Genomic DNA, 143,379 nt, shown 5'->3' with positions numbered 1-143,379 from the left:
TGGCTCAATTGAAGAAACTTGAGATTGAAATGTCGGAATCCTTCCTAATGCATTACATCCTGAACACCCTTCTACACCAATATGCACACTTCAAAATCTCATACAACACACATAAGGAAGGAACAAGGAAAAAGTGCAATGCTGGCAATGTGTGGAAAGGTCAATTCTCAAGCCAATAAGAAAAGGAAAGGTAAAATACCTCCCCAAGTTGGTATCAAGAAAGATTCCAAGTGTTTCTTTTATAAAAAGAAGGGAAACGTGAAGAAGGATTGCGCCAAATTTCATAAATGACTTGCGAACAAAGGTAATTCAACCTCGTTTATTTGTTATGAATCTAATATGGTTAATGTTAATATTAACACATAGTGAATTTGTTGCCCAGATGACTAACACAAGAGGGGGGTGAATTGAGTTGTATTAAAAAAAATAACAATTATAAATCAAATATATAATATAAAATATAAACAAAATATGAAATAACAATAAATATAAAGAGTAAGGGTAAGAGAGAAGCAAACTCAGTATGTTAATGAGGTTCGGCCCCACTGCCTACGTCCTCGCCTCAAGCTACCCCTTGAGGATTCCCAAATTCACTATTCAACCTCCTTCAGGTGGAGATAGAAACCTATTACACCTTTGAACAACACCGCTACAAAGGATCCGTGTAGAACACCCTCTACACTTGCAATCACCTTACACGTGGTGATTCAACTATTCCCCGTGTAGAATACTTTCTACACACACAAGGGTTATACACACCTTTTTTCTGATACAAGAGCTGATAGTAGGTAGGTTATCAGAAAACACTCCTCAATGAGTGAAATAAGAACAATACAGTACAAACTATATCTCTCAAAATGAATAAGGATTAAGGCTCAATGCTTAGAGAAGAGAGAATGAAAGATTTGAATGAATGTTGTATGCTCTTGGTGTTGTAAATGTGAAGCTCTCAAATGATCTATTTATAGGCATATGAGACTTCATATTCAAATTTAAAAAGATTCACATGTCAAAGACAACATCATTTATTTTTTCAAAAAATTCAAATAAAAGGTTCTTCTTTTTCAATTGTCAAAAACAACATTATTCACTTTTTCAAAAAAATCAAACCTAATCTTTTACTTTTGGCATATGACAAAATGAGCACACTTTCATTTTCAAAAAATTCAAACCTAATCTTTTACTTTTTGCATATGACAAAAGGAGCACACTTTTCTTTTCAAAAAATTCAAACCTAATCTTTTAATTTTTGTATAAGTCTAAAAAAGCATCAATCACTTTTAAAAATAAAACATGCACATGTGAAAGATGACAATCAATCATCTTTAACATTTTCAAAGTTCAACCCTTTAATCAAGGCATGCACATGCAAAAGATGACAATCAATCATCTTTCAAAATTTTCAAATTTAATTTTCAAAAATATTCATGCACATGTGGAAAATGTATTTTAATGCTTTATGATAAAATATTAATTTTGAGCATTAATCCTAATTTCGAATTTTGAAGAGATTTACAACATTACTCTATAATTTTAATGTGAACTTGTTCCCTTCTTGCTCATGCTTGCTTCCTTGATGTGCTTGACTCTATTGTGTAGACAACTTGAGCTTGAGACTTCTTTATTCTTTGAATTCATTTCTTATCATCAAAATCCATGTGTAAATATATAATTATACAAAATTTGAAATCTTGGGTTCAACAATCTCCCCCTTTTTGATGATGACAAATACTTGATAGAACCTGTAACCTGTATTAATACTTAAGCTCCCCCTGAGAATGTGCGTTAGTTTTTCAAGCAAAAGTATAAATATAATTCCAAATATATATAATAAGTTTAGCAATTCAAACAATGTTAATGTTCTAGTCTAACACTTCTCCCCCTTTTGGCATCATTAAAAAGGATCCGCAACAAGTAAATGGACCTGAAGAAAACGGTGCGTTAGTAGACATTGTAGATAAATAAATAAATTTCATCCATCCGTGACTCGACAAGTGCTGCAAAGCCTCGAGGCCTAACTCTATGAATTTAATACGGCTGAAGATTTAAACAATCGCCTGATGTTGTTAACAAACGAGATTGAAGGCTCCGAGTTTCTATAAAAAAATGATCATTTTCATCTATTGGATGCCAAAAAAAAATAATCACTTCTTGACCTGAGTTCTGTTTTTCCACAACGATAGAATGGCTGAGCAATTCTCTTCCACTAATATTCCAGACTTGAATCAGGAACCCTTGACGCATCAATCATCAATCTTCTCTCCTGAGGCCGTCAATACCATGATAGGAGCAGTGAACCGTTTTTCTAGTAAGGCTGATTCTGAGATTATTGCAGAATCAAGAATGCTCAGTAGTCAATATGCTGCCTCTGTTACGATCATGTCTCGGAGGTTAATGGCGAGGATAAGTGAGATTGATCATCTTAACATGCAAATATTTGAGTTACGATAGAAACTTGCTAATAAGGATAGTGAGAATAAAAGGCTAAAGTAAGAAAACCAAGAGTTGAAAAAATTTACAGATTGGTATGCTCATGATCTGCAACCACGAATAGAGGAGCTGGAACGAGAAAGAGTTCAGATACAAGGTCAACATCGGCAGATAACAGTAGAGGTTCATCGTTTACTAGAAAAATAGGGACAATCTACTGTTAATCTCGCTAGCTTAGTAAGAAAACTTTTGACAATGTGTGTCCAGCATATCTTGTATTTCTTTTGACTAAATAAGATTTGAAGAGAAAATAGTTTGTCTTATTCTTTATGTTATCTCTATAAAATTAGTCCAGAAGTTCATCCAATCCGCATCAAGTTTTCATCTCATCTCTATAACTCATCTGCATTCCTTCAGCATTCTCGTTTTAAGCCTTCTACTCTTTTCTCAATGGCTCATTCTTCTAACATTTCTCTAGATCCATCCATGAGGCATTCTACATCTCAACCTCCTGTCCTTTCTGCAGCTGCCATTGGTGCCATGTTGCAGCAAGAAAATAATAATCTGACTAATAAGTCAGATTCTGATGCTATTTATGACTTGGTGAGTCTTGGGACTCGCTACTCTTCCTCTATTGTTACTTTTTCCCAGCGGCTACAAGCCAAAAATCATGAAGTTGAAAAGCTTAAAGAACAAATTGTTGTACTTCAACGAATTGTTCAAGAGTCTCACACAAGGGAAGGAATCATTCGGCAGAAGAATAAACAGTTGAAATCTTTATTAGATTCTTCATTCCGCTTGCCGGTTCCTATGGATAAGAATGACATGATATTGTATGAAGAGAATGAGCATCTTAAACATGAGGCTATCTCTATTTTTATTGACTCTAGTCTATCTTTTAAGAGATATTCATAGCATGCATCATACCTATTTCTCTTCTGATCATACATAATCTATCTTCTGGTAAAGGCTTTGTGAAAATATCTGCTAACTGATCGTGTGTGTTTGTGAATTCTAGTACTATATCGCCTTTCTGCACATGATTTCGAAGAAAATGATATCTTATTTCAATTTGCTTAGTTCTAGAATGTTGTATTGGGTTCTTTGAAAGATTTATAGCACTTGTATTATCACATTTGATTGGAATGTGATTATACTTGAGTTTAAAATCTTCAAGTTGTTGCTTCATGTAGAGAACTTGAGCACAACAACTACCCGCAGCAACATATTCTGCCTCAGCAGTAGATAGTGCAACAAAATTTTGTTTTTTACTGAATCAGAAAACTAATGCATGACCTAAGAAATGACATGCTCCACTAGTACTTTTTCGATCTATTTTACAGCCAGCATAATCTGCATCTGTGTAGCTAATTAGATCGAAAGATGTGTGCTTAGGGTACCATAACCCTAGGTTAATTGTACCACTAAGATATCTAAGAATGCACTTAACTGCAATTAAATGTGATTCTTTTGAAGATGATTGAAAGCGTGCACATAAGCACACACTAAACATAATATCTGGTCTACTGGCTGTTAAATATAATAAGTTACCAATCATACCTCGATATATCTTCGAGTCAACTGGCTTACCGGATTCATCTTTATCAATTTTAGTTGATGAGCTCATTGGTGTTCCAATTTCCTTAGCATTTTCCATCCCAAACTTCATTCCTTAATATATTTTGATTGATTGATGAATGTCCTACTTTTTGCTTGCTTAATTTGTAATCCGAGAAAGAATGTAAGTTCTCCCATCATGTTCATCTCAAATTCTTCCTGCATAGTCTTAGCAAAAACTTGACACATTTTTATTAGTAGCACAGAATATTATATCATCAACATAAATCTGAATCAAAAGAATATCATCATTTTCATATTTAATGAAAAGAGTTGTGTCGATTTTTCTTCTTGAAAAACCTTTTTCAATCAAGAAACTACTAACTCTTTCATACCAAGCTCTAGGAGTTTGTTTAAGTCCATATAATGCTTTTGTGAGTTTGAAAACATGATTTAGAGAAATATGATTTTCAAAACCTGGAGGTTGCTCAACATATACCTCTTCATTTATAAAACCATTTAAGAAAGCACTTTTAACATCCATTTGAAAAAGTTTGAAATCTTTATAACAAGCATATGCAAGTAGCATTCGAATACCTTCTAATTTTGCGACTGGTGCATATGTCTCATCATAATCAATTCCTTCTTCTTGATTAAAACCTTGGGCTACAAGTCAAACCTTATTTCTAGTTATGACTCCGGACTCATCTTTCTTATTTCTAAAAATCCATTTTGTTCCAATAATAGTATGATTTTTGGGTCTAGGAACAAGTGTCCAAACATCATTTCTTTCAAATTGATTCAACTCTTCTTGCATAGCTAGAATCCAAGATTCATCAAGAAGTGCGTCATCAATATTTTTGGGTTCAATTTGAGATAGAAAAGCAGTATGATTGCAAATATTTCTAAGAGATGATCGAGTACTTACACCTTGTGAAGGTTCTCCCAAAATTTGTTCCACTGGATGATCTTTCACAAATTTTCACTGTTTGGTTGCATCTTGTATTAAATTTTGATGATCTTTCCTGATGGCTCCATGTTGAACTTCCTCTATTGTTTTCTCTTTGTTGAGATTGAGACTTTCCGTATTATTTATACCTCCTGTTTCTTCATCAATAGATTTCTTGGAGAGTGAAGAATTAGATTCATCAAATACTACATGCATAGATTCTTGTACAGTCAAAGTTTTTTTTATTGAATACTCTATAAGCTTTACCATTAGTAGAATACCCGAGAAAGATACCTTCATCAGATTTTGCATCAAATTTGCCTAAATTATCCCTGTCATTCAAAATAAAACATTTGCATCTAAATACATGAAAGTAACCAATGTTGGGCTTTTTCTCATTCCAAAGCTCATAAGGGGTTTTATCTAACTTAGACCTTAACATAACTCTATTTATAACATAACATGCAGTACTTACCGCTTCGGCCCAAAAATAACTAGGCAAGTTGTTCTCATTGAGCATTGTTCTTGCCATCTCTTGAAGAGATCTATTTTTCCTCTCTACTACCCCATTTTGTTGAGGAGTTCGAGGAGCAGAAATATTATGCACAAAACCGTTTTCATCACAAAATGTTTCAATATTTTTATTAACAAACTCTTTTCCCCTATCACTTCGGATACTTGAAATAGTATAGCCATTTTCATTTTGAATTCTCTTGCATAACTTGGTAAAGGCATTATGTGCCTCATCTTTATGAGCAAGAAAGATGACCCAAGTATATCTAGAGAAATCATCAACAATAACAAATGCATAATATTTTCCTCCTAGACTTGCAACTCTATTTGGTCCAAAAAGATCCATGTGTATCAGTTACAATGGTCTAGTAGTGGAAATATGTTTCTTAGTTTTAAAAGAAGTTTTTGTTTGTTTACCAAATTGACATGCATCACAAATTTTGTCTTTAAGAAAATATGTTTTTGGTAAACCTCTCACAAGATCATTTTTTGAAAGTTTGGAAATAAGTTTCATGTTGGCATGACCTAATCTTCTATGCCATAACCAACTAGTTTCATTTTGAGCTGAAAAGCAAATAGCATCTTGTGAGGTAATTTCTTCAAAATCAATTGTATAAATATTATTGTTTCTAAAAGCAATAAAACAAATATTACAATCATGATCATTCAAAATAATGCATTTATCCATTTTAAAAGTAACTGTAAATCCTTTAACATATAATTGACTTATGCTCAAAAGATTATGTTTTAAACCTTCAACAAGTAGAACATCTTCAATTATGAGAGAAGATTCATTACCAATTTTACCTATTCCCACGATCTTCCCTTTCGAGTTGTCTCCAAATGTCACGTGTCCTTCTTCTTTAGATCTAAGATCAAAGAACTTAGTCTTGTCTCCCGTCATGTGTCTTGAACATCCACTATCTAAAAACCATTTGTTTTTTCTTGTGGAAGACTTCATGCATACCTATAAAAATAATTAAAATGATTTTTCTTGGTACCCAAGTTCTTTGGGTCCTTTATTTATTAGTATTAGAAGAAACAAGATTTTTAGGTACCCATATGACCCTAATAATCATTGTATGATTTCTTCTAATAGGACAAGTATGATAATTATGACCATTTTTATTACAAAAATTGTAAATAGCATGTGACATATATGAAAAACTTGAATAATTATAATAATATCCTTTTTTGACAAAATTATTTTTTGAAAACAATTTTGAATATTAGTCTTTGATGTAGAATGATTATCAAAGAAATTTTTATAAGGTTTGTATTTTTGTTTTGGCATATATCCCAAACCTGCCTTGTCAAAAACACATCTTTGACTACCAAGAAGTTTTTCAAAATTTCTTTTCCATTCGTAAAGTTTTCAACAATATTTTCTAAATCGGTTTTCTTCTTATTCAATTCAAGATTTTCATCTTTCAAAATGATACTTTCTTTTTTTAAAATTTCAATTTCGTTTGTTAAAAAAGAATTTTTCTTTTTCAAAGCAGTATACATGATACCCAATTTTTCAAATTCCTCATATACCTCTTCTAAAACATTTTGGAACTCTTCATATGAAGGATCTTCAATATTATCAAGATTTATTACCTCAATGTTATCTTTAGCCATAAGACAAAGATTTGCTGATTCTCCATTACTTGCTTCACTATCTGAACTACTTGAATCATCATCCCATGTAGCTTTCATTGCTTTCTTGCCCTTGTTTCGATCTTTCTTTAGCAGAGGACAATCTGGTTTGATATGACCAGGTTTATTGTATTTATAATAAATTAAAGTGTCATTTTTACCTGAATCTTTCTTGGAAAACTTTTTGAAAGATTTCCTTGGAGGAGTTCTATTTTTCTTCAAGAACCTCTGAATTCTTCTTGTTATCATCGCAACTTCTTCATCTTTATCGTCATTTTCCTCATCTTCATCACTTTCACTTTCATGAGGAACAGTTTTAAGTGCTAAGCTCTTCTTTGGCTTTCCTTCTTCTTTTCCTCTTTTCAATGTGTACTCATGGGTGATAAGTGACCCGATGAGTTCATTGACTTTGAGCTTCTTGAGGTCTTTAGCTTCAAGAATCGCTGTAACTTTTGATTTCCAACGTTTTGGTAAAGAGTTGAGAATTTTTCTTACTATCTCCACCTTTGAATAAACTTTGCCAAGAGCTGTCAAGCTGTCTATGATGATAGTAAAACGAGTGTGCATACTAGAAATAGATTCATCATCATTCATCTTAAACATTTCATATTCATGAGTAAGAATATAAATTTTTGATTCTTTGACTTGCGAATCCTTCATAAGTTACTTCCAAGTTATCCCAAATTTCTTTTGCCGTAGCGCAATTCATTATTCTATTAAACTCATTTCCATTAAGAGCATTATATAATAAATTCATAGCAGTTAAATTTAAAGTATAAAGTCTATCGTCTTCACGATCAAACTCTTCTTCTTCCTTTTTGACCTTTACTCCATCAACCACTTTTGTTGGAATATAAGGTCCATTTACAATACATTTCCAGATTTCTCTACCTTGAGCTTGAAGAAATATTCTCATTCTAACTTTCCAGAATGAGTAATTATCTCTACAAAAGAGTGGAGGCCGACTACTAGATTGACCTTCACCAAATGAAGCTGCAATGTTAGCCATAAGATCTTAACTCAAAAGATAGTTAATCTTATAATAGAGCTCTTAGCTCTGATACCAATTGTTGCCCAGATGACTAACACAAGAGGGGGGTGAATTGAGTTGTATTAAAAAAAATAACAATTATAAATCAAATATATAATATAAAATATAAACAAAATATGAAATAACAATAAATATAAAGAGTAAGGGTAAGAGAGAAGCAAACTCAGTATGTTAACGAGGTTCGGCCCCACTGCCTACGTCCTCGCCTCAAGCTACCCCTTGAGGATTCCCAAATTCACTATTCAACCTCCTTCAGGTGGAGATAGAAACCTATTACACCTTTGAACAATACCGCTACAAAGGATCCGTGTAGAACACCCTCTACACTTGCAATCACCTTACACGTGGTGATTCAACTATTCCCCGTGTAGAATACTTTCTACACACACAAGGGTTATACACACCTTTTTTCTGATACAAGAGTTGATAGTGGGTAGGTTATCAGAAAACACTCCTCAATGAGTGAAATAAGAACAATACAGTGCAAACTATATCTCTCAAAATGAACAAGGATTAAGGCTCAATGCTTAGAGAATAGAGAATGAAAGTTTTGAATGAATGTTGTATGCTCTTGGTGTTGTAAATGTGAAGCTCTCAAATGATCTATTTATAGGCATATGAGACTTCATATTCAAATTTAAAAAGATTCACATGTCAAAGACAACATCATTCATTTTTTCAAAAAATTCAAATAAAAGGTTCTTCTTTTTCAATTATAAAAAACAACATCATTCACTTTTTCAAAAAAATTAAACCTAATCTTTTACTTTTGGCATATGACAAAATGAGTACACTTTCATTTTCAAAAAATTTAAACCTAATCTTTTACTTTTTGCATATGACAAAATGAGCACACTTTCCTTTTCAAAAAATTCAAACCTAATCTTTTACTTTTTGTATAAGTCTAAAAAAGCATCAATCACTTTTGAAAATAAAACATGCACATGTGAAAGATGACAATCAATCATTTTTAATATTTTCAAAGTTCAACTCTTTAATCAAGGCATGCACATGCAAAAGATGACAATCAATCATCTTTCAAAATTTTCAAATTTAATTTTCAAAAATATTCATGTACATGTGGAAAATGTACTTTAATGCTTTATGATAAAATATTAATTTTGAGCATTAATCCTAATTTCAAATTTTGAAGAGATTTACAACATTACTCTATAATTTTAATGTGAATTTGTTCCCTTCTTGCTCATGCTTGTTTCCTTGATGTGCTTGACTCCATTGTGTAGACAACTTGAGCTTGAGACTTCTTTATTCTTTGAATTCATTTGTTATTATCAAAATCCATGTGTAAATATATAATTACACAAAATTTGAAATCTTGGGTTCAACATAATTGATTCTAGATCAACAATCCACATTTCGAATTCCATGCAGGGTTTGCAAAACCTAAGGAAGCCGTTGGGAAGTTAGCAAACATTTTATCAGAAAATAAGATGGACTCACATGTAGAAGTTATAGGAACTTGCTATTTAATTTTAAGTAGTGGTTTTATTTTAAAGTTAGAAAAGACCTTGAATGTTTCATGTTTTTCTAGAAACGTAATTTTAATTTCAAGGCTTGTACCTTTTGAATATTCCTTTAATTTTTCAAATTCATCTTTTAGTTCATTTTATAAATCTGATTGTCTTGGGAATGGAGCTTTATCTGATAGTGTTTACTATATTAATTTACAAAACAATGCCACTTATGATTCAATGCATGCTCACACTGGCACTAAAATGTGTTATTAATGAGGATTCCTCTAAATTATGGCATCAGAGATTAAGTCATATCTCTATAGAAAGGATTGAAAGATTAGTAAATGAAGGGGGATTAAATACTTTTGATTTTATTGATTTTGAGACTTGTGACCAACAAGTCAAAGAAATGTGCCAATAGGAGTTCATACATATTAGAAATCATATATACTGATATATGTAGTTAAAATATGGACTCATATAGTCAAAAATATTTCATCTCTTTTATAGATGAAGTAAGAATTTATAATCCACAAGAGAAGAAGCTGGACCCAATGACCATTAATTGATATTTCATTAGATATGCTGAAAGGTCTAAAGGTTATAAATTGAGATGGCACTAGGATCGTGGAATAAAAAAATGTAAAATTTCTTGAAAATGACTTGATTAGTGGGAGTGATTAAACCAGAAACATAGTTTCTGAGAAGGATAATTCAGAATCTCAACCTTTCACCTTAAGTGATAGATTGATTATTGTTTATAGCACCCCTTAAGTACAAACTGGTGTTGAATAATCTATCGTTAAAGTTCTATAAGCCGCTGACAACATTCCAGTATATCAAGTAGTTCAAGAGTTACCAAAAATTTTTGAGCAGCAAGTTGAACCAAATACTTCCCAGGAATATGATAGTACAATATTAAGAAGATCTATTAGACCAAATAGATCCGCAATTCCTGATGATTATGTTGTGTATCTGCAAGAATCTGACTATAATACTGGAGTCGAAAATGATCCCGAATCCTTTTTGCAAGCTTTTAGTTGCAAAGAATCAGAATTATGGTACAATACCATGAAAGAAGAGATAAATTCTATAAAGAGTAACGGAATCTGAGATCTTGTTGAGTTGCCTAATGAGGTAAAAGCCATTAGATATAAATGGGTCTTTAAGATAAAGAAAGATTCATTGGACAACATTGAGAGATACAAAACAAGACTCATTGCTAAGAGATTCACTCAAAGAGAATGAATCGATTACACAGAGACTTTCTCTTTTGTATCTAAGAAAGATTCATTGCGCATTATTTTGGTATTAGTAGCCCATTTTGACTTAGACTTGCAACAAATGGATGTGAAAATGACATTTCTCAATAGAGGTCTAGAGGAGGTTTATATGAAACAACCTCAAGGATTCCCCTTTAGTGTAACAGCCCGCTAGAAATTCAATTGTGAAATTTCTATTAACTTTAGGAACCTCGTGAAAACCCCATAAGTTTTCACGAATCCATTAATCGTATAGGTTTTTGTCTAACTATATAGTTAGTGTTATTATTTACTATAGTATCAGAAGTGTGTTTTTGATTATTGGAGATAGTTAGAAGTGTCAAAATGTATTATGGTTTGTGCCATTAGACTCGGAGGGTTATTTAAAGTCTTATGACGCAATAACATTTTTTCATATTTTCGGACAAAACGTCTGTTCAAAACTATAGATATTATTGGATAAAAAGAAATATCTTGAGGTAATTTTCATAAATATTATTGGGTAAAAATATTTTGAGTTGATTTTTATAGATATTATTAGATAAAAATATCTTAAGTTGATTTTTTGTAGATACTATTGGATAGAATATTATGAGATAATCTTTTATAGATATTTTGGGTAGGAGAAAACTACATTCAACTCTCAACTCCAGCCTCATATCTTCCATATCTCATCCATAATTATCTCCAGCCACCTCTCCCCATGAAATTATCTTCATTTACACTTTCCATTGAAAGAATATCAAACACTTTCTCTCGGACAGCTTTTAGGAGGTATTTTGCACACCAATTTAGAAGCTGTTGTAAGTGTTTTATCATAAAGTCTCCTTCATATAAGTTGTTCCTTTTTTAGTGTAGTTTACATGGATATCTTATTTGCCCCATTTGAAGATCATTTGGTCAGTTAAATATTGTATAAACTATAGAAAGGTCATTCTGGGAGGTAAACTGGAGAATATGTTATAGTTTGGAGTTTTTGACCAAGCTAATGGATAGATATTGGTCCGAAATTTTTATGGAGTATTGTTAACATGTATATATGATTATTGGTTGAGGATTTTTGCATGATTAAAGGTTTTGATGAAATATTTTCTTAGATTTAAAACTTAGAAACTGGAAGAGGAAAAACAGTTTCTGTTTTGAGAAAGTTTAACTCTTTGGTGGTCTAAACCTATTCTAATGACTTTGATAATTTTATTGGAGGATCCTAAACATCTTATATACATGTTATATTATTATTTTGAAGATATTTGATGTTAGTTTCAAAGATATGAAATTTTATGCAAAGAGATATTCAGATAAGCCAAAGTGTGGATATTCTTGGCTAAATTTATGTTTTGATTAATTTCTAACCATGTGATCTTGAATTAGAAGCTTTTATATGTTTTAGGACATATTTTTAAACCATGTAATGGTTTGGTTTGAAGATCATATATTTATAAGTCATAGATCAAGAGATTTATCAAAACTAGTTGAGGAAAAAGTTTCTGTTTTTGGACTAAGTGTAAAACCAAAAACTCTAAATTTTATTTTGTGATTTTGGTGACTTTAGTTTGATGATTTAAAGCATGGTTGATGTTAGGATGATATTATGAATATGTTAGAAGTAAGATTTGATTTTTGAAATTCTTGGAGATGTTTTGATTTAAGGTCAAAACTTGTGATTCAAGTGCTTGGATCTTTTTACAAAAACGTTTGGTGTTGATTATTAAATTTTTCTAAATGGATGTTTTAAGTATGGTTTTGAACTTAGGATTGGAAGATGTTTGTTGCAAAATTTTGGTTTAAGCATGAGTTTTGAAGTTGGAAGGAATTGCAACAAAAATAAAGGGAAATGACCTATGGATGTTTCAACCATAGTGTGTTCTTCATAGTTGTGTTTTGTTTTAAATTTTTCTGAGTTGATATTTAAGTTTAGGACAAAATTTACATGAGGAATGTAAATTTTAGAAACTTTTAGAATTAGTATGCAAAATCCTTAAGTTATGGGTAAAACGGTCATTTTTCCACATGTAGAGAGTAAAATGAAAATTTTACTCTTTAAGTTAGTATTTTCCATATTTCAAATATTTAGTGATTTAGTTCTAACTTTTAGAATCACTAATTACAGTTCCTCGTGGTCGCACTTGAAGTTTTATAAGAAATGCGGAGATCGAGGTAAGTTAGCTTTTAACTTACTAGCAGTCTACTATGTATGTGTGCTAAGTAAAAGAACTACAGTGTATGTATGTGTGTTATCATATATGTCATGCCATGCCAAGTTATCACGTAATTGTCTATTATACAGAATTTATTCTGTCATCAATTTTTATCTGTTACATAATATATTCTGTCATGTATTACTGTACCTTACAAGTACGTCATGCTAAGTATACCATCTATTACATGTATGTCAAGTCATGTAATATTTACTGTTGCAAGTATGTCATGTTAAATATGTTGTCTATTATATATTATGCCATGTTACGAAATGTTTCTATCTCAAGTTGGTCATGTATTTCAAGTTATGTTCAAGTCACGTTATGTTACGTCAGGGTTTCAATCATTTCGTATTCCAGTCACGTTTCATATTGATTACTTATGTATGGGGTCACAGCAATTGTGACGCATACACTACGTAAGATACAACAATTGTGACATGTAGAATACATGGGGCCACAACAACTGTGGAGTATGTATTTAAGCAGTTAAAGAATAAGTTTCCGTAGAATACATGGGGCCACAACAACTGTGGAGTATGTATTTACACGTAGAATACATGGGGCCACAACAACTGTGGAGTATGTATTTTTCATGTTAAGTCAAGTTTGTGTAGAATACATGGGGCCACAACAACTGTGGAGTATGTATTTACACGTAGAATACATGGGGCCACAACAACTATGGAGTATGTATTTTTCATGTTAAGTCAAGTTTCAGATCAAGTTTATGTCAAGTCAAGTTCAGTTCATGTTTCAATTTAAGTTATGTCAATTATGCTATGTTGTACGCCAAGTTATGTTTTAATTACTTATGAATTTGATTATGCATTTATACTTTTACTGTCATGCATGCATCATTAGCTTGTGTGGAAGTTTTTTTGTTAATTTTCTGAGATTTGTAATTAAATCTCACTTTGGTAGTCCCAACTACCATTCCCCCCGAATGGTAGATCTTGTTACAGGACCTGAAAGAGAATCAGAAGCTGATCAACTAGACACAGTTGACTAAGCGATGGTGCGACGTCAATGTTAATATAGTAGTTAACGTAAATTACTACTTGTACAATGGAGTTGCATCTTTAGTATTTTTTGGATCATAACCATTTTGTACTAGTGTTGTGATCTACTTAATGGGTCTTTATGTATGAAGTATGTTTTAAGCATTTGAGATATTTTCAATTTGGTGCATAGTATTGCTAAAGAAAAAAATTATCCGCTGCGAATATTGCATAATGTTAGATGCATGTTAGGAACATTGCATCTTATATGTCATGAACGGGGACAGGTAACCTTGTGTTGCATGTCTCGACGCTTCAAATGTCCGTCCGATCCCAAACGGAATTTGGGGGCGTCACATTTAGTGATGGTGAGCAATTGGTTTACAAACTCAAGAAATCCATATACAGTTTAAAACAAGCATCCCACCAATGATATTTGAAATTTCATAATGTAATTTATTCATTTAGTTCTGTAGAAAACATTATGGATCAATGTATATACCGTAAGGTCAGTGAGAATAAAATATGTTTTTTTGTTTTATATGTGAATGACATTTTGGTAGCATCCAATAATAATGGTTTGTTGCATGAGGTGAAACAATTCTTTTCTAAAAATTTCAATACGAATGATATGGGTGAAACATCTTATGTCATTGGCATTAAAATTCATAGAGACAGATTTTGAGGTATCTTGGATCTATATCAGGAAATCTTCATTAATAAAGTTTTAGAAAAATTTCGGATGAAAGATTGTTCATCAAGTGTAGCCCTTATTGTGAAGGGTGATATGTTCAATTTGAACCAATGCCCAAAGAACAACCTTGAAAGGGAACAAATGAAGAACATTCCATATGCTTCTGCTGTCGGAAGCCTAATGTATATTCAGATCTACCCAAGACCTGACGTTGCATTTGTCGTGGAAATGTTGGGATGATATTAGAGTGATCCAGGTCTAGACCACTAGAGAGTTGCAAAGAAAGTAATGAGGTACATTCAAGAAAAAAAAGACTACATGCTTATGTATAGACGAACGGACAATCTAGAAGTAATTGGCTATTCAGATTCTAACTTTGCTGGATGTATTGATTTACGTAAATCAATATCAAGATACATTTGTTTGATGGCCGGTGGAGCTGTATCATGGAGGAGTGCCAAACAGACTTTCATTGCCACTTCCACTATGGAAACCGAGTTCGTATCTTGTTTTGAGGCTACTTCACATGGTGTATAGATTAAGAGTTTCATCTCTAGGCTTAGAATTATATATTATATCTCTAGGCTATGGAGAATGTATTGTGACAATTCAGCTGCTGTTTTAATGACCAAAAACAACAATAATGTGAGTCAAAGTAAACACATCGCATCAAGTATTTAGCCATAAATGAACGTATTGAAAAAAAGAAAGTGGTCATTGAGCTCATAAGCACTAAGTTAATGATAGCTAATCCTTTGACTACAGGCTTGCCACCGTTGAAATTCAAGGATCATGTAGTGAATATGAGATTTGGTTCTATTATGTAATTTTTCATTGTATGAATAATGTTATTTTAATGAAATTCTTAATTATTCTGATGTTTTTCTCTTATTGATGTGCACCTTAATTTAATTTTGAGAAAATTCATCTGTGTTGGACCAAGAATATACATAGGGTTTATTCATTAAGAAATTGTTGTGACATAAATTATAATATTTAAGAAATAAATATACAATAATACATGAAAGATGATACTCGTTGTTAGAGGACTTATCACCATGATTCATGTACTTATTACTTAATATAGATTATCGATAAGTTTAAGATGAGACATTAGATTAGAAGTATGGACCAAGTGGGAGAATGTTGACCGTTTCCAGGAACGGGTCTCAAGCTCCTCTTGATTTTATGACCTCTTGAAGTGGTCCACTCCAAGTCTTCATCACATTTGTAGAATGTTGGAACTACTCCAGGATAAACTGAAGTCTAGGGACACATAGCCCTAAAAGCTTGATGGAAGTTTTGGCTATAAATACTACGGTTTGGTCCCCAAACTCATTCAATTCAATCCATTTAAGTCTTACATCATCTAAATAGAGTGAGTAGAGTTTGGAAGTGCCAAAACGATAACGAAATAGTGAGAAAGTGTGAGTAAGCATCAATGACCGGAGGTATGATTTCTTATGCATTTCAGTTTTCGATTCTTATTAAGTGTTAATTCTATTTTTTTAAATCGTTATTATGCTTACAGGGCTCTCATTCGGTCTTTGGGCCTGTGAAAACAAAGAAAACACCGCGAGATGGTGGTCGAAGAGTCTTTGATGCTTAAGTTCGTATCATCTTAGAGTTTAGTGCAAGAGAATTGAGAGTTCAAAGAGAGTTCATAATACCTGGGGATTGCCTTTTATACCCGGTTCCTGAATATCAATCGCCCATACCTTGTGTTAGGAACACACGTCACCTCAAATATTCCATTTGTCAAAACTCTTTAATGCGACATGACCTTCTGGGGTGGTGCAATAAATGTAACATGGTTTCTTGTCATTTTTGCTCACCCGCAGGTGCCGTTCGCCAGCTCCCTCCCCACTTGTTGTTAAGGGATAAAGGGTTCCCCGTGCTTATCATCAGCCTGCTCATACACTGTACATGCCCTCTAATGTTAAGCGTTGTTGGGGGAGGCCAAGGTGACGTGTCCTTTGCCTTTTCGTCTTTAGGGACTCTCGATGCGATCATGACCTGGGAGCCTCAATGGGCCGATGGGTCGTCTGGCCAGTTTAGGCTCCCCGCATTTGGGTTGCACTCTGGGCCTTAGGCTCGGAAAGAAACTACCTTACAATAAGCTTCACATCCTTTGTTTAATTATAATTAAATTCATTAACCTGTTACCTATTTTCATTACTTAATATATATCTTTATTGTAAATTTTTTATTATAAAATAGATCAACTAACGTATTAGATAGAGTTGCGTCAGTTTATAAATTTTTTTTTAGTAAAATCTCTTTATGGTTGTAGTAGTGCTACTCTTATGTCCTTTTTAATACGTTTTTGTTTCAAAATATTCATCAGTCAATGATGTGAAAAAGCTTCTAATTAATCTCAAACATATAGATCTAGATTTCGATCAAGGAATTAAAGACAACAATATATATCGTGATATAGTTCTTGAACCTCTACGATTATGCTAAAGAACATCTTGATCCTCTTAAAATGAAATAAGGATTCATCATGTAGACCATTAAAGTCAAATACTTAAAAAGATTGTCGTCATATTGTGACTTGGGATCTCAATTAAGCGTTGCTTGCTAATTCCAATACTTTCCATGTTAATGAATAATTACTTGGTATCCCGAAATATTGATATTGCAATGTTCTTGTCTTATTATTACAAAATTAATGTCATATTATCAAAATTCTTATATAATTACCGGGATTTTAATGATATATCAATATGATCAATCTATCGCATGCAGTAGATTGAGAGTACTACTATAACTTATATGTAATAATTCGATATTTCTAAAAATTTCCCGATCGAATTTGGATGGTGATGGTTTTGGAAGATCATTAAGGCATTGATCATCATGTCAATCCCACGTTCAAATTAGTCAAAGCAGTATAGGCTAATTGTCACTTCATAACGATCTGGACCGAATTTTAATTTCTATGATCTATTTTAGAGCTTAAATTTATTTTTTGCTAAAGATTTTTACTACAAACTTTCCGTGCAATCCTTAATACTTATCTTAAAAATTTAAATCAATGAAAAGATACTGTAGATTTTATTATTTATATATACCCTATCCTCAAAACTTTCCATGGACCTCGATATTAAGCAAATCATGCATGTTATATATATAACATAATTTACTTAATTATGTCATTTATTATATCCAAGCTAGCTAATATACGACGTATACATGTATCTTATTTTATAATTGAGTTTTACTACAAGTCAGTGCGTTAGCGTATCATTTATAGTGGCCAAAACAGTAGTAATCTTTTAGCATAATTATTTTTCATATGATCAACGGTCATGTATTTGATATGTTAAAAAATACAAAAATTCTATTTGTAGTTATTTTTGTGTATTTTTTTGTGCATTTTATTGATGTAATTGGTTGTGTATTAAAAAATTTGATACCGCCAATCATATCAATGGAGTGCACAGAAAGTACGCAAAAGTGAATGTACGTACTATTACTAAAAAAAAAAAAAAAAAAGCTTATAAATCGATTTTTTCTTTCAAGCATTTTGAAAAGAAAACATGACTAATTATCGGTTTTGTTATTTTATAGCAAGTATTAATTTCGTCACAAGAAAGAAATAAAAGACCCTAAAATAAAAATTTATAAAATGTGTACGTACATGTCAGCTTCTAGCTAGCTAGCATTGTTCACATGATGCTGCATGCATGTAGCTAGGATTAATGCATGTCTGCAACTTTGGAAGAGTTGAGAAAGCTGCAAATATTTCCTGTTGAAAGAAACAACTGGAGCTTAAACTTTATTTCCATGCTGCATGTACACGATCGAATCTGGTTCAACTTCCGTGAATATGTTGCATCAGTTACGTACAATCTTTATTTTGTACATATCTACATGCACGCAGTACTTTCTCGGCCAGTTACTGATTCATCAGCACCAAGTACTGGACCCGAAACATGATGCATGCAGGGCGCTCGCTAACATTAAGAACGTACAAGCTGTAAACCTTAAGTACTCACGTACGTTAATTATCCAAAATGTGGAAATTAGGGAAACAAAACACGCACGAATAGAAACATATATATATATAATTAACATTAATTAATATTCACCTTTTAAAAAAAACCATCATACGTACGTAATTTTGATTAACTCAGAAGGCCGTTATATATACACGATATATATGATGATGTGATGTTAATTTACTGATACTCACATGTGTACAGTAAAGATAAAACATGATCACCTGCATATTATATGCATCAGAAGCAGTACTTGGTGCATATATGCACTTATTTCACTTGGATTTTTAATGGTTATTTTGAAGGGGGGAGTAGTACTCAAGCCAATATTAAAAAATAAGAAAGAGAACTACATCCATGATCACAAAAGTAAATTCACAAAATGACGTGGTTTCATATTATATATATTAGATCTACTTTACAATTAAAATAATTTTATGTACAGTAAAACAAAAATAATATCACATCAAGTTATATTAATTTGTGAATTTAATTTTGTAGTTAAAACATTTCTCAAATAAGAACCATTTAGTACTTCACAAAAGTTTAAATTTACAAATTCATGATGTGGGTTGTTGTGGTACAATGACGTTAAATCTGTCTTACAAATACAATTAATTTGACATAATACAAGAAGTCATGTATATATGTCATGACCTTAAATTTTATGAGTTTTTTTTTTTTTTTGTGTGAATTCAATACTTCTATTACATATATTATAATAGAATTCAAACAGTATCTACTTATAACACATGGCAAGCCTGAGCAGTGGGGGCTCTTGGATATGGAATGTCGTAGTCATATCTGCATGATAAGATTACATGGATGCATGCATGATGCACAAGCTCAGTCAGTTTGTGGCCATGCATCAGTACTACTGGGAAAAGTTAAACTTTCAGTTTAGCAGCAATTCATTTACTTGCATCTAGTGAATATTATTAGTTTCCCCGTGCACGCATGTGTTAGTGAGCAGAGACGGATCTGCAGAAGTTAGAATACGAGTGCGTGCTTGTTCCCTTTTGGTGTTATACTGTTTAACAGAGTAGTACTACTGGCCCTTGTCATTGAATTGTGCCATTCAGCTACTTTATCTGTTATATATAATACACACACATATATAATGGGGCCAAATTCATCTATTTAACTAAATCCTGACACGTTTTGCTTTTCTTTGTTTTGTTTTGTTTTTTTTTTTTACGAACATCTAACTCAAGCCATTGTGGCAGCAGCTTGGTTGTGTTCTGCAAACTTGTATTGTAAATTGGTAAAGAAGTCCTCCTTTTGATCCCTTGTGATCCCCTTTAACTAACATATATATAGCTAGCTACTACTACTAGCTAGCTATAGGTGTGTCGACTCCATAAATTAGGGTAAGGGAAAACTTGCAAAACCTTTTACTTTTAGGATATTTTCGAGTTTTTTAACCGAATTTGAGTGATTCAAATAAGAGAAAGATAAATATATAAAGAGTCATATAATATTTATGAGTAATTTTATATATAATTGTGAATTATATAAATATGATGTAATAGCTTTAAAAAGAGTAGGGTCTGTATTATTAAAAAATTAATTTTTTTTAAATGAGTTTTATATTTTATTCAATTTTTCAAAATAATTAAGCGATAGTTACACAATTTACAGTTATAAAAATCTTTCCTAAATATTTATTATTGTTCACATGGATATTTTTGATAATATTAAATATTTAATAAATAATATAAAATTTAATTTATATGTCTATTCCTCTCCCACAAAATCATTAAATCCCAGTAAGAATTTGAGGAGATCTTTATCTAAAAGACATCGTTTTTCAAAGACGCACCATACAATATCATTCATAAATTTAGTACTATACAATATCATGACGTAAAATATATAATAAAATCTTAAACAAGAACATCAAAAATTTTAAATTAGAGAAAAACCAAAATAAAAAGTTGACAGACGTACGGCAAATTTATCGCATTTTTTCATTTTCCATTTTCAGTTTTTATCTCGTGGAGCGGAATCAGAATTATTAGAGACGTGTTGTAATTTTATTGGGGCTGAAATGACATGTCATTGAAATTATTAACAAGTACAGATGGATGGAGTCTCTATTCAGATTGAAAAAAAAATGAAAGGTCACGATCTAACTGTCGAATTAAAAAAATGTAAGTGATAATAATATTTAAGGCAAAATAAATTAGTAATATTGTGAAAAAAACCGTATGGGATCGGAGCTAGAGGACAGCAGATGAAGGCTGCATCCAGAGGAAATGATACGATGGTTCTTTATTATTGTAGCCCAAAGTTTATAATAAAATAAAAAATAATTTTAGATATAATAATGAGACGTTGTGTAAATATGATGCATAAAAAATAATAAAATTTAATATTAAAAAATTATTTTTGTAATTTAGATCTCTTATTTAGCATATTTTATGACACCTGCACTATAAAGAAATAAAATAAATTTTACTATATATAAATACAGTCGCATATTAATTTATATACCAATACTAATTCATTTATATTTAAAATTTAAATTAACACTGTTTTTAATAAAATTTATTTTTTAACTAATCACATTACATTAATATATAGATTAATACATAATTATATTTATAACTATATTTTTTCAAATAAAATACAATAGAGTAACCCTACAACTACCGACTCGATCGGTATTCAAATCTGAATCCTGACAAATATATATATTTTTAATTTTTTATGTAATTTTAAAATATTTTTATATATTTTAAAAAAATTATAATATCGATAAAAAAAATATTTATTTTAATTATTAAATTTAATCAATAAAAAAGGGGGGAGAAATGCTGGGACCCATTATCGGATCCCAAGCATTGCTCAATGCAATAAAAACATCAACAGTGAATTTCTTAATTTCTGCTGTCATTTTGTCATATGATGTTTGACTAGTCCGGTGCACGAGTTACCCCAGCATCCGATGATCTGCACTCGTACGGATCCCATAAAATACCGTATCATTCTGTTTTTTTTAAAATACCGTATCATTCTGTTGGTCCTTATATTTTCTGTTTCTTTCTTTGTTTTTTTAATATTGATATTGGACAAATTCAAATAATTCATGGGTTTGGATTTCCTTTACTTTAATCATGCACTTATCAGTTATTATCTACCAAGATTTTACCCAATGTTTAATAATCACCCATTTGAAATATTGCAATGAATTTAATATTAAATAAAAGTTGCCAACGACATGTAGCCTGATAGTACAAAACTTAAAATAGCAATACTCCAATAGAATTATACTCATATACAACTTTAACCCAACATTAAAAAGTAAAAAGCAATCATGCTAATATATATATATATATACACACACGTTCATGTATGCATAAAAATGGCATATGGGTAGAACTACCCCAAGGTTAATGATCAAATGGATTCAGTACTGCAGTTTTATCCCATTTAAAATTGTCACTTATGAGGTTGTGACAGGACCAACCTACAGCAATGGGAGAAAATGGGTGCATGTGCTGAGCTCCACTAGGGGAATAAAGGTGTTAGGCACAACGGGACGGGGCTGACAAGGATTGCTACGGTAACGTTGTCGTCTTCTCATTGGGGGTCACTTTCATGGGGTCATTTAACAGCCTGTTCGCACCACCCAAACCCTCTCATCCATATAATGTTGATTTCCGCAATAAATTTGAATATATCCACAACAAAACAATTACTTAGGTCTCAAATATACATAATGTATATGCACAAAACACAATTGGTGGGGGTTGGGTACTGGTAGGTACACAGACGGGCCCAAATGAACAGAACATATGGGCCCACTTGAACAGTCTTGTTACACACATGGGCCCAAACCTCAATAATGATTCATGACATGCATACAACTCTTATTTTAATTAAAACAATGCTACATACAGTTGTGTAATTGTAAACGCCTCGCAATCGCTTTGAAAAAGAGTAGGGTTCACGATTAAAAAGTTAGTTTTTTTTTATGTGGGTCCCATATTAATTCATTTTACGCCGCTTGCACAACCACGACTACAAATATCATTTCTCTTTTATTAAATCTCCAAAAATATTATGTGGAAAAGAGGATATTATTCTTTATTGGTGAGATTTGTTTATTTTGGTTGGATTATTCGTGAATTCTTTTTATCCGAATTTTATTTTTCTTTTATTTATTTAAAAATTAGGGGTGCAACTTGTTCAAATGCTCGTGGGTACCTCCACAAAAGGTTGCACTCTGCTTCCAACAGGTAAACGGTATATGCAAAAAAGCCCATTGGATACTTTTTTTTTTTTTGAAGGCTCCCATTGGATACTTAGTAGTACAATAATGGACTTTAATCGAGTCGTTGAACATTATTTGTTTCTTCCTTTGTTTCCTTCTTTTCGTCCTCTAGGAAATTATTTTTATTGGGTCCAACTATTTCTTTAGACTTTGATTTTACAAAAATGCTAGAGTCGCTGACACATGGGTCCCGATAATATATATTTTTTTAATCTTAATAATTAAGGAAGTATTTTTTTAAAGATGTTGTGAATTTTTTTAAATAATAATATTTAAGAATATTAAAAAAAAAACATTTTTGTTCTTGTCAGGACGACTCGTGCTAGCACTGTTTTTAAATTTATTATTATTATTATTATTATTATTACCTTATTTAGGGTTTTTATTTTTTCAAAAAGTAAAACGAATCAATTTGACTGAGTTCTAATTTTTTTTTACAAGAAAAATATTTGAGAAAAGTAAAGTTAAAGCGAAAAAAAAAATATTATTTATGAGATTTTTTGCCCCAAACTAGATTTAATGAAGCTGATCAAATTTTAATAGAAGGATTAGATTAATAAAATATATAAATTTAATGATGCTCCCGAAAGTTCGTCACGCCTAGGCAAAGGGTACAAATAGAAGGTCGATTTAGCCATGAATAGTACTCACTACTTGGATTTTTTTGTTTTAAACCCTTTTCAGTTTGATTGGAAAGATCAGGCCCGGCCCAAACCATCTTATCCTTCGCTTTTAGAATTAACACGCTAAAGAACTCGTGCACCTCTGGTTGGATGTTACTTTGGGCCCTTTCCAAGACTATTGGAAGTAGAGGGCCATTAATTAATTACTTAAATATAAAGTAACTTAAATTGCGACACAAATTCAAAAGAAAGACTATATACACGCTTGAGATTATCAAGTAAGATTGTTTTATTTAGGAAGCCCATCTAATCAATTTGAGAGCTCTTTCACGACTTCTAGAACGTGTACTAACTTGAACGGCCCACTAGGCTGCATGATTGTCCTTGGGTCTTCGGGCCGCCGTGTCAAAGCCCTACGCCATTGTGCACAGTTCTCAAAGCCATGTAAACTTCAACAAGAAGTTTGATTTTCCTTTCTTTTTGACTTTTTAAGATGAGTAAGAGATAGTTTTAACAGTAAGATAAGATAAAATGATTTAAAAATAAAAAAATAAAATAAAAATAAAGCAGTGATTAGTGAAACCTCCAAATCAATCGTGAATAATCATTTGGCCATTGCTTACAAAAAACCCTAAATTGAAGATCTCACGAACGTTATGAGTATGTATATAGACAAGTAATAAAATAATAGAAAGTAGTTATAAAGAGATTTTACAGACGTAAATCTACAAATTGATATGATTTGATATAAAATTATTTTTATTATAAAATAAATATAATATATCATATCAAATCATACTAATTTGTAAATTTATTTTGTACGATCTTTTTATGTCGACAATATTGATAAAGGCAGTGAGAAAATATTTCTTAAAAAAAAAGACCATATAGATGTGAGATTATACAAATCTGAAGGGTCCAAGTGACATGATCTTTAATTATTTAAACACATAATTGCTGTTAAATCTTCCCGTTTCTCACAGGACGCTGTCAAGAAAACAGCACTGGCCGGGAAGACAGAAAGAAGCATATTCTTCTTAATTAGGGACATTTCCTTGAAGGAAACAGCTAGCTAGCTGGGTGTGGCCATTAATTTATGCTGCTCCCAAGGATAGGTATCCGATGCTGAAAGTCGATGCAGCTAGCTAGCAGCATCCATTCATTGGTAACCACGGCACCTAATGAATTAGCTAGGCATATAGAATATAATGTCAAAAAGCAACGTGAGTTCATCATAAGCTTTTCTTTTTCTACTATGTTACATAAATAATTTTATGCAAATTGATCATTGTTTTTTACGATACTCTTGTGGAATTTGACTTTTACAACATATTGACAACCTTTCTTAACCAAATCAAAGGAAAACATGTGATTTTAACGAGTTATTCTATTTTCAAATCTGTATATAGAGCAAACTGTATATATATATATATATATAACTTAAATGATAAGATTTGATTGTAAGATTCAAATTTAAATACTTATCTTTCAAATCATATTATATCATGTATGTATTTGAGAAATGATATTTGCAGTCTTATAATGTACAACTTTCTTTTTAAAAATAATGGATAAATCTGAAACTCACTTAGAAAGATTATTGTTTTAACGACAGATATTGCTTTTTTTTTTAAAGAAATTGCATGCGACTTATATACTTTAGAAGTACTGTATCTTTCATTATTCTAAAATATTTTATTAGCCGTGCTTTGCACATCAGCCAGAATATATTTTTCAATTCCAATACTAAACGCCAATATCTAAGAAAACTAGAAAAAAGTATAAGCCACAACAAAAAGTTTGGAAAGAATAAGTTCTATCTTTACAATGTGTAACATTAGCTTTTTTTTTTTTTTTTTTTTTTTTTTTTTTTTTAAATATGAGTTAATTATTTTTTGAATTATTGCACACCACATTTGCCTTTTTATTGATTTTTTTTGTTTTCTTTGGATTTTTTAAAATCAATGCTAGGAGAATTTCTGTGGATATGATTTTCGAGGTCAGTCTCATTGGAGGCCACAGTCCCCTTGATTCTCATCTACTTTCAAGTCCACACATAGCCATCATCAACCTCAAGAGTCAAGACTCATTGTTTTCTCTCGCGCGTCCACGACTCCATCCAAAGTCTCTCTCTCTCTCTCTCTCTTTTTAAATAGAATTTTCAAACGAACGAAACCCAAATTGTTCAATCTCTTTCAGTTGGAATAACAGTAGACATTTATAATGATAAATCATGAAGTATATATAATGTGGGGTACTCCTCGTATCCAATTTTTTTTTTTTGGTTCCGTTGGCAAGTGCTAGCTGTAGATTAATATGAACATCATTTTGTTCCTTCCATGACGATTGACGACACAAGCTGGTATCAAAACTATGATGTAAGCCACCCATTCAAGTTGATCGATATAAAATATTATATATATTACAATAAGAAATAAGTAGTGTTACTTGTCCGTACAACTTTATTCACAATACAATATTTTATGTAATTGGATATTGAGTATTAACTATTGAGTATGAACTCCATTTTATCAATTTTTTTTTTTTAATTCGATTTTCAAAATCTTCATTATTTTAATAGTTAACACGTTAGCATGTATAATTATATGCATAAAATTATAAGTATAAATAGCATTTTTCATTAAAAAAAAAAAAGAATTATTGGTTCAGTTGTTTGCTTATTCTAAATATAGCTGCATGATTGGTGTTAAAAACACTTTAGGTGTTGATAATTTATCAAGAAAAGAAAAGAAAAAAACTTACACTATAATTAATAATGAAAATATATGTTTGAGAAATATTCTAGTCATAAATTAATTATAGAAAAGTAATCTTATAAATTTAAGTGATTTGATATAATTTATTAAAGTCACTTCTATTATAAAACAGATTAAATCATATAAAATTATATTATTTTATAAATTTAATTTTGTATAATCTTTTTATAATTATAACAGTAATACTCTTTAAATAAATTTTATTTTATTTTATTTTATTTCTAACTGTTAAACAAAATAGTACTACTTTTATATATGGTTATGCTATTAGCTAGCTGGCCTTGACCATTATTAATTTTGTTTTGAACTTTCCACCACAATTGGCAATTAATAGAGTAGATAGGGACCTATTGCGGAATCGACAAGTGCTTTTGTTTGATGCGAAGGTGTAATATTCCAATGCCACTATGTGTCAATAAAACATTCATTTTCATAATTTGACAATACAGTTATTTTAGTTCACGCGGTTTGTGGGATCAGAAGTACCACCAAATACCGCGTTTTCCACTTCAGAAGTTTTTATAGTAATTTCTACACCACTAAAGTCTCATAAACAGACAAAAGTTCTCCAACCTCTTTGTTCTCTGCCCTCCTCCTGCTCCTCCTCCTCCTCTTCTTTGGTTGTATTAGACAGCAGAAATGGTGATAATTACCCTACTGTTATTAGCAGTTTTATTTGTTGCTGGCCTGGTTAACATATTCTTCCATTTTCCCACCAAGAAGTTCTATGCATGGTTGCAATATATTTCAGCAAACAAATCTTCTTCACCCGTGATCTCTACCGTCTCCCCACCTCCAGCCGCCTCCCAGAAAGAGAGGAGTACTACTGCTCACAATAAGCCTGAGCTCAAAAAGATCTTTGCCACCTTCGACAAGAATGGTGATGGATTCATAGCAAAGCAAGAGCTGCGGGAATCACTCAAGAATATCAGAATCTTCATGACAGACAAAGAGGTTGAAGAGATGGTCGTGAAAGTGGATGCTAATGGAGATGGTTTGATCGACTTTGATGAGTTCTGCGTGCTGTGCGAGTCCATGGTTGGTCAGGAGGGAGAGAATGAGGGAGATGATCAGGCAGCAACAGGTTTAGAAACTGAAGGTGGAGAAGAGGATTTAAAGGAGGCTTTTGGTGTGTTTGATAAAGATAGAGATGGCTTAATTACAGTAGAGGAGTTGCGTTTGGTGCTTTCTTCTTTGGGGTTAAAGGAAGGGAAGAAGGTGGAAGATTGCAAGGAGATGATTAGGAAGGTTGATATGGATGGGGATGGCATGGTTAATTTTGACGAGTTTAAGAAGATGATGAAAGGTGGAGGCCGGAGGCTTCTCTTAGCCTAGCCTAGCTCCTAATTCTCTCTAGGCTTTTTCCTAACTAGATCTATATATTAAGGTTTCTCTCTCTATCCTTCTCTCCTTTTCTCTCATGGATATTATTGACACAGGCACCCACACACATCAGAACAAGCAGAAAATGCGCATAAAACAACAATAAAACAGTATTCCTCGCCATGATCATATTCTATGCTTCCATATATATATACAGCCCTCGATCCTCTCTTTCACTTTGGTGGTGCATGCAAACAAGTTGTTTCATCCTCCAACCATTTTTCCTAGAAGATGTTCATTTCGATCTCAAGTACATGGAGAAGAACGTACGTCATCTATATGCCTGTATATATGTAGATCTTCAAGTATATATGTACGTAGTTTCTCTCTACCTGACAGAAAAGGGTATGCAGTATTTCTTTTTCTTTTTTTCTTTTTCATGATCTGAAAGATGTGACAATCTATATATGAAAAGAGGTTAGCCCTCCCAACATGTACAGACTTCCCTTGACTAGATGAAGCTAAGGTGAGAGAGTAATATTCTGAGCTCCCGGCGTATACCCTGATCCGAGCATTCTAGTAGCTGGCTTAGTCAATTTATGTACAGTTCTGTTCTGCCCTGAGAAAAGGAAAATGTATGTAAATTTCAACTGTACGAACCTTTTTGTTTCTTCTTTTGTTTCTTATATGCCTGTAGTGTTGGTTCTTCGAGCAGTTTGAAGACTTGGACTAGTCCACATTTACCACCAATTTTTTTTTGCAATATGTTCATGTTATATTGGACACTTGATGATAAACTATGCAGTCAGACTACGAAATGGAAACAAAACAGGCTAGCAAGGTTTTGTCTCTCTTGAATCTGTATACAGTTGACCAACAAGAAACGTGCTTGCACCTCCAAATGTGTAAATAATATGCAATAAATTGCTAATTCAACAATAGTAAGTTAACAAAAACATCAGTCTTAATTAAGAACAAAGGGCCCATATATACACCTCAAAAGGATATGAAACAAAAAAGCAAAATTAGTAACCATAACATATTCAACACGAAAAGAACAATCTTTTTCTTTATGTCCTGTGGGGCCCCTGTTCGAAAACTTGCCAAATCATCCCTCGTTCACATCTGAGCATAAGCTGCATAACCCAATTTACCGTATCCATCCTTTATTCATCGATCCCTTCGTGCGGAAGTAATTCAGAGAAAAAAGGTGGGATTGAGAACCTTGCATTGGGCGAAATGAAAAAGAAGGGAAAATAAAAAAATTAAAAAAGGCTTTAACCAGAATACGCGGCCAGCTTCCAATCCATCTCATATTCCCAATACAGGGCACAAAGGAAACGTGCAGATGCTGATAGAAATTGACATTCGAAACTTCTGTAGGTTGGTGAGGTTGCATCAGATAGGTGTGAAGCAATGATCAATACCCGGCCAAAGAAAATGAGAGAGGGATCTGAGCACAATAAATCTCTTTATTAATGAAATTAAAACGTCTCGACATACACATACAAACACTTACGTGTATTAAATTCTCATAAAATTGAGGGCACAAATGGAAAAGATAAGTAAGCCTTAACAACGTCTTCAAGTGAAACTAAATACTGTCTTTCATCACTGCCTTCCATTTGGATATAAAATAGGAAGCTCAGCACGGCGAAGCCCCAATTAGCACGGCAGACCACCATTTCAAGTGCCTACAGATAAGTCGTAATACCTTCTTAGCAGTGCTTGAAAGCACACTCACTAACCATCCACAAGGCCAAATTAATGTATCCAACGTTCACTAAAAGACATCGGGGTGGAAACGCCCTGGGATGGAGTTGCTTTGCTGAGACTGCTTCAGGTGCATTGTCAATGCATAGTTATTCACCTGGCAGCGAAACATAAAACCACACAAAAACCATCAGAATCAAGACATTTCGAGTGCGTAAACAGCAAATAAATTAATCATGCAATGATTGTAAGGAAGAAAGGATCAATTAAAATGACTAATGCAGAAAGACTACAATGCCAGACTTTGATAGAAATTTCCATTCCATACAGCATAGACCACTGCTGACACCAAAAACATGCTGAAATTTAGTTTATTCATTGGATCAAATACAGACTTTAGATTTTGATGGATTTGTGTGCTAAACCTCTAGTGTTCTCAATTGCTCCTGGTATTGTGACACCACTTGCTTCAGATGTAGCAACTCCTGGCTCCTTTCTTCATTCTCTTTCTGACGATCATGTTGAATAGACACTGCACGCTTGAGAATTGTATTTTCCTGAATAAGTGCTTGCACTTGTTCCTTCAGTATCATATTTTCCTACAAAAGGGCAACTCATAAGTACAACCAATCCTTTGAAAAAAACCAGCCATTATTAGATATAAGTTCTCAACCCTATTCCCACCCCAAACTACCCTAGTTCGTCTTCCACCTGCGCTTCTCTCCCTCTTTCTCTCCCCCATCAAAGAAAAAGAACATGGAAATATCAGAAACGGGAATTACGATACATTCTGCATCATTGTAGTAGTCTCCACAATCATAATGACAGTAGCAGAAACAATGGCATGACAAACAACCTGGTGAAAGGTTTGGGCTGCCTCTGCACTTGCACTTGAACGTGCACGAATGGATCTCTCCAAAACCTCAAGCACTCTTGAAGTACGAGCTCTAGCATCATCTACATTGGAAGAACTCATCATTTCTCTCACGAACAGCTCCACCCAGTCAGCACCATCCATGGGAGGGTCCTGTGGAGCTAATAGCTCCTCACTACCCCCAACTTCTCCATCGGCAATCTCTGCACCTGAAACAAAATATGGCACTCAGCCCACTAAGAATTGGCACTGCATACTGGACTAGTGATATAAACTTAGAAAACAAGGGTAATTCACAGATGAAGGATTACTAAATTTGCTTAAGTGGAACTTTTTTTTCTTAGATGGTAGTTAGTATCCTCGAGTAATTCACTTTTAACTTTATAACCTTCTGCACAATTTGAAACATTGTCTGATCTCCTTGCCTATAAATTCTGGCACTTCATGTAAACATCATCCATTTTTGCAGAGCTTTATTTCTGCTGACTTTTGTTCAAAGAATGAAACAGATGTCAACTGCCAAGAATGATATGTGAGTTATCCTCTTTAAGCAATCAATTTTGGTGGGTTTTTTCTTTGTCATAACTGCTGGACGTTGAATCCCTTGGGTATAAAGGTCAACTTGGCGCCAGAAGCTGCTTGTAAGCAACAAGTGAGTATTGCTCAATTCATTAACATGCAAGAGACCACCCTTTACCCCGTTCTTGGAACCAAATTGGATCTTTATTGGCAATAAATACCTAAAATGATTGTTTTCTACATGTTAATGGAACAAATTATAGAGTTTAATAAAGTAGCTTCACAGCTTGTTGAGAGATGAAAAGATAGTCCCTATTATCAGTGCAGCCTAACAAGTCCGGCCATTACCAATGCATGCCCCCAAATTCTTTCTCAGCACAATCATTTTCATTGCAATCTCTCAATTAACCACTGTTTGCTATCAATCAATAAAGAACCCATATTCTTTTCATCTGAAAATCATTCAACCAATGTTTTGAGGTCCTAGGCTATGGTACATCACAACTATGCTTTATTTATTTATTTATTATTATTATTTTTTATGACGGGGACCGCCCCACTGCAGAGCCCTTAGGACTCACCCATGGAACCTAAACCCCAGGGAGACTAGCACAGCAACCCACCGCCATGGTCTCCCACTTAAATCGCAGTTTGATCCCAAGGAGAATCGAACCTATGATATGGAGCTCATGCACACAAGTTCGCCCTTACCACTTGGGCTACCCACTGGTGGAACATCACAACTATGTTATTGTAAAGAGAAGTTAACCCGTCCAATGTCTAAAGTCCAGCTGGACCATAGGTAAAAATAATTGAAGCAAGATTCTCATCAATCTACCGAGGGAGACAAGGTCTCCACAAAGACCAAAGAATACCACCAGTAGAACCAATGTGATTTAGAGACAGCCAGAATCGTTGAGAGTTTCCAAAAATAGACTCGAAACATTTTCATAGACGTACCTCGTGATTGAACATTGGCTTCCGGTGTAACATCAAATTTGGCTGGAGCAGAGTCTAGGTTATTATCAGTAGATCCTATATGAAGCTCGTTCAAACTTCTGATGGCTGAATCCAAATTATCACCGCATTCTCCAAGTGCTTTCTCGAGCAGCTACAACAATGATAGGTCTCCCAAATGGTTAGAAACTATTAATGCTACATGAAGCAGATGTGATCTACATCCTAAATTTCAAATCTTTTTTATTGAAAAGAAAATTCTACGTCCTCCAATTTCATATCTTGTATTGAAAAAAAAAAAAAAAGAATAAAAAAAAAGGCAAGTAGGACTATCTCAGCACGGGCCTTCTGATTTAATGACATACTCAAAAAAAATTGAGCTGGCTTTGCTTGTCATTTCCTATTATATCATCTTCTCTAGATAAGATTCTTGCCAACAAAACAAAGAACAAGGAAAAGACAAGAAATTTCTATCTACCCAAATCAAGAATCAAAATTAAGGATCACAAATCATATATCGATCTAAGATCTTAGTAATCAAACTTAGATAAGAAACAAAACTCTTAAACATTTAAGAATAAAAAAGCGAACCTTGTGGTCCATGTAAGGAAAAATGGCCTTGAGATGTTCGATCAAGTGCGGCGGGGAGTGATTGGAGGAGGGGGAAGGAAAGGAAGAGTTGTTTTGCCTGGGTGGGGAGAAGCGAACTGGCGAGGAAGAGGAGCAGCGGATTCTCTTGGAGACGGGTGGGTTAGCCGCGAGACTCAAACTGTCTTCGAAAATGGAGGATCTCTTCCCGCACACTATGGCAGACATGTTTCGGCTCTCGTCCGCTCTATGTTTATCTCGCCACAACCGCCCACCTCCTCCTCCACGTCCTCTACTCTCTCTTCTCTTCCTCACACACCTTCTCTCTCATTCACCGTTTTGATGGCTTCCGAGGAGAAAAAACAATCATATATGAAATCAATACAGTTTCAGAAAGAGAGAGCTTTCGATGGAATAAATTAGGGTTCTTCGGCTTCCGAGGAGAGGGATGGATGGTAGGACTTGTTGGCTCCTTCATTCGTGATCATGGGCATGGCTACAACACCATACAGCAAGGTTGGAGGAGCTGTGATTGGGTGACGGTGACGCCTGGCGAAGGACCAATGAGGAGGAGACATGCAAACGGGAGTTTGTGACACGTATCGCGGGGGAGGTTTTAGCCTTTTAGGAGACGTGGATGGATAAAATTCGGGTTTGGTCAACTCAACTGGGGATGTGGCGTTTTGAGCGCGTCGTGTTTGTATTGTATTGGTCGTTGAAAGAAGTGGAGGTAAGAGCCTGATGAGACCTTTGATACCGTCGGAGTCCTTCGACTGTATGGCTGATCAGAAATTTAAAAATCTAATTCCGTTCTACTTCGATTCTAATTGAAATCAGAGTTTTTTTTCCAAAGGAAAGTCAGAGTTGGAAGTAAAGGTGAATCAAATCCGATCTACTCCGAGTCTAACTTTGATATCTTGACTTCGACTCTAACTTCGCTCCGATTTCAATTCAATATTGTACATATTTAATAAAAATATATTTTTTTTATATATTAATTATATAAATATAATAATATATAATAATATATAAATACTAAAATACATAATAACATATAACACTAATAGATAAACACTAATGTATAAATAATAAATTTATAATAATATGTAATAATAATATATAATTACTAAAGTATTGATTATGTAAATTTTATATAATTATATCGTATATAGTTAGTTAAACTCAATAATATATATACTAGTATGAGTTAATTATTATTATAAAAATATCTATATTTTTTATACATTAATCATAGATATTTTTTTTATAGAAAAGAGTCCAATGGATTGAGCATCGACTTTTCAGAGTTGGTATTGTCATCCTCCAACTCCGACTTCGATTTTGTCGGAGGTCGAATCCAACCTCCGACTTCGACTCCAACTTCTATAGGCTCCGCTCCGACTCCGACTCTGGAATAATTATTTATTATATTTTTTGGAAAGTTTAAAAAAATATAATAATTAAATGAGATGAAATGAAATAATTTGTATAAAAATATTTGACTTATCGAAAATAAATGATACCTTTGAATATGATATAATATCCATTTATAATAAAAAAAATTTATAAACTGGCCAATCAAATTAAATTATGTCTATTTATTTTTTATAAAATTAATACTTTTCATTTTAAATTATGTGAGATTTGTAGATCATACACGGATATTTCAAAACTAGATAATAATTATATACCGAAAAAAAAAAACAATTCAATATATATAAGGCGAGTTTTGCTACATACAAGTAAAGTCGTGTACTAATCTGCATATCAATATTAATTTTTTTATATTCAAAAGTTAAATTAACATTATTTTCAATAAAATCTACTTTTTGACTAATCATATTAGATTAATGCACATACTAGTATAAAATTATACTTATAATTAGATTTTTCTATATTAGGCTAAGGAAAAACCTAACTTCACCAACTTAGGAAGGAAAGTCTAATGCACTTTAAGTAGGTGTGATTTGTGTTGTGAATTGGCCCAATCGACACAAAGGTCGAAAGTATTTGTTCCAACTCCACTAGTCAAGTCCTGATCAATGGCCTAGAAGCCTTGCATTGTGTGTCAATAAAAAAGAAAGGAAAATAGAGTTGGAGTGGCAAGTGGAACAGCCACCTTGCATGTTAGATAGATTGGGGTTGAAATCTTATGTACAAAATAAAGCAAATAAATCACCTTAACATCGATATAAAGTAGTCTGATAAATTACTCAATGCGTGTAAGATGGGAGACTGTATGTACCCTATGAAATTGTCCACCTAACATCTCCTTATCAGAAATTATTATTTAAAAAAAAAAAAACTATCTTGTTAAATGTGAAAGTAATTTTAGTGTTGTAATGATACAATTAATTTAAATGTGAAAGTAATGTGAATCTTTTATTTTTCATCGAGTTGTATGCTATTTTTTTTTTTTTCTCTCCTTCCAAAAAGTTCTCTAAAAACTATCTCCTTAGAGCATCCTCACTTGACCAAATGAGGATGTTGGCCAAAATTTAAATTATTTGTGTAAAAAAAAAAAACCCACATTAGATTGGGCAAATATAAAACATTTTATATTTTACTACAGTCATTAGTTAAAGATGGAAAACCACTTTCATTCACCAAAAATTAAAATATTATTTTCTCAATCCTACACTTTCATTTCAAAGGATTAAATGACATTTGAAAATATGTTTTTTAATATTAATTTAATTATAATATAATTATTAATAATATTAAATTGGTAGAATTATAAAATGTGATAAAAAATATTAATTTAATAATATTTTATTATGATATAGAGAATGAATGACTAATCTAATGTGGGAATTGAATTTAAATAGAATAGGCAAATGTAAAGAAGTGTTGAAATTATCCAAATTTGAAGATGGTTTAAGCCAAACGTCGCTGTTTCACCTAATTTTTGTTTCTTAAAATATAAAATTCAGAATTAAAAAAATGTTTCACTCATTTAAGTGAAATGACTTTGTTTTATTTACATATAATATATGTAATCGGCCAGTTTGGCAGTTTGACCAATATTAAATAGCTAAACTGGCCGACAATGGTTTTGAGTTATTTCTACTATTGGCCGACTGGATCTACACCAATTTCAGTCGATTCCGTACTTTGGTGGCCAATTCGCATTGGTCATGGCCGCTTTCTTGGGATTTTGTACAACCCTATGTATGGGAGCTTCGGTTCCTCCTCCCCTATTTCCTTTCAGTACTTTTTGACATTGTCCATAAGCTTTTGTTTGATCTTTCTCGTTGTTTTTCAGAATTAGCTTAGAGGTGGGCCAATTTATTGATTTTCGGCCACCTTCGACTGTCACTCATGGCTCCATAAGACTCCATAACTGTCGATTTGTTGGCTTCTGGAAAAACAATGTCCATTTGAGCAAAGCGTGAGATCCACATGTGCACCACATCAACGTGCATGTTCTGCCACCACGCCCAACATAAATGGGATCAGTGACCTTGGATCTTATAGATCCAACAAACATCTTCTCACCAACAATGACATGTGATTACCACGTGCCTTCACAACCACTTACGGTTGTTTGTTGGCTTATTAAATCATCTACCATATTCTTTTTTCTTATGTTACCATTTATCCTAACCAAAAATTGTGAGGAAAAGAAAATGGGCATTTCTTTCGACCCAACTAGACCAGTAAAGTGCAACACAATACAATTCACTGTGATTTTTAGTAGTAGTTGTAGTAGTGGTGTCGTAGTCTATTTATCAAACTACAAAAAATTCACTTTAAACGATTTCCCTTTTATAAGAAATGGATAGGAACCATTAGTTTTAGATCCCGTTTATTTTTTCTTTTTTCGTGTTGTATTAGTTAGTTTGGAAATGATTGTTAGGGTATTTTCTAATTATATATATATATATTAAGCTTGATTAAAAAGAAAAAAAAATGTTAGGGTATTTTCTAATTATGGATGCTTACAGTACTATAGTTGGATGGCGCTCATCCACACGTCCACGGATTTCGAGCGTGTAATTTAACGTAGATCAAGTTTAATACCTTCTGTTCACTCAAGCATTTTGGTACATTTGCGATGGGAGGAGAGGAGGTGAAGATCTTCCTAAAGTGAATCTCTTCTTGCCTTTATAGTACTATGTCCCTTTGTCTCTGTTACTCATTGTCATTTTCTCCCATCCCTTGTTGGCTTTAGATCTTGTTTTGTATCTCATATAAATTCGCTTGTCCCATCGGCTTTATGACATATATCTCTTCCATGAATTATTTATATCATAGGTGGTAATATATGGCACCACATATTAATCCAACACGAATACGGTACGATAATAACGAGTTTGAATTTAATCTTAACGGATTCGGATCAAAATGGGATGACATGTTAAGACACAATTGTTAACGAGCTGACTTATTTTGACACGTTATTACCTCTCAAGAAAGTTAAAATTACAATTATATATTTATACCTAAAAATAATATTTTTAGAATTTTAATTTTGATACTTTTATTATTTGGATTGTAATTTTGAACTTGTAGTTAGTTTTATAATTTTTTATACATATTGTGATTTTAACATTTATATAAAATTATATCAAATTTAATTAGGTCAAACCAGTTAATTTTGAGTCTATTTAAACCATTTACATAAACGGGTTAACATAAGTTGACGTACACGACACGATTCGTTATGTTAATGAGTCGTGTTAGCGTTTGATATTTTGACACGATAAGTTTAACGTGTATATTATACCTATATAGTATAAAATATATGTCTTGACACGATATGAATACTACCTGTTAACACAATTTGACACCCCTAATTTATATTAGGAAAATGTTAGTCGGCCTCTCAAACTTATCGTTTGATTATTATAATTTTATTTATTTATTTTTATTTAATAGTATATATATATATATTAATAAGGATATGAAAAAAAATGTTAAAAAGAAAATAGAATAATTTTTTTTTTAAATACACTAGTGGGCATGCCGGCAAAAACCATTAGGTGGCCCGCTAGCAGTGCCCTTTATATTATCAGGCTTATCTCGAATATTAAACATGCTACATATTTAATAAAATGTTCAAAGGACTAATGCATATGAGGCCATTTGATGTGTAACATACCATCCTGCATGAAAGAAAGTGAAATCATATTATATCTTGAGTTCTTGAATCAAATAGCATTGATGTCAATTAACATTACTTATTTGTTTTTGAGATGAAAGAAATAATAGATAATTGCATGTTCTTCCAAATGCACGGGAGCCATTATATTGTACCCTAATCTTGAATAACATCTTTAAATGAAAGTCCAAGGTGTTTTCTAGTGAAGGGAGGCACCGAAAGCGTCATGTCTGCATGTTACGATCGATCCAAACTCCAAGCAGCTTTATCTAGCCTCGTATTTTTTGACATTTTTCTTTTTTAATACACCGTCAAGCGAGCGATCGAGCAGCTTTAATTAAGCTTCACATCTAATTAAGATCAGTGATTTTATTCCAGATTATTCTACCCCAGGCCAGGAATCAATGTTTCCATTTCACAAAATTGCAGGAAAAGAGTTTTGTAATTTAGAGCCTGAAGTCATGTGATATTGTTTTTAGAATTATGGAAGGTGTGTTGTTTATATCATGCATATATGTAGAATTTTTCTTACTTTAGGTGTGTTAAAGCACTCATTTTAAAATGGATGGAGAACTTGTATTGTAGACTCGTGATCTATCCCTTTCCTTTCATTTGGTTCCGTTAAACACAGATCATGAATCTTGATGTGAATGTAAAAAATGTTTGGTATAGATTCGTTTAGCTTAACCTATTTAACCTAAAGATGAAGAATCTCGATGTGAATGGTTTTAAGGTTAATGTGGCTGATCTAATGAAAAATTTATTTTTGTTTTGTTTTAGTTGAAACACTAAAAAAAGTAGAAGCAATTAATAACATTGCATAGACTATCCAAAAGATGCTACCCACTGTCCACCGAGTTGGAATTGATAATTGGGTTCACTGCAATCACCCAGTTGTTGGATTTCAGACCCTGGTGGAAACTAGACCAGAAGCATCTTCACATCAATCATATATTCTTTAGGATATCATTCTATCTACCCATGGCATCTCATGACATGAATAGTTTCAAGCATGATGATGATGAAGATGATGATGTCTGAGATGCACAAGTGGTGGGTTTTACCAACAGGAAAGTTTCAAAACCAGAAGGAAAATTTAAGTTCAAATTAATTAAACTTGTGCATGATATGAATGGTTCATGATAGGTTCATCTGGTTTGGGTCCTAGATTTGCCAAGTTTGCATGCAGTTGCTTCAGTTCAATGAGTGTATGGTATATTTGCTTTGCACAGCATTATCTCCCCCAAAAAAATCAAACGCCTCTAGAGCCTTTTTCCTGCACCAATTATATGTCTGGGCAACTTTATACCCCCAGAAATAGGATATCTTGTTTGCCCATATGATGACCTTGAGTGGGCTTCACTGGTCAGTGTTCCAAACTCTCTCTCTCTCTCTCTGGTGGGGGCCTAGCAGTAGGACCCACCACTAAGTGGGGGCAATGGGTATCACTCCTTTGCCACAAGACCTTGTCAAGTTGTGCTAAGAAAAAAGAATAGGATCTCTCAGCAAGCATTGCTTTTCTTCACCCAAAGCATCATAGAATACAATTTTGTTTATGGTTGGTTGATGAAATGACCTCTCACCAAGCACCCCCCAATACTCCACTCCCCACTCTCTTCCTTCCCTTTATTAACATAGCCTTTTGAGGGTGACCGAACTATGATAAACCTGCTAATTCCAAACCCTATAGGAATACATCTACATTCGTTGTCTTGAGAGAGAGACCCCCCGGGGGGGGCGGGGGGGGAGGTGTGGGTGGGTTGAGAGAGAGAGAGATTGATGGGATTGCACTCAAATATGCTCTTGACTGTCTTTCCATTAGTTTTGACCAGCCCATAATATGACCAAGAATTGTTTGATTAAACAAAACTCATTTGACCCTTATTATGGAAAGCTTTTGAAGATAAAATCTACAAATTACAAACTCCTTGTATGGAAAGATCTTTTAAGCTACTAAACACAGTCTGCAGAAAACCAAATCCAGTAGCACAGACACCAACACACAAGCAAAGAAAGATCTGAGGCCTGAAAGTGAACTCAGATCCATAAGCTCATATAGTCATATATAGGAGCAAAAGAAAGAAAGTGCCAATTTGTATATTATATATTTGGAACATCAAGCAATGAGGAGAAAAAAAACACAGTGGTGCGTCATGCAACCTGCTGCAATATGTCTTCTGTTGCCTTTTTGAAAATCAAAATGCTTGCTCCCGTTTCATATATACTTTGAACATTAAACGTAGTTGCTTGATATCAAGGCAGATTACTGATTGGCCAAGTGTGGAAACCTAGCTAAGGAAACTGGAGCAAATCCACCAACACTTTATTTGGTTCATATTCTTGATATAATTTTAATGCCATTAGATACTGATTTCAGGCTGGAATATTATTTTATTTTTTTCTCTTATTTATTGTTCTTTTTAGATCTAAAGCGTAAAACATCTGTTCTCAAGATCTTGGGTGTAGTTTTTATTTTGCCCCTTTATTCGGTGGGGGACAATACATCCGTACTCTCTCTAGTCTTTGGAACTATAATTGCTTTCTATTGTTGTACTAATGAAAGTTTTGCATCCATCGGAATTCTTTGAATTTTAGAGAGAGAGAGAGAGATGTTCTTCAAGGAGAGACCTAAAAAATGTTATCTTCTCCATGCAATTTTTCATGACATTACTAGCCAGAGTGGTTATCAATCATAAAATTGTTATCACGTCCCCAAACCCTTTTTTTTTTTTTTTTTTTTTTTCTGAGTTTCCTTGTTATGTAACCAAAAGGGAAGCCATATACACCTGAAGATGCTTTAGAGATAATCTTTTCTCAAGAAAGAATGTTTTATCTGTCATAAAATGTACGAGGAAGGGCATATCATTTCTTTAGAAAAGAAAAAAACAGAGAGAGAGAGATCGAGAAGGAGACACAAAGTGCCTCACATTTCTCTGAACTTTAATGGAGGTTGATGTAATTTACTTCAAAGAGAGAGGTAAAACAACAATTATTCAACCGTTGATTAAAGTACTATTCTGGCCATTTTGGTCATTTTGCCAGGCTTTTCACCATGACTGCAACCAACATGCATAACTTCGCGCCATATACAAAGCACTACTTTTTCTATCATGACTGAGTCAATGTGAAAAACACATCTCTAACATTGTCAATATGTAGAGATTGAATCTCATATGATCTGTGTGCATGGTGCCTTAGGACTCAACTAAATAACAATATACGAAGTCACTAAAGCAAGTTTTTTGCTGTTTTGGTAGTTTTACAAAAGAAGAAGAAGAGAGGCTCTCTTGTCTAGACCCTCTATTTATAAAGGATTTGATTCATGGAGCTAACACCCATAAACAAGCGTGAAGTTTTTGAGATAAATTGTGATTTTATATGGTACCAGAATAAAGATATTGTGTTTAAATCTTGACTCTATACGTAATGAGAGTTTTAATATGTTAAATAAATAATAAAAGATAAATTTTTTCATAAATTTAAACTTTTAAGATAAATGATGATTTCACATCATATATTGCTAAAGAATAATTTAAAAAAAGAGAGATATATCATGGACTATTTAGGTTACATGATGTAGAGTACCAAAATGATTAATGCATTAAATAGGTATTTTTGAAGTAAGGATTGGGTGTTTTCCTCAAAATATTATTCAAGTATCACATAAGATGTAAGGAGAAAAATCTCTTTTTTCGTTTAGTTAATTTATAGAAGAAAACAAAAGAAACAAAAAATATTCTTGAAAAGTGATTGATAGGTTGCCCTTAATCACCAAAAACATTCTCAGACAATGTTTTGGGGAATTTTGTCATGTTAAAACAATCATACAAGAGACAGCATAATGTTTTTGGTAATTTTGTCACTTTAGAACAGAGAGAGAAAGAGAGACCCATTCCTATCCCCCACACAAAAAGTGGTGGGAAAAAAAGTTCTTTTTGTACACACTGCCATGATGGCGATGATGATGCCTGCAATCTCCAACAGCAGCAGCATCAACAACAATTAAACACTTCCTCTCCTTCACTTTCTACTCTTCTCTATACTTACCTCTTTCCCTTCTCCTCTTTTCGCTTCCTCATGGCTGATTCCTCTCGGCTCTCTCGCATCTCATGCAATTGCCCATGAATGGTAGAGAACCTGCAAGAGAGCTATGGAGAAAAAGTGCGGGTGCTGGGCTGTGTTGAGACGCGGCGTTAGAGGTGCCTGCAAGCCCTCTGCTTCTAAAGACTCTGCTAATACAATCCCTCGTACTAGTCTAGTTTATGATGCAGGTATATGTATAGGTATCATAACAAGATTCTTCTAATCTGTTTTGGAATTCAAGTTTCGTGCTTTCTACTAATTTTTGGATTTTCAAGATGCATAGAAGCTATTCCAGAAATGCTTCGTATCTGCCTTCATACCGGGTCTCCAATGGTTTTATTTTTCTGTGAGACACTTTCTTCCTCTGTTTTTATTTTCTGGGAGAGGCTCTCTCTCTCTTCAAAGCCTCAATTTCTCAAATAATTCAACATAGATCCTCTGGTGCCTGGATTTGAAAGTCAATTTAACACTAGCTTCCCCTGCAATCTCATACCCATCAGAAATTTGCATTCTAAACAGCATGATAAAACTCATGTGTACGGTGAAATCATGATGCAGATGTGAAGAGAACTACAGATCTCGAACTGGGTTTCTGATAATGATTCTATTGATGTATTGTCTTTGAGTACTAGCTACCAGGAAACGTGATTCTTGTTCTGTCCGAGTTTTGACAATTGAAATTCAAGTAATTTTTCTTCCGGTTGCTGCATAATTCTGTTCTCTGAATCATCCAAAGCCGCAGTGCTTAATTAATCTCTCTGAAAAGTTTACAATCTCTATGTCACAAGGGGTTTCGTTCTACTTGGCATCGCACCGTGTTCCCAATACGTGTTAAATTTCAGTTCTCATGTGTCCAGTCCAGTAGAGATGTTGGGCGCAAAGTTCACCCTCATTCTGCAGACTTTACATCTTGATGTTTGACTTCAAAGTTCAAAACAAGCAAATTTGAGGTGTCATGTATTTTATGTATGAAAGGCTTGTGAATGAATCAGAAATTTTGACACTCACTCTGTCAATGCAGCTACTGAAACACGTTATCTAAATGCCAGCAACAGAGAACTCTGTCCTCCAGGTGAAGCTCAGCTATCTTCAGAGAATCCAGTTCCGCCATCAGCAGAAAGCAAAACTCCTTGCCAGCTGCTTCAGTTTTCATTTCAGGAACTAAAAGCTGCAACGGGGAACTTCAGACCTGATAGTATACTTGGGGAGGGTGGATTTGGATACGTGTTCAAAGGATGGATTGAGGAAAATGGGACAGCACCAGCGAAGCCTGGGTCAGGAATTACAGTTGCAGTCAAAAGCTTGAAGCCAGACGGTCTTCAGGGCCATAGAGAATGGGTGGTTAGTAGAATATCTGCTTTGGGTTAGTAGATTGATGTCAAAAAGAGGTTTTTAATGAGAAGATGGAAGTTGGGAGTATAACCGTGACACTTGCTTAATGCAGGCTGAGGTCGACTTCCTTGGGCAGCTCCACCATCCTAATCTTGTTAAACTTATTGGGTACTGCATTGAAGATGATCAACGGCTGCTTGTTTATGAATTTATGACCCGTGGAAGTCTTGAAAACCATCTTTTTAGAAGTGAGTCTAGTTGCAACTCATCTTGCTAAAATTTTACGTTGTGGTGTTTATTTAAAAAAAAAAAAAAACGGCCATGAGAATTTTTCTGGCATCCCCGGTTTTCTAAAATTTAATTTGAGGGGTCTGCATTTTGGTATGTAAGTGATCCTTTTCAAATATTCATCTTCCACCCTTCTGTCTCTAGTTTCTCTTCCTAATTCTTATAGCTGAGCACGTCATCTGAAAGGTTCTCATGTTTAAAATTGTCTTTTTTTTTTTTTTTCCCCCTTTAAGAGTATGACCTCTATTGTTATTTTCTGAGTTCTTACTGCAATTCTAAAAGATTGATGGATGATTAAATTAAGCATGATGCCTTCAGTTTATTGAGCAAATATAACTTCTTTCAGTGATTCATATTTAAAAATGTCGAACGGAATACTGTTAAAGAAATGCTGATTTTTTCAAAAACTTTGAAGGGACCATACCTCTTCAATGGTCCAGTAGGATTAAGATTGCACTTGGCGCAGCAAGAGGACTGGCGTTCCTCCATAATGGTCCTGAACCAGTAATATATAGAGACTTCAAGACATCCAATATTTTGCTTGATTCGGTATGTCAGTAATGGTATTTGCAAATGATGAAGTTCAGATTTTTGTTGAAGAATTGAGCTGTTAATATGGATTGTTTTCCGTAGGAGTATAATGCAAAGCTTTCAGATTTTGGTCTAGCCAAAGCTGGGCCTCAAGGAGACAAAACACATGTTTCTACCAGGGTTGTTGGAACTTATGGCTATGCAGCTCCAGAGTATGTAATGACAGGTAATATGTATGCTCTGGTTTTGATGAAGTTAATTATTAATGGTCAGAACTTAATAGCAGGATATAGGGAGCGACTAGTATAACAACAAATGTGATGACTTCATGCACTGAAGTTGGTGATAAGCCTCTGTCATCTCTATAGTCAACAAGATATTCATTAACGAGGATGAATGGCTTCACTAGGCCTGATTTCTAACTTAAGAACTTGAAAAGCATATATTCCTTTTGAATGTGTTTGCATGAGTGCATGGGCACACAGCACAGTTCAGAAATACTACAAAGTTGGAATATTTAGGCCTCTAAGCCATTTTGTTTTCTTATCTGACCTTGTATGATCATAAGTAGCTCATGAATACCATTTCATCCTTCAGCAGCCATGTGATCAGCTTATAATTTCATCTTCCAAGCATAGAAGCTGTCAAAGTAATACAAGGGTAAATCAAGGACAAGAGAAAAAAATCACTTTACATGCCAAATAAAGTTAAATCATATTATCCAATTAATGCTCTTATTTTAACACATGAAACTCTTTTAACCCGAGATATTTAAGAGCATTGATACCACATAATTGACCATTTATCACCATGTGAAGAAAGGTATTTTGCTAAATTCATAAAATGAGATGTTTCATATCAATCTGATCATGATATTGTTATGTACCATGAATCTAATGGTTAATTAACTTAATCCTGCAACACCAGAAATCTTTTAGAAACATTAGTTTGATGCAGTTCCAATGGTTGGAAACTGATGTTTCAGGTCCTTAGCTCACAAGCAAGTCATCCCTTGTGTGTGTGTGTGTTTTTCTAGTACCATAAGAAGTTTGAGATCTAACAAATTATCCAATTTTATGTCTTCTTTTTCCAGGACACTTGACATCTAAGAGTGACGTTTACAGTTTTGGTGTCGTGCTACTCGAGATTTTAACGGGCAGAAGATCAATGGACAAGAAACGCCCTAGTGGAGAGCAAAATCTCGTTGTATGGGCTCGGCCACATCTAGCTGACAAGCGAAAGCTTCATCAAATAGTGGATCCTCGCTTGGAAATGAATTACTCTCTTAAAGGGGTGCAAAAAGTCTCTCAGTTAGCTTTCAACTGCCTCAGTAAGGACTCAAAATCCCGCCCTACAATGGATGAAGTTGTTAAAGTTCTGACTCCATTGCAGGATCTTAGCGATCTTGCTATCAACCATTCTCGTCTATCCCAACAAGGGAGACGCAAGAAAAAAGATGGAACCCCACAGCTCACCTACAACCAATCCAAGAACATCAGAGACTCTCCACTGAACATTGGCAAGCAGCATTGTAGATGATGGGCAGCCAATTCTTCTTGATTGGTTCAAGTACTATTTGATAAAACAAAGGCTCGCCGCGTGCCATCTCTTTCAACTGGGTAATTGTCACAAGAACATATTTCAAGCTTGTATAATTTTTGGGTGTTTGAAACTTGCCAGAGCAGCAGGGACAACGGAAGAGGAAAGGTACATCAGTTTTCCTTTTCCTAGGCCCTTACATTAGAGTGCTAACCATCAATTTAGAACATTCCTCGCGATTTGCCTGTGTTGTAATTGAGCTATATACTGTAATTAGATAAATCTTATCATTTCCAAGTTGTTCTTTGCAACCACCTGATTTTTCCAATTGCTTTGATTTCTGGGAGTACTTGCATTCTTCTATAAGATGTTAGTTAAGGTATTATATATGCCTTAGTTTTCTTATTGGTAGGCAACACTGATTCAATTCTCATGGCATAGGAAGTGTCATTTAAGTCAGAACTCGCATTATAATTTCATACCGTTCCAGAAATTTACCAAATATAGCATAAATATCTCATTCATAAAAGAAAGCACAGCATAAATATGTGGCATGTGGCATTTATTTTTCTTTCCTTTTTTTTAATGTCAAATTAGCCTTAAATTCTTTTCTCCAGCAAAGAGGAAAACGTCCAGCCTTCCCAAATAAGATGCTACATAGCATATTTTCTTTTGATAGATTCACCTGTCACCTCAACCATAATGATACCGACTGGAATTCTTCTTCAATATGTTACTTTAAAGCTTAACCAGGATTACTTTTTGTGGGACGTATCACTTTTTAGCTAGCTTCCTTTATTGCTATCAGCTGGTGAACAACATCAATTATACCCTTGCCAAGCAATTCCTCAGTACTTGAGAGTGTCGACGTCTTCTTTTTAATGCTCTCATGCAACGAAACAATAAATTAAGGGCCGGGTCTCCTTAATTACCTCAAAAAAAAGGGGAAAAAGAATAAGTAGAAAGAAAGAAAGCATGCAGTACTTTGGTGAATATTCCCGGCTGGGAAATTAATTGAGACAAGCATGCTAGCTGCATGCATGCCTTTATTGTGCAAGTCCTGGTAGCTAGGTCAAAGATGTGCCTTTCAAATGAAGAAATCATGTCGATTATAGTCTGGGTGAAGAGTCCGAATTGTATCGATCTTTCAAAACTAGACTATGTTTAATTAATTGTCTTCCCTTTGCATGATTGTCGGATTTTATGTGTTTTCTTTTGGTGAAAATGGTTAGACATGTCGACCCTTTTTTTCTCTCATAGGGTACAGATCATAATGATCGATCTGCTATTGCAAGAAGATCAACATGAACTATATATATATATACATACATACATGTAGAAGAGCATATATATATATATATGCTATAAGCTGTCACCTAATTATATCGTGCTATTACGTGATCATTAGCCATCATTTCAATTGCTAACCTGACGTCATTAATTTCATGATATTAATAAACATCCAGCTCGATGGTGTAATCATGACCATATTCAAAATTAAAGCATCGCAAGCAACATAATACTCGGTGCCCTTATAACCTCCTCGTTCATGGAAATTTCAATCAATTTTTGCAAGTCATGATCATCCAGTGAGATCAGTCCAACAAGCTAATTATTATTTTCAATTGGAGGATAACCAATGCCAAAACCAGCAACGTAAATGGTACGGATGTACCGAGCAAAGTAACTTCTAATAAAGATTATAGAAGGAAAAATTTTAGCTACAAATGAATTACACAAAAATAAATCGATAAATTGATGTAACTTGTAATACATCAGATTATAAAGTTACTTTTAATACATCATGTGAAGTTTTGTAAATTTATAGGTATACTTTCATGTAATCTCTACACATGCCTGTAACAGTTATGTAATATAAATGAGCATGCAGACTTGAGCTGGCCGGATGGTTGAACTAGGGAAGCTTCTACTGGTCACAAATAGAGAATAAAATGGCGCTGAGTGATCTCAGGGATGAAAATCATATATATATATATATATATATATATATCAACCTGGAAGATGATCAAGATAGGTGCAAAGTTGATAATCTTGCATTAGTGAAAAAACTTGTGGTCGATTGCTTTTAGAAATTGCTCACCGCTCCACCAGCCCATAATATATATTTCTATGTAGATTCTAATTCTTAGAGTAGTACTCCTACCAAGCTCATGAAGACTTCATCTGGAACGCATGCAGGACTCCTAACAGATGTTAAGATAAAGGCCGATGCGATTTTGATCTCTTTTGAAAACAACAAAACCCGGCCCCTGGAATTGATGGTTTCAATGCATTTATTTATTTATTTTTGCATAAAAATATCGACTTGGGCAATTATGGGCATGAGGGCCTCCTCACGTACGAGAGCAGATCTAAACAGCTAGGAGAACAACATTAATGAAGCACTTTGAGATCAAGGAGAAGTTTAGGAGTATTATTATACTATATATATTGAAAATGATTCTCATAATTTTATGGAGCAGAAGTTTTCGATCATCTTGATGAATAATTAGTAGTCCTAAAGATGTGATGATCTATGATGATTGCTTTATCAATGAAAATTTTAAGCAAATTATGTACGCAGTGAGTCGATGACCATATCAAGAAGTAATTAAAGATCAAGTGTTTGAAATGTTATAAATGCCTTCGCGAATAGTAATTCAATCGACTCGCTTCTATTTCCGAATCAAATTCTATATCTTTGACTAGCTAGTACTGCTCGAACGTACCAAGCACTTATAGCAGTAGTAAGCCTCCAAAAAGTAGTAGAAAATTGTAGTACTCAATGAAGCATTTGGTGGATGGCAGAACCATTTTGTAAGCCTAGCGATATAGGGTCTTCCAAACATGTTTATTGCTCTTCAAACGTACGTACGTATAAAGTGTACGCAGTTTCGCCCCGGCAGTACTACTTCGATCGATCTGATCCCATATTGCACGCATGAGCTCATATACTCAGCTGAGAATATCATTATTAATTGCGACCGGATTGATCCCCAGTGGTCGTGGACAAAGCCCGCCGAAAGGACCAGTCACTACAACAATTTATTGGTTTTTTTACTACGTACGTACCAAAAATCTAGGTCCAGAAAAGCATTTAATTCCGTTGAAGTGAATCTAGCTAGTTGCAATATGCATCTTCATGAACTCACTTTTTCCACGCATCGCAATTCGGAGCATGAAGAACCCACTTTTTCACTTGAATTCACGATCCTCTGAATTAGCCCCTGCGCCATAGATTTCATAAAAATTGGCGATTTGAAGTACGTAGCATTTGTGATGATCTTCATGAACAGTATTCTCCTTACGATTCACCTTTCGTATTTCGCTCTTCATCTGGACTTTAAACAGTACTAAACACAACCTCTAGAGAATCATGATCTTTCATCCAGTTTTCCATATCCGTGCGTACTCGTGCCAACTCATGATAGAGAATGGCCTGGAAGCTGCATGCTTTCCACAGTACACACATGATATGAACTAGTAGATCATGATCAGGCCGACTAATTCATGTGGATCTTTTAGAGAAGACTAGAAAAAGCTGTGCATATATGTAGTGATTCAGCCAGATTCATCCTACCCCTACGAAGCTTCCAGGGCATCGTTAATTGAAAGATGCCGGACAAAATAAATCTGTTTGCTCCAGGAAAAAAAAGAAGAAGAAGAAAAATTATTAGCCAATAAAAAAGCAAGCATATCATAGGCCAAAAAGAGAAGGAAAATATCTAATCAGCAAGTGATCAGCTAATGTGATCCCATATGCATTCACAATATTAAATAATTAATGGGATACCAATTGTATAGTTGTCCTAGCTAGATTATACAAATTCCGTGCAATCCCTTAAAAAAAAAGTGGATAAATTTAGAATTCTTATGAAAAAAATTCACTTTTTAATATATGATTAGTCCTATTATTTTCAAGAGAGTACGTGAGGCTTGCATATTTTAAAACTGTATCTAGCATTACTCTAAATATATATATACAATATTCTAAAAAATATAGAAATATTTTTCTATTGGATGAGTTTAGAAAAGAATTAGCAATATCAGAGAGCACTACGTTTCAAGAAACCATATATCCTTAATTAAGTAGCTAGCTAGCATATATTCTTAAACTCCCATGCACCAGCGGGAAGCTAGCTAGCTAGGTGAAAAATATATAAGCATGCGCGCACCTGATCCTCATCCTTGATTCCATACAGTCGGATATATGCTTTATCATCTACTAGCTTCTGACCTTTGTAGCATAAGCAAAAATGAGTCCATACATGAGGCCTGTACACAATTAATGCTGTTTTTAGAAGTTTTGATCAAAATATTTCACGTTCATTTTTTCACTTACATATATATATTAAATATATATATATATGTTCCAAAAATTAATTACATGAATAACTGACAATATATATATATATTATATATACAAGATGAATGACAACCATATATACCATGAGATCTGAATTTCTCCATGATCCTCTGGAGAACAACTGAAAACCTCCTCCACTGCCTCTTTCAGTTCTGCTACTGTCGCCGTTCTTTCAACTAGCAATTCTGCTTGACATGCATTAAAATTTTTCTAAATTGTAATTACATTCAAAATTAACAATCTTATACATGATATTTATCTATCGGTACATGATATATAAATACATGCATATTCTGTACTCAAACATACACGCATGCATTAATCTGTGCATACAGGTCCGTGCATGCATGATGGCATGATCATTATATACATGATAATATTTCATGAATATATATACAATCATGAGGCGATCGAGAGGAAAACAATATCTTTACCAAAGCAGGAGCCATCCAATTTGAGAACAGAGAGTTTAAACGGCTGTTGAGGCAGGCTTTGGTATGTGAAACTCTTCCAAACACTCAGTGAAGAGACGAAACGCCACCTTCCTGTGCCTCCGGAGAGTCCTTCCGGCCCCATGCCCTGATCAGTACGTAAGTATATATCACGCCAAAGAAATCGATTCCTACCTGCAGCTAGCTTTGATATACTTTTCCAAAGAAGATTTTCTGATTTTTCATTCTAGAATATTTTATATTTTTCCTGAGAGCCCGAATTGACTAATTGATCGACATGAAAACCAATTTTTTTTGCTGGCAAGGGTTAGGGTTTGGGTTGTGATCATCTTTCTATGACTCTGAGGAATTCAGAAGATCAGGTCAAAGAGTCAGAGAGAATTTGTATTTTCTTTCTTTGTTGGTTGGCCAGGCTTTGAAGACGGAGACGTACGGTTATATGTCCAGTAGAGGGACATTAAAGTTCTAGACGTACATTTTCTTTGTTTAACCTTTTTCTTTTTCTTTCTTTACAAGTGTTTAGACCATAATATAGCTATTTATTCATGTATTTGACAAAAATAGTAAGACCACGATGACCTTCGATCTGAACATGTTATCGTGTTACAAAATTCATTTCAAATTAACTTAATTATGAACACATCGAAGGAGACATTAATAATAAAAGTAATACTATTCATCATTTTATGATATAGTATTAGATAATTAAAAATTATTTATTATATTTCACAAGATGCATGCATAGATTCGATAGGCTAGGAAAAAATCTTTGGCCTGCCCCGCCAGATCCATACGTGAAACTTCTAATTTTTAATTTTGCTTAATTAATAGAAGATCCAAACAGTACGTACCATGGTATATAATTTTTAGTTGAAAAGGAATGAGACTTTAGCTCAAGAAAAATATTATTTATTTTCTATTTTAATCCTTTGAAATCAGGTGATGATCAAGAAACGACGACGAAATGATGGTGCATGGTTAAAAAATATGAATAAAATTCCTCTTAGTTCAAAACTTATATATACGTACACACTAAAATTCAATATTAATCCTAATTAATTACCATTCGACAAATTAAAAATCCATTGCTTCATAGATAAATTAGAGAGAGAGAGAGAGAGAGATTTCTACTTTAGAAACTGCAAGCGGTATAGGTTCAGAGTAATAACACGACTGTGTACATTTCTTTATAACAGAGATTATTAAAAAGTGATCAAAAGCTAAATGTTTTAGACAAATAAGGATTTTATAAAAATAAACTCATAAATTAATAAAACTTGATATGGTATGTGAGATTATAAAACTATTTTAATATAAAGTACAAGATTGTCTTAATATATATTATGTGAAGCCATAGTACAAGATTTGTAAATTTATTTTTATGAAATCTTTTTAATGTGGTGGTATCTTAATATTTCTCAAAGTGAAATATATCTTGAAGACTTGATCAAAATATCATTTCGACAGAACATGGGTTTCTACAACTGAAATAACTGCTAATAATGCAATTAACATACAATAGCATACACACACATATATAAAAAAATACACACATAATATTTACTTCCAAAGAACAAGGCAAACTACTTCTGGTTTCATGATCATTAAGACAAAAAACAAAATGCCATAGTATGCAAAAATGTAAAATAGATCGAATACGAGAGCAGCATTATGCAAGGTCTGAAGAGAAACCGATCAGGCAGGGATAGAGAGGGAAAGCATGCAATTGATCGAGGAACTGATCATCATATTGTTGAAAGTGATATTGGCGCGGCTCAATCTGAGATCGTCTCTTACGACTTGCACTCGTAAAGCAGTCATCGGATTGAACCTCACCAACATCGCTTTCTTTGTTCCCCAGGCATCCATTCCAAAGTCCTCTCTCTTATAGAAAAGAGAGCACAGCACAAAGCAAAAGTTCTAGCTTCCTCCATGAATGCATGCTGATCTTCTGATCAAGCCATGTGGACTAAAGAGTTTGCAGAGGTCTTGTGGGCTTTTCATGCTCGCTGGCCAGCCTGGTAGCAGGTTAACGACCAGAAAGGAAAAAAAGCACTTCACTAAAGAATAGTACGTACTACATAAGGTCCCATTTTCAACCTAAAGACAACAACGTGATAATTTTGTTTATACCCATGGTAGGGAAGTCGCTGCTGGCCTGGTGGAATATTGGGAGGTCAGGATCAGGTGGCCGAGGAAGTCAGAAGTGGTTTAAGGATAATGTGTATTTAATGGTGAAGTGGGATCTCCAAATCATGAATTATATTGTGCAAACAAATCGTGTCATTTTCAATGCATGCATTTGTTGTGATTATGTTCTTTCGCTTACATATATAAGAAGGATCGATGCTGATTATCAGAAGGAAAACAAGCAGGAGAAAGTGCATATAAAGTTCTAATACTGTTCAATACTAACCCCGGTGGTGGGTCTTCAAATCATTATTGTATTTCTATAGATCATCACAATAATAAGGATGAAGGTGAAAAGCGTTCAAGGCTTTAATGCACATGATACGGGTTACACACACACATATATGTAGCTACTAAAATAGTGACACAGGACACTTCCAACAGGTGTATGTATTTATGAATGAATGTGTGCATGTTGATACACACACACATATATGTATGTATGTATGTATTTATGAAACAGTAATAAATAAAACAACCAAAGTATGAAAGCGGGTTTCAAAAAAGAAACGCTTATATATGAAGCTAGAACATGCATTTGCTTAGAAGTATGATCCTAAAAGATATAATGACCATGGTCCACACATGTTAAGCCACAGAAACAACTCTACATTGAGGAGAACAATATGAGAGGGAGGGAAAGTATAGCTAAGAATGACCATCGCCATGAGAGAGAGAGAGAGAGAGAGAGAGAGAAGAGAGAGAGAGAGAGAGAGAGAGAGAGAGAGAGAGAGAGAGGAGTGAAGAGCGAAGGGGTGGAGAGGCAGAGAATGTATACTGGTAGGTTCTGCCTCGGGATGGGAAGGTGAAGAAGGTGAGTGGAATGATGTCAAGGGGGAGCACAACTTACTTTAGGGTTTGCCATGCTTAGTTTGTACTCAATAAAATCAAACTCCACCTTCTTGCGCATGCACCTGAAATATTCTCCACCAGAAAACCCAAAAAACTCCTTTTCATTGTACTGCTATCTTTTTTACATTGTTATTCTAACCCTCGCCTTTTTGCGTCATGCTTGTATCTGATTATTTATATACTGAAGAGAATATGATGGTTGGCTTTATTTGTAGTACCCTCTACAAACAGTTTTTCCAACAAACCCCATCCACTCGAATACAAGAATGAATTTGTACGTATCTGAAAATGGAAAATAATTTATCGTACCATGCCCTGTTTTTAAGTGATCAGACGTTCAAATTTAACTAGAAGTGAAGCTATATAAGTATAAACTAAGGCCTAGTTTGGATACTCGAGTATTCTAAGATCAAAATATTCTATTATTATTTATTATTTTATTATTATTTTTCATTACATTTTACTATTATTTATTACTATTTAATTTTTTTATTATTTTTTTATTACTATTTACAGATAATACCTCACTACCCAAACGTAAACTAAGTCATGATTTTCAACCTTAAATTTGCATGATAAAAAAAGGATATTCGTGCCATGACAGCTATAAGTAGTATCCCTTGTGTAAACCAGAGCACCAAGATTATACCATCCGAGGTAGGATGTAGAACGTAGTATTAGGTTTTAAATGGCTATTAGCAATCTATACGTAGAAGCAAAAGATGGTCAAAGTACGTGTTTGTCTTTCCGTTCGGAGAGAGAGAGAGAGAGAGAGAGAGAGAGAGAGTCTTGGGAACAGGAGTGCAGAATGTCAGCGAAGTGGATTTGTCTGGAAAGAAGTTTGGGAATGGAAGGGTTTACGCAGGAAGTAGCTAGCTTTCAGAGACACATTTTAGCACAAAGCAAAGGGGCGAAATAGGCAACAACCCAAAGCGGGGACACCGGCGCTAAAAAAGCCCTGCCTTGGGCCTTCATGAGGAGACACTGCCCTTGGGTTTTGCTTGCCCTTTTCTCTTCACGACCCTCACCCTTCCTTTTATTCAAAAAGGTCCACTTTCTCATTCTCCTTCAAAGATTTTTTGGGAAGCGCAAAAGACTGTTTTATTAAAAGGACTTTTTTTGAATTATTAAAAAAAAAACACCCTATTCTCTCTCTTTCTTACACACTCATGATTTGAGGCGATAAGTTCGCGTGCCACTCCAAACAGATTCCCCCACGCCTTAAGCCATTGCATTTTTCCTTCACCAGATCCTAGGACTCCCTCTCTCTCAAGTCCTGGTTTCTCTTTCTTAGGACTGTAGACTGAGGTCAAAAGCTGGCTCTTCTTCTATAGCTTTATGAATGGTGCTTCACGTAGAACTTTAATAAATATTGTATTAATTTTCAGTCCCATGTGTGTCGTTTGCAGCAGAGTTATGCATAGTGGTACCATGAATTCCAAGGTCCCGGTGGTGATCTTTGAGACTCTTCATTAAAGAGTGGACAAAAAGACACCCACGTTGTACTGATCATAAGTGAGATTTTCTTAAAGCTCAGCGGGCCATATTGGCCTGGCCCCCTTTTTATAGAGAACATGCACTTTCTTATGTATGACTCTATTTGATTCGATTTACGAATTTACTCCTTTTGATTTATTGGTCTTATTTTGTTTAATTTGTTCGAATATGTTGTTGTCGTTGCAGTCTAGAGCTAGAGTTTTCTTTTTTGTTCTGCATGTTTGTAGTGGTCATTTGAACTTTCTTGACCGTTCTCTGGGCGGATCTCACGGAGGAATTGGTCGTTGGAGTAGTAATATCTCTCACAGACATTTTGCCATGAAATCAGGGTTGAGGAAATGCAAAGATATATAAATTTATTGCAATGTGGGGGAAGAAGGGATTGATGGGTAATGTTTCGATCCTGTATGGCAATTTGGCCAAAGTCACTTGTCAGCTTGTGGAGACAAGAACACGTCTTTCTTCACAAACTCCAGTTGTTGTTCCCCATCTCTCTCTCTCTCTCATAGTACCATTATGCCGTCTCTGTAAATATGATGCTCCTCTGTTCACATGTGCTGATGCAGGATGCTTAATGCTTACCTCCTCGAACCTCCCAAATAAATTTTCTCAGCAACAAGTGAATGGATAAGGCTTTTTTCAATTTCTAAAAGGTTGAAACAATAATTCAGGTCGAAATAATCCACAAGGCCATAAATGGTTCCCCCATTTTTGGGACATAAATTCACCGGAAACAACCCATCTGACTTGACATTACACTACCTAACCAAAAGATTAATTTCCTGTATACTTGTCCGCGCAGACAAATATCATCATGCCTGGAGGTCCAGGCAAATTTACTCTTAAAAAGAACTGAAAAAATGAGAGAGAAAAAGAGAAGAGAGTCTAATAAACACTTTGATTACCATCGCATTTGGATGAAAGTTCAACGACAACACAATTAAGCCGAATATATTCTTGGCCAAAGCTGTAATGCAAAAGAACAGCCTAATCATGCATATTTATTCATTAATTTCACGCATATGAGGATTTTTCTTTTCTTTTCTTCTGTGTAAAGTATGTATAAAATGTCTACTCATGGTCCAAATATTCGGTAATAACAACTAAGGCCTGTTTGGAGGCAGAAAACGTTTTTTCTCATCTCATTATTCTAATTCTCATATAAAATATAATAAATAATTTAACTTTTTCAAATCTTAATTTGACAAATTCTAAAATAATAATAATATTAAAAAAATAATATTTTAATAATATTTTATTTAACTTTCATCTTTTATCTAAAACCATCTCATCTCCTTAAAAAGAAATAATTACCTCGTCTCATCGTTCAAACCAGCCCTAAAAGGAGCAAAAAAGAAGCAAGTTTTGCAAATCCTATTCACCAATGCAGAGGAGCCCCTCCAAATGCTTCCTTTTTCTTTTGCGAGAGCCCTCGAATAAGACCCCTAAAATATTCCCGACTTACCTAAATTTATTTGAGAAAAATTACATTTTTTACCCACAAGCTACTACCTATTTTTTCCATTTAAACTTTTCACTCCAAACTGTAAAAGTTTCAATTTGTACCCCAAATTACCTGTATTTTTTTTTTTTTTTCAATTTGCACCCTCTCAAGATCTAACCATTTAGCTCAACTAAGGAAATGTTTAAGGAATGAGATGAGATGAAAATTATGTTAATAATAGTAAAATACTTTGTGAATAATAATGAAATAGTTTAAATTAAAACATTTTATTGTGTTTTAGAAAAAGAGAAAGAAAGTTGAATAAAAATATTATAAAATTAAAATATTGTTGAAATATTATTTTTGTTTTGAAATTTAAAAAAGTTAAATTATTTTTTATGTTTTGTTTGGAAAAGTTGTAATAATTAGGTAATGATTTGATAAAAAATTTGAATATTTAAAATTGAAAAGTATTTATGTTTGAGTGATGTTTAGAAAGATAATTATGAATAATTTTGAGATGAGATAAAAACCCATAAAACTTGGTCACATGCAACCTTAACAGTGAAACGAAATTTCAACCAATTGTACTAACAGAAAAATACTGGGAAAAAATATTGTTATTTAGAGTGCAAATTGGACTCTTGACGTCTTGATAGTTTGAGTATAAAGTAAATGGCGGGTGTGAAGGGGTGAAAGTGTAATTAACTTTTTATTTTAGAGAAATGATAATTGAAGTCGTAAATGTGTAAACGTCGTGCAATCATTTTGAAAAATGTGAATAAATAAGAAACTCATATGAAAAGAAAATTAATTTTTTTAATAATAGATTTTATTTTTTTTAAACGATTGCACGACGTTTACAGACTTCACGATTATGTGTAACATTGCTGTTAAATGATGCAATTGCTTCGTATTACCCTCATGGAGAATGAGGAATCCAACATGTAAAAATTGTAAAATATGAAGCAAGAGTGCCAACAGAGGTCCAGATCTAACTAAAAGCAAACTCATCAGAGACGTTGTGGCATAGTGCTGCAGTTGTACATATATGCCTGGAAGGCAGTGTAATTTCAAATTGGAGGCGTGAAATCAGAGGTTAAATACGGTGGACCAAAAGATACAAAGTCAATGCATTGAGGTGAACAGGTCGATCAAAAAATACGGCAAGATTGCTGACTGGAAAATAGAATTATAATTTCAGTGATATCAAGATTTTCCATCTATAATTTGATCTCCAATTTGACTAAAACCTGAAAGTTTTGTCACTTCCACCTTTTTTAACTTTTACCATGAGACTCGGTTAATCACATCGGGGAAAGAGAAATCGATATCACGTCATTCTAATCTGAAAATCCCCTGTTAAGGGAGAATACAATAAAAGGCCCCTTCTCCTCTTGTAATTTCAAGCAAGAACAACTTATACTGCAAAGGAAATTTCTATATGTTTCAATATGCTTTACAAGAACATATTGAGATGAGTTGAGTTTTGAATAGTAGTGTTTTATAGATCTCATTGAGATGAATTTAATTTTTTTAGATTAAAATAAGTTTAATTTTTTAGATTAAAATGTATAAAATTGGTTGAGATGAATTTAATTTTTTTATAGGAAATTGAAAAAGTAGTGAGCCCCATTAATAATTAGTTTAAGATGAGTTAAGTTTGGTTCAACAACTAAACACAAGGAAAGCTTGGCTGTGTTACACTGTTACCTCCAGTGAAAAGGAAAGCTTTCATGCGGCAGCTTAACATGCTTATTTTCCTTGGAGTTTATAACAGGGATATAAACAGGATCCAATAAAACCAAGGTATTGGCCGGGAAAATAAGATTGAATGGCAATGTCAAGAGCATTGCAGAAAAATAAGATTAGTAGCATTTCATGCTCAACAAATCAAAAGGAAGCCCGCCAAACAGTAGCCAGCCAAGCCCAATTGTAAGAAGACCCTACAACAGAATTGGGGGTCAAGAATTTACTATTGAGAAGAGCTGTTGGAGGGCAGAAAATTGAGTATATATATGGTACAAACCAGAAGTTTGCATGCCCAACGACTATGCTCACAAATTACCATTAGTGCACAAAACCAGAAATTCAGTCTGCAGCCAATCCTAATGTCTCATTAAACTAAAACAACATAACAATTCTATCAATTTCACCAAGTCAATCTGGCCTTTTAAGAAACAAACTGAACCAACAGCATCAAGATAATATCAACCAACCTGCTGGCGATTTGTCCATCCAAGGGAGGGCAGGGCAGAGGCCTTTGGTTTTCCCTCTTGCTAAGACTACAGAATGTTCATGTAAATTATGGAAGAGATATAGTATTTTTCAGTGCAATATGGTAAAAAATGCATGAACTTTGATGCAGCTATTGGAAGTTCTGGTAACCAAAATATGACTTTAAAGACACGTCTAATCTAATGTTCGCCGGATATATTAAGCTTGTTTAAGAAGTAATTGGTTCAGATGGTCCAACTGACAGATCAGCAGCCTGTGGCAATTGGGAGTTGGGACCCATGACCTCGAATGCCCTTTACTGGCCAAGAGAATATCGACTGGAAAAATTATCTAGATATTCATGGTAGTAATTAGAGTCGAGAAATATACATTGACTAAAAAGTAGCTAAATAAATCTAGTTTAAGGCAGACAAGACTTTAAAGGTTGTCACCATCTGAGAAGTTTGATTCATGTTTAAGGTAAGCAATTGCATGGAGGCCACCAATTTTCAGGAAAATAAAGGTAATATTAACATATTCGCATCAAGATTTAAACAGCTTCATGTCTGCCTTTTTCTCTCTTTTTTTTTCTTTTTTTTTCTCTTTTTTTCTTTTTTTCTTTTTCAGGGTACCATGAAGTTGGAAACAGATACTGTGTACCATCAAATTACCACAAATTGTCTGAGTGAGAGCTGAATTGAGAGTTGTATTAAAAGAATACACAATAGTTTATTGAGAAAGCCATAATACAGGAAAGAACCATCACGGCCTGCAAAAGATTCCAATGCAGCAATTTTGAAATTAGACCAGTCATTGGAACTGCTATGGGGTTAATAAAGCCTTCAGTGGTATCCGATTTAAGTGTGAAAGGAACTAAAACATAATACAAAAGATAAGAAATTAGGTCTTCACAAAACCAATATGAATTTATGATTTGGACCAATAGACTTGACAGAGGCATTTGGAGGAACTAAGAAATGCTATCTGACAAGATATTGACGTGTTCTTACCAAGAGAGAAATTCCAAATGCTGTTTTTTTTTTTTTTTTTTCAAGTACGGAACGCCGTTGATATTAGAACACTATTATCTGACAAACTTCAACTTGAAGTATGCAACCACCCCACCCCCCCCCCCCCCCCCCCCCCCAAAAAAAAAAAAATCTGGTTCATGATCGTTAATAAGTTACTAATTTATGCATTAAGAATATCTATTCATTTCAAGATGTGGATATGAAAAGTATAAATAAGTACTAGGGGGTTGGGGGAGGGCGAGTGGTGTACAATACTATGTGGTGAAGCAGATAGGACTAGTAACAAACTCTGGCAGTGCTGTTGTCATTGGTAACCAGTTGGTTACATTAAACTCTCAGGTCAGTAGTTGTTTGAGTGGTAGTTGTTACAATAATACTTTTGTTGCTGAAGAACTTAACAGGGTGCATTATTAGGCAGGACAGAAGACTTGAGAAAATTAAGAAAAGAAGCACTTGCCGGCTGAATAACATAATTAAAGAAAAGCAAATCATATCCACCAGCAGAAATATGAAAGAACATTAGGGAACTTCAGCCTTGGCATTATTGTCAGGTATGCACCTGAAAACTTCTACGCACAACAGTTCTTATATGAACAACACCTGAAAGCCAGAGGAGAATGTATGAGGAAAGTTTAGTGTCACTTGTAGGTCCCCTCTGATTGATGTCAAGAACAGCAATATTGGTCCGCATATTATTCCTACCGTCATCAAGTAACTGAATTTTCATTGAGTACAGGTGACTTCGATTTACTTCTTTCACAGAAAATTAACTAAACATCATGCAAGTTTGTTAAAACATCTAACCATTGCACCACATTAGACCAAAGGTATTCAGGCCACTGACTTATCAAAAATAAAAAATTAAAAAAAAAAAAACTTATCAAAAAGGTATTCAGGCCACTGGATTTACCTGCAAGAATGGAGGATATATTAAACTAATAAAATGAAATTCCTAACCACCCCATAAATGAGACATAAGAAGCATAAGATTGCAAAATATTACCGATGCGAACAATAGATGCTGTACAGATGTTTGCCATGAAAACAACAGCATAGGCATAGACATCAAATGACAAGTCCCAAGCTCCCGCAACAAATGCAACAAGTTTAATTATCCCCATACTGATTAAATACTTGGATTTATTAAATTGAGAAGGGTGTACGCAAGATAAATTGCATCAACTGCATTTTTACAGAAAAAACTTTGCTTGGTTAAGCAAGTCTAGAAAACGATACTTACTTTCTTGATTTGTTCCAAGATTGACAGGATATAAAAGCACATTCAATGAAAACAACCATCAAATACAGAATAAAAAAATTAAAAAGAACAAAATCCCTAAAGAAAAAGCCCAATAATGATGATCACGCTCATGGGAAAAAAAAAAAAAAAAAACTAAAAAGCATTCAAACGTGAGCCATAGAAATAGATTTAACCCCCAATATAACTCAAAAATGCTAACAAAATAACCAGAACAAAGCCAGAAATCCGTAGTAATAATATTATTGATACTGGCATATATCCTTTTCAGCGAATATCATGTAAAAGAACATATGACTAAATAAAATTCCAGCAGCTTCCTACTTTCTTATCCAGTGCCAAATCCACCTTTGGGCAATGGTATCACATCCAAATCAAGGAATCCAATTTATGTTTATTGTGAATATGGATAAAGATCAAAGACTGATAAAGGCTCCACTCTCACCATGAGGAGAGCCATAACTGCTGATGTGGGACTAGACATCAAATGGGTGTCTGGCTCGTACAGCTCAGGACAAAGGCCAGCCAAAGATTGAATCCCATATCTAAATTTTAACTCGGTGCCCTCATTATTCAAACAAAGTATTTGGCCTTCTTTTTGCTTTGAAAACACCCAAACAAAAAACAAGTTATCCTCCACAAGGTTGAATTCATTTGCTGTCCTGGTTTACGGTGAACCATCTAATCAGTGTTCCCGTTGTTTTTTCCCGTATCGATGCACTATTTGTTTCAACAAATGCCTCCATTTATCTTCTTCTTCCCTCTTTTTATCGCCACTTATCCATTTCATTGTCCTCATTTTAACTCATTGTTTCTAAATTTAATCTTCCGGCTTCTTGTAAGTAAGATGAGTTTCATTGATGAGCAAAAGACACGTACAAGCACAGCCTTGGTTCGGTCAAACAATTCTGATTAAACAAACACTACACCTCCAAGCAAATTTTGAAGTCATCATAACTAACGTCTATTGCGTTTTCTCAACAACCAAGCAGAGCATATCCAACAAAAAGTAGTACACAAACAAACCATGCAGAGAGGAAAAAGATGAAAAGGGAAAAAGGAACCTGCGGAGGCCATGTAGGAGATGGCAGCGGCGGCTTCTTTTCTGGTCACCACAGTTTCTGATTCTTCTCCGAAGCCATGGCCAAAGTCCCAGGCAAGTCTCCTAAAAGATTTTCTACTTCTCAAGGGATGCTTCGGGAATAAAATGAGATTGAAATACGTGGATAAATAGTATTGAAATAATGTGAACTATTATATTTTTATGAGATTTAAAAAAAATATATTAAATATTAAATAAAAATATTATAAAGATTTAAAACGTATCCCACACACTGAGCAAAGAAGATGATGGTACGACATGCCCAATCAACCTCTTATGCCTAAGTTAAGAAAGTGATATAAAATTATATATTTAAATGAATTTTATATATTACCTTTAAGTGATATTTATAAGTACATGAATTTGGTAATGAGTATAAAGAACAAACTAATTGTAAGTTGATTCTTTACTATCTCAAACCAACCAATGAGATAACCTTTTAGGAAAGGAATGTATTATCTACTTATCACATTATTTACACGTTTGTTGGTTGAATGCTTGACTTTGCATCCCTACTAGATGATTGAGCTTCATTCCACCTTTCAACGTGCAAGCTTACTTTCTTTAAGGCCTGAATTATCTTTTTAATAAAATTTAAATTTTGTTAAAATATAATATTTTAATATCATATTTATTTTATAATTTAAAAAAATTGATTCGCTTTTTATGTTTTATTTATAAGTTTAAAAATGTTATAAGATAATGATTATATGAAAATGTTAAATATTTAAAATTAAAAAATATTTATATTTAAGTAATATTTATGAATAAGATAAGATGAGACGAGATGGAATCTATTCCCAACAACCTCTTAATTGAGGTTTTTTATTTTTTTCTTTCAGATTGGGTGGGAGGACTAGGGAGACCATCTCATCGCAACATTTAAACATCATTTAGGTATAAATATTTTTAAATTCCAATTTTAAATTTTGTTATCTAATCATTATAGTTTTCACAAACTTTCAAACAAAATACAAAAAATATTTTAATTTTTTAAATTTTAAAATAAATATAATATTAAAAAATTATATTCTAACATTTTTTTAACTCTATAATTTTTTTTTCAATTTTTTATCTTTTTTTTTTTAAATTTTTTTATAAAATTCTCAACTTAATCTATTTTATTATTATTTACAAATATCTTTATCCTTCTCATCATCTATATATCCGTTATATCATAACCAAAGGTTCAAACAGAGTCACGGACCTTAAAGTCTACTTTGAGCCTAACCATAAAAAATAATATTTTATTTAAATTTTATTATATATAAATAAATTTACATACCAATTTATATATTAATATATTATTTTTATATTTAAAATTTAAATTAATATTATTTTTATTAAAATCTGATTTACTGATCAATCATAATAAATGCGCATGTTAATACGTAAAATCACGATTTTCCTGTCTCGTAAAGTTGGGAAATAGCGATCGAACCAAGAGTTTCATCGTACGGTTACAAATGCAGTGACGTAAAGCGGGGTTTGGGAAAAGAAAATTAACGGCCAAGATTAATTTCTGTCTGCTCGGGCTTTGGAGAGTGGTAGCAGCCATTGGATTAGCCCTGGAAGCTAACGGGCTGTAATAAAAACTGGCCCTACACATCTTTCCTACTCGGTCCCACCATTCCCCCCCGGGCCCCCCCCCCCCCCCCCCCCCCCCCCCCCCCCAACTCTCCCTCATATTTTTCTCCCTCCAAACCAGTTGCCCCCCTGCCTTCCTAACAAAGAAAAAGCCTCTCTGTCTCTTTCTTCCGCTCAATCTCGAGTCATGCAAGAAACTGACCTACACGATTTGTCTGACGACGCCGATTACGCCGCGTCACAGCTCCAAGTAAGCGTTTTCCATCCGTATCCGATCTGCCACCCAAACACATCGATTATTTTTTGCAAGATTTGGTTTAATTCGAAATCAAATTTAATTCGGGATTCCTATTTCAGTTTTTGCAAGAACTGGTTCCCTAACGTTAGCAGATTGATCTAATGTCAATTAATGCATAATCTGGGAGTTTGATTGAGGTTTTTGTTTGTGAAACTCGGTTTTAGGGGTTGGCAAGTATGATGGGAAGCGATAGTCGTACACAGAACTCGGCCAGCGAGCCCGACGGTGCGGAGATTGTCTATATGAAGGATAATGTGACAATTCATCCGACGCAGTTCGCTTCCGAGAGGATCAGTGGGCGATTAAAGTTGATTAAGCAAGGCTCTACTCTCTTTATGGTAATTTCTACTAGTTTTATGTTTGTTTTTGTTATATGCCTGGGTTTATTCATGTTTATTTACTTATTTATATCTTTTGTCTGTTTGTGTGTGTAATTGATAGACGTGGATTCCATACAAAGGCCAAAGCTCGAATGCAAAGCTGTCCGAGAAAGGTTGTTGGCTTTGAGTATCTAATTTAAAAATTACTGTCTGTGAGAGTGATATAATTGCTGAATTTATTGCTGTGTGGGTTGTTATGTAGATTGGAATCTTTATACCATAAGAGCAGTGCCTTTTACGGAGGTGCGGTCCATTCGGAGGCACACACCAGCGCTTGGGTGGCAGTACATTATCGTTGTTTTGTCTTCAGGTAAAACAGTCAAGCATTATTTTGTAGGGGTAAAATATTTACGATGCTGGCTACAACGTTTTTAAAGTTCCGTCATTTATGTTAAGACATACAAGCATTATTGGTTGTGATCATACTAGACTTCTTAGATAGACCTTCTCTTATGTATACTTCCAATGTACTTGGTGGCTCTCTTTTGCACCTTTTAACGAAAATCAGTATTGTTACTTATCAAACATAGAAATATTATGGATTGACAGTGGCAATATGATGGATTCTAGTTAGGTTCCTCTTGGATTGCCAAATGAATGGTCCGGTTTTTATAGAGGAGGAGGACTCTGTAATCCTGAACGGATGTTATTTTACACTTATTATTGTGCTATTACCAGTCAGATATTCCTTAAGGAACTTGTACGACATAAATGCATCAAATAGTTTGCAAGTACATAGTTTCATGTTTGAAATCTTGATGTTTGTGTCTTTTCTTGTTTGGTTGGTCCCTTGTCTCACCTACAGTGCACCATATGAACATTTTTATCCTCATTACAAACAGAGGTGTGACATATGTTGTTAAGAAAGTAGCAAAATATCCTAATGAATTTTACATATCTTTATCTTTAAAAACATTCGCATTAGGTTGTTTAATGTAGCCAATGAAGCATTTAATTGATCCATTTCTTTGTACTCTATTAAGATAATTAAATTGGTTATATTTTTTTATAGGTAATTAAAGAGTTGTATTCATAAAATGAGGCAAAGCCCAAGTACACAGGAAGTATACATGAGAAGTACGTAACTAGGGTTTACAACTGAAAGTAGAAAATCATGTACATTTAGCCCATTAAAAACAATGGTCCCTGCCCTTAAGAACAATGTTTTAAAAAAGAAAACTCTAAGCTCATCCATCGTTCTCTTGCGGTCCTTGAAGCTTCTATCATTTTTCTCTCACCAAATACACCACATTGTAACTTCTCAATATAGTTGGCAACCTTTATGGGAGCAGGAACAAAGATAGGAATTAGGAAATAGGTGGGTAGGTTAGAAAGAGTATTTTTAATCAGAGTGAGCCTATCTACGCTTACCTTTTCAGCCACAACATTCCAAATCCTCTTTGACTTAACGGACGCACCGAGTGGTAAGCCAAGATACTTCAAGGGTAGAGAAGATAACCTTACATCCCAAGAAAGAGGCTAGATTCACCGCGTGGGGGACAGCCCCCACTGGCAGCAATTTGGACTTTGAGAGATTAATTCTCAACCCCAAGACAGCTTCAAAACAAAGAAATAGAGCCCTTAAAGATTGTATATGCCTAAGATTTGCTCCACAAAAGATGAGAGTATCGTCCGCAAAAAAGCAGGTGAGAAATATCGATAGAGCCATAATCACCATTCTCCACCGGGAAACCATAGAGAAAATCATCTTCCACAAGGCCCACAATCATTGTGATGAGAACTTCCATGATGAATTTAAATAGTAGTGGAGAGAGCGGGTCCCCCTATCTCAAACCAGACGAGGAATTAAAGAAACCCACTGGTGCAAGAGAGAGAAGTGAACTGTAGAGATGTAAAACTGTACCCAATTACACCATCTCTCTCCAAAGCCACATCTTACAAGTAAATAAAGAATTTTCAGTTGACGTGGTCGTAGGCTGTGTCCATGTCTAATTTGCTAAGTAACCTAGGTTCTCTAGATTTGAGTCATCAGTCTAAAACTTCATTTGCAATTAAGTGAATCTAGAATTTATCTACTGGTGAATTTTCCATATTTTTATAATACTTTTTTTAGCAGTTCTAGTTTTTTCTATCATTAGTTCCTGTATCATTTTATCCTTTTGTAATTTGAAGCTTCTATGATCTTCTATGCTGCATGACCGAATCGATTCATTGCCACGTATGTCTATAATTTGTGAATGGAAGTCTTCTGCAGGACTTGCTTATCCTCCTCTTTATTTCTACAATGGAGGAGTCAAAGAGTTTCTCGGTAGTATAAAGCAACATGTTTTTATTGTGAGGTTGGTTATTGTTACATATGTTGCTTCTTTTTTTCCTTTTTTGTCAAGAATAAAACTGTGGAACCAATCTGGTCCAAAATGCTGGTCAGTAATGGAATGTATGAAGAAGTTTCTAGTTTTATATCTTCATTGCCTTTAAGAATAAAAATGAGGATGAAAAAGATATTCACATTGACGAGGGATTTTTATCAATATGCTACGGAATTACCAAAACAGAAGAAGGTTACTGCAGTGACCAAGCTATGTACTAAGAACAGAAAATCATTAATCGGAGGTAAACATAATTTATGATCATAATTTCATCGATTATTATGTCCATTTGCTTGTGGTGCTTTTAGTATATACATATCAATTTTTTTTTTTTTTTTATAAGTTAGAAGAAATTATTAATCCGCATAATTAGCCAATGCCCAAGTACACAGGAAGTATACAGGAGATTAACCTAATTACAAGCTAAGCGCTGTGAAAACATACATATCAAGTTATACTTATAAAAAAAATATTAGTACATTCTACTATTGTTCTAAGTTTCTTTTTTGTTGATGCCCAGGTCTGCAGAGGATGCAAATGTATTTATAGTGAACGATTTTCAAAATCCTCTCCAGGTGCTCATTTTACTGATTTACTTTTTTGGTTGGTTGATTAATAAATTCATAATATTCTTCTCTGCCAATGATGCCAGCACATGAGGATAATAGATTCTGTCTTAGTTTTACCATAAGAAAATAAGTCTCTCTGTTTCTTGCTGTATGTATCTTGCTTTAGATCAAGTGGAGGATTAGCAGACATGCATTCCCTTGCTTTGGTCTCTCATTTTCCATGAACATATATGTTCAACGGCACAAAATATATGAAGTTTGAAAGTTGGCCTTATGCTCTTATTCCCTTAATTGACCTATATTTTTTAAATCTTTATGTGGCTTTTTCTTGATGTTTTGAATACGTAATTATAGACTGTCCAATGGCAACCGGATACATTTTATCATGCTTATTGCTTTTACACAGAAAACCTTGTCTTCTTTGGAGCTGCCTAGGGCTGTTTCTGTTGTTAGCGAGCCATCTATGTCCGTTTCAGTTGGCGAGTCCCCTTTAAATGATAACCAGGAGAGAACTGATGCTGGGGTTCATAGCGAAACTTCCAGAGTTTCTCAATACAATGTGAAGCAAAGGCAAAAGGGTCATGATCCTGCTCGAGATCTCTCAATTCAAGTCTTGGAAAAGTTCTCTCTTGTGACCAAATTTGCCCGTGAAACAACTTCACAACTCTTCCGTGAAAGTCATGGTAATGGGTTTGTTGCGATTGAGAGGAGAAGCCACAACCATTCTCCCCTTGATTCTGCTCAGAAGGCATCCAATATTGCTGAAAAAGTTCCTGATACCATCCCCATTGCATCAGATCCTTTGGAGGTATCTTTTTGTTTTCTTTGCATCTTCTAATCAAAACAAAATGGTGATTTCAAGATTTTTTTTAAGTAAACAGGAATAGCAATTTCAGGAAAATTGGTGCCATGAAAGTTGAGCCTTTGGATGAATACATTTGGATTATCTGTCAGAGCATATACTCGTTAAATGTTGATAAAGTTTAGTGCAAAATGTGAAGACATTATCATACCAGATCTTAAATAATTCGTCCTGAGAAATCATTATTGAAGTACTTATCCATTAAAATATCTTTTTTAGTTCTACGCCTTGTTTGGTTAACCAAAACTAAAAATCTTATCTCATCTCATCATTAAACATTTTTTAAATCCCCATACAAAATATAATAAACAATCTAACTTTTTAAATCCCAATATAAAATTAATATTCAAAAATTATATTATAATAATATTTTATTCATTACTATTTAAAATATCTTATCTCATCTCATCTGTGTAACCAAACGTATTCTTATTTGAAGTGGAAACCTTTCTAGATAATCTAGTCTTACCATAACAATCCGGGCAAAGTGTTAGCCACATCATGCGCACCCCAAAGAATACTAGTCAAAAAGCTTTCCTAGAATCATTTGTAAAGCCCAATTTCACCTAGTAAGTAGCCAATATGGGACCTAGCACTCATGACTACCTCTATAACTTAGTCACCCTATGTGAGTTATTCCTTCTCCCTATGTGGGATTGGGGTGTTATAATTACTCTCCCAATTTAGTTGCATTTATTGTTTTATCCTACCAAATTTATAATTTTTTTCTGTTGTAGTTATAACTTTAAAAGTGAATGGTGGCATCCGTTTTCTATTTCTCATCCTCTTGTTTATTGTGAGTGTGTGTGTGTGTGTTTTCACTATCCTCATCTTTCTACTTTGTTTTTTCACCCTCCATGTTTGGACGATTAAAGTAAGTCTCTTTAACTGCTGGGATTTAGTTATTCTATGGTCAAACAACCACTTATCATTATCTATACACTGTCTGGAAGTGGAAACTGCACAGACTAATAAGTTTGGTCTTCTAGTCTGTGTTTAATAAATCACTATACGAATTATTTATCAGTCCTTTTGGACATGTTAGAGTGCTTTTCGTTTCTGTGCTTTTGATGAGGTATAACATGCATGGGACCAGCTAGCGGACAAGGAAGGTGAAAGGGAGAATAGTGCTTGAGATGTGTTTGTGAGGATACCAGATAGCTTGTGAAACTTTTTTTTAATAATGAATCTCGGTAATTAAATTTTTAAATGCTTGAGAAGAATTATTGAACTGCTGTTATTTTTTTCCTATTGATTATGTTTTTCTCTTGTCAGGTTACCAGATAACTTGTATGCACTTTTTAATGAGATTACATAACTTACAAAAAAAACAAATCTTTCCTGAATCTCCCAAGCTTTGCGAATTTTTCTTGTGAATGAATATATGATTCAGATCAGAGCTTTATTCTCTTGGTTTCACTTAAGGCTCATAATATTTTAGTTGGAGGAATTTGAAACTCTATTCCAGGAGTGTCTAATGGAGACATCTATACCTGTTAAACAGAAAATTTCTTATATGAAACACAATCTTGTTGAAGAAGCTGCCACCAATTTGGGAACTTTTGAGCTAATCAATTGTAAGGAGGTATTGAAAGGAACCCTTCTGTTAATTTTTAATTTCTGGGGTTCTTTTAGTTTGGTTATGGTAATTAGTTCACAAGGACTTGTAGATTGTTTCGTAGCAAACATTTTCTCTGTAAGTTTTTTGTTATGTTGTGGTTGTTTGTGGTCTAAATTTTGTTGGATGACACATGGTATGACCTGGTTATTTATTTGCACAATTTTTTTCCTGGGGCTCACTCTCTTCACTACTTAAGAGTGCTGTATCACATATGATAATTAGTTATTAGAGTGATTATCAACCTTAATTCTTTATCCATCAAGTTGGAATATCCAATGAGGATGGGAGTTTTACTGGTTGAAGTGACAAGCACTAGTTATGCTTGCAACAGTTGCATTCATACTTGGATGTATTTCTAATGGGTTACAATGTGTAAACACGTTTGCGTGTTCTTGTAACTTTAATATGCTCACAAATTCCAAACCCAGTGCTGAATAGTGGTTAAGTTGAATACTTCCTGCACCCTAGCTTTCGCTAAAAGATACACTTGTTGCTACTGTTGTCTGTTTGTGTTTTGTAAAATAAATAATCATATTGGCTGGTAATTACCTCTGCTGCCCCGATGAAGGATGGTGGTTAGGAGATGTTTAAAATCTATTTGGTTCTCCATTCCCATGGAGAAGATTGTGGAGGAATAAGGCGCCTCCCAAAACACTTTTCTTCATTTGGACAGCAGCTCTGGGTAAGATTTTGACTACCGATAATCTACGAAAGCGTCGGGTAATCATTACCGATTGGTGTTGTATGTGTAAGAAAGCTGGTGAGTCAGTGAATCATCTCTTGCTACATTACGAGACAGCTAGAGCCTTGTGGTGTGAAGTATTTAGCCGAGTAGGGTTAAACTGGGTGATGCCAAAGTCAGTGGTTGAATTATTGGCCAGCTGAGCAATGCCGGGTGGTGATCCACAAATCAAAGCTGTGTGGAAGATGGTACCTATCTGCATTATGTGGTGCATTTGGCACGAGCGTAACGAACAAACATTCGAAGATAATGAGTGGACAATAGAGGAGCTTCGTGCTTTATTTTTCAGCACTTTATTCCTATGGTCTCTAGCTATAGATTTTAATGGCTTAAATGTACATGATTTCCTTGCAACCTCTATAGCGACCTAGATAGGTCTTATCTCTTGTGTATATCTTGTGTACTTGGGCTATGCCTATTATTATTAATATTACCGTTTTTACTTAGAAAAAAAAAAAAATCTATTTGGAGTTCAATTGACAAAAAGTTGTTTCCATTGTTGATTTGTTAACTACTTACACTTTCCCTGGTTTTCTTTCCTTATATGAAAATGTGGTATTCTTAATGAGTTTCTGAATTTCCTTCTCACCTTAGTGGAATAGCATATAGGGACTCCCTTTTTTTTACAAGTAAATGATTGTATCAATAAGAATAGGCATAGCCCAAGTACACAAGAGGGTATACAAGAGGTAACATCTATTTAGGAAGAAGAAATGGAAACAAGAAAATCATGAAGATCAAGGACATTGAAATGGTAACACCTATTTAGGCATATGGGCTCCCTTATTAAATGCTAGAGGTTGAGTTGAACTATAGTGTGTGTTGTGCCTCTTTGCTGTTTCTGATGCAGGACCTTGCCAACTTGTTTGAATGTAGTTTTTGTTCTTGCCATCCAATACTTCTGCTTGCATAAAGTAAAAGTAAGCCAAATGATACCAGAGATTGGGAAGAAATTTATCAAGGGTTATAGTCCACTATCATTTTACTTATAAAAATAATAATAATAATAATAATTCACTATCATTTTACCTACGGAAAACAACTACCATTTATATTTGTACCATGAGTGCCTCTGCTTGGATCCTTGACTTGTCTCACTTCATGCCACACATAGTTACAAAGAGCATAATGGTGGGGGTGCGAGAGGACCTATGATTGCTAAGTAGTTAATTTTGGTACACTTTTCTTGTTAAGATTTAGGAGTTGAAACAAAATTTTAAGATGCAATTTTTAACCTGATGACACAAGATTCTTTCCTTCTCGGCATCTCAAATCAAAATATTTTCTGGCAGGTTGATAAATTGACACTCGTTTGGGGAAAACCACGGCAGCCACCTTTGGGGCCTGAAGAGGTAAGAGCTGGTTCTTGAGGATAAGTTCTATTTAAAATTGCAATGTACTTCTACCAAGCAGATGTCTGTCATTTCATAAAATTTGAATTTGTATCTCTAAAACAATTCATCTTCTTTATTCAAACATTTTACATTTGCTCCATCGCTAAACCAAAGAGTAGCTTTCTATCTTATTTCTGTTCTTTTGAAAAAAAAAAGTAATTCTAGACATATGGAGTGCAATCATATTGCATATTGAAGTTCTACTTGTTGCAGTGGTTCACCTTCTTGGATTCTGAAGGGAGAGTCATGGATTCAAAAGCTTTAAGGAAGAGAATATTTTATGGGGGACTCGAACATGGATTGCGGAAAGAGGTATGTACATAATATTATTTTTAAGGCAAGTGATTTTTCTTAACTGAATATGCAGCGTGTTCTTTGAAATCTCAAAATGATATAGGCATGGGCGTTCGTGTTGGGATACCATCTCTATGATTCAACATATGCCGAGAGGCAATATCTTAGGTCGATTAAAAAGTCGGAGTATGAGACCATAAAGAGGCAGTGGCAGGTGTGTAATGAATATAGTCTGCTGTTCTTCTTGCCCTCTTTGCTGTCTTGGATTTATTTTCATGTATGTGCATGTTTCCATGTGCATGCTCACTCAAGCACACATGTAATTATGTTTCCTATTAACAATTCCTATTCCATTGAGTTTTGTTTCTAGTCCTTTTTCACCATTCCTTTGCAAGATTGTCTATAAAATGCATCCAGGTATGCAACAAAGCTAAGACTGTAAACAGGAAAATTATTTTTTAAGGGTGTGGAAGAAAGTTAGCAAAACCTATATTTAATACATATATATTAAAAAAATGCTAATTTCTTTTTTTATATCCATAAAAAAGATATGGATGGAAAAATCTTTTGCCTCTTTTTAAATCAAGTTCCTGCGATTTTTTTGGAAAGTTCTCTTCTTTCTCCTGATTATGATTGATATATGGCCTTATATGTATCCATATCTTCCCGTGCAGAGTATCTCCTCGGAACAGGCAAACAGATTTACAAAATTTAGGGAGAGAAAGGGCCTTATTGAAAAAGATGTGGTAGGCCTAAACTAGCACGGTTTTTCTGAACTTACAAATCGAGTTCAAACATGTAAGGACAGAATTTTTAAGTTACTGTTTTTTATCTGTTTTAAAGGTAAGGACTGACAGATCGCTCTCCTTCTATGACGGGGAAGATAATGCAAATGTGAATCTGTTACGTGATATTCTGCTAACATACTCATTCTATAACTTCGATCTTGGTTACTGTCAGGTAATTTTTTATTGTGAAAAGTGAATTTTGCCAGAACTTTTTTTTGTTTGATATTTTGTTTTTATGAGGCAACAATTTATTAACAGTAGTAATAGGCATAGCCCAAGTATACAGGAGGTATACAAACTGCATACACCTAAGTTGTATTGAAGCAAGCTCCATTAAGTTCACAAGAGGATGCCCAAAGAAATAAAGTATTGAAGAAGAAACTTTTTTTGTTAGATATTAATTTTGCATAGATCCTTCAATGATTGTTTTGGTTGGCTCAGTTGTATTGAAACATACCAAATGCAATGGAAATGAATACCATAGTGAAAAGTCTTTAATCTATTTTTGATAAGTAAGATTGTCGAGAAAATGATACAAAGGCATTATCGAGGTATACAGTATACATCATACACTTATCTCCTTTTACTTCCTGTCTACTTGGGCTATGCCTATTTACTTGATTCAATAAAACTTTATCTTACACCTATCAAAAAAAAAAAAAGAAGTATACATCACACACTTAATGAGGGAAAGAAAAAAGGAACAAAATCATGGAAGCTAAATATAGAAAGACATCAGTGGGCTTCTGTCCAATGTTAAAGAGAACTGAAAAAGAAAGCCCTGAGGTCTTTTCCACAAACGTGTACTATCTCTAAAAATTTGGACTCTTTTTCCCCTCCAAATGCACATCAGAAAAATCAGGATCATTTTCCATAAGTTCACCGTGATGATTATCAAACTAGCCTTTCCAGCATGCTGACAAATCAACTACCTGTCTAGGAATCACCCAACTTAACCCAAAAAAGTAAGAAAAGCTCGCCATAACGAGCTAACTACCTCACAGTGGACTAAAAGATCTACTGATTCCTCATTCTACTTGCATGTACAACATCACTCGATCAAGATTACATGTTTCTTCCATAGGTTATCCAAGGTTAGAATCTTCCCTAGTGTGGTCATCCATACAAAGAAAGCCGCTCTCGAGCAAGCACCACTCCAAATGGTCTTTCATGGAAAAGTGACGTTGACGTGGGGGATTAGTGCCTTGTAGAATGATTAACTTTAAACACATCTTGTCTTCATCACCTTGTCTTAATCTAAAAGAATACAGCCAAGCATAAAAGAGGTAAAATGGTCCACCTCCCAGTCTAACACAAATAGATTCCCTTTCTTAACAGGAATAGCCATTTAACACAAATAATTGTTTACCATCGATGCTTCCTTGGCCGTGGATATATTTAATAGGTTCGGGAAAGCTCTTTTAAGGTGCTGATCTTTTGCACCATATATCATACTAGAACTTTAACTTGGGTCCATCACTTGCCTCATCTCAGAGGTACCTGGGAGTATGGATGTTCTTCCATAACCTGAATGCATAACTGTCATTCACCTCACTAGAGCTCTAGCTACCCACAAACTACCTTACTTCATATCTATCACTACTCTCCATATACTATCTCTTTCATTGGCATAGCACCAAAGCCATTTCGCCCGAAAAGGCTATATTGAATGTAATCAATCTTCGAATGTAATCAATCTTCTAATTCCCAAACTGCCTTCAGAAGTAGAACACTTTTTGGGCCCAATCTCCAAAATGGACATTATGGTTGCACATCATAAATTTTTGTGCTGTCGTACAGGGTATGAGTGATCTCCTGTCCCCAATATTGTTTGTAATGGAGGATGAGTCAGAATCATTTTGGTGTTTTGTTGCACTGATGGAACGCCTTGGACCTAATTTCAATCGTGACCAAAACGGCATGCACTCTCAACTTTTTGCATTATCCAAGGTACTCTCTCTCTGTCTCTGTTTCTCTCTCTCTCTCTCTCTCTCTCTGGCAAAAAAAAATCAGTTAATTCAGATTGCTGTGCAAGTAGCAATGTCAAATATAAACATATTCTTTTGTTTATGTTTCAACTTGTTTTCGCTTCCCTGGCCAAATGAGAATAAGATTGTTTTAAGCTGATGTTTTGCTTTTGAACAGTTGTACTTATTTGGAGTTGGCATTATTTATTTATCTGTTCCATTAAATGTTTGTTTTTTATTTTCTCTCCTATTTGGAGCTTGTTTATTGCAACTCATACTGGTGGAACAGCTGATACTTGCATGAAACTTGATAGTATAAAATTTCACTCTAGTTGCAGTGGTTTTTTTGTCATGCCAAGTGACTTTGAGGATTTTGTTTAGTGATCTTGTCGTTATTAAAAAAAAAAAAAAAAAACTGATAAAAAAACCAAAGCAAGAAAGCCAATGGGTCTTCAACTTCCAGTGTTATTGAGAATAAAGGATGTAGTACAGCATCTAGCAGACTATATTGGGCTGAACTGGCTGTCATTTGTAAATTATGTGGTTTTTAATTGCCTTTTATGACTCACTGGGGAGGAGGTAGGGTTGCTAGGCTGGGATATCCCCCTGCCTCCCCAAAAAACTAAACCTTAAACCCCTCTCCCCCTAGAAAGAATCATTTACCTCCATATATCTAATAAAAACCCATACCTATTGCCCTTTCCTCTAAAAAATTTCAAAAAGAATTTTTAGCCTCCCTCCAAGAATTTTGAATAACCCCCCCAAAATCTAGGAAAACCACAAAAAAAGGTCTAAAAACTTTTTGGCCCAAAATAATATAAAACAGCCCATCAACCTAAAAAATAGGACCCTAGTCTCCCCAAAAAAATCTAAAAACTATATGAATGTTTGCTAAAACTCAAAATTTATCTCAAATCTTTCTCTTTTTTCTAATATTTGATATTTTTAACTCAAAATTTTGATTCCAAAAAGATGTAATTTCTTTTAAATAATGACGTTAGTTTTCTCCATTCAACCCATCTCTCAATCTTTTCATTCTCTGCTCTCCATGACTATAATTTCAACTGGAAAATGTCTTGTTCTTTGTTGAAGAAAAAATCATTATTTGTAATTTATAATTTGTCACTGCGATTGACCTACACGAGGCATCAATGGTAGTATTGATGCCAGTGACAAGTTATGAATTAAAAATATCTTTCCCCCTCCCTCCTTAAAAAAAAATTAGAAATTTCCTCTAAGGCTCCCTCAAAAATTTGAAAATTCGCTCTCACTGGCCATATAACGCACAAAAACCAGAAATAACTCTCATAACACAATTTTTGAAAAACCCATATTCTCCTCAAAATCTTAAAAAAACACATGCATTTAGAATTTTGCTATTTTTTAAAAATTCCAAATTTATAAAAATACATACATTTTTAAGCTCAAAACATTGCTGAAAACAAATAGACCTAAATACATTTGTACTTAATGGAGGAGCTGTCAATGAGTTTTTGTCCTCATTTTCCTAGTATTAGTGAATGTGGCATTAATCCAACTCAATAAATATTGGTCCTTCTTGGACCAAATAACAAAGTTAGGATTCAAAGTGTCCTTTCCATCAATAAATATTGGTTCGTTTGACCCGAGGCTAGACTCGTAAGCTCCTTAGCCTTTCTCTCCCTCCATTTCATCTCTCTGATGCACACTGTCTCCACCACTTTGACACCTCTTTCTCGGTTTCTTGTCTTGTCACTGCTCTATTCGGTAGCTAGCACAGTGGCTTAGCTTTGCTGCGTCATTGTAGCCATCTCTGCTAGATGCTATCGTTGCCCAGATCTTGCGCCATAGAGCTCCGATGCATCAAGCCCTCATCCCCCAACCCTCTGTTATGCCCCTTGCTTTCTCTTTCAATCACACCTCCACACCACATCACCATAGCTCACGACGTCACATGAAATCGCCAATGAGCCTCTCGATCTTTGTCTCTCTGTCTCGTTCTCCAAATCTGTCTCTCTCTCTCTCTCTCTCATCCACTCACTCTCATTTCCCCGTACTTTGCAGCTGTATTGTACCATCGCTTAGAATGTATTTAGGTGTTTCTTTTGTATACATCCTGTGTACATGGGCTTCACTTATTGTATTTGATGAATAAAATTTTTACTTATAAAAAAAATTAAAACCCATAACGCTTGACTTCTCTGTCTTTCTTTCGAGTCTCTTCAAAATCATTTCCTTGATTTTATGTGCTCTCTCTATTTTCCGCAACAGCAACTTTTAAGGTGAACAACGTTTTCTAGATTGAAGATGGAAAACAATTATTTGGAATTTATGACATTTCACTTATACATGCACACTCACATCCTTAATTGAAAAATATGTTGATAATATGTTTGGTATAGTACGGCATTGAGGATCACCTACTGAAGTGAGTCTCTTCAATATTATCAACTTAGTAAATGGAATCTTTGTTTAATTGGACAATAATTACCTAAAACAGGGATAAGATGTAACTCTTTTCTGTTAATCAGTAAATGTGTGCTTATATATTATTCTGTAAAGTATCATTCTAGTTATTTTGAATCGTTATTCATGTGGTCATTGAAAATGAAACGACATAACAATATGTGAATGTGCATGCCTGTAAAAAGGAAAAACAATCTGTGAATATACATTTACATTTGGAATCAAATTTCAATACTATGTTTGAAGATGTTTGAATATGATTCCTTTGTGTTTAATGTGGTGTATTTGGCTGGAAAAGAATGGGAGATGTTTTGAAGACACAACATTCTCTCAGAGAACTTTGGAATTTTTTCTTTTCTACTTTGTGTTTGTGCTAGGATTTTTGTAAGGGATGATGATATTGTACTGAATATGTTTTAGTCTTTTTCTTGCTTCTAGAGTGTAGTAGGTATTTCCTTTGTATACTTCCTGTGTACTTGGGCTGTGTTTATTCTTGGTAATAAAATCTCTTATTAATTATCAAAAAATAAAAAAATTTGGATGAGAACAGTTGGTTTACCTATAAAAAAAAAAGTAGTAGAACAGTTGGTTCTGAGATGAGATGAAAGTTTATCAATAAGGTCCCGTTTAGTTACATAGATGAGATGAGATGAGATGAAAGTTAAATAAAATATTGTTAAAATATAATTTTTTAATATTATTTATGTTTTGGGATTTGAAAAAGCTGATTTTATTTTATTTTATTTTTGTTTTGTATTTTGTTTGGAAAATTTATAATGATGAGATGAAATGGTTTGTGAAAACAAACTAGACCAGTTCTAATGAATTATCACTATTTTTGTTGCAGTTGGTGGAGTTGTTAGACAGCCCATTGCACAACTATTTTGAGCAGAACGACTGCCTTAATTATTTCTTTTGTTTTCGCTGGATTCTAATACAATTAAAAAGGTCAGCTCTTTAATTTATTTGTTAGCTGTTTTAAGATTTCAGCTCTTTTGTTTTTGTTAATCCTTATGTCAATTAGCTTGATGAAATTGAACATATGGTTTGGGTTGCATGCTTCCTCTTCTCCTATGAAAGAAAATTTGCTTTGAACAATCAATGTTATCCTCCAATTGGGATTTGTACTAAAAACCTCAAGGAAATATGGAATATGTTGGCAACCATATAGACACGGAACACAGACACACACCCACACCCCATACGCGCACACAGAGGAAGCTCTTTGACGTATCATGTTGGAAGGTGGAAAAACACAGGAGCAACAAAGAAAGTTTTGTGGAGCAGTTTTGTGTTGGTGTTTTGTTTTTTTAATGATAATGCAGTTCTCTTTTCTCCGTGATATCTTCACAACTAAACAGAGTTATTGTGTTGGGACGAAATAACTCATTGACCAACTTATTTTGTTTTATTATTATTATTATTATTATTATTTGTATTCTTAAATCCCTCTCTTTTCATTCTCTTGTTCTTTTTACAAGTTTGGAAGTAACATGTTTCGAACTTTAGGCATGCCATAATTCATTTTTCCATGAGTATCATTGATGCCTAAAGTTACCGCACAACGTACCTTTGAACTGTACTCTTATTCCACTTTATGAAAAAATTTGGACATGTAGCCTATAACAATCACCTGAAATGCATTTATGGGAGGTATAATATTCTTATTCCAGTTTTGGCTGGTATGATATTGTCACTTTTTCTAGGGAGTTTGAATACGAGAAAACAATGCGTTTATGGGAGGTATTGTGGACGCATTATTTGTCTGAGCACCTCCACCTGTACGTATGCGTTGCAATCTTGAAGCGATATCGTAATAGGATAATGGGGGAGCAGATGGACTTTGACACGCTCTTGAAATTCATCAACGAGCTGAGTGGTCACATTGACCTGGATTCGGTCCTCAGAGATGCAGAGGCTTTGTGCATATGTGCCGGTGAGAATGGTGCGGCTTGCATTCCTCCCGGAACCCCACCCTCGTTGCCTGTTGACGATGGCTTATTATACACTCAACAAGATGACGTATTGTAATCGTGGTCCCTATTCTATTCATCAGCCTTGTACTATCAAATCTGTAGAAACACATTCACCGCTTTATTTCCCTGTAATTGATTTATTTTCTGATTTTATTTTTTAAGACAATGTTAGTGCAACCAAGCAAATCAGTTTACTATCAAATGGCACCAAAGTTCATTAGGAAATGATTCTTCTTATGTTTCGCTCTGATTTGATGAGAAAGGATTGTGTAACCTGGGGTGCGTGACATCCCCCGTTCAGAATCGAGATCCATCGTGTCTTTTTAAGCCTTTTTTGTTCTTTTTCTCTTCTTCTTTTGGGAGAGGGAAGAAAAACAAAGAGAGTCTGTTGAAGTGGGAAGTACTTGATTTTGCTTCACGTCTCCTTCTGTTACTCTTTTATGGTTGCAGAAACAAAGGAAAAAAAAAACTTGTTAAGCGTATATGGGGATGGGTATTTCAGTAACTGGATAGAGTTGGCTTCTTTGATGAAATTTAGGGCACGCTCAGTTTTACTTTTATCAACGTAATTACTGACGCTGAAGGCATTGTGTCACCATTCATCGGTACGCTATTGACTGATATTTTGGTTGTGTCTGGATTTTGGAGTTTGGTGTTCCAGTAAACCCATTTTTCGATTCCGATGCCAATTGCAGCTCATAAATTGATTGTTGATGTGGTTGTAATGGAGCTGGGCTTTCTCAGCTTCGCTTGTCGACGGTTCTTTATATCTCTTTTATGGCTCCATTGAGATGATTGGTTACCATGTCTTCAGATACCAAACCAGGACGCGCGAACAGGTCTCGACTGCTAGCTTGTACTGCATTCGTATATATTGCCATTCACTCCCGTGGGATTGGCTTGCGTGTGATACTGCCAGTGCCACATGGGCAAGCTCCTTAATTTACCTTTTCCACATCGAGAGAGAGAGAGAGAGAGATTTGAAAAGAAATACAAATGTACGAAGTAGATGTGGGCAATAATATGCATACAATAATAATACACCATACTGTAATTAACTGCACCCACTGGCCTCCAAGTACGACAGTACACTGCAGGGGATGGCACATGGCACTGCAACTCTTGATCATGAATTTGCTGGCACCCACCGATCTCCAACGTACGTACCCAAACCCCCAAGTACATATCCACCATTAAATGCTCTTTTTGTCAGGTGGGCTCGTTTTCTGCTGGCCGGGGGTGAGGGGCTCACTTGCCTACGCTTTCTCCATCGCATCCAAATGCTTCGAACAAGATGAAAGAATCCAAGTAAGCTATGAGAGGCTCATCGTCAAAGACGAATCTTGCATTATTATTGCTATTTCCAGTCAACATTGGGTACTCTATTTCACAGTTGAAGCTGTTTGGATCATCGATATTAATCCAGGGATTTGCGACCGTGCATTCGGCCTGATCTTTCTCTTGATCTTTATTAATCATGTTCCTTTCTTCCAGACCTAGAGATTGTGATCTGGTTCTTCTCAAACATATTGCGCTTCCACTGGGCTCGGAGTGAGTACACCATGGACGACTTTTCTTCTCCCTGTTCATGTTCTCGTCGTTGTCTTCCCGTTGTTTGTGGTCTTGTTCGGTTGTTTTTCTTTTGCCCATAATTAAGCTTTTCTTGTTCAAATGCGTATTCCAGTAGTTCTTCACTTCATTGTCTGTCCGACCAGGAAGCCGACCGGCAATCAGTGACCACCTGCGTCAGTGCGTCACCAAAAGATAAGAAAAAGAGAAAGGAAAGAAAGATGAATAAATGTGAGATAATAAAATTTTTAAGTTTTGTGAAGCTTCTTTCAATACAACTTTTGCTGGAATAAATTCCAGAACTTGAAAATATATAGGTCAAAGCTTTGTGACAGTGGAACATTTCTTTATTTCAGCTACGTCCGTAAAGAAAGGGAGTATGAATCATGCATATATATTGGTAATATCTAATATTTCCGAACAATTTGGAGGAGGCCGTTTTTTAGTTAAGTTAGTAAGCACGTTACTCTTACCTGTTGCCTAGAAGCTTATGCATTCGAACGATAAGGTCTTCTTCCTCTTTGGACATCTCACCACGTTTAATGTTAGGTCTCAGGTAGTTCTTCCATCTTAGCCTGCAACTCTTTCCTCCCCTCATCAAACCTGCGTGCGTGTGTGTGTGTGTGTGTGTGTGTGAGAGAGAGAGAGAGAGAGAGAGAGAGAGAGAGAGAGAGAGAGAGAGAGAGATCAGAGAGATCAGAGAGAAATTCTTGTAGATTACAAAGGGAAGTGATGTTGAGAAAACTTTTACCTGATCTCCTAGACACAGTAGCCCAGTTGCCTTCACCATGAGTTTCCACATAGTTTTTCAAAATCAAGTCCTCCTCTGGCTTCCACAAATTTTTCTTAAGATGTGGCTTCACTCTTTTAACTTCCATGAGCCCTGGCCTCTTTTTCACAGAGATTTGATTAATGAGTTGTAAATGGGTCAGTCAATGCGACTGGGTTATATAGAAATTAAAGTGGTGGAGATGGAAGCTTATTGCAGTCACTCGTGCATATATGAAGCAGATTACACCACATTATGGTGGTAGAAGATTTCCTAGAGGGACCCGTTTTGCTTCCCCTTTTGCTTTCCTTGGAATTATCTCCTTGTAAAGCAAATCTGCGGCCTCCACTTTGAACACAACTCTCTCTCTCTCTCTCTCTCTCTCTCTCTCTCCGTATGTTTATGGGAAAATGAAAGTATGAATATTAAATGTCTAATGGTTAAAGAAGTAATTAGTAGTGAATTTATATTTTTTTTTATTTTTTTAATGGTTAAGAATGTTTAAAAAATGATTAAAGAAAAATAAATTATATTAATGTACAAATTTCGTAATCACTCTAGTATTGTCCGTACGTGTTTATATATATACACACAATACATATATATATATATATAATGTACAATATATAGATCATATGTTTTCATCTCAGATATGACATTTATGTACGTGCACAGAGAGAAAGAGAAAGACAGAGGTCTTCCCTCACCTTGACATGTAAAAATAAGTGGCCTATTAGAATTAGTTGTATTGTAAGTGTTTCAAGTGTAAAACTGTTATGAATTTTAAAAGGATTTCATGGACATAATCACACACACATATATATAACTGAATTATAACTTAATTAATTCGGGAGTTGATCATCTTAAACGGAGAGTTATCATGAAACACGTCATAGCATTAAAAAGCTAACAGAAATAATATAAGGGCATGCACATATACTCCTAATTAATCCCCCTCACTTTTCACTCTGAAAAGGATATTAGACTTTGCCGGCATACAATTTTCAGGCTAGCTAGCTGTTCCTTTTTGAGACGCACGAGTGTACGTAACCCTGCCATTATAGATGATCATCAAGCTCATCATGTAGACCGCTTGGTTTTCTTGGTGTTTGAGTCTTGATCGAGAGTGTGTTTCTGATCTCGTCTTTTCTGCACTTGATCATTTATTACTAAAAAGTAAAGGCCGATTGCTCAAAAAAGCAAAAGGGCAAGAACAATAATTTGGAAAGGATCGATACAGCTAGCTAGCAAGCAAGCGTTGCAAATGATCATCCTATTATATAAAGCAATTTAATTACTATTTTGATCGCTAATTTGCAAGATTTGATCGATTAGTGTATCCCTTTTGGTGGCTGCACTTCACAAAAAGTATCAGACCATAAAAAACAGGTCCTTTAATTATTTCTTTGTGCTCAAGTTAGATTTTAAGCCTTAATTATATATGTGCCATCTTTAGACCTTCCTTGCTAGCTTGCTCACCTTTAGTACTACTACCCAACTTTACCCCATCATTCCTTGCTTTTTAGAATAGACATTTTTGGATGGTAGCTCTAAATCCTCCAAAACTCCTAGCCTCACTTTACCATACGGTACATAGTTAGATTTTAAAATAGTAAATTTACAAATAAATGTAATTTTATGTGATAAGTTAAATCTACTTTACAATAAAAATAACTTTATAATCGAACATCGCCTCAGTTTGTGAATTAATTTACTTTTGTGAACTTGCTAAGACATTTATCTAATTTACTAACAAAGTTAAAAGTTACTGACCTTATGACCATTTTGAGGAATTCTGATAATATCATTAATTATAGTCTCATAATGTGTATTATCAAATTGTTTACCACCATATATATAATTCATGAAGCATTTGTACGTAAGAAGTTTTTGGTTCCAAGAGATTCCAGCTTTTTGACAAACCATATATAATAATATATAAGAAAGAATAATGATAATAGAAAAATATATAAATTAAGTAGTGAGCCTAACTTTTAGTATTTTGCAGGCCCGATCGAGATGGATATTATATGGTCGCAGCTTGTTATATTTGTTTATATATGCGCGCGTACTACGAAGAGATGAATGGCGCCATTTGATCGATCAGAAAGAAAATGCAGCTTTTTGGGTAAGCTGTCCCACCAGTACATGGCATGCATTTGCCGAGCTGGTGGCGTATTTTCTTGATCGCTTTTGCATGTACTGATTGCTGATTGGAATAAATCATTGGGTCATAGTTGAGAGGGAAAGACATGATGTCTGTTCAAATGATATTTGAAACGAGACAAGCCACGACACAGAAAAATACAAATACAAGCAAGAATCTCACTCTCTGTCCAGCTTCCTGCTGTCTGTCATTTCAATATTTTGGATGTCCATGCATAGCTAGCTTTTTGATGAGGCTATAATTTCTCCCTTTTCAGTAGTACCTTTCATTCAGCAAATTTGTCTCCGAATCCAGCTGTTACAACAAAAGAGAAAATAAATCTTCTTTATCAGTGCGGGGGGAGCACTTAGTAATGGGGCTCAGACGTTTTATCAAAAATCTAGACGTTAGTGGTGCACCAGATCAACAGTCAAAAGCATATGCATGTCACTAAACCCCAACCACCCCCTATACGTACCCAGAAACCCAGAGCAGAGAATAATATTACATTATGCACCAGGATTTGAAATGGGGATCAAATAATATTTAAGCAATTTGATCTGGATTGTGATCAAGATGCAAATATATACTGTAAAGGACGTTGCTGTTCATAATCAGATGCTTGTCTATAATTAGGAGCAATTCTAGCTGAACCGAGCTATCTATCTCTTAACTCTAAGATTAGTATATATGTTACACTTGATGTTTTATGGCAAGAAAGAAATGAAACAACTGAAGAAATTAAAAAGAAGCTGGGGCCGGCCGGCCGGGGAAAAAGGAGAGTAAGATCGATCTAGACATGATAGGACTGGTTAAAAAATTGGATTATATATATATATATATATAAATTGGCATGCATGGATGGATGCAGCAGACAAAGCGGTTCATAAGAATAATTCAACTAAATCGTGTTTGAATGTTGGAATTCGGTCCTTGAAATTTGGCATAACTAGTAGTAGTACTACTGCTGAATTATTCTCTCCCAACTTTTTTTCTTTTTCAGTCACTATCGCCTTTGTAAAGTTCTCCACTATCTTCCTGCATTCTAACTAGCTCCTACTGCATATTTTATAGATACATATATATGTCCAATTACAGTAAATTAAGAGACGGATGCTGTGAATGAGGAGAAGAAAATGACAAATTCGTGCGCAACTACATTATTTCGTGCTACTGTTGGGTTAATTCCAGAACATGCATGGAGATCATTTCCATATTTAGTGGCGAGATTTATCGCTTTAATAAATAAATTTTACCATTTCCTGAACCTTGTTAATTCCCTTTTGGAAGTAGTACTTAGATATAGATGTCAAAGATGATGTCCTTATGGTAGTTTTGGAGATCTGAGGATGAAGAACTTGCTCATTGAAATCGAATTTCTCCATTAATATATAATTCTAGCTAGAGATCGATGATCAGCTCCAAATGAATTGAATTTGGATGGTAGTATAGGTCAATCCAATCACGTCGACCCGACTAATATAAAATGCATGGCATAAGATCATATATGCATTCAATTAATGTACCTGGCCTCAAAAGATTAATCCACTCAATTAATGTACTTAGGAAATTAATTGATTATATATATATATATATATATATATCTAATTAACCAAATCGCAAGATTTTTTAAGTACACGTAAGATAACGCACTATTGATCATGATGTTTCACAATCACGCACGCACTACGAAGTCATTCACGTACGTTTTGGGGATCACTTTCAAGCTGGCTTGCATGTCGTGGGCTTTAGATTACGATTCCTTCACTTTCCCATCCTTTCCAAAATGATATTCAACCTTTTTCTTTTTCATCTGCAAATCACATGAATCTTCCTTCACCAAAGTGAAAGCTGCAACAGTACCCTCAATCATTCTCGCCTCCATCCCTACCTCCCCAGCTCCCTGCCTCCTGTTTCAAGCAAAATTATCTTGTTTTGGCCAACCTACTCTCGGTTACTGCCCCATAGTTCTCTCTTATATTCTTAGTATTCTTCCTTGCCTCCGATCCCGAAGAAAGAAAAAATGCATTTCAATTGATGTTGTTCTCAAAAAATGATGAAATATATATATACCTAGATCTATGTGTTTAATTTTATTTTATTTTTTATAAAAACGCATATTGCATTCATTGAAATTGGGCATTACAATCTGGACTTGCAATTCACATTACAAGCCAACTACAAGTTTAAACAATCTTCAGTACACACAAGTGACTGGCATGGCCTAATCCTGCTGCAGCCTCTCCAAACTATTGTTTGATAAACAAACACCACTCTATCTAAAATGAAGTGTAAGCAACCTCCTACCCGTTCAAAGAACGAGGTAGTATACACGCTACAGACTAAAAGTCCTAGAGAACAACTCTTCAGACCTAATGTCTAAGAGACTTATAATTTTATTATATTAGAAACATAAACCAAACAGAGATTAAGCTAAAAAACCAAAATAGAGAAACATAAAGCACTGGCAAAGGACTGTATAGGAGCGTGGGATCCACGCGCCACCATCGGCATGAACGATGGTCAACTCTTGAGAAAACAAATGCCCTAGTCCTAGATAAGTTGCGTGTGGCGGCATAAACGTATTCTTGACAGTGGCATTTGAACTTCATTCACCCCGCTTCGAACAACACGTGTGATCCACTTGCCATTGCGTTCGGCGAATTTATTCTCCCTTTTGAGAGATCGGTTCATTGGAAGGTCCGCTGTGATGTGCGTGGATGCCGTCGAACACCGAAAGCCAACAGATCAAAACATCTTCACCTAAATCGCTGGAACCAAACCGGATGCAAATCACTGGAAAAACCGATAAAAGAAAAAGGGGATAAGATAAAAAGAAATTTAAAAAAAAAAAAAAAAAAAAAAAAAAAAAAAAAAAAAAAGAGAGGAAATAGAAGGGAGGAGCCGAAGCTCCTGGCCCCTGTTTCGGCCACATTAGGGTTTGAGAGCTTCCTGCTGTTTCTGTTATCTGAAGCCCAGGTTCGGACATCTTTGTGTCTAATTAATTACTTCAATAACAAGGCTTGATCATGGATATCAGAAAAAGTTGTAGATGTAGCTGTCTCTTCTTGAAATGATGTCTCTATCTATTCTGATCATCGGGTAATTATGAAGGTGGAGTTAGAAAAGAGTACGCGAAGTGGCCCATTTCTAATTCCTCATTATGAACTTACGTACATTCCCTTTTTCCAGTACTCGTCCATGTAATTTTACATGACCTTAATTGTTTTGAAATTTGGAATCAATTAAGTTTTAGAATAATGTTACTTACGGTTTATATTTAAAGATTGTAATGTAAGAATAAGTAATTTTATTTTTAAATTTTTTTAAAATTATTAAAATATCTCTTTTAAAATGATTTTTTTCTATTTTAATAAATGGCCTGCATCAATATCCTTCTTAAAATGATTTTTTTTTTTTTTAATAAAGAATCATACATGCAGTTGGGGATTGCAAATAAAATTTTTCTTAATTTTTATAGTTATATATTTTTAAAGACATGCCTTTTAGTTGACATTTTTAAGCTATGATTATTATTATTTTGTCTTTTACATATAGGAGAAGCCATGGCCCATTTAGCTAACTAGTTTGGACTGGACCCTAGCTCGGGCATTAGATTACGCCAAGTATGTGGGCTTAAAGTCCAGAACTGGCCTGTTTACTCCTAGTTGGCCCTTCTCTTCAAATTTTCACTAATGGAAAGCTTTTGTTATTTTCTTTCCAAGTAATTTCCTGCAAAAAAAAAAAAAAAAAAAATAGTCTAGCTCCTTGACATTGTGACACGTACAATATCTCTCTAACTCTCTAAACTTTCGCCTTCCCAACTTACAATTTTTGTTTTTTTTTTTTTTGTTTTTTTTTAATCTTTAAATTAAGGTCATCTTTAAGAGATCGACGGTTTGTAAATCCATTACCATATATAGATAAATAAGACACGAACTCCTGAAATTCCAAACTAATATAAAAATAAAAGTAATAAACTAAACTAAATTAAATGTTTCGTTTTTGTACGTGCTCTAAAAAAATCAAACATGGTTCGGTCCTTTGTGCGTTTTAAGGTTATTATATCTAGGAAAATTGTTAGGTTGTTCTCTCAACTTGTCCCACCGCTAGTGTATTTGTATTTTTTTAATGTTTGAAAAATTTATTACTAGTAATTTATGTATTTTTTTAACATTTAAAAAAAATTAAAAAATACACTAACGGTTCACGTGAGGGGGCAAGTTGAGGGACTGAGGAGCATCATACTAAAAAATAATACAATTCTACTCATCATCCCCGCCTACATGTCCACATACCACACATAATCTTTTATCCTTTTGCTTTTTTTTTTTTTTTTTTTTAACAAGTATATTGTATAAGGAATATGAGTAGAATAACTTAATTAATTAGTTTAGTAGGAATAAAACAAAAAATTTAGAAATATGTGGTGTGTGAGATGATGAGTAGTAAAGCCCTTTCTCAATATATAAGGAGAAAATATTCAAAATATATTTGCAACTGTGAATTATGCAACCGCTGCGTAATCACTTTGAAAAAAATGAATAAAACATGAGATCCACATGAAAAAAATTAATTTTTTAATAAACCTCACTATTTTTCAAAGCAATTACGTACATAGCATGCATTTACACAATTCACGGTTGTATGTGGAATTACTCAACTTTTTATGAACAGACCATCCAAAGCAGGTGACTCTCTAATAAAAAATGATATTTGTAGTCATAGAATAAGTAAGCGGCATGTCCTCCTTTAAAAAATATATATATAGGATTCAAATTTAAAAAAAATAATAATTAATTAATTTCTTAATAATGAATTTCACTTTTTTTTTATAAAGAAATACACGACACTTACATAACATATGACTGTACGTATATAACATTATTATTTCTCTTATTGTATAGTCGCTCCGTCTACCCTTGTCGCATGGAAGAAAGCAAAAACAAGGCAAAGACCCCTAATACACATAATTAAAAAATAAATTAACGAGTGGCCGACACTGGGAATTGCTGATCTATATATGCAAAGAGATTATTACGTACTTATTGCATGTTTCGATCCAACATGGGAATAATGACGGTACATCTACTTTTTAATCTTATAAACAATTCCAATGCATGTGCATCAACATAATTAAGATTGTGTCACATCATTTATTTAAATTTATATGTTATTTTCTATATTAATTAATGATAATAATTAAATTATTGTCAATGAAAATAAATGATAAAATGTAGTCGATGTTAATGTCCCTTTTAAGAAAATATTTGACAGGTTTATAGATGTGATATTAATTAGGAACAGGCTGGCCATACGGGTCCAAGTTCTATGGACTTGTTTGGTTATATATTAATAATTTAATAGAGTTCGTAAAAAGTATTTAAATAGTTTTAAAAGTTATTTAATAATAAAATTAAAATATTTAATTGTCATATATTAAAGTACTTTTTATTAGATAAAAAAAAGTTAAAGTTACGTTTCAGGAACATTTTTTTGTTTTTTCTCAAATAATACATAAAGGAGTTCTAATTTTAACGAAGACTATCAATAGGAGAAATTACTCATACAACTTTTAAATAAATACAAATTTGTCATCTAATCTTATTAAACATGACACTACCTCAAATGGCATTTTATCATTTATATTTCAAAAAGTATTTTTTTATATTATTTCTAAATAAATATAATATGTTTGAAAGTGTTTTACACATATAGTTGCTAAACAATAAATAAATTTTTAGTAGTAGAGCATTACCTAATTCATATTTGGAACTGCAATAGAAAATATAGCGTATAGTTTTAGGGCTTATAACTTAAATAATAAGTTATACTATTAAAAAGTTATTTATTATTTGATAATCATATATTTAAAGTATTTTCACACATGTTACGTTTGTTTGAAAACAATTTTAAGAAGTGTTTTCTAAAATAGAAATGACAATTATTTAAATTTTAAATGATTATGATCATATCTTTAAAAATCTAAAAATTGTAATTATTTGAAAATTATATAGGTATTTTCTTCTATTGATAATCTTTTTAAAATTCGAATTGCGTTTCATAATATTCAGAAAAGCACATTTGAGAAAAAATAGTAATCAAAATGATAATTTTCTTCACACGTATTTTTTAACTTATTTGAGGTTAAACAATATTTTAATATGTAATACTCAAACAACATAATTTTCCTATTAAAAAGTTTTTAAAACTATTTAAACAATTTTTAAAACTCTTAACGCAACTCCAAACAGTCGCTTAAACTCTACCACTAAAAGCTAAAACTTGCGTTAAAAACGGGGCAAAAATTAATATGCGGAACATGCAGGCCGGTATGTATGGCAAAAGTAGATCCTCTTTTTAAGCAAAATCATCAAGGGAGGAGTGAATGAGAAGACGGAATTAGGAACTTGATTAGGCGTCAATTAAATGGTCCCATGATGAACACAAATGGCAAGATGCCATTCTGTCTGATCCCATCCGTCCTGTAATTCAAAACCAAACAGCCTGGATGGGGGTATCTATCACTTGCTTATCTTGAAGGCAAATGTGGAAAAAAAGAAGGAGCCCTAAACCGACAATGAGGCCACAAAGTCAAAACATCACCAACCATCAATATCCAGTTCAGGAAAACATTTTCCCTTCACGCCATAGCTAGTATTAATGAAAGGTCAATTTCTAAATTAATTAACACGTACACGAGTACTTTAAAAAACACAATCAAGTCAAAATCAAATTGGTTTTAATTTTTTTGGAGATATTTTTTTCCTTTATAATAATATTTATAATTATAATATTTTTAGTAGTTCTAGTTAGTACTTATGGTATATAGCTCGCTTTGGACTAAATGCTTTTGATCACACATGGACAAGAGTAGTTTTCAGTTAAAGCAAGAGCATATAGAAAATCTAACTTTGGTAGACCCAAATGGGGGGACCTTATAATTTATCAAAGATGAGGTTTGAAACATTATACCTACCTAACTAGAGGCGTGCGTGACCGGGGAGCCGGCCCCTCCCTTTATTGTAAGAATATCGCTTATTTATTTTTAGTTATTTTTTAAAAGAAAATAATTATTTTTGTTTTAAATAAATATATTTGTATTATAAATAGTCATTTTTATCACGAATAAGTCGTTATAAATATTCAATTTTCTTATAGTGAACCATTTCTTACTAGTAATTCTTTCATGTGTTGAAACCATGCAGCTAGCTAGCTCAACGTACACAAGAGCCACTCATTTGTTTTCAACAAAGCAAGTGGACTACATATAAAGAGAGACTTACAGGTCAAGTACTCATCCTTCACCCATTGATCAAAGGCAAAGCATGTCTTATCATACATTCAACTGTAAACTAACCGACCGAGGAATATTGGAAATGTTGTGAACCATGTGGGTGTGGTCCTTTCCTATGAAATTGGTCCAGTGCTAGCTGGTCGGATATATGATCTCACCAGTTCATAATTTAGGTTAAACATATACAATGTGGGACTTCATGTTTTATTAATATGGGTGCATGCATGCCCACCACATAGCACTGCATGCGGCCTCGTGCGGGTTCTTCAACGATGATGCGTGCAGGGATCTCGTGGGCTTGCCGTTACTGATGATCATCACGTGAAATCATCCCCGGCCGTGTAGTTAATTTTCTTTCAATCTATATATACTCATTACAAGCACTCCTCGATCGAGAGCTACACTGACAGGAATCGATATTATAATATATATATATATATATGATGCAATTTGGTTGGAAAGGGGCAAAAGTTAAAACTCTGGGAACTATGTTTTCTTGTACGTACGTTGGTGAACGAGGGACAATATATATACACGACAAGTACTATAATATTGAATTGGATTGTATTGGTAACAGCCGAGCATCAAACATAACTGCAAAACAATTAAACACGTACGTACCACGTGTGTTTGCATGCAGTTAGTTTTGTAACATCAATATCTTATATATATTATATACATCGATCTGTCTCGCACAAACACGATGACACTTTCTAAACAACTACAAACCGGCCAACACATGATGTTCAGTACTGATCTCTTAATTATTTCTTGTTTTTGTAAGTCTTTGTCTATGTATCGTAGTCCACGATCCACGTGCCATGGCTAACTTCGCCGTCATGATAATTATAAAGGCATTAGTCAAAATATCATAAAGAAATAATATTTACAAAAATAAAGTATATATACATCGCGCACTTTTTCTTTTAAATAAGTAAATATATGATGCACTTAAAAAATTAATTTTTTTAATAATAAATTTTATTATTTAAAAAAATAAGTATACTTATATAATTTATAACTGTATTTAACACTACTTATTATAAATTCATGTGTCACCTTTAATTTAATTGAGTTTGGCCCAATGCTTACTGATGCATTAAACACGGCGGGTGTGTTTGTCCACTTAAGTTTGAATGGAAAAGTTTTCTCCTCTTCATTCTCAAACTTATTAAGCCGTCAACCATATATTTGTGAGTCTTACTTAACGCATCAAATTTCTAAGATTTATATTGAAGATAGTATACACTATATAGAGTTTAATTCTCGTGTTTATTTTTCATATAAATTATAATAAATTCAAAAAAGAAAAAATAAAGAAAAAATCGCATTACCATGACTCGAATGCAACTATTAATCCGGTCGATAATTAATCTAGAAGAAAAGTTAACAATAATGCCGCGTAGAACACGTTGCCGAGTTCGAAAAGTCAGGACTCATCAAGCAGAAAAGCAAACAAATGTGTAGTGAACCCAACCACACAGAGGAAAGGAACATGTCCAAGACTTTGAGTACAAGAATGTTAAGTGTGCAGGGGCCCACCACCCCGTCCCACTGTTGACTCTACTGACACTAGCTCTCACTTAATTAGGAAATTTCAGAACCATTAAAAAAAAAAAAAAGGAAAGGGAATTAAATTGAATCTACAGTCTTGGTCACGAAAGATGCCTTCAGTTCAGCTCATGGAGGGCCACCATATTGGGAGCGTGGTCACAACGCCCGCAATATCAACACCATAGTTCAAATTTTCTAACTTTTTTTCTCATCCACCTAAAATTTGTGGAAAAATCTAAGAGAATCTTTTAGAATTTTATTAAAAGAATACTGTATGCATATGAGATGAGCCCTCAATTTCAAGGAATCTTCGATTTTGATCGTGATTTATTTGGTCGTGGGATGGAGACCAAAAGAATCCATAGATGTCATAATTCTATAATTACACTTACATGATGTGAGAGAACAAATTCCAAGGAGGAGGAGCTATCACGGTAGTGTGCCCCCCAAGTACGGAGAAGTAATGGGATGCGCGTGAGTAGCTTTAAAAAGAGGATAGTGTTGCTGGGGAGGTGGGAACTAAAGTTCAGAAAACAATGAGCAAAGGAACAGCACTGCAACTGGGTCGCCCTAAAGTGTAGCACTGACATCGACCCCTTTCCTCTTTGTTTCCCAACACCCTGTCCCCACTCCCGCACACCCCGGGCTATCCCCCATTCACTGCTGTCTCTCGCTCTATGTCCCTCTCCCTCTCTCTCTCTCTCGCGCTCGCGCGCGCCATTATAACCCCTACTAGGTGGAAGAATACCAGATTTTCTAAACGCTACCCAAAGTCGTTCACTTGCCGTTTGCTTTCACATACACAAAATCCGTCCTTGGTTCTTATTTTATTTCGGTTAAGTCTGTTTGTTTTGTTTTTGTTGGATTGATTACACATGGAACTTCAACTGGGTCTCGCTCTTCCAAGCAATCCTTCCAAAGGGTTCGATTTGAATTACTTTGCTTCTGAGCCTAAGGAGATAGCCGTCTCGAACAGATCGTTCACCGTTGCGTCTAGCTGCACAGATATTAACGACATCAACGACAACAACAAAAAACGTAGTTTCGACCAAACCTTTGAGAATCCTACGGATAGCACCGTGCCTCGAACGCTTCCTTTGCTGCTTTGGAACCACCATCCAAACGAGGAAGACGACCCCAAAGACCTCGAGAATCATTCTTTAGTCACCTTTAACGACAAGTAAGTTCTCTCTCTTTCCCTTTTATATATATTCTGTAAATTTTGGGGCTTTTTTTTTTTTTAATAAGTAACAGAATGATTGAAGTTGTTTGATTGAATTGAAATATAGAAAAGATGGCGATAATGGAGATGGTCTGGTGGGGTGGCCACCCATTAGGTCACGGTGGAAGAATAAGAGGCTTTGCCACGAGAACAATGGGGCAGTAGGGCTGGAGAATGGATTTGCTTGTGGAATCAGAGGATCAAACTCAACGTACGTGAAGGTGAAGATGGAAGGAGTTCCAATAGCAAGAAAGATCGACTTAAGCCTCCATCATTCTTTCCAAACGCTAACAGAGACCTTAATGGACATGTTCGGGCAATGTAAATACAATTTATGAAAGTTTTTGTATTGGAATAATATTGTTCAACGAGGATTAACAACGAAGCAGGGGATTGACATATTTTCCTTTTTTGGTTTTGTTTCAAGGGTGGTTGGAAACGGGTCAGAAGGATTCAAACCAGTATAAGCTTGCTTACCAGGACAGGGAAGGAGATTGGCTATTTACTGAAGATGTATCTTGGAGGTAATGTGTATGAATTTAATTATCAACTGCAAATTGAGCTCATAAAAAGGAAAGACGTCCTAAAAATGTTTGGATTTTAGGGTTGAATTGATTGCATAAACAGGTAGCCAAGATGACCAATTTAGTTCAAGTAATTAATTTGGTAGCCTTTGATTTCATAGGCAATTTCTTTTCTTTTTCGTTTTTTTTTTTTTTTTTTTTTTTTTGTGAAGTCTTTGAATGGGGCAATCATCCAAAATTCTCTAATTCTATACAAATATAAAATACGAAGAATGTCAAGAGCCCTGATGACATATAATCCAATTATCTAAATGAAAAACTTGAGGCAACCCCGCTATAAAAAGAATCGTATTAAATTGTTCGAGGTATGCAACTTTTTTTTTGGGTTGTAACTCATGGAATATATATGGTTTTGCAGAACTTTCAGTCGCTCGGTGCAACGTATCAAATTACTGAAGAGTAGCCGTTGATTAAGCTAGCTAGCTGTAGCACGCGCGTTGCATTCCTCCGAGTTTAGCTCTATATAAATTAATTAATTACCTTAATTAGTAGACTCATTAGTGCAGTTTCATTTGGAAGAATTTTGGATGAGTATGTAATTAATATATATATATATGGTTTATGCATGCAGTATATCAAGAACAACCTAGCTAGTTGTATAACCTATATCTATGGATAACCCATTAACCGTTTACCCCAAAATGAAATATATAAATACATAATTTTATAACTAGTACTTGAGTAATGCTAGCTATTATAAGGCATCTACAGTACCGCATACTGTTTACGTAGTATAATTTAATTTAAAAAAAAAAATTTAATTTAAATTTTACAAATCAAATATTACCATTTAAATAGTGTGAATTATGTGCTCCAAACACCAATTTGAAAATAGAATAATTCTATTTAAATTTACTTGAATTTTTTTTTCTTACTTGAACTAATTTATTCTTCTTCCTTTATTATTGACATCGATCTTGGCCTTATATAATTCATTTGAGTATGTATGTATTGGTGACTCAGCATTGTGCATCAAATATTTTGGCAGTCGATATTTAGGATATGTTTGGGTGCCGAGCTCGTCTCAGTCTATTTCAAATCAATCATGAATAAGACTTATTATTTTTTCAATTTTCTATAAAAATTTAAAACATATCTTAATCTATTTCATATATTCAAACACATTTCAATAGATCGATAAAATTCACTTAAAACATCTTAACTCACTGCTATTTACAGATCAATTCAGATTTTCTAAAAATATGAACCCTCAGGGCTTCTAAGAATTTGTCGCTTCAAAGCTTTCAATGTTTCTATCTACCGAGGAGCTGTCTTTCTTTTCTTAGATCTCTCGTTGATGATGGTCTGCAATGAATTGCAACTATTTGATATTTATAGCCCAAAGATTGACTTGTTGATCAGATCATCAGGAAACTGCCCATTAAAAAAATTATTTTCAAATAATTAATATATGCAGTAAATTTGTAAGAAATCTGTAGTAAAATTTGCAGTAAGTTCGTAAGAACTTGATCTAATTAAAAAATATAATATACTTTTGAGTAGTAGTGGCCCAGTGGGTTTCATCAAGTCTGGATATTTAATTTTCATCATAAATTAATTAATATATATTGTCTCACTTGACTTAAAAGCCTTAATTTTTTAGATACTTCAATCAAATGACTCAAAAAAGTCATTAATCCTTATAATAAGGTCCAATTAAAGAAAGGCAGCTGATTAATTAAAGGATTAATTTCAGCTTTTGGACCAACCGCGTTTTCGTAGGTCGTCTGACTTGACTTTCACATTTCATTAGTCGTATCATAGTGTTTACTGCTAAAGTCAAAGATCATTTACCAGTTGATTACAAAATAAAAATAAAAAGTTTGCAATCTTTGCCACGTTAGCGAACGATGTTAGCCATCTTTGTCAGCTGACGTGGATGACGAGGAAGCCTCCAACGACACGAGATATTTTTATAAAATAATATTATTTTATATAAATATCTTCAATTTAATACACGATTATATTAAAAATATAAAGTACGGTGTTACAGGTATCGTTAGCAGCTCCCGCTGAGAGTTTTAGGTAAAAAAAAAAATTTATAATTTTGTTTTTTAAATTATTTTTTAATATTTTTAAATATTTTAAAAATATATAAAAATTTATAATAACATTAAAAAAAATTCGTAATCATTAAAAAAATAAAAAAAAGGAGCGGTAAGCTCCAGCGGGATCCCAGCATTTTCCACATATAAAAAAAAATTATATGTATACCATTACTCTTTTACAATTTATCTACAGTTCATTTATAGGACACGAGAAGTTACAACCCATATACCAGATTATTAATAGAGTAACGATATATATATAATTTTTTTTTACAACTTTTTATATAACTATATTTTAAAATGAGAATATTTATATAAAATAATATTATTTTTATAAATCACTTTATAAAAATATTCTTCATTTTAAATATAATTATATAAAAATTAGAAAAATGATTATATGTCTATATTTTCTTTATCAATATAAAAGCATGTAACTATAAAAGAAAAATATATAGTTACTCATCAAATTATTAATTTTTGACAATCAGTTTCTCAAACTAAAAAGAAAAATATGATTTACTCCCTCTTTAAAAAATTGAAACAAGTACCTCTTATTAAAAATCTAAAAAACCAGAAAACAGAAAAAGATAAAGTAAAAACTGAAAATAACTCATGACAAATTTCACGGGTATGACTGTCGCGAGGAGATGATCAACAAAAGATAAATGTTAGGTCTACAAAATATTAAAAAAAAAACTATTTTAAAAATCAATATAATTTAGTATAATATGCTAAATCTATTTTATAATAAAATGATTTTATGATAAATGTGCTATGTCAATTGATTAAATATATATTCTTTTATAAGAGCATATCTAATAAAATACTTATATGATATAATTTAATTTTAAAATAAATCTTAAAATTCAAATCTTATAAACTAAACTTTATCATATACTCTATACGCCATTTAAAATTGAGAATAGAATAACTATTTTTATATGGATGAAGTAATTTTCTTAACAAATTTACACTACAAGTAATTAGAGTAAAATTTTCTAGCAGTATCATCCACAAAATAACAGTTGTTCTCTTCTACCACCAAGGTGGCCGTAGTTTAGTTTGTACGAGTTGATATTTTATGAATTTGAGTCGGTACATAAGTTGAAATTATCTATGGTAATAAAACTTGATTTTTAGATCATGAGATGAATTTTAGATCAGCTGGATACTTTTGTAAGTGATATGGTGACGAATTCACTTTTTAAATAATAGCTATATCTCAAACCAGACATTCTACAATAAGGAGAGATTCTTATAATCATGCGCAAGAAGGGTTACTTTGCAACTCGCTGATCCGCCGCTCAACTTTCTTAAGGGATAAAAATAAAATAAAAAAAATACTAGTATTCCGTTTGGTTATACAGATGAAATGAGATGTTTTAAATAGTAATGAATTAAATATTGTTATAATATAAGTTTTTTAATATTAATTTTATATTAAGATTTAAAAAAATTAATTTATTTATTATACTTTGTATAAGAATTTAAAAAAGTTAAGTAATATAGTGAGTAATTCACTTTTAAAGTAGCAGCTATGCCTCAAATAAGACATTCTACAATAAGGAGAGATTCTTATAATCACGCACAAGAAGGGTTACTTAGCAACTCGCTGATCTGCCGCTCAACTTTCTTAAGGGATAAAAAATAAAAAGCACTAATATTCCGTTTGGTCACACAGATGAAATGGAATGTTTTAAATAGTAATAAATAAAATATTGTTATAATATAATTTTTTAATATTAATTTTATATTAAAATTTGAAAAAGTTAAATTGTTTCTTATACTTTATATAAGAATTTGAAAAAATTATAATGATGAGTTGAGACGAGATTTTTAATTTTACATTACCAATGCGGCCGAGATCTCTCCTTCTGCTCCACGCGTCTTGCTTTCGTTGGTTACTTTTTCAATAACCCTAAAGGTCGCAAAAGCAGACCCGCAGGGGATGGAAACTGTCCTCAGGTTGTCTCTCCTGGCTTCACTCCGCCATCTCAGTCTCACGTGGGCACTCGACTCTGCCTCTCCCTCTCTCTCTGTGGAGCTGGAACTGGCGGGAATGCATTCAGGACCTATGCAAATGCAAAATCGTGAGTATTAGTTTGTAGCGTGATTTTCTGTACTGCTTTTCGAATTTATTTGAACTTTGTTTCATTAAATGGAAGATTTTCCATTATATCTTGTATTTGGGTTTCTAATTTATATCTTGCCGTTCCTTTACCGATTTCCATTTGGGGATGAGCTATTGTAAGAATTACTTGTCCTTCTTCATTCAACCATTAAATATTTTGTTGAATGTTTGGAAACTTACCCCAAAAAATAAGCTTTATTTCCTTATGTTCCTATTTTAGTTAGCTATGCTGTAAAATTTGATGCATCTGTTTCAATGCCCTTCACTTTGAGCTTCATCTCATACATACTGCAATGTCCTGTAAAGAATAATTGTGCTTTATATGCATATTTATTATGCTGCAATGTCCTGAATAGAACGAATTCCGGCTCGTAATGTGAGTGATCATACTCATGTATTTGGGCTAAAACACGGCGCTCTATTTTTCCAACTTTTTTCCCTTTTTTGAGTAGGTCTTTATTGGAAACCCAGGTTGTGAATCATAGGGACCGACACTGTTGCGATCATATAATTATTAAGAACACAAAGTTCTCTAAATTGGTTACAGGAAAATGTTTGATATTTTAATCTAAAGGTTTCTCTTTTCTCCTTAAATCTTTAAGCAAGATAGGTTCTGAGCATGTTTAACATTTCCCTGAGAAAGAGGTTGCGTATTCTATTTTTCTATTTTATTTTCCTTATTATTTTTTATAATTATAAGAATCTTCCACACTTTTCTCCGGGTTTTAACTAGCTTGACATTACAAATTTTTATTACGGAAATCTTGTCCTCTCTCAGCTCACAACATGTTGTTTGTTTAGACTTTCAAGCACGGTGTCCTTGTAAGGACAAGTTCGAGTTTTGCAAGATCCTGTTTTGTTTCTTGGTTATGCAGGTCTCAACTTTGAGTGCATCTCTAAGGGTTGCACCATAGGGAAGAGAACCAAGGTAGGGCTGCATCTAAAGAGTAATGCTAGATACAATCATGGATTGTGCAAGCGCCACACACTCATTTTGAAAAAGATTGAAGTCATCTATTAAAAACTTAATTTTTTCATGTGGGTCGTATATTTCTCATTTTTCATGTAAATGACATCCACTGCCATTGGTAAGATATAAGGAGGCATTATAACTGATAAGAAGAATTCCATATTTTATGGTTAGCAGACCATTCTTTAATCTCTTGAGGATTGTCGCCCATGTGATCCTTGTGCTTACAAGCGTGACCCGCATTTGGGTTTATGCATTAAGAACTCTTTATCTCTTTGTAAGATTTTGAGGATTATCACCCACGTAATCTTTGTGCTACAAATAAACTTGTGCTGACAAGTGTGAACAGCATTTGGGTTTATGCATCAAGAACTCTTAATACCAATTTCAAAAGAAACCCAGAGGTTGGGAATACTTTATACTGGATTTACATGTTTGCCCGTCTTAACCTATCAAAACATCTTTGCCTGTCTAGAGCGTGGATATTATGTTATTGTAAATTTTCCATCTATCTTGGAGAAGGGATTGTTAATGCTTAGATGATTGAACGTGATTCAACTAGAAAGTTTCTTTCTGTACTGGCCTTACTGGCTAGCTCCTGCATTAATTTGTTTATAGAAGTAGTTATCATAGAGTTCCTGACATATGTTTTGATTTTATGCAGGTGAGCGAATTTGGAAGGCACTTGATTTTTCCAGTAGTTGAATTGGCACAACCATGTCAAGTAGTTATCTTAATCATTCTCCTTCAAGACATGGCAACACGAGCTGTCCGCCTGACCTCCAGACGATCACCACCTAAGTTTCTTTTCATCATACTCCTGATACTTATTCCTATTTGTGTGATTGGAATTTTTACACATGGCCAGAACATATCCTATTTTTTCCGACCACTATGGGACAATGCCCCACCCCCCTTCAAACACCTCCCACACTATTATGCAGAAAATGTATCAATGGACCACCTTTGCCACCTCCATGGCTGGTCCCGGCGCTCCCAACCCCGTAATGTTTTTGATGCCATCTTATTCAGCAATGAATTGGACATACTGGAGATCAGGTGGCGTGAGCTTTATCCCTTTGTCACAAAATTTGTAATCCTTGAGTCCAATACCACCTTCACAGGCATTCCAAAGCCTCTCTTCTTTTCTTCAAACCGAGCTCGATTTGCTTTTGCTGAGGGGAAATTTGTCCATGGTGTGTTATCTGGTCAAGTGGCGGTTCACGGATCATACAAACACCCATTTGAACTCGAGACCCAACAACGTAAGGTTATGAATCGATTAGTTCGCCAGTCAGGGATTTCTTATGGTGACATTCTTATCATGTCAGATACTGATGAGATACCAAGCCCACATACCGTGAAACTAATGCAATGGTGTGATGGGGTGCCACCTGTAATGCATCTCGAGCTCCGGCACTATATGTACTCATTTGAGTTCCCCGTGGATTATAGCAGCTGGCGAGCCACAACCCACATCTATGGCCCTGACACCCTTTACCGGCATTCTCGCCAAACTGATCTTATCTTCTCTGATGCTGGATGGCACTGTAGCTTTTGTTTTCGGCACATCCAGGAGTTTGTGTTTAAGATGACTGCTTATAGCCATGCAGAACGTGTAAAGCAGAAAGATTTTTTAGATCATGCAAGAATACAGGAGCTCATTTGCAGGGGCGATGATCTCTTTGATATGCTACCTGAAGAGTACTCCTTCCGGGAGTTGATTAAAAAGATGGGATCAATTCCCCGGTCGGCTTCTGCTGTTCATCTTCCTGCCTACTTGATAGAGAATGCAGATAAGTTTGAGTTCCTTCTCCCAGGGGGCTGTTTAAGAACATCTGAATGAAGGTCTCTGGTCATCCAAAGTACAAAATTTTGGGATTTTGTAGCTTGGAACTTGGGTTGCCCCGTGTCCTTTTTTGTAATAAGAGGCTCTAATGCCTGGAAGTTCCTGAGGATGTGAAAAATATAGCGCTCATTCCTTTGGATTGCCTTTATTAATGCACTTGAACAAATCAGAGTTGTACTCAACTTTTTCCGCCTAAATTAGTAGCTGCGAAAGGATACCCTTTTGATCTAAAAAGAATACTGCTTTGCCTGTTTCTTTTGTCTATTTGATTCCATCTGCATTTCGTATGAACATCTGCATTTAGCAGCTCTTATAGCAGAAGATTGCTAGCACTACTTGCATCTATGGCCAATGTCATTTCTCTCTTCCAAGGAGAACAGGGATTGATTCGTTGTAAGCGGGCAGGTAAAGGGGTCTACTAATGGGCAACTGGGCAAGCAATAAAAGCAAGGATATATTTATAGTTGCAAGATAAGTTTAGATCATCTTCGTAGATGTTGATGTGAAGCGTTTTTATCAAAACACGTGCATTTTGGCACATAAACCCTGGCTTCTGAGTTGTGAATAAAATCTGTATTGATCTTCCGTTTCTACAGACAGGCTCATAAAAATATTTATTTGCTTTGTCTCAACATGGATCTTTTCGCTTTCTACTAATACTTTTTATTTAAAAAAATTCTTAAAAATCCAGCTAGTTCAAATATATATATATATATATATTTTCTAAAACAAAAGGCTGTAATATATTTATTAATAATTGTCTTGTTTTCGTAGGTCGCCTCTTTTGAGAGGGAAAAATATTAAAAATATTGTGAGAAAATAAGTTATAAAACTATGGTGCGGTTTGGATACTGATGTGAGATGAGATAGTTTTAGATTAAAATTAAAAATTAAATAAAATATTATTAAAATATTATTTTTTAATATTATTATTATTTTAAAATTTGAAAAAATTAAATTATTTATTATATTTTATATAAAAATTTAAAAAAATTATAATAATGAGATGCGTTAAAATAGGATTAAATATTTTCACTATCTAAATAGTCCTATAAACTGTCAAAATTTATACAGCATATTCTTAAATTACTAAAAATAATGGTAACCTTGGTTTTGGGTAGCGAGTACTGTACACAACCCATCTATTCCCGTCGAGTATCATTTATGTTAACTAGCCGACAATTAAAAATTTTGTCGCATAATTTATTTTTCATCCATTTTAAGTATAAGATCTTAAAAAATAAGTGTCTTATTCACATTCTAGGTATGCAAGTTGCACATACTTTTTTTTGAGAAAAATAGGTAAATTTGAGACCCACGTAAAAAGTTTTTAAAAAAAATTTATATGCAGTCATTTTTATATACTATTTTGAACACTTTATTAATGTGATTTGCTGTATTATTTTTTTAATATAAAATAATTATTTTAGCCAATCACATCAGTATAATGTATAAAAAATATACAAAAATAATTATATGTAACATAACTTTTTTTTAACGATGAATCCCACTTTATTTAAAGAGAATATACAAGACTTGCACACCTTATAACTATATCTAATATTATTCTCTTATAATTTATATTTAAGATTGAGATGCTAAATAATAAATGAATAGTTTGAAAGCCACACTGCAAAAAGGAAAAGATGATAATATGGAAGGACGTTTATTGTAGTTTTTCCTCTAAAAATAGACATGACTTTTTTTTTTTTACACCCCAACGAGAGAGCATAGACGATATATTGAGCGAATGGAAATCACTACCTCAATTATTGCAGATTTTACTCTATTTAGCCCCTCGCAAAGCGACTGAGAAAAGTTGAAAACTCCCATCCCACTTCTTACCCATGAAAATAGAGTACGCTAGAAATTGCAAGAGATGTTTCAGTTGGTCCTTATCCAAGTATAGGTGTCCTACCAATTCAAGGACGTTGGCCTAATAATGAGACTTGGATTGGACAAAGGAGAATCCCATGTCTTTTTTCTTTAAAAAAAAAAAAAAATGGTGGGTTAACTTTACATAAAATTTCTAAAGTGCATCAATGCATCAATCAATTTCTTGAATATGGTAGTTGATAATATATAAATGGTTTCTAGAGAAAATCAAGTGTAACAGCTCGCTAGAAATTTAATGTAAAATTTTTATTAGCTTTAGGAACCTCGTGAAGACCCCATAAGTTTTCACGAATCCATTAATTGTATAGGTTTTAATCTAACCACATAGTTAGTGTTATTATTTACTATAGTATCTGAAGTGTGTTTTTTTGATTATTGGAGATAGTTAGAAGTGTTAAAATGTATTATGGTTTGTGCCATTAGACTCGGAGGGTTATTTAAGCTCTTATGGCGCAATAACACTTTTTCATATTTTCGGACGAAACGTCTGCTCAAAACTGTAGATATTATTGGATAAAAATATCTTGAGCTAATTTTTGTAGATATTATTGGATAAAAATATTTTAAACTAATTTTGTGGATATTACTGGATAAAAATATTTTAAACTAATTTCGTGGATATTATTGGGTAAGAGAGTCCTACACTTAACTCTCACTTCGGGTAAGAGAGTCTCACACTTTACTCTCACTTCGGGTAAGAGAGTCCTACACTTAACTCTCACTCCAGCCTCATCTCTTCCATATCTCATCCATAAGTATCTCCAGCCACCCCTCCCCACGAAATTATCTTATTTACACATTCTTTTAAAAGAATATCAAACACTTTCTTTCGGACAGCTTTTAGGAGTTCTTTTGCACGCCCATTTTGAAGTTTTTGTAAGTGTTTTATTATAAAGTCTCCTTCATATAAGTTGTTCCTTTTTTAGTCTAGTTTATATGGATATCTTATTTGTCCCATTTGAAGATCATTTGGTCAGTAAAATGTTATGTAAACTATAGAAAGGTCATTCTGGGAGATAAACTGGAGAATATGTTATAGTTTGGAGTTTTTGACCAGGCTAATGGATAGATATTGGTCCGAAATTTTTATGGAGTATTGTTAACATGTATATATGACTATTGGTTGAGAATTTTTGCATGATTAAAGGTTTTGATGAAAGATTTTCTTAGATTTAGAAACTTAGAAACTGGAAGAAGAAAAACAGTTTCTGTTTTGAGAAAGTTTAACTCTTTGGTGGTCTAAACGTATTCTAATTACTTTGATAATTTTATTGGAGGATCCTAAACATTTTATATACATGTTATATTATTATTTTGAAGATATTTTATGTTAGTTTCAAAGATATGAAATTTTATGTAAAGAGATATTCAGATAAGTTAAAGTGTGGATGTTCTTGGCTAAATTTATGTTTTGGTTAATTTCTAACCATGTGATCTTGAATTAGAAGCTTATATATGTTTTAGGACATCTTTTTAAACCATGTGATGGTTTGGTTTGAAGATCACATATTTATAAGTCATAGATCAAAAAGTTAATCAAAACAAGTTAGAAAACAAAAATCAATGGAAATAGCATATGAGAATTTCAGCCCTATGGAGTTTTAATAGTTGTGATTAGTTTTAAATTTTTCTAAATTGATATTTGATTTGAGGATAAAATTTACATGAGACATGTAAATTTTGGTGACTTTTAGAGTTAGTATGCAAAATCCTTAAGCTATGGGTAAAACGGTCATTTTCCTACATGTAGAGAGTAAAATGGAAATTTTACTATTTAAGTAATATTTTCCATATTTCAAATTATTAGTAATTTAGAATCACTAATTACAGTTCCTCGTGATCACGCTTAAGGTTTTATAAGAAACGCGGAGATCGAGGTAAGTTAACTTTTAACTTACTAGCAGTCTACTATGTATGTGTGTTATAATATATGTCATGCCATGCCAAGTCATCACGTAATTGTTTGTTATACAGAATTTATTCTGTCATCAGTTTTTATCTGTTACATAATATATTCTGTCATGTATTGCTGTACATTACAAGTACATCATGCTAAATATGTCATCTATTACATGTATGTCAAGTCATGTAATATTCACTGTTGCAAGTATGTCATGTTAAATATGTTGTCTATTATATGTTATGACATGTTACGAAATATTTCTATGTCAAGTTGGTCATGTATTTCAAGTTATGTTCAAGTCACGTTATATTACGTCAAGATTTCAGTCCTTTCGTATTCCAGTCACGTTTCATCTTGATTACTTATGTATGGGGTCACAGCAATTGTGATGCATACACTACGTGAGACACAACAATTGTGACACGTAGAATACATGGGGCCACAACAACTGTGGAGTATGTATTTAAGCAGTTAAAGAATAAGTTTCCGTAGAATATATGGGGGCACAACAACTGTGGAGTATGTATTTTTCATGTTAAGTCAAGTTTGTGTAGAATACATGGGGCCACAATAACTGTGGAGTATGTATTTACACGTAGAATACATGAGGCCACAACAACTGTGGAGTATGTATTTTCATGTTAATTCAAGTTTCAGAGCAAGTTCATGTTAAGTCAAATTTCAGATTAAGTTCATGTTAAGTCAAGTTCAGTTCATATTTCAATTTAAGTTATGTCAATTATGCTATGTTGTATGCCAAGTTATGCTTTAATTACTTATGAATTTGATTATACATTTATGCTTTTACTGTCATCCATGCATCATTAGCTTGTGTGGAAATTTTTTTGTTAACTTACTGAGATTTATAATCAAATCTCACTTTGGTAGTCCCAACTACCATTCCCCTCAAATGGTAGATCTTGTTACAGGACCTGAAGGAGAATCAGGAGCTGATCAACTAGATACAGTTGACTAAGCGACGGTGCGACGTCAATGTTAATATATTAGTTAACGTAAATTACTACTTATACGATTGAGTTGTATTTCTAGTACTTTTTGGATCATAACCATTTTGGACTAATGTTGTGATCTTAGTTGTTCAATGGGTTTTTATGTATGAAATATGTTTTAAGCATTTGAGATATTTTCAATTTGGTGCATAGTATTGCTAAAGAAAAAAATTATCCGCTACGAATATTGCATAATGTTATATGCATGTTAGGAACATTGCATCTTATATGTCATGAACGGGGGCAGGTAACCTTGTGTTGCATGTCTCGACATTTCAAATATCCGTCCGATCCCAAACAAAATTTAGGGGCGTCACACCAGATATATATAAATGGTTTCTAGAGAAAACAAACCTAAAAGCCCTTACCAGATCCAATTTCTTAGTAACTTAAAGCCTTGTTGGAGCATATGTAAATGGTTTATAGAGAAAGTCATATCAAAGTTTAAATAATCGAGAAATAGAAATATGAAATCGATTTTATTGCTATCTCTATAAAGTTTTTTAGAAACCTTCAATATTTAATAAAAGTTGTAACATCCACTTAATATATTATTTCTTATGGTTTGGGAAACTCTAAAATTCCAACAATAAATGAATTGAAATCTTTTTCTCATACGTAGTATTGATCGACCAAGCTGTTAGCAAGTTGGTTGGTATTTACTCGTACGTATAAATCTAATCAATGCACCATAAAAAGTGGTGACAAAATGTCCATAAGTAGATAAAAAGAGAAAGAGTGGCTCTACAGCCATAGTCAGTAGCTAATTGAAAGCTATTGTTAGTTGATTTTGTGTTATATATATATATATATATTTAATTTTTTAAATATATATTTTTAAAAATTATAATATGATTAAAAAATATTTACTTAATTATTAAATAAATAAATAAAACCCAACGAAAGCTACCAGCGGGCTCCCAGCAGTTTTCAAAGAGCAATCCCACTTTTTTAGCTACTTTTTCTTTTTATTTTATTTATATAAGCATCAATAGTTTGTACAAAACCTCTCGCATTTTTCGAATAGAGATTGAATTCGACCAAAATAAATTGTTTAATTAGGAAAATATAGATAAATCATGCAAATCCTATAACATTAAATATTATATATACGTATACAATTTTTAATGTCATGTCTATTATTTTAAATTGGACTATCCAATTTTATTAAATAATTGAAAATAATATCGCAATTGAATTTTTCTTCATCACAAAATATGTAATAATCATATTAAAATGCTTTAAAATTGATATCACTATGATGGCAGAAGGTCTAGCTTTGAGGAGGGCAATGAAAATTTGTGCTGACTTGAGCTTTGGAAGGGTGGTGTTTGAAAGTGATTCTCATACCATTATTCAGGCAATGAATTATGATGAAGTGATAAGTGTTGATTATGGTATTTTGATTCATGATACTCGAAGTATGCTCTTGATTCGACCTCAATAACAAGTTGTTTTTGTTCATTGGGAGGCCAATTGTGTTGCTCATCAGTTAGCAAAATTAGTATTAGATTATGAAAATGAGCAAATATGAATTGAAGATGGTCCAATGCAAATTATGTCGACTGTCCAGCTATAATAGTGTATGTAATGTTGACAGTTTTTCTCAGCCTCTACATTTCTACATCAATATATTGCTATATTGTTTTCAAAAAGAAAAAAAGAGAAAATTGATAACACTATAATTTTTAATATGTTCATAAACTTCCAAAGTATTTTTAATTGCTTGATATAAAATACAAAGACTTTGAAGTTTAAGAGTCTGTTTGGAAATACAACTGTGTTCAAATATTTTCAAACTATTTCACTATTATTAATAAACTATTTATTATTATTTTATTATTATTTATAGACTATTTTACTATTATTTATAAATATTCTAGGATATTATTAATATACAAATTATTCCTAAAACAGTCAAATAAATGAAAAAGCTGGTCTAAATTCTAAATCAGGACATAAAAGCCGTCACATACGTCAATTTGAAGAAGTTAAATTCTACAAGTTATACTTTATCAATCTAATTAGCTGGTCTACGGCTGAAAAAGGAAGAAAATATGTCGCCATTACTTGAATAAAGACTGCTTGAAAATGACTTTTCAAAGTAAAGAACACGATTGAAGAACACATTCTACACAATAAAGTATGGTATGGAATACTTACGTGTTTCGTTTGAACTCTTGTGCATGCATGGTGCACTACCGCTCCACAATTAATATGTAGATTTAAATCTGCCACGTCATTATCTGTTAACAAGAAGATAAATGATTTATATTCCTTTTAAATGTATAAATTTTGCACAAATTATTTGTAAAAAATTAAATTTTACTATGTAAAAGTATGAAAAATTTACTTTTTCTTAATGAGACTCACATTTTTACAAAATGTTTATCACTAGTATTACTCTTATAAAAATAAATATATAAATTGATATGAGTTAATGTGATACGTCAGATTATAAAATTATTTTTATTATAAAATAAATTTAACATATCATAAAAAATTATATCAATTTATAAATTTATTTATTTTTATTATAATTATTTGCATTTTTCTAAAATTTGATAACCCTAAAATCTACATAAAAAATCCACTTTCTTCCTTTCTTCTTCATTTTATTCTTTTTATAAATATGATCGCTTTTTTATTTTTTCCTTTTTACGTAAAAGAAATGTCCAAAACTTACCTCCTTTAAGATTATTCCTAGAAAAATGGGTGTTACGAGAGTACACTTTAAATTTAATTATATATACTTCCAACCTCACATTACGACAAGAGAAAATATATTTACAATTCTTTACATAATTATATTTTAAATAAATTTTTTTTATAAAATAATTTATAAATAACATCATTTTATATAAATATCTTAGTTTTAAAACATAATTATATAAAAAGAGATAATGTAATCACAAAAAAATCATATAAAAAAATTTATAAATTAAAATAATTTAATATAATACATTAGATTGTAAAATTATTTTTATTATAAAATAAATATAATATATAATATAAATCTATATCAATTTATAAATTTATCAATTTATTTGTGAGGGTAGTAATTTTTTTATATAAAAATAATAATACTTACTATTGTGAGTAAGTGTCAAATAATTGCTATAAAAAAATAAAAAAATATTAGATTTATATAAAAAAATAATTTTTTAATAATAAATTTTACTCCTTTTAAAAATAATTATACAATAATTACGTATTTAACGACTATGGAGATTCAAAGGTGGTGTGACAAACGATCTTTCCCCTGAACTAACGGTGGGTCCTTCCCACTTGATCACTACCCCCGCTCCTTTAGAATGATTACAAAGTGAGTTGAATATCGAGCTTTTGATTGTAACCGTCTACAATTTGTCTTGCGTCACAGCCGGAATTGCGAAATGATGTTACACCGTAAAATGAGAATTTTATTTTTTTCAGATTTTTTTAGATGTATATTTTTAAAACTATTAAATATTTAAAAAAATTTACAACGTTATTTAAAAATATTTTATTAATTATTAAGTAAAAAAAATTAAAATTTTTAATTTTTACAGCGATGGCTCTCTGCTGGAGCGGATACATAGCCTTTTCCAAAAAAAAAAAAAAACGAAAGAGATGATAAGTTGTAAAATATCTTTCTTCCTTAACACCTTTTCCAAATTTCAACTGACGTCTGTCACACGCCCGTACGATAAGCGACGTATTGATGGCTGGGCAACTTTAACCTTTTTCAAACCTATACTCGCTCAACTGTACAACGCCTGCTACTCGCTGCCTGTACCACGTGTTTGGTATTTTGCGGTTATCAGGGCAAATTATGGTATTTATTGTGTATCTAACTTTATTAAAGAAATAGAAATGAGAAATATAGGGAAAAATATTGAGAGGTGTTAAGAAAAGTAAATAAATAATAAATAGTGAATTGTAGTAAAAAATAAGAATAAAATAATAGAATATTTTGATAATACATCAAATATTCTCGGTATCCAAACGTAGTCATTGATATTGGATTCCGAATGAGGTCCTGACATTTTATTTATTTATTTAGTAATTAAAGATATTTTTTTAGTGTTATTGTGAATTTTTTGTTAAAAAAATATTTAAGAATATAAAAAAATAATGAAAAAATAAAAAAACTTTTGTGTTCCTTCTCGGGATCGAGCTTGTGCTTGGTGGATCCGTACCACTGCTCTTTAAGAAATTCATTCAGATAATAATATATATTATTAAATTTATTTGATGTGATTACCTTTTCTATAAATTAAAATTTAAAAATAATTTAAAAAATAAAAATAATAGTTAAAGTCATGAATTTGCAAGTGCTGCACAATTATTTAAAAAAAAATATATAAGATCTAAATAAAAATAATAATTTTTTAATAATAGACCTTACTTTTTCTTTTAAAAACGATTGCACAGTACTTACGTATTCCATAACTATAAGTAATATTACTCTTTTAAAAAACTCAACCCCATGATTAGTCGATGACAGTTTTTTGCCAATAATTTGAAAGTGCAATAAAATGAGATGTTCTTTAAAGAAGTGACACAAATATTAAAAAATAATTTTATGATTTATCGTATCTTGAAGCGTTAATTTGTAAATTTATTTAATATTTTTCTAACTCTTAACATGTTGTCCTTTAAAAAGGTAGATATATAATACACATTATCTATTTGATAGCCTGTATAGGCGACTTAATTGATAATGTAACAAAAATAGGCCTCCAATATACGAGTTTTATGTTGATCTTATAAACGGTCAAGTTGTTTTTTTAATAAAAACAGCTCTCGAATGTATAACTTTCACATAGACAACTTACTTTAACAATCATGTACTCCCACTCTATGGTATTATTACATACGCTACCGTTTCCCATGGAACCAGATGATGGCCTTCTCTGCCACGACTCTCTATTTTCTCTTGATTTTGCAAGCCAACCCCCTTCTCCATTCTCTCCTGATTTCGCGAGCCAAACCCCTTTCTTTGCCACCATTGTTGAGTATTTGTTGAAGTCGTAACACTCGTAGGATGGGACAATGCCAACGTGGTCCGTCTATGGTATGCCCTAATTAGTTTATGGTAGCATGAATTCGCTGATATTCCTTTATTTTCTCTTCAAATTTTTTATTATTAATTTTTTATTATATTTGATGGTTGAAGCAACATACTGATAGGTCGGTGAAATATTGGCTTTCTTATTTTTGTTTATAGGTTTTTCTTCTGGGTCTAGTCAATGTGCTCTCTTTTTTCTTGAACGGCCATCAAGGGATTTTATATTCTATTCGGGATTCTTCTATGATTTTCTGTTTTAGCGTTTGGGTTTAGCTTTTGGTTTTTCTTAAATAGGGTGCTAGAGGCCTTGACGACGATGACGACAATAGGTGGCCACCATGTCTGAAGTCTCTGCTCAGTGAGAATTTTTTTGTTCAATGCAAGTAACACGCAAATTTCCATAAGAGTGAATGCAATATGTACTGTGTAGATTGCAAGAATGGGTTGATTTTGGTTTGATTGTGGGTTGATTTTGGAGATAAGATGGATATTATCTATGGGGATAGGGGAGATCAACGAAAGAGATGGGCGGCAACAGAGATGCTTGGCAATGACAGTAAGAGAAGACGAAAGGAATGAATAATCTAGTGTGATGCACTCCATTGACTTAATGTGAAATAAGTGATGTGTCAAAATCTAATTAGGGGCTATTTATGGGTGAATAGTAGACCGACCACTCCAAAGCTCTATTAAATAATAAATGGAAAATAGAAAATAATAAACCTATAATAGTTCTCTAAATATCGAAATAGAAGTTGTTATAACCATCGCTCACAGTTTTCGTTGGGAGTTATCGTAAGTCGCTTTAGTATTTTTTTTACATGTATTTTTTAATAATTTTAAATATTTTAATTTTTTTTATAACATTGTTACAAAATATTTCTTTAATTATAAAGTTATTATTATAAAAAAAAAAGAAAAAAAGAAAAAAAAAAAGAGACCAGCGTAGCTCCCAGCGGTACGGTGGCCTAGCATTATTCTAGCGAAATTCTCAAGTTGTTACTGTGGGAAAGGTCTTTTACAAGGCGTGTCTTGATAGCCGTGTAAAAAGGTCCGGTCGCGCATTACAAGGACGTTGGGCGAGGGAGCAGAGTTCATGAATTGACAATAAAGCCCACCTCATCGATGATAGCCTTTAAAGAGAGTTTAAAACCCTCCAAAGGAGAGCGACAGAAAGGAAACTAGTAATTAACTGTGTGAGAGCACCTAGAAAATCTCGAAAATCCCACCCCCTAAATCAAATAAAAAAAGAATCCAAATCTAGGGCATACTCATGATCCCTATAAGCCCAGCGGCCTATCTATTGCCATTGCATAGGCACTGATACTTATCACCTTTGTAATAAGTCCACGAACTTATCACACAAATCCATCTCTCTCTCTCTCTCTCTCTCTCTCTCACGGTAATTATAAATCTGTCGAGACCTTTTGTTTCTAAGCTTCACACCCGACTCTCTCTCTCTCTCACACATTCTTTTTTCCAAATCCCTAATCCTTTCTCTGTATAAATACTCAACAGGCGTCAGTTGCGAATGAAAGACTGAAGAGTCAGAGAGAGAGAGAGAAAGCTCTATTCTCCAAAGCCAATGCTCTCTAGAGCGATTGAGAAAACAAAAATAATATATAATTCTCAGAAATTCTGTAGAACCTTCCGATCTGGGCTGCCAATCTTTGTTTCCGGTATGCACCATCCTCTGTTCTTCCTCCTCCTTGCATTTTTTTTCATGGATTTTGCTCTGCGGTTGAATTATTGGACTGAGACTACTTTTGTGTTTAGGTTGTTAGATTTCTTCGCTGCGTAGTTTAGGGGTTTTCATGCTCAACTGATATCGATCTGTGAAGCTCTAAATCTTTGTGGTAGTTTTATTCGGGTTCCTCAGCTGCACAGCCATGTCTTCGCTTAGCAGAGAACTAGTGTTTCTCATACTTCAGTTTCTCGACGAAGAGAAATTCAAAGATGCCGTTCACAGGTATGGTTAATTTTCCAATTTTTTTTGTTGCCCGTGTATGTGTTATAACTCTGAGTCTCTTTGAAGCCAAGTCACCAACTCAGATGCCAAGAATTGTAAAGAAACTTGCATAGAACTTGAAAACAAAATGAAAGTAATGCACAGAACACACAGAGATTACGCGGTTCGATTCTAGTGATCTACATGTACGGCATCAACAGTCAAGAGACTTTCTTTATTGATGATGATCAAATACAGTATTGAATTTACAAGAAAACTCTTATGCACACCTTTCTGAATCTTGGAGAATTTTTACACAAGATAATTCTCTCTGTTTTTCTCTCCTGTCTTCACTTTTTATATATCATCATTGAGTACAAGTGAAGGCCTCTATTTATAGAGTACAATTGTGATTGAACAGAATAAGCTTCTGTTCCACCTCAGCAGGCTAATACCCGAGTCTTCCCATGTGTGCAGCCATATGCTGCCACGTGCTTTATTCTAAATGGTTGACACTTATCATAACAATTCTCCACCTTAGAAAGGATTTAGACCTTCCAAGCTGCCTCCTTCCTCTTTGACTGTTGCTGCAGATTCCCCTTATGAGGGCTTAGTAATTTCCCAAATTAATCAAGTCCAAGTCTGACTGTTGGCAGAGATTTAGTCATCATATCTGATGTATTTTCTTTTGTTGGGATCTTTTCTACCCAATCTCTCCAGCTGATATGAGGTCCCTCACAAAGTGCAGTCTAATGTATATATGTTTTGATCTTTCATGGTATACCTGATTTTTGGCAAGGTGAATTGTGCTCTAGTTATCACAGTAAACTGTGATATTCCCTTCAAACATGCCTAACTCATTTGATATACCTTTCAGCCATATAGCCTCTTTGATTGGCTCAGTCATAGCAATGTATTTAGCCTTAGTTGTCGATAAGGCGACCACTGGTTGCAGATTTGCCTTCCAACTGATGGCTCCTCCAAAGGCTATAAACACAAAACCAATTAAAGATTTTCTGGTGTCTATGTTTCCTGCAAAAGTCAACAAAGCCTTTCAACTCACTTTCCTTTTGTACATTTCCACCAAACTTCAGTCTCAAGCAATTTGAACCAGACAGATACTGAAATACCCACGTGATAGTATGCCAATGAGGTTTTCCAGGGTTGCTCATAATTCTGCTGACTATGCTAACACCATAGGTCAAATCAGGTCTAGAGCAGACCATTGCATATATTATACTTCCCACCATGCTAGCATATGGATTTTCTGCATGAACTCTACTTCATCTATTTGAGGTGCTTGAGTGACTGACAGTTTTGAGTGTTGCCCATAGGAGTACTTATTGATTTTAGCTAGTCCATGCCAAACCTTTTAAGAATTTTTGAAATGTACGACTTTTGAGATAGTTAGAGTAGTTTTTTCTTCCTATCTCTCACTATCTCCGTTCCCAAAATTCTCTTGGCAGGTCTCAGTTACTTCATTTCAAACTCTGACTTCAATATGCAGTTGACTTGTTCAATCCGATTTGAATCTTTACATGAAATGAGCATGTCATCTACATATAGTAGTAGATACACTAAAATTTCCCCAGATTGCTTGTAATACACACAGCTATCATACCCACTCCTCTTGAAACCATTTTCAACCATGTGTGAATCAAATTCTTTGTACCACTGCCTAGGGGATTGTTTAAGTCCATATAAAAATTTCTTGAGTAAACAGACTTGATTGCTGTTGATTTCATTCGTAAACCCTTCTGGTGGTTGCATGTATATGACCTCATCGAGTTCTCTATGCAAGAAAGCTATTTTTACATCCAATTGTTTCAAGTGCAGGTCTTCACAGGTAGTGTAAGATAACAATAGTCTTATGAAGCTGTGTTTGACCACTGGAGAAAAGATTTCATTGTAGTCTATCCTTTCTCTCTTAGTAAACCCCTTAGCTACCAATCTTGCTTTATACCGTGGGCCCTCAACCCCTGGTATGCTTTCTTTTCTTTTGTATATCCTTTTAAATCCAACCAATTTTGTTTTCTCTGGTTTAGAAACCAGTTCCCAAAGTTTTCTTTCTTATTAAGAGACTCCATTTCTTCATGCATGGTTAATTTTCACTTATGAGCCTCTTTACTTGCCATAGCCTCTTTAAAAGACCTTGATTCCATGTCAATAACCTCTTCTGCAACAGTTGGTGCAAAAGCAATTAACTCTGTTTGACCCTACCTTTGAGGTGGCCTAATTACCCTCTTCTTTCTGTCCCTTACCAGATTATAGGAATTAACTCCACCTTGATTTATGTCCTCTGAGATTGTTTCCTCAATTTTTCCAACTTGATCATCTAGATGAACTGGTTCAGCTTTCCCTTCCTGTGCTCGAGCCATTTGTAGTTCATTGAAGGTCACATCCCTACTGATTATACACTTTTGTTTCCCAGGTTCATCAACCCACAGCTTGTCCCCTTTAAATTCTTCTGAATACCCCACAAAAATGCACTTAAGTGCTCAAGGTTCTAGCTTGTCTATTTTTGAATGTGCATAAGCCACACATCCAAACATTCTCAAGTAATCATGATTTGAAGGTTTTATAGACCACATTTCTTGTGGGGTCTTGAAGCCAATTGTTGATGAGGGGTTTCTATTTATTAAATGTACTACTGTAGCAGCAGCTTCAACTCAAAATGGTTTTGGTAACCCTGAGTTTGATAGCATGAACCTTACCCTCTCCAAAATGGTTCTATTCATCCTCTCAGCTAGACCATTTGTTGAGGGGTTTCCCTCACTGTTTTGTGCCTAGTTATTCCCTCTCTTTGACAGAAAGTGTTAAACTCATTTGATAAGAACTCTAATCCATTATCTGTTATGAGTTTCTTCACCTTCTTTCCAACCTGGTTTTCAGCTAAAGTTTTCCATTCCTTGAACTTAACAAATGTATCAATTTTTTTTTGAAGGATGTAAATCCATACCTTTCTCGAGTAGTCATCTATGATGGATAAGAAGTCGCTTCCCCCACCATGAGAACTAACCCTTGCAGGTCCCCACAAATCTGAGTGAATGTAATCCAGAACCTGTTTAGTATGATGGATTGCAGTTTTAAAACTAACCCTTGTTGATTTCCCAAGTATGCAGTCTTCACAAAATGGTAATTCTCCCAGATTTTTCTCACCCAGTAGGCCTTGTTTCTGAAGCTCTTGGAGACCCCTTAGACTGATGTGCCCCAATCTCCTGTGCCAGAACATAGCCTTGTCTTCCATTCTGATCTGGATAGTTGATGCCTCACCAATAATTGTCTTTCTTACCAGTGTATAGAGGCCATTTTTTCTAACTCATTTCATCACAGTTAGAGAGCTCTTTGCCACCTTTAGTACCCTAGAATCTGACTTGAAGGTGCAATCAGATTGAACATTCCAAGAGAATTTAAATTTCTTCAACTTTGGTATGTACCTTACCTCCTTTAGCAGTCTTTCCATACCATCATGCAATTTTAATTTGACTGACTTTATTCTCAGAATTTTGTAGGACTTGTCGTTACCAAGGATCACATGCCCTCCATCTAATTCAGTGAATGTTTCAAACCATGATTTCGAGGGGCACATGTGGACTGAGCACCCTGAGTCTAGAATCCATTCCTTTCCTGAATCTAGCTCAGAAACATTCAACACTTCAGCATTGTCATATCCATCCAATACAACAGTAGCATTCCCTTCCTAGTTAGGTTTATTCCCAGAATTTTGTTTCCTCTCAGGACAATCCCTTTTAAAATGTCCCCTTTGTGGCATACAAAACATTTTAATTGTTTCCCCTTTGATTTTGATCTTGCTTTGTTTGTATTTCCCTTGTGACTTTGTTTTTTTGATCTACCCCTTACTGTAAAACCTTCCCCAATTTCTGTTTTAATGTTAGCCTTATTTTGCAATTCTTGAGTGCAAGACAGATTGTACTTCATCTAAGGTCAAGCTTTCTCTACCATACATCATGGTTTCTTTAAGATTTGCATAGAAGTATCCAAAGAACTTAGTAGCAGAATGGCTTGGTCCTCATCATTTATATTTATATCTATGTTTGCAAGATCTAGGATGATCTTGTTAAATTCACCAAGATGCTCTTCCATAGACATACCTGGAGTCATTTTGAATGTGTGGAGTCTAGTTTTCTTGTAAAGTCGATTTGCCAAGGACTTAGTCATGTACTGGTTTTCTAGTTTCAACCATATCCCTACTGCTGTCACCTCCTTGGCAACTTCTCTCAAGATCTTGTCACCAAGAGAAAGAATAAGAGTACTGCAAGATCTCATAGTTCTCATTTTTTGATAAAGAATCAAAGTTCTTTTCACCAAGAAGTGCATCTTGTAGACCCTGTTGAACTAGAAAAGCTCGCATCTTAATTCTCCATAGCCCAAATTCATTCTTTCTAGTAAATTTCTCTACATCAAACTTAGCTATCCCCATCGAACCTGGCTCTTGATGCCATTTGTTATAAGTCTGAGTCTCTTTGAAGCCAAACTTACCAACTCTGATGCGAAGAATTGTAAAGAAACTTGCAAAGAACTTGAAAACAAAACGAAAATAATGCACAGAACACAAAGAGATTACGTGGTTTGATCCTAGTGATCTACATTTACGGCAGCAACAGTCAAGAGCCTTTCTTTATTGATGATGATCAAATATAGTATTGAATTTACAAGAACAATCTCTTATGCACACCTCTCTGAATCTTGGAGATTTTTCACACAAGACTATTCTTTCTGTTTTTCTCTCCTGTATTCACTTTTTATATATCATCATCGAGTACAAGTGAAGGCCTCTATTTATAGATTACAATTGTGATTGAACAGAATAAGCTTCTGTTCCACCTCAGCAGGCTAATACCCAAGTCTTCCCACATGTGAAGCCATATGCTGCCATGTGCTTTATTCTAAATGGTTGACACTTATCATAACAGTATGTGTATGTTCGCGTAAATTGTTAACGTTTTGTGGATTAATTTATTTATTTTTGGGTGATTGTGGTTGTGAAGGTTAGAGCAAGAGTCAGGGTTTTTCTTCAACATGAGGTATTTTGAGGATATGGTGACCAGTGGGGAGTGGGAGGAGGTGGAGAAGTACCTCTCCGGTTTCACGAAGGTTGATGACAATAGGTACTCGATGAAAATCTTCTTCGAGATTCGCAAGCAGAAATACCTCGAAGCTTTAGACAAGTATGTGTAAAAAGCTTACTGAATTTGATTTGCAAAAACTATGGCTTCTTTACCTTGTCATTTTGTTTGCGCTACTTGGTTGGTTATTTGGTACGAAATATTGAGAATGAAATTAATAATAATTGTAGGAGGGATCGTGCTAAAGCTGTGGATATTTTAGTTAAGGACTTGAAAGTGTTCGCAGCATTTAATGAAGAGCTTTTTAAGGAAATTACGCAGCTATTGACTTTGGAAAACTTTCGGTATGAAGAAATTATCTTCAACAGAATTGTTCTTGTAGATCCTGGTTTCTTGGATTTCTTATGATACTGACCATGTAAATCACTCCATGGTAATGATTTGCAGAGATAATGAACAGCTGTCTAAATATGGAGATACTAAATCTGCTAGGGGATTAATGCTTGCTGAACTAAAAAAGTTGATAGAGGCTAACCCACTTTTTCGAGATAAGCTTCAATTTCCTCCCTTGAAGAACTCAAGATTGCGAACACTAATTAATCAGAGGTAATTGAGAAAGTTTTACCTTTATTTTGTATTTGGACCTAATGGTTGAACTTGGCTTTCAGTAATAGGTATATATATACCTTTTTTGTATTGAAATGCAGTTTAAATTGGCAGCATCAACTTTGTAAGAATCCAAGGCCTAACCCTGACATTAAGACACTATTTGTAGACCACAGTTGCGGAACACCAAATGGTGCACGGGCCCCATCTCCCGTCACAAATCCCTTAATGGGTGGTGTCCCTAAGGCTGGGGTTTTCCCGCCACTGAGTGCTCATGGTGTAAGTGGAAAGTAGATAAGAACTATGCCGCTTTTCTTGTAATTAAGCTGTTTCAAAGTTTGAATTTCTTTATCTGAGTCTGGTCTCTATGTTTATAGCCATTTCAGCCCACACCGGTTGCTCTTCCAACATCTCTTGCTGGATGGATGGCTAATTCATCTCCTGTGCCTCACCCTTCAGCCTCTGCAGGACCCATCGGTATGACTGCTGCTAACAACTCAGGTATTGACATATACTTAAAATTTTTGACCAGCTGTGTCTGGAGATGATTGTGTCTGGAGCTGATTTTCTATCTCCAGACACCTCCAATTGTAAATATGATATGATTGCATATCTAGTTGTTATGGTTGACTGTAATTGGCAATATATAATCAGGATATGGATACATAGAATTGTAGCAAAACCTGAGAAGCATGAAGTGTTTTACACTATATACTTTTGCATTTATCTTACACAAAAAAAAAAAAAGATACTTTTGCATTTGGTTTTCCTACATAATTTCTTTGTTTCCATCTCAATTGATGTACTTCTAACCTTTATATCGTACACCAAGATACTTTTGCAATCTGCTTTTATACCTGAATTATTTTGTTTATATCATTCAATACATTTCTACCTTTTTGTCCATTTATCATCATGGCAGCCATCTTGAAGCGCCCTAGAACGCCCCCTACCAATAACCCAGTTATGGACTATCAAACAGCTGATTCTGAGCATGTGTTGAAGAGACCAAGACATTTTGGAATATCAGATGAGGTACTACACATTGTTTATAAATTCAATTTACAAAGTGGAAATCCGAGTCCTATTACTAAAATATTAAACTCTTGCTTTGCTGATTTTGGATATATCTTTTAACATGTCTTGAGAATTGTGGTGCCACTCTATGATCCCTGAAGATATTGATCAATGCAGTTAGTTAGATGTGAGGGTTCTCTTATTACACAACGGGAGTTGAATCTTCCTACCCCTCTCCTGGCCCCCCTCCTTTCTTGTTCTTTCTTCGAGTCACAGTTGTGCCATTGTTGCAGTGTTCATCTCTTCCTTGGCACATTATGAGATCCACCTTGTCACACAATGCAGCATTGAATTTCTTCTTTTGTTCTTTGTTCCTGTGACAGTTTTGCTGGTGTTGCAGTTGAATTCTTTTTCCTTGGCACATTGTGAGTAGAAAATAGGTACCCATAGCGCATCAATGATATTTGTCTTACAATTTTGAGTTGATGGGGTTGCTCAAAAATGTCTTAGTGGGCAATTTTCACTCTAATTTGAAGATATAGTTACTCTCGAGATATTCCATACTTATTAAGTGATGATTAACTGACTTGTCCCTTCAAGTGCTCTTGTCCCCCCTTACATATTAGAAACTCCTTTTAAAATGGATTATTCTTTATATGTTATGGAAATTGAATGGTGGAAGGGGTTTGTGCATTGGCTTTTGGTTTGTGCCTGCCTTTTTTTTTTTATCGCACACACTTCATGGATTCCATCTAGTATTTACGATGCCAGAAGGGTGAAGGAATGGTGGGGTGGGGATAACATGAATGATATGTGCGACTGATTTTTTTTTTTTGGTATGCTACTATGCCATTTTGACGCTAATTCTTTATCTTCTAAATCTCAGGTCCACGCATGTGGTCTTTAAACCTAAAATTTAGCCTTTTCCTTTGCTTGAAAAAAAATTAGCATGTTAGTTTTGCCCTTGCTTGAAAGATCAACGCCAAATAATAAGTCTATGTAATTGGTGATGCATAAATAATTTTTCAACAGGTCAACAATCTGCCAGTAAATATTCTGCCTGTGGCATACACCCCCCAAAGCCATGGTCAAAGTTACCATGGTACCGACGATTTGCCCAAAACTGTTGTTATGACTTTAAATCAGGGATCAGCTGTCAAGAGTATGGATTTCCATCCAGTGCAACAAATTCTTCTTCTGGGTGAGCCTTATTAATGAACTGAATGTAATTTCTGTTTCTATTCCTGTGGTGGAGTTTTATTTGAAATTAGGTTTTTGGAATTGCAGATCTTACCCTTCTTTTCTTTTAATGTGTGACTGTATCAGTTGGAACAAGCATGGGTGATGTCATGTTATGGGAGTTAGGTAGCCGTGAAAGGATTGCTCTTAGAAATTTTAAAGTATGGGATCTTGGAGTATGTTCAATTGCCCTGCAGGTATGGCTTTTGATGCTGGACATTTTTTTTTTCTTTTACATTTTTTTGACATAGGATGTTTATATTAGGCTTCTTAAATTACTTTAACTTCAATGAAAAATTGGCTTTTCTTTTTCTGTTATAGGCATCTCTGACCAATGATTATACAGCATCGGTAAATCGCGTGATGTGGAGCCCTGATGGAACGCTTGTTGGTGTGCTCACTAGCTTTAGTTGCCATATTTTATTTTTTAATCATTACACATTTTGGAAATAAAATCCTGAGAATTGGTCCATTATACCGGAGAAATATAATGTTACGAGAGTGATAATAGGCTTCTTGTTGGTGATATATTTATTGTCCCCACTACAGGTGTTGCATACACTAAGCATATTGTGCACCTTTACTCATATCATGGTGGTGATGGTCTGCGAAACCACTTGGAGGTTTGTGTCATCAACCAATTCCTCCTAAGTGTTTTTTCAATCCCTTTTATCTTAAATGTCTTCAGTTGGGTCATTAACAAAATTTTATCTTATTAAAAAAAAAATTCTCTTCAGTAAAGAAGTAAAGTGATTTTTCCCTTTGATTTTTTTCTTATGCTTATTTGATATTATTCTTTTTTCTAACTATTTTGTTTCATGAATTTCTTTGTGGTTTCTCAGATTGAGGCCCATGTTGGTAGTGTTAATGATCTCGCTTTCTCTTATCCAAACAAACAACTATGTGTTGTCACTTGTGGCGAGGACAGAGTCATTAAGGTTTGTTTTTTTATATTACCAGATCTGATTATATGGGTTGGAAATTATTTTTAACATTTCAAGATTATACAGGTGTGGGATGCAGTCACTGGGACCAAGCAGTATACTTTTGAGGGTCATGAAGCACCTGTATATTCTGTATGTCCACATCACAAAGAAAATATTCAGGTAATGATTGTCATTCTATATATATATATCGGTCATAAAACAAGCAAACTGAGGTGCTCTTATTCTATTAATTTTTCTTCTCCCTGCCCTTATGAAATGAAGATATTAGGGTCCTAGGAACAAGATTGTATATAATATATATGTTGAAGTGAGATTATAGGTATGTGTATATATACGTATTTGTATTCCATCTTAAATCTTGAAGGTAGTCTGTATTAGTTTCTAAACCCCCCCCCCCCCCCCCCCCAAAACAACAACAAAAAAAAACCACGCCAACAGATAAAAGAAATTAATATAATTAAAATTCACTAGAAAACCCTACAATCCAACTAAAAATTTTCTTCACAGTTGATTTGTATTCTATTCTAAAAAAATATACATTGTTTCTACATATCTAAATCAATCATAAATTGTTTCTTATCAAAGAGAAATCATAGATTAATTTTTAAAGAAAGGATTTATTCTCTTTGCCTTTTAAGTTCCCTATCCCGCTTTTAAGTTAGCCTTTTAAGTTCCCTTCACATCCCACTATAGATGTTATGCAAGTTTTAAAGGAATTTCACACTTTTCAAAAGTTTGAAAAATCTCTTAATGCAACGTTTATTGCTCTCATTCCCAAGAAACACGGGGCTTTGATCATAGAGGATTTTCGCCCGATAAGTTTGGTTAGTGGTATCTACAAAATTATTTCGAAGGTGCTAGCCAACCGGTTAAGCCTGGTTTTGGATCTTATTATTTCTAAGCCTCATAATGCATTCATTTGTGGGAGGATAATTCTTGATTCGGTACTTATAGCAAACGAGTGTTTGGATCATAGATTGAGAGAGGGAAGACCAGGGATTCTGTGCAAGCTTGACATGGAAAAGGCATATGATCATGTGAATTAGGAATTCCTCCTATATCTACTTAGGAGGTGCGGTTTTGGTGATAGATGGATTGCTTGGATGCGTCATTGTATTTCTACTGCCCGGTATTCAATTCTAGTCAATGGTACACCTTCTGGTTTTTTTGATAGTTCTTGGGGTTTGCAGCAAGGAGATCCTTTATCTCCTCTCCTATTTGTTATAGTTATGGAGGCCCTTAGTCGTATGGTACAGGCTGCGGTGAGGGCAGGGCTCATATCTAGTTTTCAAGTGGGTCATGGTTCTGGTGGCTTGATTACCCTTTCACACCTTTTATTTGCAGACGGTACTCTATTGTTTTGTGAAGCAGATACTAACCAGATCCAAACTTTACGTGTATTGTTACTTTGCTTTGAAGCAGTGTCGGGGCTTAAGGTGAATCTTGACAAGTCCGAGTTGGTACCGATGGGTGTGGTTTTGAACATACTCAATTTAGCAAGTCTACTGGATTGTAAGGTGTCTTCCTTGCCTCTGAAGTATTTGGGTCTCCCGTTGGGAGCAACTTTTATGGCTAGAGCTATTTGGGATGGGGTGGTGGAGAAGATAGAAAAAAGATTGGCTAGTTGGAAACGGGTGTATTTATCGAAAGGGGGCCGCCTCACGCTTATTAAGAGCACTCTCACTAACCTACCCACGTATTTTTTATCTTTGTTTCCTTTGCCGGTAAGGGTGGAGAACAGGATTGAAAAACTTTTCAGGGCGTTTCTATGGGGAGGTTTGGGGGAAGAGAAGAAATTCCACCTGGTTAGATGGAAGACAGTTTGTGATCCAGTGGCTCATGGGGGGTTGGGAGTATGCGACTTGAGAACTTTTAATAAAGCTTTACTGGGCAAATGGCTATGGACATATCATTTGGAGGGGGGTTCACTATGGAAGGAAGTTATCGATGCTAGACATGGAGCTGCTTGGGGTGGTTGGTGCTCCAATGAAGTGAGAGGGGGACATGGAGTGGGATTATGGAAGTTTATAAGGAGGGGGTGGTCTTGCTTTGAAAAACACATTCGTTTTGTAGCAGGAGAGGGAAACTGAATTAGTTTTTGGCGGGATGTGTGGTGTGGAGAGCATGCCTTGGAAAGAGCCTTTTCGGTTCTCTATCATATTGCTACTAATAGGGAGGCTTCAGTGGGAGATATGCGACTACTCTCTCATGATTCTCATCAGTGGAATATCCTTTTTAACAGGGACTTCCATGATTGGGAAGTACCTATTGTTGCAGATTTTTTCAGCCTCTTATACTCCATGGGGCCTTTTGCGACGCAGCATGATCAATTGAAGTGGAGGTCTAATAACCACAAGAAATGTACTGTTAGGGGGTACTATCAAATTTTGACAACACAAGATCATCCTAAGTTCCTCTGGAAGAACATTTGGAGGACATGTGTGCCTTCCAAAGTTGCTTTCTTTGTATGGAACGCCGCTCTTGGGAAGATTCTGACCACGGACAATCTGAGGAAGAGGGGTTGTGTAATTATGGATTGGTGTTATTTATGTAAAAAAAATGGAGAATCTGTGGACCACCTCTTATTGCATTGTGAGGTAACAAGGGAGTTGTGGGATGAGATCTTTCACAGGGTTGAAGTGGCTTGGGTTATGCCTGCGAGGGTGGTAGATCTGTTGGGTTGCTGGAGGAAGATACAAGGTTGTCATCAAGTAGCAGTTGTATGGAAGATGATCCCGTTGTGCATCATGTAGTGTATTTGGTTGGAAAGGAATGCGCGCTGCTTTGAGGACAAGGAACGCACTAGGGTGGAGCTAAAGAACTTTTTTCTACACACTTTAATGCTTTGGTCTTCTGCTAGTGTACTAAACGGGGACAACGGTCATGATTTCCTCTTTAATTTATCGCTCTTAGAATGTATTTAGGTGTGCTATGTATACTTCCTGTGTAAGCGGGCTATGCCTATTTCTTTCAGATCAATAATATTTTTTCTTACTTATATAAAAAAAAAAAAAGGTTCAGCCATCTAATGATTAAGCATGGGTAGTTAGAATATCTTACAGGTTGTTCACTTTTCCCTTACCAAGATTGCTTTGAGACTGAATAGAGTTGTGAAACTTCTTTCATATTGTGAAGGAGGGAATTATCTAGGAGGGAATTATCTAAGAGGGTAAACATTGAACAAGGAAAATGGGCATGCTCTATTTTGTTGGATTTATTTTTATTACATGATTATCTAACTATTGCTGTCGAGATTTGGATTTTCTTACTTTTTTTTTTTTCCCTCTCTTCAGTTCATCTTCTCAACTGCAACTGATGGAAAGATAAAGGCATGGTTGTATGATAACATGGGTTCGAGAGTTGACTATGATGCACCAGGCCATTCATCTACCACAATGGCATACAGTGCTGACGGGACAAGGTATGTACATGAATTTCTACTGCCTTGCGACTTTCTGTTCGTTTAGGTTAACATTTGTCATCATATGATGTTGTTAGTTAACTGTCTTATCATGATTTATGGGAAACTCAGATTGTTCTCATGTGGGACAAACAAAGAAGGAGAATCATTTCTAGTAGAATGGAATGAAAGTGAAGGTGCTGTCAGGCGCACATATCATGGTCTTCCAAGGCGTGCACACACCGGGGTTGTGCAATTTGATACAACTAAAAATCGGTGGTTAGCTGCTGGTGATGAAAACCTGATCAAATTCTGGGACATGGACAGAGAGAGGTTATTAGTAACTACTGAAGTGGAGGGCTCTCTACCGGTAATTATTGGTTACACTTCAGTCGATGTCAATTTTTATCTAGAGAACTTTTTCGTCAACCAGTTATTATTGGTCTTGAAACCTGCAGGCTTCTCCTTGTATTAGATTTAACAAGGAAGGAATATTTTTAGCTGTCTCAACGAATGATAATGGTGTTAAAATCTTAGCAAATCCAGACGGAATTCGGCTGCTAAAAACAGTGGAGAATCGCACATTTGATGCTTCTAGAGTTGCTTCTGCGGCTATTGTTAAGGTATTTTGCTCAAACTCAGCTGATTTTGTTTGATTAGAGTTCCTAATTGAACGATTCCTATATAGGCTCCTGCAGTAGGCACCTTTGGATCTGCCGTTGTAACTATTGGAACAAGCATTGGAGATCGTGCTCCTCCAGTAGCAGCAATGGTTGCAATGGTGAGTGTTAATGTCTTGAGGGTAACACAGATGCTCAGTGAGATTATTAAAAGAAGCAAATTGTTAATCTGATCGATGCATATTGTTTCATGTTAATGTGTTCTTGTTGATGCGTGCATCCATGGATGTACGTTAAGATTAAGATTTATCTGTCAAGGAGTGCAAGACCCTTTTTCTCATCTTTATGAGATATGTATCTTATAAAAAAAAACTTACTTGTCAAGCCGTTTAATTTTTTTTCTTTGGAGTTTGTGTAGAACAGTGATAGTCGAAGTGTGGACATAAAACCCAGAATTGCTGATGATTCAGTCGATAAGTCTAGGATCTGGAAACTTACAGAGATCAATGAACCATCACAATGCTGCTCCCTGAGGCTCCCTGATAGTTTACCACCAGTAAGGGTATGTGCCCAATCTGTGTAATTTTATAACAATTTAAGCTAATTTTTGTGCCACTTCACCAACTTTTGTTGACTTTCAAATGGTAAAGGGCCTCCAATATCACTGCTGAAAGATTTATTCTCCATTTTGTTTTCTGGCATATTTTGCTTCTCTCTTTTCCCCCTTGATTCTATGTCCTGTTCATTTGAGCAAGCGTAGCTGACAGTGCAGTCTTCTTCTTAATTCTGGTGCCACACATTCCACTGCAAAATTACAGCCAGTTTTCTTGTATCCAAGATAAATGTGTGTACACACCACTGATGGTCGTCATGCATGCTTTACCTATTCCTTTCTGCTTGTATATATCACGTGTGATTATATCAATGGAATTTTTATTAGTAACATTTTTGCATCCCAAGGAAATTATATCAGTCCCCTCACTTATGGCGATGTAATACCGTTGTTACAAAAAACTTAACCCATGCTGTGGACTACGAAAAGAGAACATATATGTAACAACGTGAACAATGTGAGCCCACTTTATCTAATCTTCAGAAGACCTGTAATCTCGAAAGGCATCTTGCATACTATGCCTTCTAGTGCAACCTCTCTCTGGAGGTATATGGTATTATACTTATTTTTAGGAGCATTTTATTTTAAATCCTCGATTAAAATGGCTTTGTGAAACTTTTAAAATGTTCTATAATTTATTTTGCCTAATCTATTTGTGTAGTTTTAATAATGATGGGATAATATGATACTTTCTTGAGAATTTGCCATATCTCTATTGGAGTTCAAGTAATTAATAAATTGTGTTTTCCCTGTTTTGGCACCATAAGAACCTTACATGGTCTCTCACAGGTAGTAAACATAATAATGAAAAGCTATTAGTTTGTAGGCTATGACAGACTATAAGATTTATATGAGTTAGGCGGTTGAGTAGTTATGATAACTTACATTTGATTCCCTTTGGATCGAATGGTTCACATTCTAGTGGAGGATTGGGGCCAATGAGGATGAACAGATTAGGCACCAGTGCCTATAAAAGATTGGAAAATGATAGACATACAACCCTTTCTAAAACCTTTTATACAACTATGTTTTAAATGAGGGCATTTTTTTGTAAATAACTTATAAATTAACATCACTTTATGTAAATACCCTTATTTTAAAGCATGGTTGTATAAAGGGTTGTGCAAGTATCATTACTTACAAAGATTTGGTGCCAGTGAGTATTGCTGTGGTCTAGGCTGAGGGATTGGACTCATTGAACAGAAGACTCAAAATACATGGATTTGCAGTTGGTTTGAGCTGCAAAATATTTTTCATGTACTTTTCAACTTGATTTGCAAACTTGATTGATTATGAAGTCTTGCATGCGATGGTAAAACAAAACGTGCATGGATTCCTTTGAGTTTGAGGTGAAAGTTTGTGTATGTTGCTATTTAGTTTTCTCTTATGGTCTTGACATTTTGACAACTACTTCAGGTTTCAAGATTAATTTATACAAATTCAGGTCTAGCCATATTGGCCTTGGCATCTAATGCTGTACACAAGCTCTGGAAGTGGCAAAGAAATGATCGAAATTTAACAGGGAAGGTATTGAAGTTTCTCTTAAGGTTGCATTTCCTTTTTATCATTTCAAAACCTATCAGCTTACTATTTACAATGACTGTGCCTCTTTTAGGCCACAGCTAGTGTAGTACCTCAATTATGGCAACCTCCAAGCGGAATACTAATGACAAATGATGTAAGCGAAACAAATCCTGATGATGCTGTTCCATGTTTTGCACTGTCAAAGAATGACTCTTATGTCATGTCAGCTTCAGGGGGGAAAATTTCATTATTCAATATGATGACATTCAAGGTATATGGCTTTCTTTTTTTCACTGTTTATATGTATTGTACTTGGTTGGTCACATCTTCTGGATTTTTTTTTTTTTTATAGGTAATAGAATTTTATTGATATAAAAATAAGGCATAGCTCAGGTATACAGGATGTATATAAGATACAAAACTAATTGAAGATAGAAATAGTTACAAGGAAGTTGTGAAGACAGTCCATCAGAGTCTATAGCAATTGCCCAAAGGAATAGAGTAAGAAAAAAGTTTTAAGTTCATCTATTGTCTGCCTGTGATCTTCAAAAAAACTTCTATTGTTCATTTCCCTCCAAATGCACCATAGTAAACAATTGTGCCTTATTCTACATTACTACAACTTGTGAACTGCCATATAAACCACTTCAATTTGCAAGGTCTACAACGATTCAAGGCATAACCCACGCTAGCCCAGCTCTGCCAAAAAAAAAAAAGACATTCCATAGAGGCTTGGTAATCTTGTGATGAAGTAGCAAATGATCTACAAATTCCCCACTCTTTTTACACCTACCAAAATCAACTGCACTAATCTGACGTTTCCTTAGGTTCTCCATGGTGAGGATCTTCATTGAAAAATCTGTTTTTAGAGACACTTTAGTCTTCCAAGTACTACTCTAAGGAAAAGAATTACCATCCTAAGTAGTACTTTTCCTAGAAATTACCAAACAGTCGTGATGTGTGGAAGCTGTTATCAAGGATAATCTACCAAGTAGTGCAGAAATTATTTTCCTGCTAAAGCTCCATCCTTGAAACCTTTGATTGGTTTGAAGATCATTATCATAATGAATAGTTGTCTAATTTGTTATTCAGGATATGGGAATAGCGTAATTTTTTCGAAGTAGATTGTGTTGGGGGAAAAAATCAACAGAAGGCACATTACTTACCAGATCTTATATTGTTTAGATTTTTATTGGGGAGCTCTTGACATATTTGTACATTTTCAATAAATTTGCTTCTTTATATGTGATCATATTTTTTGTGATGCTTCCTCAATTGCAGACAATGACAACATTCATGCCCCCACCTCCAGCAGCTACATTTCTTGCATTTCACCCTCAAGACAATAACATTATTGCAATTGGCATGGAAGACTCTTCTATTCAAATCTATAATGTTCGGGTGGATGAGGTCTTACTCTATCTTACTAAATTTGGAACGTGCGAGTTAAATCTGTAATAAATAACTGGCATTTAAGTTTCATAACACTTTGCATGCTTCATTATCACAGGTTAAGACCAAGCTGAAAGGTCATCAGAAAAGAATTACAGGCCTTGCTTTCTCTCACACTCTAAATGTGCTTGTTTCATCGGGGGCTGATTCTCAGGTAAAATACATAAGAGTTGCGTTATACCAACCAACCAGCTGCTGAATTATTTACAAGGCCTCAACTGCATTCATGTTTGGCTGACACTTAGTTTTTTTTTTTTTCCACCATTCATCACTGTTCATGTTAAGATCGTTTAGTTGGAACCACAAGTGCAGGCGGAGCCTGCAGAATGCTTTTTCTAAAATGAATGTCACAGGAAACAGTTCTATTTACTTCCCTTGTATCACTATTTCACAAGGCTTTTTTTTAATGCCTTTGCACTTCTGTTTTCCTCTTAAAAAACAATAATAAAAAAATAACTTAGCCATTTTCTTTTTGTCCTTCTGTGCCTTTTCAATATTGGAGAAAATTTGAGAAATTTGACCAAGTAATTTCTAGTGGATACATCAACTCAAAAATCTCCACCTCACCTTTTTATTTTTATTTTTTCTTTACAGCTATGTCTATGGAGCACAGATGGATGGGAGAAGCAGGCTAGTAAATTCTTGCAGATTCCAAGTGGGCGAGCTGCAGCTCCTCTTGTAGATACACGAGTTCAATTTCATCTAGATCAGATACATTTGCTGGTTGTTCATGAAACGCAGATAGCCATATATGATGTACCTAAATTAGATTGCCTTAAGCAGGTGTGCCAGTTGTATAAATACCTGCATACAGAGATAGCATGCATGCAACTAGACATCTATTGTATTTTACAAATTTACCCCCCTGCTATAGATTTTTTCTTTTTAATTGCATATGATAATTATATTGAAAGCATTGGGTATTTATGCAAGCTTTGTCATTTGTTGTCCAAACCAACAATGTGATTTTGAAGTTAGTTTTATGTAGTTAAAGTTAGTTTTATGCAGTTAAAGGCCACTGATAGATTCTTTTTAAATTGTGTTTTCTCAAACAGTGGGTCCCACGGGAAGCTAGTGGTCCAATCACGCATGCTACGTATTCCTGTGATAGCCAGTCAATATACGTGAGCTTTGAAGATGGAAGTGTGGGTGTTCTGACTGCTTCAACGCTAAGACTGAGATGTCGAATAAATCCAACTGCTTATCTGCCTCCCAAACCCAGGTGTGCACTATTATCCAATTTGGATTCAGCCATTTGATTTGTATTGTGCTTATCCTTGACTTAGCCATCGACATAACTTCCACAGCATGAGAGTGCACCCTCTTGTCGTTGCGGCACATCCATCCGAACCCAATCAGTTTGCATTGGGTCTTGCAGATGGTGGAGTCCATATAATCGAGCCATTAGAGTCAGAAGGAAAATGGGGCACCTCCCCTCCGACTGAAAATGGTGCTGGACCTAGCACCACTTCTGGTACAGTTGGTTCAGATCAACCCCAAAGGTGACAGATCCATGTCTACTTTCACTAAGGAATTTCAATGTATGTATCTCTTTCATGTGACCCCACACCCGGTCACAGCATATTAGATTTTCTAGGGAAGCTGTGGAGTTTAGGTATTATATAGTTTTAGGATACATCAACTCAACCCAGCAGGGTTTGCTAGTGACATCTTAATACCAATTTGTTGTTGATCCATAGTGGCAATTGATTCCCTTCATTTAACATGATTGGAGAAGTACGAGTTTATGATGTAAATTTGGAGGAAGGTAAAGGTCTCTGTCTAACTATAGAGGTACTCAGGGTCGTGAGTTGCTTTGGTCGCAGGCGCTGGCTGCTTTTATCATTTGATTTTTCACCAAGTTAGTCTTTAGTTTTTTTCCCTTTTTTCTCCCCTCATAAAATGAGTTGTGAAACAGAGACATTGTTAGGTATTTTTATGTGGCAAGTATAATTTTGGTTACTTTGTCCAGGGATTAATCTTCTGTGACTAATTGACTTCCTAATACTGTTTATACCAATAAGAAATTGGCAAATTTGCACGCGGATGTGTGGTGCAAGTGCAACCCTCTCTTCTGGTAGATCAGCTCTAGCGTGCCTTCATTTAATATAAACACCACCCCCACCCCCAGCCAGTCCACAATGGTAGTATAATGATCCTTTTTCTTTTTCTTCTTTTGTTTCTTAATTGAACTTAGGAAGATGATAGAACTACCGAGGATTTGTATCGATTATGTGTATCGAAATGTGGTTTTTTTTTTTTTTTCTCCTAGCATTTGTGTTTGTTTATATTTTTGTATTTAAAAAAATGCACAAAAAATGTTGTAAAAAAGCAAAAAATGAAAAAAATGCTTTAAAAGCTTTTTTCCGAAGCATTATCCTTAAATTTATCACACTTATAAAAGAAAAAAAAAATATCATCTTCTAGCCAAGGAAAAAAAAAGGTTGTTTCTAGCCTCGCAATTATTAAAGATTTTTTCTTTTGCCCACAAGAAGGAAGCTCAACTTAAATCCTTCTGGGAATCCTATTGTCAAAAGTAAGAGATACATCCCCAGGGATTATCAAACTTTCATCAGCAACATTCTCCATTCATAGTCTTTGCATACACATAATATTTAAGTTGGGATGTTATATTAAATTTTGAAAAATGAGAGAGAAAATATTGAATGAAAATATTATAAAATAAAATATTATTTAAATATAATTTTTTTTTAATTTGAAAAAATAGTATAATTTTTTATATTTTATTTGAGAATTTAGAAAATTATAATGATTAGATAAAGGTTATACGGGAAAGTTCAAATTTGATATTGAGAATTTTATGTTTGAATATCAAATTTTATGTTTGAGTTAGGGCTGATTTGGTTAAAAAAAAATAAATTATCTCACTTTATCTATATTGTGTAATTAAATGAGATTTAATGTTTAAAAATAAAATACATGAGAATATTTGAGAACATTAGTGCTGTCGAATGGGCTCTATGAATCATCTTTTTTTGTTTTATAGTAATAAGTTTAATGGATTATGTCACATAATTTTAATTATATAATATAAGATTAAAAGACTCATAGTTTTTTAATCTAATCATAGTTTTTTGTCCTGACATACAACATTACTTATTTACTTTTGGCAAAATCTTAAAAGAATTACTCCGAGAGTCCTAGAGTCGCCCCGAGCAAATGCATAAAATCCAGTACCAATCCCATTCTAACGCCTTCCCGGGAGACATGTCGAACGTGGTCGTCGTTCTCGACAATGGCGGTGGCCTTATCAAGGCCGGTCTCGGCGGCGAACGCGACCCATCCACCGTCCTCCCCAACTGCCTCCTCCGCCCCCTTTCCTCCAAGAAATGGCTCCACCCCTCCCCCACCATAGCCGCCTCCTCCGAAGACCCACTGGACCTCACCTCCGCCGCTGTGCGTCGTCCCCTCGACCGCGGCTACCTCATCAACCCTGACCTCCAGCGAGATATCTGGGCTCACCTCTTTAACTCCCTCCTCCATATCAGCCCCTCTCAGTCCTCACTGCTACTGACCGAGCCCCTCTTCGCCTTGCCCTCCATCCAACGAGCCACGGACGAGCTCGTCTTCGAGGACTTCAACTTTTCAGCCCTTTACGTCGCCGACTCCCCCTCCCTGGCCCACATCTACGAAACCAGCCGCCGCCACGTCGTCTCGAGGGGTGCGGCTCAGTGCAGCCTCGTGGTTGACTGTGGGTTCTCCTTCACCCACGCTGCCCCCGTGTTCCAGAACTTCACCCTCAACTACGCCGTAAAACGTATCGACCTCGGAGGCAAAGCTCTCACCAATTACCTCAAGGAGCTCGTCTCCTACCGCTCCGTAAACGTCATGGACGAGACCTTCTTGATGGACGATGTCAAAGAGAAGCTCTGCTTCGTCTCCCTTGACGTCGCGCGTGACCTAGGCGTCGCAAGGTTATTACTAGCTCAGGCACTCCTCCGATTTCTAAGTTCCGTATTTTTGAAATATTGTGTAGCTTAGAGTATTTTATTTGAATTTTCATTTCCTATAGGAAGCCCGGGAAGAAAAACTTGTTGAGGTGCACTTACGTGCTTCCAGACGGTGTTACGCACACCAAGGGCTTTGTCAAGGACCCGGACCAAGCACAGAGATACCTGTCGCTGACAGATGGGGCTCTAACTTCAAACTTAGGAGCTAAGGTGGATATGGACCACATTGAGGTTACAGAGAAGCCTGAGGACAGAAAGAGAATTGATTTAACCAAAAATGTACTGGTGCATCCCATTTTCTTGAAGCAGCCACTTCGTGTCTATTTTTACTGATTTTAAATATTTCTTTACTTTGTGCAGGAGTTTGACTTGACAAATGAGCGCTTCCTTGTCCCAGAGATGCTCTTCCATCCTGCGGATCTGGGTCTGTATAGTCGTACAATACCTGCAGTTATGAACCATATTTTTAGGGGGTTTTCTGTTTGACTTGTGAAGCAAAGTTTTTGTTTTTGTAGAATTTAGCTTTTGTTAGATTTCTGGGTAATTATCTATGATAAGATTTCATTCAGTTTTTCTGTTCATGGTCTAGGTTTGTTATTACCTTGATTTTACACGAAAAGGCTCTGTCTCGTCTTCTTTGTTCAAAGCATAAACTTGTTAAACAATTTTAACATTGTTATCACATGAGAATGAGAATGGTGAAAAGCTTGTTTTGTAGATTCTTTGGTTGGAGTTTGGGGGATCTTCCAATCTTGTAAATCTGGATTTACTTCTGGGAAATTGTATTCTTCTTCATTTGTTATACATGAGATTGGAGGTATAGAAGACCTTGAACTTATTGAATAATTTGATGTAAACATTAGAATCAAGGTAGTTACTATCAAAGAAAAACTAGGGTTTTCTTTACTAAGTTGTGGCGGGTTTTCTTCAATAGTTACATGCTTCCTCAAGTTGATTCTTCAACTTCTTCAAGTTGTTACATGTCCTCCAAGGAATAAAATTGGAAAGAAATTGATTGGAACATTTTGGAAATGTTGTGAAATCTAGTGAGAAACAAAATCTTAATAACTTCTGCCGATTCCCTCCTTTTTGAGGTACTTTTATAAATTGTCTGACTTGAAGCCGTTTATGCAGGAATGAACCAGGCTGGGCTAGCAGAGTGCATTGTTCGAGCTGTCAATTCTTGCCATCCTCATCTTCACCCTATACTCTATGAAAGGTATTTTTTTTCCAAACTCTTGGACTCTATGCTAATTATGTTAAATATATCAATTCAATACCAATGTCTGTGCTTAAATTTTGTGTTTGGACAGCATTATTTTAACAGGTGGAAGTACGCTATTTCCTCGATTTGCTGAGAGATTGTAACTTCTAATCACTCTGCCATTTCATTTTAGTCAATTTTTTTACATGTGATTTATAGTCAAAATTACTATTAAAGCTTTATTTAGACTTGAATTTATTTTTTTGGAAGCAAATTCAGACTTGAGTTTTTATATTATTGCTTTATCAAATTGCAGAGAGAAGGAGCTTCGGCCTCTTGTCCCTGATGACTACCAAGTGAAGATAACAACTCAAGAAAAGTAAATTTTTCTCGTAAATTACGTATTTTGTTTTCAAACATTCTACTGCATCCCATGGGCTTAAAACTTTGTGATGCTTGTTCAGTCCCATACTAGGTGTCTGGCGTGGGGGATCACTTTTGGCATCTAGTCCCGATTTTGAAGCAATGTGTGTAACTAAATCTGAGTATGAGGAGCTCGGATCAGCCCGATGTCGAAGGAGATTCTTCCATTGAGTTCTTGATATCTTGAAGCCTGAAGGTATGTGGTCTCTGTGTTACATCTGTAATGCATTGTAGTATCTCGTATATGTTGCTAGAGATGAAGTTTGGTTTCTTGAAGCTTACCAAATTTTTATCAATTGGCAGACTTCGAAATTTTGTTGAATTTCCTATAGATTGGCAAGGAAATTAGACATGACAGAGATGTTGCTGAGAATCTAACCGTCTTATAAGCGTTTCTTATCACGCTGAATGAAAGAAGGGGAGGAAGTACCTTTGGTGGTTTTATATGGGGACATAGATCTTAATGACCCTGTTCAATTCGTTGCCATGATATAATAAAGTGCAACACTCTGGCTTCTGGGATCTTTAAGCTGAAGGATGCCCTGGGGTGACTTGAGCCATATATCAGACGGACGGTCTGATACAGTCATTCGATACATGCAAAGATAGATGAGCCATATATCGTGCAAAAAAAAAGGTTCAACTCAAGTAAAACCGCAGGTTGTCTATGGAGGATATCAAATTCTTGCCTGTAGACTGTAGAGATGCTGAACCCCAGTCCTGGTTTTTGGTGCCCCACTTCAGTTTCCTAAAAGTGTACCGCAAACAAATAAGCTTAATGTACGAGAATGTTCATTCACTTTAGTTGCTTATCTCCAACTGATTGCTTGACAATGTGAGCATTATTTACATTTGCTGTTTGCCTTTAACATAAATCTTTTACTTGTTTACAGCTCTAGGGGTGATACCCGCATGGGCGGGGGCGGACCCCTCAACCGCCCCGCCCCCAGCCCAATCCAATAGTTTATGGCCCACTAGGCCCAAATATTATTTTTGGGCCCAAAAGTGACAAAAACACTTTCATTTTTTTTTAAGTCCAAATTGTAAATTTAAATTGTAGATATGACCATAATTTAAAAATTAATAACAAGTTGTAGTGTAGTAGTGTAGTAGGTGGTCTTTATATATATAGGAGGCCAATGCAATATAAATGTCTCACATTCTCGGACTCTTGTATTGACCGGTAAGGCCACACTGCAATATAAATGTCTCACATTCTCGGACTCTTGTATTGGCCGGTAAGGCCACACTTACTACACTACAATTTATATAAAGTATTAAGTAAGAATTATAGTTAATTCATATTACTATATTTATATCAATAGTTCTAGGGGCGACTGGGGTTGCATCTGCGCCGCGGCCCCTATTGAATATGCCACATTAGCAGACTTATTAAAAAAACAAAAGAGAAGAAAGCGGGAATTGAAATATGTTTCTTCCATTTGCGTGGGTGTCTTCCATTTTGTCTGAGCCACTCCGCTACGTTGTACTTCTCCTCGTCCGGTTGTTGCAGTTGCCGTTTTGGGATAGGGCAAATCTCTGAGTTGCGAGTTGTGGGTGAGAGAGCGCCGAGTCACGATCATTGTTGTAGGGGGCGATTGGTCCATTTGCTACTAAGATATCTCATCCTCTGAAGCAGTTAGATCCAGTAGCTAGATATGCTAAAATTTCACAAATGACTGCATTGAACTGAAATTTTCATTTGAGTTTATCTTGATCCCTAGTGAGAGGAGGACCCACGTTTATTGGCTGCTATTTGTTCAAGTTATGCTACTTTATCATTGCACAATGTGTTTTAAGATCCATTATATTTATAGAAGGAATCAAAGCAACAATACTTTCTTATTCTAGCCTATGAGTTTATGTTGCTGCGGATTTTGACTTAAAATATAAGATTATTTTATTTTATTTTTTTAACTAAGACCTCTTTACCTTAGAACCTAAAGCTGCATAAAGTGGCCCACAGAGAGACCCGTGCTAGAGTTACAATGACACAAATTACACTTTCTTCCATCAATCTGCATTATATTTGGTACAGTTTTGAAACCACATAGATGGATCTATGCTTTCTTATGTAAGTAATATACTACAGAGGTGCATGACTAAAGAGAACACCCAAAGCATCTTAGAGATTACTTGTTGGTTGTGCTATTCTATCGAGGACCAAAAAAATTCAACAAGATAATGAAAAGTTAATTCAGATTCTTCTATATGTTCTAATGCTTACATGAACTCCCATTAGACCATCACATTTTATCCATCAAACTACAACCATGAATATCCTTTGTTTTTCTTTGAGAGAGAAAAAAAAAAAAATTTATTTCCACGTATTGAATTGTGCCCCAAAGATTCTTCAAAAAAGAAAGATATCATGGGACATAATGCAAATGGGATTCTCCACATTGAAGAGAGAAGTTTCCTTCCTCCCTAGCCTCTTGCATTGGGGGAACATTAAAATAAAACAATTAGGAGCACCCAAATCAGTGAGCCTTGTGTTACCACAAGATTAAAAGCAAGGATATCTGCAGTAACCAAGGCATGAAATGTTCTTTAAAAGCAAAGATAACTGTAGTCCAGCATGCAAATGAACTTTTTTTCATTTGTTTAAACACATTTTCCTTAATGGGGTTTAGGAGTAGTTTGAGTTAATGTAATATAGTAAGAAGCTGTAAGATTTGAGAGAAACAACATTTCGTTTTGTATTACTTTTTGGGATCTTCTCATGCTCGACCTTGTGGGGAGAAGAAGCTTTTGATTTTCTGATTTTTATGGTCCCCAGGAAGCATTGGTCAGATCTCTCACCTCTTCTCTCTGCTACTTGGGGTGTTTCTTACCTTTTGTTAAAGTAATCAATAACATGCCATGAAAGCATTTGATAAATAATAATAGGAAAAGCATGATCATTGCCAACTACTCTAAAATGGAATTCATTTTTACCTGCCATTAAAGAAATAGAAAAATTGGGGTCTACCCGAGCCAGATAAGGGGATGATTACATAACCATCCTTTTCATTTTGGAGTACTTAAAAAGTGCCATGGCTTAAGTGCTTTATAGGATTTCCGTGTATAATAAATGGATTATCCAATATGGAGATTTGATGTGAATAGTTAAAATCAAATTTAACTTATATTATTTTATTGTTATATAATGAAAAAATAGCGATTTCAATGTGGAGACTTGTGTGAATAAAATAGCTAAAATCTAAATTTATCTTACATTCATCAAAAGTATCCTTTACGTATGCATAATTCATTAACAATGCTATAAGGAAGGCAGTGTCAAAGGTGGTGATAGCTGTTGGAGCCAAAAATCGATACACTTTTATTTAGGCTTCATTTGAATAATAAAAGTGTTTTATCTCATATCATTATTATAATTTTCATGAAATTAATTTTATTTAAATTTTTTAAAGTCAGGCCTTTATGATCAGAATATAAGTATGTTTTCTAATTTATTATTGTGGTTAGAATACTCCTACATTTCTTTGGAGGAATATCTATATCTGTTGTATTTCATTGCTCAATTATTTGCATTTTTACTCTTTAGATTCAGTATTTGCAATTGGCTCCCTCTCAGCATGGGAAACTGGAAAGAACACCCATCTACGTTAACACCATGTAGCTCAAATCTCCTATCCGCAGTATGTTATATCATTTAATAGATCGTTAACATTAGAATGTGTTGAATTGATATTTATTTCTAAAATACATCAATAACTTTATCCAATAACATGTTAGGACATACCATCAACTTGTCAAGAAAGCCCAAATTACATGCATGCTTACTATGGAGAAGTGCCTGCGTGGTCACAGGGATTTCTGCCAAATGCTGGTTACCCATTTCCACATAACATGGAACCTCCAATTGAAGTGCCATGTACACTCTATAGTTGAAGAAATTAATGAGGATAGACCAAATCCACAGGAATCCAAGGATTCTAGTGTTGGGACATATGAGAATGTTGGAATCAATGGTGATGATATGATTGATGAGCCAAAGTCGGGGATTGAGTTTAATTCCCTTGAAGATTTATTGAGTTATTATAAGAATTATGGTAAGAAATTGGGGTTTGGGGTGATGACAAAAAGGACTGAAATGGGAGAAGATGAGACTGTGTGGTATGTGTCGTGGTGGGAACCGTAATAGGACTTTCAATGTCACCAACCCACGTCCAACAGGAAAGACAGAATGTAAGGCAAAGATTAATGCCTTCAAATCTGATGGAAAATGTCGGTTGACTACAGTTCATAATATCCATAACTACGGCCTCAGTCCAAGGAAATCCCGCTTCTTTCGATGTAATACAGAAATGAGTGATGTTGTAAAAAGAGATAGATACAAATGATATGGCTGGTGTCCGAATGAACAAGAGCTTTGGATCTCTTGATGTTTGCGCGGGTGGATTCGAGAACCTTCCACTTTTGGAAAAAGATTGTCGTAACTACATCGAAAATGCAAGACATCTACGGTTTGGTGCAGGTAGTACTGTTGCACTTAGAGAGTATTTTTGTAGGATGCAGTACAAAAATCTTAAGTTTTTTGCATTGATGAATTTAGATGATGAGGGCGGTTAAAGAATGTATTCTGGGCAGACCCTCGTAGTAGAGCAGTCTACCAATATTTGGTGATGTGGTCACATTCGACACCACATACTTGACGAGTAGATATGGGATGTCGTTTGCACCATTTGTTGGTGTAAACCACCATGGGCAGTCAATTCTTTTGAGAGTATGCCTGATTTCTAGTGAGGATATGAAGACTTTTGTGTGGTTATTCTAGACTTGGTTGTAGTGTATAGATGGTATACCTCCTAAAGCTATTATCACTGACCAAGATAGAGCGATGAAAAATGCAATAGTTATTATTTTTCCAAATACCCGACATAGATTTTGCCTGTGGTATATACTGAAGAAAGTCACCGAAAAGCTTGGCTCATAGGGTTCCTACAAAACTGGAATGAAAAATTCATTGATGAAATGTGTGTATGATAGCCAAAGTGTTGAAGAGTTTGAGATAAGTTGGGATCAATTAATTACCACATGCAATTTGCATGAGAATGCGTAGTTGCAAAGTCTATACTCTGTGAGCATTGGATTCCAGCATTCTTGAAAGACTACTTTTGGGTTGGAATGAGTACAACGGCGGAGCGAGAGCATAAATGCCTTTTTTTATGGATATGTTCATGCTAAAATGAACTTGAAAGAGTTTGTCGACCAGTTTAATAATGCATTTAAAAAAAATTGAGAATGAAAATGCTATAGATTTCCACTCATTTAGTATCACAACCCCCTGCATATTTAGATCTCCAATTGAGAAGAGGTTTCAAGATTTGTACACGAATTCTAAATTCAAGGAAGTACAACAGCAAATTGCCGGCACGATCGATATGAATCCAAAATTACATAAGAGTGATGGTGCATTAAAGACCTATCTTGTAAAGGATGGAGTTCATTTGGCAGAGTTCACTAAGCTGGTTACATATTATGTGGACTTTAGCGAAGAAGATTCAGCAGCAAAGTGTTATTGTGGATTATTTCAAATGAAGAGGATACTGTGTAAGCATATTTTGGCCATATTTAGATATAACGAGATTATATTTTTGTCAGATAAATACATTTTAGATTGATGGAAGAAGGATATCAAAAGGCAATACACGTTGATCCACAATAGCTTGATACAGGGGAACGAGCAGATTCTAATAGATATTTAGAGATGTTGAATATTTGTTATCAAATGATTACTCTTGCAGTGGCTTTGAAAAAGCATACTCAGGATGTAAAAGCTAAGTTATATGCAGTGATTGAGTTGTATCGTGTCAACCAAGAACCCCCATTAATGACCCAAATGGGTTCTAATGTTGGTTGTACAATAGGGGATGCAACTACTATTGGTGGTTTTGGACAAGTACGCAGTCCACATGTTGTGCGTAGGAAAGACAGACTCCCAAATCTGAGAAGAGCATCCAGGGTGGAGAAAGATTTTGAAAAAAGTAAAGCGAAAGTAAAAGCGAAAAAAGTATCAGGAAAGGGGAAACGCAAATAGGTGCATCTATTTAATATGACATTTTTATTTATATTTTACAAGAAAGGATATGACAATTTATTGTTCTTATTTGTTATTTGATTATTAGGGAGATGGAGGAGATACACCCATTTTAAACACATAGAGATCTTTATTTGGCTATTCAGAGATGGATATGGCCAATGTTGGACACGTGCAGGTATATTTATATGTACATGTTTATATTTGAATTCTAAATTTTGTCGAGTTTTTACGAGTATTTCTAACCAAGCCGTTTTAGAAAGCACAGCTTTTGACATTAGTGAAACTCAGATCTGAGGAACAGTGATTCAAAGTTAAGAAAGTGTAAGTGTATCCCAACTTTTTTTTTATATATTTTAATGCTAAATATCGACATGACATTAATATTTGGATTTTATTATTTATAGATACAAATTGGGTTGGATGGATCACAATCGATGGACTTTGGGTTGGATTAATCACAATCGCTATAATGATATGATTCGATCTATAATTTTTAGTATTATGTAATGTGTATCCAGTTTTATGTATTTAATGTATTTGTTGAAATTCAAATGTGTATTGGAATTTTCCATGGGAGACATTTATTGAATGTGATACAAGAATTAAGTTCAGGTTGGATGGTGTGCCTATTAGTTTGTTATATGAAGTTTCTTCTACATCAGTTGGTCACTGGGAGCACTATAATAGCATCAATATGTGCTTAGTATTCTTCATGTTTTTGCTTGCTTATTTGTGTGGAGAAGTGTATGATTTGATATTTACAGTTTAAAACCACTTGAGGGGTCCTCAACCACCTCTCACTTTCTAGGCAGATCTGAGGTCATTTGCTTGATGATTTAGACCTCACAAAATAATGAGCATCATGTTTATATTTCGTAGGAAGCATGTTCAATGCATACACTCTACACTCATGACTGACATGATTTAAATGATTTTCCTATCAAAATTGTATGAAAAGGGTATCATAATTTTGTAATCCAAAGGGTGACATGGGTTTTTTTGGTCCATACGTTGTTAAAAACGTGAGTAGTCTGCCCTACAGCCGGAGCATTATGATAATTCCTTAAAGCCTAAACAAACAAGAAAAAAACAAAACATTTGATGTTATAAATCGAGAAATTGTCCAAAAAATGTTAGAAACAACAGTTTTGAAGATGAGATAGGTTGTCTCTTCCAAACAATGCAATTCAGATGATTAAATAATAAAATATACAGTCTATACAATTTGCTCAATGTACATTCTGATTCTTAAAATGTACAATTATTTTTTTTTCTTGAAATATATACATATACCCACTATCATCTAATAAATTACAGAGTCCAATACTTAGATACTAACACTAGCCAGCAATTACTTAGACATTACCAAGTAACATGCAACTACAAATAAAAAAGTCCAATACGCCCGAAGTAGTGTGTGTCCACGTCTCAATTCAGTTTCTTTTTCCAAAAGCACCATCTCTCTATTGGATACCACCATCTCTCTCTTCTCAACATAATCTACTCTTTTACGGAGCTCGGTTTTCGTCTTTTCCACATCGTCCAGTTTCTTCTCAAGCTCTTTCTCATTCCTTAACAGTTTATTGTTTCTTTCTCAAAGTTAGAACTCAATCTCTTGATTAGTATCTATCCACTTGAAGAATTTACAGTATGGTAATCCCAAAACATTTTATACATATATAAAAAATATTAGATGTACAACATATTCATCACAATAATTTAAAAATGTTAGATGTACAAATGTAGTTACCTCTGTGTTGTATTTTGGACACTCTAATAAGGGTCGTCTTGGATTTTTTGTAGTATTCGAGTATCTCAATGTCGCTTCGACCTTACAAAAGCAATGTGGTTGTCCCAAAGAAGACATTGATGATGATGATGATGATGACAACGACATTCTAACATGATGTTTTATAATTTGTTACATGCAAAATCCAAAAAACTACATGCATTAAACAGTTTTCATGTTTTATAGTGTTAGATGTACAATTCTAATGAACTACTTGCCCAACTCAAACTACAAATATATGTGGACATTATGGGTGAGGAGGCATAGGATAAGAACATATCAATGCCTTTGCCCTTCCCAATTTTAATTTTAAAATCAAAGCAAACAATACAAATCACATTATAAATCAAACATTGCAACTTCAATCTGAGCCCATATATCTCATTATCTATACTAATTTAGCATGCAGATTAGGCAATGTTTACCTATTTATATATATACACATGTGTATATATATTGGCTCAAATTGAAGTTGGACTAATTTTAATTTAGCTCAACTTCAATCAAACATTTACCTAT

General features: G+C 34.4%; 10 protein-coding genes and 2 long non-coding RNA genes across 22 annotated transcripts; 7 read left to right on the top strand and 5 right to left on the bottom strand.

The window, feature by feature from the left end:
- The first annotated feature begins 26,940 nt into the window (after window positions 1-26,940).
- LOC122305168 (calmodulin-like protein 3) lies at window positions 26,941-28,530 on the top strand. Its single transcript, XM_043117512.1, has 2 exons — window positions 26,941-27,844; window positions 27,998-28,530. The coding sequence occupies exon 1, from the start codon at window positions 27,097-27,099 to the stop codon at window positions 27,790-27,792; it is 696 nt and encodes a 231-aa protein (XP_042973446.1). The 5' UTR covers window positions 26,941-27,096; the 3' UTR covers window positions 27,793-27,844; window positions 27,998-28,530.
- Window positions 28,531-29,234: 704 nt separating this feature from the next.
- LOC122305166 lies at window positions 29,235-33,035 on the bottom strand. The gene is made up of 5 exons (XM_043117511.1): window positions 32,435-33,035; window positions 31,847-31,997; window positions 30,350-30,576; window positions 29,919-30,092; window positions 29,235-29,650 (listed from the first exon to the last, which is right to left on the bottom strand). Exons 1-5 carry the CDS (start codon window positions 32,657-32,659, stop codon window positions 29,564-29,566), a joined length of 864 nt encoding a protein of 287 aa, XP_042973445.1. The 5' UTR covers window positions 32,660-33,035; the 3' UTR covers window positions 29,235-29,563.
- Window positions 33,036-41,417: 8,382 nt separating this feature from the next.
- LOC122305164 (serine/threonine-protein kinase PBL35-like) lies at window positions 41,418-45,619 on the top strand. 2 transcript variants are annotated; one of them, XM_043117508.1, is made up of 6 exons: window positions 41,418-41,818; window positions 42,640-42,959; window positions 43,063-43,198; window positions 43,654-43,787; window positions 43,872-43,995; window positions 44,863-45,619. In XM_043117508.1, the coding sequence occupies exons 1-6, from the start codon at window positions 41,686-41,688 to the stop codon at window positions 45,306-45,308; spliced, it is 1,293 nt and encodes a 430-aa protein (XP_042973442.1). In that variant the 5' UTR covers window positions 41,418-41,685; the 3' UTR covers window positions 45,309-45,619. The 2 variants fall into 2 exon arrangements, with proteins under 2 accessions (XP_042973442.1, XP_042973443.1); XM_043117509.1 differs by having other exon boundaries at window positions 41,421-41,806.
- Window positions 45,620-47,919: 2,300 nt separating this feature from the next.
- On the bottom strand, window positions 47,920-51,380 carry LOC122305165 (U11/U12 small nuclear ribonucleoprotein 25 kDa protein-like). The gene is made up of 4 exons (XM_043117510.1): window positions 50,109-51,380; window positions 49,757-49,859; window positions 49,484-49,583; window positions 47,920-48,941 (listed from the first exon to the last, which is right to left on the bottom strand). Exons 1-4 carry the CDS (start codon window positions 50,248-50,250, stop codon window positions 48,891-48,893), a joined length of 396 nt encoding a protein of 131 aa, XP_042973444.1. The 5' UTR covers window positions 50,251-51,380; the 3' UTR covers window positions 47,920-48,890.
- Window positions 51,381-57,908: 6,528 nt separating this feature from the next.
- On the bottom strand, window positions 57,909-59,454 carry LOC122305163. Its single transcript, XR_006241039.1, has 2 exons — window positions 58,139-59,454; window positions 57,909-58,055 (listed from the first exon to the last, which is right to left on the bottom strand). It is a non-coding gene; the product is annotated as an uncharacterized LOC122305163 (long non-coding RNA).
- A 180-nt stretch (window positions 59,455-59,634) lies between these two features.
- Window positions 59,635-61,983, bottom strand: LOC122305162. Its single transcript, XR_006241038.1, has 2 exons — window positions 61,680-61,983; window positions 59,635-59,957 (listed from the first exon to the last, which is right to left on the bottom strand). It is a non-coding gene; the product is annotated as an uncharacterized LOC122305162 (long non-coding RNA).
- Window positions 61,984-63,393: 1,410 nt separating this feature from the next.
- LOC122305160 (TBC1 domain family member 15-like) lies at window positions 63,394-79,195 on the top strand. 3 transcript variants are annotated; one of them, XM_043117503.1, is made up of 16 exons: window positions 63,394-63,554; window positions 63,767-63,940; window positions 64,044-64,095; window positions 64,185-64,292; window positions 66,198-66,282; window positions 66,833-66,887; window positions 67,288-67,689; window positions 69,248-69,328; window positions 71,399-71,458; window positions 71,714-71,812; window positions 71,898-72,008; window positions 72,469-72,540; window positions 72,638-72,754; window positions 74,383-74,532; window positions 77,842-77,942; window positions 78,701-79,195. In XM_043117503.1, exons 1-16 carry the CDS (start codon window positions 63,492-63,494, stop codon window positions 79,023-79,025), a joined length of 2,055 nt encoding a protein of 684 aa, XP_042973437.1. In that variant the 5' UTR covers window positions 63,394-63,491; the 3' UTR covers window positions 79,026-79,195. The 3 variants fall into 3 exon arrangements, with proteins under 3 accessions (XP_042973437.1, XP_042973438.1, XP_042973440.1); XM_043117504.1 differs by lacking the exon at window positions 69,248-69,328; XM_043117506.1 differs by lacking the exons at window positions 63,394-63,554; window positions 63,767-63,940; window positions 66,198-66,282 and having other exon boundaries at window positions 64,071-64,095.
- Window positions 79,196-79,967: 772 nt separating this feature from the next.
- Window positions 79,968-81,641, bottom strand: LOC122305161 (transcription factor WER-like). The gene is made up of 3 exons (XM_043117507.1): window positions 81,291-81,641; window positions 81,013-81,142; window positions 79,968-80,711 (listed from the first exon to the last, which is right to left on the bottom strand). Exons 1-3 carry the CDS (start codon window positions 81,415-81,417, stop codon window positions 80,219-80,221), a joined length of 750 nt encoding a protein of 249 aa, XP_042973441.1. The 5' UTR covers window positions 81,418-81,641; the 3' UTR covers window positions 79,968-80,218.
- An 11,164-nt stretch (window positions 81,642-92,805) lies between these two features.
- Window positions 92,806-94,784, top strand: LOC122305760 (auxin-responsive protein IAA29-like). The gene is made up of 4 exons (XM_043118314.1): window positions 92,806-93,485; window positions 93,595-93,848; window positions 93,955-94,051; window positions 94,470-94,784. Exons 1-4 carry the CDS (start codon window positions 93,181-93,183, stop codon window positions 94,519-94,521), a joined length of 708 nt encoding a protein of 235 aa, XP_042974248.1. The 5' UTR covers window positions 92,806-93,180; the 3' UTR covers window positions 94,522-94,784.
- Window positions 94,785-98,080: 3,296 nt separating this feature from the next.
- Window positions 98,081-101,346, top strand: LOC122305159 (beta-1,4-mannosyl-glycoprotein 4-beta-N-acetylglucosaminyltransferase-like). 2 transcript variants are annotated; one of them, XM_043117501.1, is made up of 3 exons: window positions 98,081-98,252; window positions 99,169-99,221; window positions 99,928-101,346. In XM_043117501.1, exons 1-3 carry the CDS (start codon window positions 98,111-98,113, stop codon window positions 101,107-101,109), a joined length of 1,377 nt encoding a protein of 458 aa, XP_042973435.1. In that variant the 5' UTR covers window positions 98,081-98,110; the 3' UTR covers window positions 101,110-101,346. The 2 variants fall into 2 exon arrangements, with proteins under 2 accessions (XP_042973435.1, XP_042973436.1); XM_043117502.1 differs by lacking the exon at window positions 99,169-99,221 and having other exon boundaries at window positions 98,124-98,252.
- An 11,062-nt stretch (window positions 101,347-112,408) lies between these two features.
- On the top strand, window positions 112,409-131,398 carry LOC122305156 (topless-related protein 4-like). Of its 6 annotated transcripts, none has more exons than XM_043117494.1 (26): window positions 112,409-112,653; window positions 112,835-112,943; window positions 117,932-118,111; window positions 118,240-118,353; window positions 118,457-118,615; window positions 118,717-118,894; window positions 118,993-119,092; window positions 119,538-119,650; window positions 120,665-120,833; window positions 120,959-121,068; window positions 121,193-121,262; window positions 121,421-121,494; window positions 121,714-121,809; window positions 121,882-121,977; window positions 125,112-125,239; window positions 125,351-125,588; window positions 125,677-125,841; window positions 125,907-125,999; window positions 126,257-126,400; window positions 127,868-127,978; window positions 128,067-128,246; window positions 129,257-129,385; window positions 129,486-129,581; window positions 130,022-130,210; window positions 130,483-130,649; window positions 130,735-131,398. In XM_043117494.1, exons 1-26 carry the CDS (start codon window positions 112,560-112,562, stop codon window positions 130,931-130,933), a joined length of 3,501 nt encoding a protein of 1,166 aa, XP_042973428.1. In that variant the 5' UTR covers window positions 112,409-112,559; the 3' UTR covers window positions 130,934-131,398. The 6 variants fall into 6 exon arrangements, with proteins under 6 accessions (XP_042973428.1, XP_042973427.1, XP_042973429.1 ...); XM_043117493.1 differs by having other exon boundaries at window positions 118,993-119,116; XM_043117495.1 differs by having other exon boundaries at window positions 112,491-112,653; window positions 112,759-112,943; window positions 118,993-119,116.
- Window positions 131,399-132,567: 1,169 nt separating this feature from the next.
- On the top strand, window positions 132,568-135,876 carry LOC122305157 (actin-related protein 6). 2 transcript variants are annotated; one of them, XM_043117499.1, is made up of 8 exons: window positions 132,569-133,362; window positions 133,461-133,677; window positions 133,759-133,822; window positions 134,533-134,617; window positions 134,712-134,762; window positions 134,919-134,981; window positions 135,067-135,221; window positions 135,329-135,876. In XM_043117499.1, exons 1-7 carry the CDS (start codon window positions 132,608-132,610, stop codon window positions 135,194-135,196), a joined length of 1,365 nt encoding a protein of 454 aa, XP_042973433.1. In that variant the 5' UTR covers window positions 132,569-132,607; the 3' UTR covers window positions 135,197-135,221; window positions 135,329-135,876. The 2 variants fall into 2 exon arrangements, with proteins under 2 accessions (XP_042973434.1, XP_042973433.1); XM_043117500.1 differs by lacking the exon at window positions 134,712-134,762 and having other exon boundaries at window positions 132,568-133,362.
- The last annotated feature ends 7,503 nt before the right edge of the window (window positions 135,877-143,379 follow it).

The sequence above is a fragment of the Carya illinoinensis genome, chromosome 3 (assembly GCF_018687715.1).
Source record: "Carya illinoinensis cultivar Pawnee chromosome 3, C.illinoinensisPawnee_v1, whole genome shotgun sequence".
Lineage (NCBI taxonomy): Eukaryota > Viridiplantae > Streptophyta > Magnoliopsida > Fagales > Juglandaceae > Carya > Carya illinoinensis.
The sequence above is the reverse complement of the archived record's forward strand: the minus strand, read 5'-3'. Positions and strand labels throughout refer to the sequence as shown.

Excerpts from the sequence above, each read along its gene's own strand:
- LOC122305168 (XM_043117512.1), top strand. The coding sequence starts at position 27,097 with ATGGTGATAATTACCCTACTGTTATTAGCAGTTTTATTTGTTGCTGGC.
- LOC122305166 (XM_043117511.1), bottom strand. The coding sequence starts at position 32,659 with ATGTCTGCCATAGTGTGCGGGAAGAGATCCTCCATTTTCGAAGACAGT. Across the intron at positions 31,998-32,434 it reads TTCCTTACATGGACCACAAG|CTGCTCGAGAAAGCACTTGG; the intron begins GTTCGCTTTTTT and ends TCATTGTTGTAG. Across the intron at positions 30,093-30,349 it reads CAGCCCAAACCTTTCACCAG|GAAAATATGATACTGAAGGA; the intron begins GTTGTTTGTCAT and ends GCCCTTTTGTAG.
- LOC122305164 (XM_043117508.1), top strand. The coding sequence starts at position 41,686 with ATGGAGAAAAAGTGCGGGTGCTGGGCTGTGTTGAGACGCGGCGTTAGA. Across the intron at positions 41,819-42,639 it reads TGATGCAGGTATATGTATAG|CTACTGAAACACGTTATCTA; the intron begins GTATCATAACAA and ends CTGTCAATGCAG. Across the intron at positions 43,996-44,862 it reads TCCAGAGTATGTAATGACAG|GACACTTGACATCTAAGAGT; the intron begins GTAATATGTATG and ends TTCTTTTTCCAG.
- LOC122305165 (XM_043117510.1), bottom strand. The coding sequence starts at position 50,250 with ATGGGGCCGGAAGGACTCTCCGGAGGCACAGGAAGGTGGCGTTTCGTC. Across the intron at positions 49,584-49,756 it reads GGAGAAATTCAGATCTCATG|GCCTCATGTATGGACTCATT; the intron begins GTATATATGGTT and ends AATTGTGTACAG. Across the intron at positions 48,942-49,483 it reads GAATCAAGGATGAGGATCAG|ATTTATTTTGTCCGGCATCT; the intron begins GTGCGCGCATGC and ends TGGAGCAAACAG.
- LOC122305160 (XM_043117503.1), top strand. The coding sequence starts at position 63,492 with ATGCAAGAAACTGACCTACACGATTTGTCTGACGACGCCGATTACGCC. Across the intron at positions 72,541-72,637 it reads GCCTTATTGAAAAAGATGTG|GTAAGGACTGACAGATCGCT; the intron begins GTAGGCCTAAAC and ends TCTGTTTTAAAG. Across the intron at positions 74,533-77,841 it reads AACTTTTTGCATTATCCAAG|TTGGTGGAGTTGTTAGACAG; the intron begins GTACTCTCTCTC and ends TTTTTGTTGCAG.
- LOC122305161 (XM_043117507.1), bottom strand. The coding sequence starts at position 81,417 with ATGGAAGTTAAAAGAGTGAAGCCACATCTTAAGAAAAATTTGTGGAAG. Across the intron at positions 81,143-81,290 it reads TACTGTGTCTAGGAGATCAG|GTTTGATGAGGGGAGGAAAG; the intron begins GTAAAAGTTTTC and ends ACACGCACGCAG. Across the intron at positions 80,712-81,012 it reads CATAAGCTTCTAGGCAACAG|GTGGTCACTGATTGCCGGTC; the intron begins GTAAGAGTAACG and ends GCACTGACGCAG.
- LOC122305760 (XM_043118314.1), top strand. The coding sequence starts at position 93,181 with ATGGAACTTCAACTGGGTCTCGCTCTTCCAAGCAATCCTTCCAAAGGG. Across the intron at positions 93,486-93,594 it reads TTAGTCACCTTTAACGACAA|AAAAGATGGCGATAATGGAG; the intron begins GTAAGTTCTCTC and ends ATTGAAATATAG. Across the intron at positions 94,052-94,469 it reads ACTGAAGATGTATCTTGGAG|AACTTTCAGTCGCTCGGTGC; the intron begins GTAATGTGTATG and ends ATGGTTTTGCAG.
- LOC122305159 (XM_043117501.1), top strand. The coding sequence starts at position 98,111 with ATGGAAACTGTCCTCAGGTTGTCTCTCCTGGCTTCACTCCGCCATCTC. Across the intron at positions 98,253-99,168 it reads ACCTATGCAAATGCAAAATC|GTCTCAACTTTGAGTGCATC; the intron begins GTGAGTATTAGT and ends TTGGTTATGCAG. Across the intron at positions 99,222-99,927 it reads CCATAGGGAAGAGAACCAAG|GTGAGCGAATTTGGAAGGCA; the intron begins GTAGGGCTGCAT and ends GATTTTATGCAG.
- LOC122305156 (XM_043117493.1), top strand. The coding sequence starts at position 112,560 with ATGCTCTCTAGAGCGATTGAGAAAACAAAAATAATATATAATTCTCAG. Across the intron at positions 120,834-120,958 it reads GCAACAAATTCTTCTTCTGG|TTGGAACAAGCATGGGTGAT; the intron begins GTGAGCCTTATT and ends TGACTGTATCAG. Across the intron at positions 129,582-130,021 it reads CATCGGGGGCTGATTCTCAG|CTATGTCTATGGAGCACAGA; the intron begins GTAAAATACATA and ends TTTTCTTTACAG.
- LOC122305157 (XM_043117499.1), top strand. The coding sequence starts at position 132,608 with ATGCATAAAATCCAGTACCAATCCCATTCTAACGCCTTCCCGGGAGAC. Across the intron at positions 133,678-133,758 it reads GAATTGATTTAACCAAAAAT|GAGTTTGACTTGACAAATGA; the intron begins GTACTGGTGCAT and ends TACTTTGTGCAG. Across the intron at positions 134,763-134,918 it reads CCTCGATTTGCTGAGAGATT|AGAGAAGGAGCTTCGGCCTC; the intron begins GTAACTTCTAAT and ends ATCAAATTGCAG.